The 140882-nt window shown below is 40.3% G+C and overlaps 11 protein-coding genes and 2 long non-coding RNA genes across 17 annotated transcripts in view; 9 read left to right on the top strand and 4 right to left on the bottom strand.

Annotated features, from left to right (window-relative positions):
* The window catches only part of tspan18b (tetraspanin 18b), a 32301-nt gene extending 11177 nt beyond the window's left edge, over positions 1-21124 (top strand). For all 3 annotated transcript variants that reach the window (XM_066685335.1, XM_066685337.1, XM_066685336.1), the window contains 8 exons: positions 4311-4386; positions 13836-13931; positions 15655-15849; positions 17867-17941; positions 18029-18127; positions 18949-19125; positions 20138-20221; positions 20503-21124. In XM_066685335.1, the coding sequence (XP_066541432.1) occupies positions 4384-4386; positions 13836-13931; positions 15655-15849; positions 17867-17941; positions 18029-18127; positions 18949-19125; positions 20138-20221; positions 20503-20550 (777 nt within the window). In that variant the 5' untranslated portion in view covers positions 4311-4383 and the 3' untranslated portion in view covers positions 20551-21124. The remainder of the gene's footprint in view (positions 1-4310; positions 4387-13835; positions 13932-15654; positions 15850-17866; positions 17942-18028; positions 18128-18948; positions 19126-20137; positions 20222-20502) is intronic.
* A 142-nt stretch (positions 21125-21266) lies between these two features.
* Positions 21267-25420, bottom strand: lmo2 (LIM domain only 2 (rhombotin-like 1)). Its single transcript, XM_066685338.1, has 3 exons — positions 25032-25420; positions 22661-22876; positions 21267-22291 (listed from the first exon to the last, which is right to left on the bottom strand). Exons 1-3 carry the CDS (start codon positions 25070-25072, stop codon positions 22069-22071), a joined length of 480 nt encoding a protein of 159 aa, XP_066541435.1. The 5' UTR covers positions 25073-25420; the 3' UTR covers positions 21267-22068.
* Positions 25421-25453: 33 nt separating this feature from the next.
* On the top strand, positions 25454-29237 carry LOC136709816 (uncharacterized). 2 transcript variants are annotated; one of them, XR_010804535.1, is made up of 3 exons: positions 25454-25622; positions 27029-27208; positions 28591-29237. It is a non-coding gene; the product is annotated as an uncharacterized lncRNA (long non-coding RNA). The 2 variants fall into 2 exon arrangements; XR_010804536.1 differs by having other exon boundaries at positions 27021-27208.
* A 3886-nt stretch (positions 29238-33123) lies between these two features.
* Positions 33124-47194, top strand: caprin1b (cell cycle associated protein 1b). Its single transcript, XM_066685247.1, has 18 exons — positions 33124-33281; positions 33973-34152; positions 36775-36837; positions 36950-37036; positions 37768-38003; positions 38122-38204; positions 39459-39611; positions 41213-41265; positions 41737-41823; positions 41935-42093; positions 42458-42566; positions 43667-43728; positions 44058-44168; positions 44291-44434; positions 45018-45171; positions 45969-46166; positions 46290-46393; positions 46493-47194. The coding sequence occupies exons 2-18, from the start codon at positions 33973-33975 to the stop codon at positions 46577-46579; spliced, it is 2070 nt and encodes a 689-aa protein (XP_066541344.1). The 5' UTR covers positions 33124-33281; the 3' UTR covers positions 46580-47194.
* Positions 47195-48099: 905 nt separating this feature from the next.
* Positions 48100-60276, top strand: nat10 (N-acetyltransferase 10). The gene is made up of 28 exons (XM_066684968.1): positions 48100-48486; positions 49870-49961; positions 50294-50465; positions 50551-50673; positions 50771-50832; positions 51660-51774; positions 51866-51973; positions 52335-52468; positions 52581-52674; positions 53598-53696; positions 53799-53935; positions 54088-54212; positions 54825-54975; positions 55304-55400; positions 55487-55603; positions 56032-56133; positions 56247-56321; positions 56444-56560; positions 56746-56879; positions 56966-57014; positions 57125-57215; positions 57477-57587; positions 57670-57842; positions 58312-58431; positions 58569-58667; positions 58835-58908; positions 59511-59591; positions 60035-60276. Exons 1-28 carry the CDS (start codon positions 48373-48375, stop codon positions 60138-60140), a joined length of 3072 nt encoding a protein of 1023 aa, XP_066541065.1. The 5' UTR covers positions 48100-48372; the 3' UTR covers positions 60141-60276.
* Positions 60277-61259: 983 nt separating this feature from the next.
* Positions 61260-66471, top strand: LOC136709578 (uncharacterized). The gene is made up of 9 exons (XM_066684916.1): positions 61260-61729; positions 61836-61957; positions 62044-62110; positions 62482-62635; positions 63636-63781; positions 64426-64536; positions 64647-64874; positions 65658-65701; positions 65812-66471. Exons 1-9 carry the CDS (start codon positions 61550-61552, stop codon positions 65915-65917), a joined length of 1158 nt encoding a protein of 385 aa, XP_066541013.1. The 5' UTR covers positions 61260-61549; the 3' UTR covers positions 65918-66471.
* Positions 66472-68299: 1828 nt separating this feature from the next.
* LOC136709577 (uncharacterized) lies at positions 68300-74831 on the top strand. Its single transcript, XM_066684915.1, has 7 exons — positions 68300-68888; positions 68993-69114; positions 69201-69267; positions 69635-69788; positions 70819-70964; positions 73815-73925; positions 74036-74831. Exons 1-7 carry the CDS (start codon positions 68733-68735, stop codon positions 74279-74281), a joined length of 1002 nt encoding a protein of 333 aa, XP_066541012.1. The 5' UTR covers positions 68300-68732; the 3' UTR covers positions 74282-74831.
* On the bottom strand, positions 69292-74258 carry LOC136709166 (uncharacterized). Its single transcript, XR_010804453.1, has 4 exons — positions 74153-74258; positions 73980-74060; positions 70857-70958; positions 69292-69763 (listed from the first exon to the last, which is right to left on the bottom strand). It is a non-coding gene; the product is annotated as an uncharacterized lncRNA (long non-coding RNA).
* Positions 74832-79445: 4614 nt separating the features above from the next.
* LOC136709336 (uncharacterized) lies at positions 79446-81609 on the top strand. Its single transcript, XM_066684480.1, has 3 exons — positions 79446-80210; positions 81143-81253; positions 81364-81609. Exons 1-3 carry the CDS (start codon positions 80076-80078, stop codon positions 81607-81609), a joined length of 492 nt encoding a protein of 163 aa, XP_066540577.1. The 5' UTR covers positions 79446-80075.
* A 4742-nt stretch (positions 81610-86351) lies between these two features.
* LOC136709422 (uncharacterized) lies at positions 86352-92114 on the top strand. The gene is made up of 7 exons (XM_066684643.1): positions 86352-86654; positions 86755-86876; positions 86969-87035; positions 87317-87470; positions 88683-88828; positions 90009-90119; positions 90226-92114. Exons 1-7 carry the CDS (start codon positions 86499-86501, stop codon positions 90418-90420), a joined length of 951 nt encoding a protein of 316 aa, XP_066540740.1. The 5' UTR covers positions 86352-86498; the 3' UTR covers positions 90421-92114.
* Positions 92115-93402: 1288 nt separating this feature from the next.
* On the top strand, positions 93403-97102 carry LOC136709424 (uncharacterized). Its single transcript, XM_066684644.1, has 7 exons — positions 93403-93571; positions 93998-94119; positions 94212-94278; positions 94507-94660; positions 96165-96304; positions 96698-96808; positions 96921-97102. Exons 1-7 carry the CDS (start codon positions 93422-93424, stop codon positions 97098-97100), a joined length of 924 nt encoding a protein of 307 aa, XP_066540741.1. The 5' UTR covers positions 93403-93421; the 3' UTR covers positions 97101-97102.
* A 133-nt stretch (positions 97103-97235) lies between these two features.
* On the bottom strand, positions 97236-108350 carry nucb2b (nucleobindin 2b). Its single transcript, XM_066684642.1, has 13 exons — positions 108249-108350; positions 107545-107679; positions 105905-106012; positions 105682-105814; positions 104951-105054; positions 102771-102956; positions 102414-102504; positions 102275-102333; positions 102072-102164; positions 101888-101977; positions 101259-101429; positions 99069-99129; positions 97236-98924 (listed from the first exon to the last, which is right to left on the bottom strand). Exons 2-13 carry the CDS (start codon positions 107677-107679, stop codon positions 98818-98820), a joined length of 1338 nt encoding a protein of 445 aa, XP_066540739.1. The 5' UTR covers positions 108249-108350; the 3' UTR covers positions 97236-98817.
* A 1871-nt stretch (positions 108351-110221) lies between these two features.
* On the bottom strand, positions 110222-121381 carry LOC136709713 (LHFPL tetraspan subfamily member 3 protein-like). 2 transcript variants are annotated; one of them, XM_066685157.1, is made up of 4 exons: positions 120234-121381; positions 114219-114455; positions 112778-112800; positions 110222-112683 (listed from the first exon to the last, which is right to left on the bottom strand). In XM_066685157.1, exons 1-3 carry the CDS (start codon positions 120658-120660, stop codon positions 112784-112786), a joined length of 681 nt encoding a protein of 226 aa, XP_066541254.1. In that variant the 5' UTR covers positions 120661-121381; the 3' UTR covers positions 110222-112683; positions 112778-112783. The 2 variants fall into 2 exon arrangements, with proteins under 2 accessions (XP_066541254.1, XP_066541255.1); XM_066685158.1 differs by having other exon boundaries at positions 110222-111416.
* Between the last annotated feature and the right edge of the window lie 19501 nt (positions 121382-140882).

Raw genomic sequence — 140882 nt, 5'->3', positions numbered from 1 at the left:
AGTACTTCCTGTTTCAAGGGATAATATGAGGCTTTATTTATTTTTTTTTTTATTAAAGTACTGCCATGAATACAATGCAATCCAGTTATGTCAGTAAAGATTCTCAAATGATCATGTGCTTTCTGGGAAAATTAAGAAGTCCAGTAGGAAAATTATTGTCACTCCCAGTCTATGAAAGCCATTGTGCCATTTTCCCTGTCTGTGAAAGCCATACTTAATGTGTTTTAGGCCTAGTCCACAGGTGCGTGGGTAACTGAAACGGCTCATTTAAGGACAACAGTGATGTTCTTCACTTTAGAAAATTAAATGGAAGTTCTCTCAACATTCTTTTGCAACAGTTGTTTTTCAAATTTTTCCCAAATAGAGGTCTGACCAGGTCTTGTCAAAAGTTGCTGGTGTTAGCAACGGGTTGTAGCGTGACCTCTCTAGCACATTCTATCGCCTTCATTACAATGTAGAAGTAACTGTAGCATGTAACAGTCTATTTTAAATCTAACACTGCTTTGGTTTCATCTGGTATTTCACACAGTCACCTCCAAGTCTCTAACAGGAACAGCAGGCTTTGGAAATGACAAAAATGGTGGCGGCAAATTTAAGTGTTGTTTACTTATTGTGTATTCTCTTGTTGTTGTTGTTTAGACAGATCAGTAGAGTTTGTTCCTTCCTTGTTGCAGTGTTCAACTCTCACTAGATTATTTCGTCGGCCACCGATCCAAGGACAATTTGAACCTCTTCAAAAGACCACAGCACAATTTTACAAGCTGCCGTTGTGAGTCAGATAAAAACAAATGTGATCTCTGCTGTAGCTGGAGATTTTACAGATGGCGAGTTTGTGCTAGACATCTGCATTGATGTTACAGGACAAACAACTTTTTCCTGTCTACATCTCAACTCTGAGTATCTACACACTGGAATCAGTTTTCTATAAGATCTCAGTGATCATCAGTGCAGTCAGTGTGAGGATGAAAGCTGTGTGTTTGAAAGCTGTGTGTTTGAAAACACAGTTGTACGTGTAGATGAGGCCTAGGAGTTGTTGTTTTTTTTGTTTAGTCATTAGACATTTGCCACTTTGAACATCACAGACTGCTGAAGAGTGTTTACCGTCGTTTTTTTTAATGGAGGCCTAAAATTGAATGCAGATGTTTGCTTGGATTGCGCTGAACAGAGTGGTTAGACTGCAGGGCAAATTTGTGCAGACTAAGAAAAATAATAGGAAAGACTGTCATTTTCGTTTTACATGAGCCAGTCGTGCTCAAACGTCATGCGGTCCAAAGAAGGGAAAAGTTACATGGAGCACTGCTTAACTCTGAACACTGAATGTTTGGTAAGCAGATAAGTCCTGTTAAAGGCAGAAATTCCATCATGTTTTGTCTTTAACTGGTGGTAAAAATATACATTAATTAAAAAAAATGGAATGAACAATGCAAAAAAATAAAATGGCAGCACAAAAAAAATCATTGTGAGTTCATACCATATTTAACGCGAATTACAGTAAAGTAGCAAAAAGCTGCAGGTCAGTGGGGACCACCTGGCTGCTTATCTTCACATTCCTTACACAGTTTCCTAACTGCAATCCACACAAACAAATGACACCATAAAAACAGAACACTACAAGGACTGCAAGTGTCAGTGTGCATTGTGTTTGAGAGATGACTCTTTGCCAATCTGACTAACAGCACATCTACAATACTCCCCCATTTCATGGGGCTCATTATCATTTAAAGGAACAGGCGCTGAAAGGGGTGTTCTGAACAGGTCTATTTAGACGGGGTAAGAATTCTGCTCAGGGGGCTTGCTCATTAAGACCCAGAACTGTGTTCCTTTATGGAAAAAGTTTAGAATATGTGCCTTTTAAGATCTGATTTTCCATTGTATCTGTTGTTAAAGACGATACAGGTCCATATTTGTGGTTCTTAAGGACGAACTATCATAACGTGGGTGTCTAGATGAAGAAGCTCCAGAAAGAGCAGAGAGCCTCAAATAAAGAGTTTATTATCACACAGTGGAGCAGGAAACAGCTATTTCCAGCATGTTATACTGTCCTCACTGACGTGCAGGAAGGTATTATGACTACATTTTCATGTTCACAAGCTCAGCAGAACGACTCAGAACACTGTATCCTTTACATGTGTATCAGAACCCACTGTAAACAATGGATAAACTATGACTCAGTCTTTATTCTATTCGTTTATCACTAGCTCTGGTGATGAATTCAGCCACAGCAATGCTGGAACCAAACCCCCACAGAGCCCCCTGATGATCCTTGGTTCCCATCTAAACTGGTGGAAAAGGGAGCCAGTTTGAACGTTAGCACCAAGGTTCCCAGAATTTGGAAGAGAAACGTCAGACTTAGAAATTAATAAATAAATAATGCCAGCTTTTAATTCAACTAGCTCAGGGCTTAAACAGATCTCCAGGAGTGTAGTTTCCCTGTCCACTTACAGCATGGATGCCACAGAAAAGAGAAGACTGCTCATCTGCCTCATGATTTCTTGAAGAAAAACTCGCACTCAATGATAATATCCATCAATTCTGTTTGGAAGAAAACAAGGAATTTGATGCTGCATGTTTTACATTGGGAATAAAAAAGTAAAAAGGTCTTTCTGCTCTATTTGTGCAGCTCTTTCTAAGGAAAGTGCTCTTCTTAATTGAGTCTCGTGGGCCTTTAGCCTTTTACTTGTAACTGTGTTTTCCTCTCTCTCACTGCTTTGAGCCCCCCATTAGTCCGGGCTGACATTTCTCTCCCTCTCTTAACCACTACGCTTCAAAGCCCTGTTTTGATGCTGCTACTGTTCTTCTTTCCGGACACAGAAAGCGCTTCTGGGGAACTGCAGGGGTAAGACGAATGGGAACTGTAAGAAATGGTTTGACAGAACATTAAGCAAGACACTGGATTTTTAATGATCAGATATCAGGAATTTCTTTACCTCTTGGTTTTAAAAGCTCTTTGCTCTTGTCAGATTGGATCTGACACTTCCTTCTTGAGCGACAGACATCCTGTGGGCTTTTCCGTCATTGTTCGTGTATCCTGGCTGAAAGGTCAAAGGTGGAGATGCACAGGGATAAGGTCTGGTAAAGCAAGTTGCTGGGAAATGGGCAAGGCCAAATCGTGGAAAGGATGTTATTGCCATTTTCCTTCTGACCAAATTTCACTGTGAATGTAGTAAAACTTCAAGGCTTTTACGCAGGGTCAAGAGAGACGCTTTAGACCCACTGCAGAGAAACGGGATTGTGCTACTTACAGTTAAAAAAACCTTACACTGCAATATAATCAATGTACAGCGATCTGTATGGAGTTTCATTCATTTGTTAATGTGTTCAAAAGCAGTTTAAAGGTTTGTTTCCACAGATCTGCAGTTGAACCAGTTTTTTTTTTTTTTCAAAATTTGTCATAATTCGGAATCAAATAAAATGTTCTCACGACTTGCATGCGGTTTCTATGTTTCTATATGTACCCTCCATTAGTTCTCACAATACCAACTTTACAAGCAAGATTGAGGTCTATTCAGTGCTTTACGTTCCTCTAGTGTGTTGCCGTGGTAACCAGAGATTAAAGTTGATCCTTATCACCGTTGAGTATGCAAGAAGATACCATCCTCAGAACCCTCTTACGAGTAAGAGGTTGATAAATCTAGACTTCACTCGTCACATTTGTGTTCATTTGCAGCAATTTTTTCTCAGATGGAGATGAGTTTAGACCACATCATTTTCCAGTGCACCTAGTTTAGTATACCATCTTTCTGAGGTTCTAATTGCCCCAAGTTTTCTGCCACCTAGCACAACCGGGAGACACTTATGGTAAAGCAGCCCCCGCAGCAGAAAAGCTAAAAGTGTTTAGCCTTGTTAGCAACAGACAGTTGGAAACCAGCTCTGACAGCAAGAGCCTGCTACAGGTAATTAGTCAGAAATGCTACTGGCGATGAATTATACATGAGTCCAGATGCTAATTCAGGTTAACATGAGAGAAAACACAGTCATGGAAATGTGGTTCAGGATCCAGCAATAAAGGGTAATTAACCAATCAAGGAAGAAAGCAGAACCTAACATCAAGCGGCACACATTAATATTTCAGCAGCTTCCAGCAGAGGCCCGGTACGGTTCCATTAAAGCTGGCACCTCGCTCGTTCCATCCATGTGAATTTTGCCCTCCAGCCGGGAAATAAAATACAAACACGCGTGTACATTTCTGGAACTGTTTCTGAGCACCATGCTTCAAAGATCCTGTTATCAATAGATATGTGTTCATTTCACTGCTCTGTATAAAGATGTACTGTACTCAGATCTTTCTGTTTGTCTGTCTGTGTTTACAGCTAATGAGAACAAGGGAGTATCGAGAGTGAAGGAGGATCTTGTTCGTACTTCTTGACCTGCGACTGAGGAAGAATGGTATGTATTTTTGTAGCTATTTATAATTGAATTATCATATTTTCTTTTCTGTGCCAGAGTCTTCGCAGTCTACTTTCTCTTGACTTGTCTTTGATTATTGGAATTTCATACATACCTATTTACGTGGGGCCCACCAACCCACACATTGTGAAACAAGACCACCCAGTCAGTTTTCTGTGTGTTTCCTAAGTCAGAAAACACGGGGTAGATAGGCATTCTGATTTGTGCTGCTTCTTCCATAGAGTCCAGAGACTTTAGGATCATCCCACTCCATTTTGTTGTATTCATTGATCGTGATGCATTCGTCTTGGGCTTTGTTCATGTAAATATCACCTTGCTTCAAGAGCAAAATAGGCCTAAACATGAGAAAGGTCAGCTCGGGGTGTCATTGACCAGACAAGTGCCTACCCAATGCTGTGTCTTAGAGTCAGCTTTGAAATATGAATGGCTAGCAATTCTGGACTCGCGAGTACTTATCGGACAATTGACCCAGCGTGTCCTCAGTGTCGTGCTGAACTGGCTGACCTTTCTCATACGAATTGGGCTTGTCCAAAGCTAAGCACGGTTTGGTTGAGGGTTTTTTCTTTAGAATCCCAGTCAACACTTTTTCTGGTAAATCTCGAGTGATGGATACTACTGTCTACACTTTTCTTTTATCTAAGAGAAGGATTTCACTGGGTGGGAAGTCCTCGTCCCCTCCCTCACATTCTCCCTAGCTTATAGATATTATGTCGTTTATAGGTCTGGGGACAGTTAAGTTTAGTTTGAGGGGTACGGCTGATGGCTTCTGACATCGCTGGCATTCTATTATTAATCATTTTAAACAGTTAAAGGACAGTGGGTTTTTTTATGTATTATTTATATTTCTTATTACAAATTATTTATTTAAATATTATTTAAAAAACTAAAACATATAAAAATGGTGTAGAGAAACAAATTGGACAACATTGCTTATATTTTGTTATATATTTTTTGTTTTGCAGTATAGTAACCCTTCAGAGTTTGTGTTGTCTGGGTTGCAATAAAAATCAGGGGGAAATGTGGGTCAGTTAAAAAAAATAAATTAAGTTTGAAAAACCGTGCCTAGACTACAGGCTTTAACATGGTTCTGTTCAGGTGACGTAGTACCTTGTCTAAATCTCATACAGGAGGTCCTCTGGTTACGTCAGTCCCGAGTTACAATGTTTCATGGTTACAACACATCTCCCATTTACTGTATAAAGCCTTGTTTCGACTTAAGTGGTTTTGCGTCGTAAACGTCGTAACGCGAACGTGTTTGATGTGCGCGGTGGAAGAATACACGGTTACGCGGCTCGGGACCGAGGAGGATAGGTGTTAGGATAAGTGCTTACAGTATGTTATTTACGTACAGTATTTACTATTTAATACGTATTTTAATAAGTCGAGGACCCCCTGTATTATATTTTTGTAATTAACTCAAAAACAAAGGGAGATATATGAATGGCTTCATATTTGTTCTACTTCACAGGTTTCCAAAGAAAAATCTAGTGTTTCTTTCTGCTCTAATATGTCTGATTCTGGAGCTAAACAGCGAGCAAATGCACATTTGACATGGGAGTATTGTTAATTCTGATTAGTTCTGTAACATACCTGACAAAATTGCCAAACTTAACTCAGCCCGCTAAAAAAAAATCCCAAATAGACAATTGAAAGTCTCACAAAGGAAAAATCCTGCTGCATTCTGTCTGCGGCACTTCAGAGACCACCACACAGAGATCATGGTCAGAAAACAAGGAGGAAAATGAGTGGACAGTGGCTTTAAAACATTTAGAAACTCAGTTTAAATGTAACATTCTCATTGAGCTGCTGTCTTCCTTTTTTCTTATCATAAGAAATGGTTGTTGGCAAGAAATATTACTGGTTCTTTGCGACCCTAAATCGGCTATATTTAAAGACGTACAAATACACAAACAGTATCTTGAAACCTTCATACTGGGCAGTATTAGCAGGAGGATATTTTATGGGATACATATGCAAGCGTGTGTTTCTCAGCTTTAGCTTGTAGCATGAAGTCAGGGTGAAGTAAAGCTGGGACACAGATGTTTGCACTAGGACAGCAAACTTAATTTCAGGGTTACGATGGTTACTTTGCACGGGCAGTGTATCCACAAATGCCGCAAAGTGTTTGAGGTCACGGTGTCAAACATGTGCTCCTCATTTGACATCACTGTTCACAAATGAGTCCATTGTGTGTAGGAGGGTATTTGTAGTGGTTTAAAGTCAGCAGTTGCACAGTGAGAGTGTGGGATTATTATTATATTTATTGATGGGATTGGGTAAAAATAGCTGAAATTGAATGCATCACTCTGTGAGATGCAGTGTAGTATACGTTAATGTCCAGAATGCAAAGTGTCCACTAAAATGGGACTGTGATTTATTTATTTATTTATTTATTTATTCCTCCTAAGGGTAAATTAAATTAAACTTAATTTGATATAGAGGAAAGGTCCATAGCAGTAGGAATCTTTTGTGGAGCGCTGAGGACACTAATGAATGAGTTACAGCCAAATTAACTTACGCCAGGACATGAACAAGGACCCTGGAAGTGAAGAAGCAGAAGGTGGTCCAGCAGACAAAGGATAAATGCCTGATCTGTACTGAGTCAGTTAGCTGCCTGGGTGTGGTATTGATCCATCCCTCTCTCTCTCTCTCCATACCGCTGGTCATTTCTTCATTCAGATACTGTACTACTTTGAATGTTATTTGATCATTTGAGTACCCATCTATGAATGAAGTATATTTGGATCTCCTTTGCTCCTTCATGAGTGATGAAGACACATTCATTCACTGTCTGTAAACGCTTATCCAGTTCAGGGTCACGGTGGGTCCGTAGCCTACTCGGAGTCAAAGGGCACAAGGTGAGAGCACACCATGGAGGGAGCGCCGGTCTTTCACAGGGCGACACATGCTCACACCTATGGACATTTTTTTTTTGAGTCGTCAATCCACCTACCAACATTGTGTTTTTGAAGCGTGGGAGGAAACCAGAGCACCCGGAGGAAACCCACACAGACACAGGGAGAACACTTCTCACAGATAGTCTCCCAGAGCAGGACTTGAAACCACAACCTCCAGGTCCCTGGAGCTGTGTGCCTGCAACACCTACCTGCTGCACCACCGTGCTGCCTTAATGAGCCACAGTGTTCTGAATCCTGGGGACACTGGGTTTGTGGGTTCTATAGGGTCACAGGGTCCTGGGTTTGTGGGATCTATACCCACCTCGGGTCACTATCTGTGAGGAGTGTAGTATATTCTCCGTGGGGTGGGGTGCTTCTTACTGTTATGTTTTAGAAAGTGGGCGTCAAACAGTTGCTGTAATTTTAAATATATGAAGAGTTTATGCAAGACCCATCATTTCAAAATTAAATATATAGAAATCGTGAACTTATCCTTTCTGTGGAAGCCCACCCTCTAATTGGTGGTTCATTAAGGCAAAGGCTTTACCTCTAGGGGACTCACTTGTCCTCTCTTTCCTTTGTGAGGGTTGCATGCTTGAATAGCCTTTAGGCCAAGTCTTTAATCCAGCTTGTTATCCAGTTCTACACAAGACAAACCAGATTTCAGCTTTAAAATGAAATATGTCCCATGGGCCAGGTACCTTATGAATCAATTTCCTGACACGTGTGAGGATAACTAGTGTTTTAGTCCCTGGACCCATGACATCAGTGCAGTCTTGCTCTGTTTGTAGAGTGAGGATGAAGGACAGAGAGCAGACGTGGTGACCTTGTTGTTGAACTAATGAACTTGTCCCTGGTTGCATGGGAGGGCCACTTACGGAAGAGTGGGGGGATTTATCACGTTGAACATGTCATACTCAAGGTGAACATTTGTGCTTTGCGCAGAAGAAAGTCCTCGTTTATAAAGAATGCCTGTAATGGCTCAATAAGAGGAGTGTTGAGCTTGGAGTTGGCAAAATAAGTGGAGAAAAATGATTTGAGAGAGGAGGTGATGGCTGCCACTTTATAAACCGAGAGCTTCAAAGCTATGATTGTCCTCCAGAACACATCTTCTCTCTCTCTCTCTGTTAATGTGCACTGGCCCAGCAAATCAGATACAGCCATCATTAGCTTGGTACTAGCATACTGCTAATAGAACCTCATAGGGTAACACATGGATATGATGCTTAATTGTGCTTTAGGAGTTTTCTCCTTGTGCTTGAACCAAAAGAACTAAATATCAATAACCTTGCATTTTCACTGATTTGTGGTGGTCTGTGGTGTTTGATATTTATTGGTCACTTACATGCTTCATCGTTATGCAGTACAGGACTATGGGCAAATAATGGCCTACAAATCAACCCTTATCCCTGAGTCTTAAGTCACTTTTTTTCTTTTTTTGTCAAAGTGCCTGCGATTTTCTAATTTGGAATCGAGCATATCGCGACTGACAGGTGATATTTCCCATGCAGCTACTATTCAGCTTTGAACTCCAGAAAAATGAACTGCACTGCACGGCACATACGCGTCAATTTCTGCACTTGGTTTTTATGATGTCAGCATCAGAACTGCTGGAGTGTGCTTTGTCTTATAAATCTGCTGCACCGGGTCTCACTGGCAAACGCTCACAGTATCTACAGTGTGCACCACAGCTCATAGCGTCTAATCGATCAGAGCCACAGAGCTGTGGGAAAAGCAAGGCTGCTTACTCTGCATTTGCTCCTTGCTCCTCTGCCAGATTGATTTATACTTCCCTGCACTGCTTTACCCCCTCGTCGTCTATATACGGTCTTACAGAGGCCCCTAATGGAAAACATAGACTCCTATTGTTTTCGTACAAATCGCAAATATGGATATGACTTGATGGGTTGATGTATGACTGAGATATTCCACCGACCTGGAATCAGGAGAATAATTAAAAGCCTAAAGGCCCTGAGGGCTGTAAAAACACTCAGCGGTTTCACAAAGACACGATCGATAAGAGGAGTCCCTCAGCTTGTTTGAGAGGATGTATTTAACTTCTAGGTTCAGAGTTGGCGATTGTCAGCGATGTGGATTTTAAGGTGGGAACCATTATTTTAACTCCGAGAGGTGCTTCTGAGATCTGCAGACCCCTTCTCCTCCACTGAATATTACTTAGACATGGCACAACATTTAATATCTGAACATTCTGGCTTCATTCAGAATACCCCAAGTAAATTAAAATGAAATAATTTTAATGAGTAGCCATTTGCTTCCAGATGAAGTGGAGGAAAAAACTAATGGAATGGCTCAATGTTGAGGAATGGTGGAATCACCATGTAATTTACATTTCTAAAACAAATACAGGCACGAATCTAAATTACAAATGAGTTGGCAGTTAAAGCAAGTGCTCACAGACAATAAAGAGTCGCTGGAGTTGCCCGAATGAAAGAAAAAAGGCCACAATGAGAGTTAACACGAGAGAGTATTGAAACAATGCAAAGGAAACCAACTTGGAGTTTGGCAAAAGATGGTGGCTATTCCCATTCAGTGAGGTCTAAAGATTGGTGTTACTTTACACAACATAGGAAGGTTATGAAAGGAAAATATACGTGAGGCAATGTGTTGTGAAAATAGAAAATCTGACTATTTGAAACAGGCTGAATTTATAAAAAAAAAGAAAGAAAGAAAAAACACTCTTAAACAAGGAGCTTAAATCACACTGTTAAGGAGAAGTAATCGTGGGGTGTGGATGAAGGTGATGTTATGTGAATCCCAGATCTGATCGGCCAAAGGTGATGATGCTGGAGCTTTTGTCTGATGCTCTTCTAATGAAACGTATAATCAGATCTGATCTGGGTTCGCGTGTCTGGTACAAGACCACGAGTGTCAGTTATCCGTTGAGTAATAAATAATCACCCATTCCAGTGATAAAAAAAAAGGTTTAATGTCGAAGTTATCATCCAAGATATGGCATCTCAGTCCTACTTAAAAATTTATGGTGGAATTAAAAAAAAAAAAATATATATATATATATATATATAGAGGTCAGTCTTCATCCTTCAAAGCTGATCTCTCGCCTGCTTTTTGAGACAATTGGATTGTGAATATGTTTTTCTATTAGCGATGACCTTCCATTGAAGAATTCAAGCCTGTTCAGCAAAACAATACAATACAAAGGTTTTAAAGGTTTTTGTTGCCCTTTATATCGTATAAAACATAAAAAATATATAAAACATGAATAACCCGTTCATTTTTCTGTAACTGCTTTATCCAGTTCAGTGTTGCATTCCGTACGGACCCTACCCAGAATTATTGGAGTCCACACAATAACACACCCTGGACAGGAAAGCAGTCCATCACAGGGTATCATACACACACTCATACACTCACACCTGGGTACTCTTTTGAATGATCTGTCCATTACCAGCAACTGTGGACAGGGGAAACCAGAGCACCTGGACGAATCCCACACAGACACAGGGAGAACCCACCAAACTCCTCACAGACAGTCACTCGGAGGAAACCCACACAGACACAGGGAGAACACACCACACTCCTCACAGACAGTCACCTGGAGGAAACCCACGTAGACACAGGGAGAACACACCAAACTCCTCATAGACAATCACCCGGAGGAAACCCGCACAGACACGGGGAGAACCCACCCAACTCCTTACAGACAGTCACCCAGAGGAAACCCACACAGACACGGGGAGAACCCACCATACTCCTCACAGACAGTCACCCGGTGGAAACCCACGCAGACACAGGGAGAACACACCACACTCCACACAGACACAGGGAGAACACACCACACTCCACACAGACACAGGGAGAACACACCAAACTCCTCATAGACAATCACCCAGAGGAAACCCACACAGACACAGAGAGAACCCACCAAACTCCTCACAGGCAGTCACCTGGAGGAAACCCACGCAGAAACAGGGAGAACCCACCAAACTCCTCACAGGCAGTCACCTGGAGGAAACCCACGCAGAACACACCACACTCCTCACAGACAGTGTCCCGAGCCTGGAGCTGTGTGACACTGAGATGCCTGAACCATAAATGAAAATACAAAAATTAGATAGATTTATGTGTCAAAGCCAGAACCTTCAACTATTAAACAAGATATTTATGGGGTTTCTCTGATATGGTTTGCTCTGTCCTGAAGTACCAGGGCCTTGTGCCCAGTGAATCTGGGTGGGCTCCGGACCCACCGTGACCTTGAACATGAATAGCAGTTATAGACAATGAATGAATAAAATACCTGGGTGAACCTCCTTTAAGTGTGGTGTGTCCATTTATTTATTTCTTTATTTGCCCATGTGTTTTAGAAAAGCTTTTCTCAGCTGGACTGTACTGACCATTTTGTTCGTCCCCAGAACATAATGGAGTCATATTCATGAGAGGCCTCAGAAAGGCCTGCAGCAGAGGAGCATTATGGGGCTCCATGGGAAGAGTGCTGTGTAGAAAAGAAAAGCATATCACAGGAGTAAGCCATTTTAAAACAGTCCTGGAACATGGACTTGTCACACTGCTCCGTTGTTTTTTTAGAACATCAGAAAATAAAATTGCCCTTTCCCTAGAGTGTCCTCTCTCTTTTTTTTTTATTTTTTTTTTTGTATTTATTTATTTTTTTCCTTAGTTTGTCCAAGCCATCACTGTGACTTAATAAGGGTTTTACCTTGTCTTGTTAGTTTGTTCTCTGTGCTGTGGCCAGTATCTTTACTGACCAAATGGAAAACACAACCCCATGAGTGGAAACAAGACTTAGATGTTTCTGCACCATGTACATTTTAGTAGCAGAGAGGGGTAGCCCTCTTGGACTGCCTGTTTTAATGATTGTTATGTGTAATGGTGCTTTTCTACTGCATGGTCTGTATTCTACTAGACCCTACTCTCTGTTCAGTCCCTGTTTGTTTTATTTACTGCAACTGCTCCCTCCAAAATATATTTGGTGGCATCTTAAATCACTGTCGCTAATGGGAACCGCGGGCTTTGGAAACCACATCAATGACAGCAGTAACATTAGCCGCTGTTTACTCATCATTTGTTGCCGTGTTGTTGTTGTTGTTTTAGATTGAACACCGCTTCATCATCAGACAGATCAGTAGAGTTTGTTCCTTCCTTTTTTTTTTCAGTCATCAATCCAAGAAGCATTTGAACCTCTTCAAAAGACAACCGCTTCATTTTATGAGCTGCTGTTTTTATCTATCTATCTATCTATACATACACACACATATATAGCGCCTTTCTAGACACCCAAGGATGCTTTTCAATCCACACTGCTCAGAACACTCAATCCACACGCACACTGGCGAGAAGCGACAGCCAAACGTGCACAGCGTACTCTTGACCAGGAACGACCGTCCACCTGGTCAGACATTCACTCACACACCAGGACAGTAATTACAGAAGCTAATTCACCTACCCTCCATGTTTTTGGACTGTGGGAGGAAACCAGAGACCCCGGAGGACACCCACACATACACAGGGAGAACATGGAAACTCCACCCAGATGGGACTTGAAACCAATATCCCAGCGCTGAGAGGCAAACGTGCTAACCACTAAGCCACCGTGCCGCCCAAATATTTTACAGAATATTTTAATTTTAGATTTTACAGATGGCGAGTTTGTGCTGGACGTCTGCATTGCGTTCCGCAGAGTGACGACTCTCTCTGGACAGTCGGAGTTCTGCAAGGGTTACACATCACGGTTTAGACCCTTCTTGGCTCATTTGGAACCATGAGAGAGCAGGGACTAAAAAGAACCCAGATCCAGGGCCAGGACCAAATTAATGTTTGGAAATGTGAACGAGCCAAGAACAGTGGGTTAGAGGACACTCTCAGGGGAAAAAAGCTATGGTAGAGGTACATTATTGGTCTCTAAAGGTACAAACACAGGTGTTAATGTTATGTTAAAGTTGTGTTCCATAAAGGTACATTACATTCTCCACAAAAAGAGGGGGATAAACTTTAATTATAGAACTGTAAAAAAACACATCTAAGTTCTGGAGATTAAATGGAGCATGTGAAATCAATCCAATTTTAAAATCTACAATTGTAATAGAGTAAGGTACAATTAAAGGTACAAATATGTACACCCTTGGGGGGTACGTATGGTGAGGCAGCTGTGTGATTTCAGGACAGCGTCCCCTCAAGGTAATGAAAAAGCCCCCCGTTTCATTTAAGTAAAGTGGTGTCCCGAAAGGCCTCCATCTCACTGAGTGTTTTACGGTGCTCTGCAACAAAAGCAGGCTTCTGCTGTATTAATTACTCTGAAAAGATGCATTTTAAAGTCGTATGCTTTCAGGGTGAGGACTGTTTCCTCCCTGGAGACGATGAGCGGTATTCTGCTGATGATGAAGAATAATGAGATGAATTTTGTGTTTTGTTGGATTAGTTTAATGGAGTTTTTTTTGGAAAAAGCTTGTTCATGCAACTTCAGATCCCACTTTTCTCTGTTTGTGAGAGTGTGTACTTCAGGCTGAGTTCATTTACAAATCGTGTTTTGTTCCCCAGGGGCTTGGAGAGGCTTCAGCGAGAGGGACCAGCATGGAGGGGGACTGCCTCAGCTGCATCAAGTATCTCATGTTCGTCTTTAACTTCCTCATCTTTGTGAGTATTTACCCATTTGCTTTCTAACGTTCACTTTCTTCCCAGTATTACTTGCTTTTGTTTTACAACAGTGTATTTTCACAGGGAGGTAGGTGGGGACTCACCTTTGTCACGTTCTTCTGATACATGCAGATATGACGAACTCAACTGTGGCGATGTCATTTCTTTATTTCTCTGAGCCTGGTTTCTCCTGTGTGGTCATTGTTTGGCTTCTTTGGTTAGATATCCTCGATATCGCTCTCCTGGACCTTCACCTGGAGGATCGTCGTTCACAGCAGACATTATGAGATCAGGCAAACAGGATTTCACAAGCTTGCAAACATAGAGACATTGTTTTTCATATAATTACAAGCTGATCCCACCCCCCGCCCCCCGCACAACACAGCTTTCTCTGAATTACCAGCTCAACGCTTCGCTATTGTTTGTCAGACAGGCACATGCTGATGTATTCAAGCTGTTTATCAAACCTCTATTTACGGCTAAAATAGGTGCCGGCAAAAGAGGCCTCAGCTTGACAGGCTGACAGATCGCTAATGCAGTCCATGAAAAGAATTCCAAATCTGGCTAATGGGAGGGGAGAGGTGGGTGGGGGTATTGGATAAGGTGTGTGTGTGTGTGGGGGGGGGGGGGGGGGGGGGGCTCTTATCTGAAAAGACACACACATACGCACACACACATCAATCCCTCCAGCTGTTTTATCATCAGCCTGGCGTCTGCCCAAGCCTTCATCTTTTTTTTTTTTTTTTCCTTTTCTGTTTTTATTTATCTGTATTTATTTTTTTATTTTTATTTATTTATTATATATTTTTTGGGGGGTGGGGGGCACAGTTGGTGGTGTTTGGGTGAGGGGTGAGGGGTTTCTCTCTGACAGTCAGAGAATTGGAGCAAGCAGAAAATACAGAAGCAGTGCAGCTTTTCTACCCCCACATTCTCATCATTTACTAAGGTGCAAAGACACATCGAATTATCCCTGTTCTGTTGCACTGTTCATCTTTTGGTTAGTTCTTACAGATATGCGTGTGTGTGTGCGTGGATAAAACAGGACATTCTGATCCTCCTCCGCTTCTGACGTCAAGTGTAGACACTTTAAAATTGTCCCGCCCCCTCGTCTGAGTCTGTCCAATCACAGCGATGGACACACATTTATGTGAGAGCGGAAAGATGAGGTTAAATGCAAAACAGAGCACAGAGAAATGAGAGCACTGTGAAAACAGCTAAAAACTAGAGCTTCTGCTCCTCGCTCCTCACTGCCGTGTGCTCGGTTCAGTGCGAACAGTGAGCAGCTCGGTATTATTTAAAGGAACAGGGGGCGAATGCTGCTGTGGGGCTTGTTATCTATATTTCACGATGACGTTGCTGCAGGAATACAAGAACATTTAAAAAGCAAGTTACATTTTTTCCCGCGTCAGTGTGTGCCCAAGTAAAATCTCTTCTACCGTAGATATTTTTTCTAATTATTTTCTTTGTGCACCGTCTGCTGGTTTTGCAGTTTGCTTCCTGTAAGCTGGAAGGAAATCTTTTATCAGGGGTTTGCAGAACCAGCATTATTATTAGTTGGATAACATGCATGCGTTTCCATATCTGCCAAATATTGCACAGTCCATAGCACAAAACCGTAATGCAGAATCAATCAGAAAAGTATGAAGCGTCATCAGAATTACTGTATTATGCCAGGAGCTGTGACAGCAGGTTATTAACTATTCCTCTGCTCCTCTCTTCTTAGCTGGGAGGCTCGTTTCTCCTCGGAGTCGGGGTGTGGGTGCTGGTGGACCCCACGGACTTCAGGGAGATAGTGGCCACCAACCCTCTCCTCTTCACTGGAGTCTACATCGTACTCGCTATGGGGGGCATGTTGTTCTTGTTGGGCTTCTTGGGTTGCTGTGGAGCCATAAAGGAGAACAAGTGTCTGCTTCTCTTTGTGAGTGGCCGTCAGTGTGTGTGGTGTTTGTGGGAGGGAGGGAGGGAGGGAAGGAGGGAGACAGAGGAGCTGCTGGGTTCTTCGGCTTGGGATAGATGTTAAGATGTTTAGTTATTTTCTTCCAAACACATGTTGGATATTTTAAGAAATAGAGGACAATTTTTGGCGCACCACAGATTTTCAAAGAATACATGCACAGACTATTAATTCATTCATTATCTGTAACCCTTATCCAGTTCAGGGTCGCGGTGGGTCCAGAGCCTACCTGGAATCATTGGGCGCAAGGCAGGAATACACCCTGGAATACGCCAGTCCTTCACAGGGCACCACAGACACACACACACACATTCACTCACACCTACAGACACTTTTGAGTCGCCAATCCACCTACCAACGTGTGTTTTTGGACTGTGGGAGAAAACCCATGCAGACACAGGGAGAACACACCACACTCCTCACAGACAGTCACCCGGAGCGGGAACCGAACCCACAACCTCCAGGTCCCTGTAGCTTTGTGATTGTGACACTACCTGCTGCACCACTGTGCCGCCCTACAGACTGTTCAATAAAACATAATTGTGTGGCACGGTGGTGCAGCAGGTACTGTCCCCGTCATTCATCTCCATAGTTCCTGGGGTTGTGGATTCAAGTCCTGCTCTGGGTGACTGTCTGTGAGTGTGTTCTACCTGTGTCTGCGTGGGTTTCCTCTAGACGCTCCTGTTTCCTCACACAGTCCAAAAACACACGTTGGTAGGTGGATTGGCAACTCAAAGGTGTCCCTAGGTGTGTGTGTGTTGCCCAGTGAAGGACTGGCGTCCCCTCCAGGATGTGTTCCTGCCTTGTGCCCAATGATTCCGGGTAGGCTCCGGACCCACCGCTGGAGCCTGAGTGAATGAATGTCACACGTGTAGTCTTACAAGTAGCATTGAAATGATCTTGATGGCTGCTTCTGTGAAAACAAACCAACATATGATAGCATCTATCTACCACAATGAAATAAGGGATTCAAAATAAGCATTTAATAAAATATTGTAAAGTGTAATATACAGAGGCAATGATACAACTATGAAATAATTTTCCAAATAAAGGTACAAACTACAGATCTACTAAAACAGATTTAATAGATATTTCTAGGAAAAACAGACATCAAATAATATAGAAGGGCTTTAAATAAGTAATAGGAATAAGTTATGTGCAGTCAGTAAAGTTTTTAAACAAAACAAAATTTAAATCATGTTACAAACAATATTTAAAATATATTTTTCAAAAAGCAAATTACATTAGTGTGACTTTAAATATTTTCTTTTCTTCCTCCATCTTACTTCTCAAATAAAATAATAAAATGTTTTACAGCTCATTTCTATGTATGGATTGATATATAACCATAAATAATAATAATTACTTCATTAAGCTGTGTGTGTGTGTGTGTGTGTGTGTGTGTGTGTGTGTGTATTGCAGCATCTTTACACATAGCTAAAGGGTTACTAGGGTTACAGCTGCAAAGAATGTTAATTACATTATACATGATACAATTAGAAACCACCTACCTTTTGCCTACACACTTGGTTTATTTTATCATTTCCGCTGAGCACACAGGAGCACTCTGTAGTTCTAGTGTTACAGACAGAGACAAAGGCTGCTGGAGTTTTTAAACCCTGTGTCCACTCACAGTCCACTCTGTTAGACACTCCTACCTCATTGGCCAGTTGGTAGACTATTCTCAGTCCAGTAGTGACACTGAGGGGTTTAAAAACTCCAGCAGCACTGCTTTGTCTGATCCACCACCACATTGCTGATCACTGCAGCTCGGAGAATGATCCACCACCCCAAATAATACCTGCTCTTTAGGGGTCCTGACAGTTAAAGAACAGGGTGAAATGGAGATAAAGTATGCAGAGCAACAGACGGACTGCAGTCTGTAATTGTAGATCTACAGAGTGCTCCTGTGTGGTCCGTAGAGCTGACATGTAGTATGTTGATATATATATATGTACTATTTCTGTTTTTCTCTCTGCAGTTCTTCATGTTCATCCTCATCATCTTCCTAGCAGAGCTGGCTGCTGGTATCCTGGCCTTTATTTTTCGGGAGCATGTGAGTGTCCCTCAGGTTCTTCAGCATGTGGCGGTGTGTTAACACTCAGACTCAACCCTGTACTTTTTGTCCTCTTTCTGCACACAGCTGACCAAAGAGTACTTCACAAAGGAGCTAAGGAGGCACTACCAAGGCTACAACACCTCTGACGTCTTCACCAACACATGGAATGCCATTATGAACACAGTACGTTGTCCACTGACCCTGTATATTAATGCTTAAAATCTGTGTTGCACATGTTCAAGGAAAACCCACTCAAGAGTAGCCCTGTTGTACACTAACTTGCCTGTGTCAGTTTGGCCTCACCTTGAACCCCTGGTCAAATGTTTTATGCTGTTTTACGCTGACGTGGAGCCTTGGAAGGGCAAGGGATTGAATAAGCATCGTACTTACCCAGAAATAGCCTTCAACCCCACAATTAAAAAGCAGCTTAATGTACAATCCAGAAGCCGGAATAGTGTACTTTAAAGAACAGTCACATTATAAACTACTCTGGGTGATGTACCAATAAAAATATATATCAGAAATACAGGGGAAAAAATGTTATCTATTAAGATATTAGTGCAGAGTCGTATCTGAATATTCTCCACTCATTGTCCATTCTCTCGGCTCCACTGACCACATAGGAGCACTTTGTAGTTCTACAATTACGGACAGTAGTCCTCCTGAAGCTCAGTGGACTGCTATTCTCAGTCCAGAAGTGACATTGAGAGGTTTAAAAACTCCAGCAGCACTGCTGTGTCTGATCCACTCGCACCAGCACAGCACACACTAACAAACAGGGTGAAAGTGGGGCTTACAATGTATGCAGAGCAACAGACGGAGTACAGTCTGTAATTGTAGAACTACAGAGTGACCCGTATTTTTAGTGGAGCTGAGGGAATTGACAGTGAGTGTAGTGTGTGTGTGTGTGTGTATTTATATATTAAGTACTATTCCAGATGTGTGGGCTGTAGTGCATGGCTGAATTTGCATGTACTGTTTTTGTCTCTCACCTTTGGCTGTAGTTTGATTGCTGTGGTGTAAATAGTCCTGAGGACTTCGAGGACAGCCTCTTCCGCGTCCTCAACCCCACTGATGTAGTACCCGAGGCCTGCTGCCGTAGGAACAGTCACCTAGGAGATGTGAGCTTCAGCAACAAGGCCGAGTGCCTCAAAGGCAACATGCTGTACCGGAACAACAAGGTCAGACACTTACAGGGCCCCATTCATGCACTTCTAATGCACAAACTGTTCATTTCAGAGTTGGGATTGATGCATTCCACATTATAGCGCAGATGTGTTTACAGCTAAGCCAAAATGGTTAAGATTTTTGTGTGGTTATTGGAAATTAGAGTTGAGTACACTGTTATAAAAATGATAAATATTAGCTATTTTTCCATTGACTCTACACCGTTTACTGTTTGCTGAAAATCATTTGGCAGTGAGTAAATGTGGGCAATAATGTTTTAAACGCACGTTCAGATTTGTGTGTGGATCTGGAGCCCACCAACCCACACACCATGAAACAACCAGTCACTCAGTTTTCTTTGCTGTCCGTGTCAGAACACATGGGATAAATGAGTCTGATCCTGCACCGCTTCTGACGCCAAGTGCATCGACTTTACAATTGCCACGCCCCCTCATTTAAGTCTGTCCAATCACAGCACTGGAACTGTGTTTATGTGAGCGCAAAGACAATGTTAAATGCAGCTAAACAAAATCAATAGCTTCTGCTCATCGCTCCTCACTGCTGTGTGCTCAGGGTCGGGGTGAACAGCGAGCGGCTCATTATCATTTAAAGGGACAGGCGCTTAAAGCAGCCATTTTGAACAGGACTGTGTAGACAGCAGGAGAAAACTGCTGTGGGGCTTATGGGGTTTTGACCAAAGCAGGTCACAGGCATTTTACTAAGAACCAGAAGTGTGTTCCACTGTGTGGAGAAGGAGAACATGTCTCCTTTATATGATAACAACCTAATAATTAAATTCTACAGTGCACAGGACTAGCCTTTACAAAAAGAAAATGACTAAAAAAATAATAAATTAAGGGAATACTTGCAAATAGAATATATTCTAAGTTTGATTTCAAGAATCTTCTTGTGGTCGGTTGCTGCTGCTCATAAACTCATTTTCAATAATGTAGATTGTTAGAATACAGTGCTAATTTTGTTAATCCTCATTATTTTTTCTCTTCATGGTTCTGTTTCGATCGACAGGGGTGTTACACCTCAGTTGTGGACTACTTTGAGATGTACATTTACGTTGCTGGTGCCCTGGCGATTGTTGTGCTTACGATTGAGGTAACTAAATATTTTCTCTCATTATGTTTATGTTGCATTAACTGCATTTATCAGAAAATAGTGCCTTTGAAAACTGGGACACTAGCGACTTAACAAAAGCCATACTTGGGTACAAAGATTAATAGCTGCTACCCTCTAGTGGTGATGCACTGCCAGCAGCAGGTCTCCACTGGGTCAGACCCATGTGTAAAACCAACGTTGTTGTATTGCACGTCTCTATTTAAGTCATTTCCAAAATATCGGTTCATGTCCATAATCAGGGTTATCTCTTCTCTTCACAGCTGTTTGCTATGGTTTTCGCCATGTGTCTGTTCAAAGGAATTCAATAAGTGCACAACAGACTGTGAACCTGAAAATAATGCGATTCAACAAAGAATGGATCATTCGGAGACCTGTACTTCATAGCTGGACCTCTGAGGTGCTAGGTGCTAATCACAGCAGAAAAGATGGATAGCTCATTGGACTGATGTGGAGGTTCTCACATTTGGACCAGGTGCTGAAACGGACAAGACGAAGCCCGAATAAAGCGGATGATGACACTGCACTGATTTGGATTAAGAGTATTTATACCAAGTGATGTTGGCTTGTTTTTATAGATATGTGTTCATTGTAAAGAGGACCTTTCACTGCCCATCAAACCCCCCTCCCCACCCCATCCACACACCGTGATTCAGCTCGTCGTGCTGGGTGCTCAAACACATCACAGTAGTTCTGTACATTATTGTAAATATGAATTTTTAACTTGTCCTCTTGTGAAACTGCCTGTTTCTTCTGCCTCAGAGCCCTCTTTCCTTTTTATTGTGATGGTAATTGTTTACTGTAATAGTGCTTGTATGTGATTTCAGCTGAAATTTTTATGTATGTTCATGTATCAAATTTAAGAATGCAATTAAATGAATTTTTGGTGGATTTTGGATTCAAGCAATGGACATTTCCTGAAAGGTTTGAACAGAATGGAGGATGACACTGTACCAAGACTGGAGATAATTCTAACGCCTTGCTCTACACTTCTGGGTGATTCTTACTGAGTGTAGTCAGAGCTCTGCGTATGGTAATGACATCAGAAAATTTAATTTTGTTTGTCATTACATTTGAAATAGGACAAAAATGTTTAAATAACTTCTCATTAAGGGAATTTTTCCTTATGAAATTAAAATGAACCCTTCTGGAAACCCCTCCACAGCAGATTCAGGCAAAAAAAAAATTGTACTAGTACATTGTCATAAAACATGCGTCTCAGATTTAAAATACAACGTAAACACTGATTACAAAACCTAGTATGGGATTCTCTATATGTTTCAAACCCAGAAGTCTGTCCACAGACTGGGTGAGTGTGTGTGAAACTGTCCACAGCTCTGTGTGTGTGTGAGAAAGAGAGATTGACTGGGTGATTGGGTGGAGCCCTGCAACCAATGACTATGGTAAGCTCTGGACCCACCATGACCCCAAAGAGAATGAAGTGCTTACAGGAAATGAATGAGTGAATGAATTAGCATATTTGTGGCAAAATTGACTCCACCACCCACATACTTTTTATTGTGCAGACATCAAAGGTGTGCGACTCTCTACTAAAGTAGTACGGCTGCAAACAGCTATTATTGCCTTTATACCTCAAAAAACATGTCAACTTCATCTCCAGTATACAAAGTTACCATTAGAAAAGTAGGTAAGCAGTCTTGGTTAAATGCTGGTGGGCCGAAGTGAAAGATCAGCTTCAGAGAGCAGCCATGGTCTTCGACTACAACATCCATAAGGTGACAACGCTGCAGAGGTGCATTTTCTTGTAAGCTTGTAGTCCCTGGAGTTTATGGCACAGAATCAAGAGCCTTTTGAGTCTTTCAGATAAACTACACCAAACCGCCGTTGAGTTTGGTCCACTCAAAAATGTCCTGCTCGCAAACAATGTCCGAGTTGATCAGCAGGTAGCGGTCTCCAACGCAGAAGTGCTTCTGGCATGCTGCGCATTTGAAGCATTCGAGGTGGTAGACCTTGTCTCTCACTCGCATTGTCATTTCAAAAGCCCTGATCCTCTTTTCACAGGAAGCACAGAGCCCATCCTGCCCAAACAGTCTGCAAAACAAACACCACACCGGAATGAGGAAACGGCACATTGCCACGAGCTCGTGTGGAATTATTTGTTTATATAGAGTGCCATATGAAGTATATGAACCTAGGTAAACACCATTTAAATCTGTGCAGAAGGGAAACTACACGTGTTACATCTCTTTAAATATCAGACAGGTGTGTAGCAGGAGTTAGAATTATTGATAGTGCTACTGGCAACAGACTGAATTTAAATAAAGACTAGATACTAAATAAATTAAACATGTTTAAGACGTTATAGTGTAAATATAACTAATGATGTGAAACTATGGTAAAATGTATAGTTTATCATTTCAGCTGGACTATTTCTTTAGAGATAAATATGCTTCCAGTCACCTGAGGTAGTCTCTCCGACACAGCTTCCTGCCGAGTTTGTAGTAGAGCCTCCGGCCAACCTCCCCAAGCCTGCAGCCACAGAGGTCACAGCTCAGACAGTCCTCGTGCCAATACTGCTCTATAGCCTTGAGGAAGAACCGGTCCCCGATGCTCTGCTGACAACCACCACAGGTCAGCAGTGACGGCGGCATCTGGAGGACCTCGTCCACAGGTTCCCTGTGAATAAATTAAGTTTTATTTTAAACTATTTTCTTTCTTCTAAATAAAAGTAAGAGAGAGGGCATGGTCGCTGTATGAGTCAATCTGTCTGCTTCCTGCCCTGACTTGGCAAAATAAAAGCATTTTAGCTGCTTTCAATATGTGCACTCAGCGAAAATAAGATACCAGCCTTTACAATATCAATAGCCCACTCTTTTCCATAAGCTCTTACTCATAGCTACAGGATGTCGTTTTAGAAAACCTAGCAAGACATTCTGCAGAAACCACACTACGTGTGAATGATTCCCACTCCCATTTACTATTCTCTCTCTCCATCTGAATGCTGGCCTATAACTCCTACCACACACGTTTTTTGGTGCCACCAAAGCTAAACATTCCAGTCCGCACATTAATATTCATATGTTTGACACACTTCTAACACCTAGGGACATAATGCAAAAGTCCTTGCTGATCTTATGCAAACCACTACATGTTTTTCAACCAAAATTTACATTTATCAATACACGCTTCCATGTGTTTTATTGCATATGCGTGACACAGCCTAACGCATGCATAACAAACATTTTCATATTGTAATTTTTATACATAATTTATATAACTTCCTTTTTTTGGAATAACAGAATCAATTTGAATTAGAATTTCACAGTAAATGTTCAGTGTAAAAATAAATCTTGACATTTGATTATATTTGCACAAGAATGATAGAAATGTCAGAATTACAATTAGCCATGTTGCACATACTGATGAATCAACAAAAACACAAAAAGTTATAACATTTCTAAATATGCTATAAAACCTAATACCCACAAACACACAACAATACACACTTTTACAACATTGCTACAGTGTTGTCAAATTAATACTGTTTGGAAATTTACCTACTGACAAAACTGAAACATTCAAAACTGCATTCCCTTGTGTAATTTGCCATGTAAAGATTACTTTTGCTCAGCTGTGAGTAAGTTGTCCAAATCTCCAGGATTGTTGTTATAACTTTGGGCAGGTTACATTTCACAGTTGAGGGCACTAAAATTATTTATTGGCACAATATGTTTAAACATTCCCCAAAATAACAGCAAGATATCAGAGAGGGGAAAATGACAAAATCTAACCTGAAAATAACACACACTCATTGAATGAATGTTTATTTAAACTAAGATTGTGGAGAGAGTAGAGCAGCATTGCGTTAACTACATTTGGCTACATGATTATTAGCAACGTAGCCTGATATATCCTGAGGAGTAGGCTAGTTTGAGTGGTTTAAGAGTGAAACTTTTCAAAATCCTTCTAAAGCATAGTAACATGTGGCTCTTTTAAAAACCTGTTTCAAATAAGTAATTCTAGATGAATATAGGCTGATAATGTTTCAGTATGTGCAACCAAAAAGAGTGGCGTCATGCTAATACTAGCTATTTTGCCATGTAACGTTCCCACAACGTCCAACATTACCTAAAAGTGTTTTAATATAATGTTCAAAGAATGTTTAGCATTTCAATTAATGACTCTCTAAGGTAGAATGTTAACTGAGACATAGCTACTGTTTTAGCAGCAATATTTGGGATGTTTTGGGGATTTGTCACAGTTTGTTATATGATTAAAATAATGTTCACTTAGAAGATAAAATTATAAGATTTTGGACGCGATAGAGGCCTGAGAGAGACGTTTCTGGAACAAAAATTTCCAGCAAGGTTTGGGTTACTCTGAATTAGCGATATGTCTATGTAAATGTTATTCTGTTTCAACACAAGAGGGCGCCAATACGAGGAATCAAGCGCTATAGGTTAAAACACTCAGTCCGACGGTTAAATATGACAATGCTGACATAAAACTAATTCCTTAAACATAAACTACATCCATAAACGTGTTCACAAGATGTGTGCTGAACTGGGGAATACCCTTTACAGCTGATTTTGTCAATGTTTTTGACTGGCATTCAGAGTGTCCTGTCCCATTTCCTATTTTCCTCTTAGGAAAAAGTAACCTTAGACAGCTCGATAGTGACGTTAGTCCAAATTTTGAACGGCTGTCTAATGCCTGATGTTTTCTCTTTGTCAAGATGTGGGGCTTGTAGAAAACCCTGCTGCACATATATGGTCTGTATTAATACGGATAGTTTGGGAGAAGCAGCTCAAACACAGCTAACGGCACTTACTCATTAGCTTCCAGCGTCTTCCTCTCGATTGTAGAAGCCATTTTTTACAATATCAGGGACTATTTGAAGCAGAGATCAAACACCGCGGTTCATTGGTTGTTGCTGTTGTCTCCGTGGCGTTGGTGCCTATAATTCCAACCAGAGTCCAGTGGAAAACAGTGTGGATAATCCTCGCACCTGTCCTCTCGGTGTTATTCAGTGGGCATGCTGGAGCCTGCCGTCCTTCATCCCCATCAATGAGTTTCTAGACTGAAAAACTAAGGGACCTTCCAGCCTTGGCATTTCCCACAGTCCCGACACTCGGTAAGAACTCCTGTGATGAATACCTCGGTGATGAAGATCTCTCTGAATCCCCCTGGACGGCTGCAGCCTTGTGGATGCAGGCGGAGTGTCAGTGAAGCCCTGTGACAATCCTCCCTCCTTTTTATTGGACTGCAGCAGGTATTTCAGAAAGAGCCCAGCCCCCTGTCTCTCTGCTTTCGTTTCCGTCTTCCTGCTCACGACCGCTCGACAATGAGAGGAAACAGGGCTCAGCAGCACGACTTCACACTGAACCAGGCGTGACCTGTGCCTTTTACAACTGTCCTAAAGGTTTGACTCCTCTGGAGACTCTCCCTCCTGAAAAACAGCAGGCTGCTAATCTGTCACTGGGGTGAAATTATCAAGGATACATTTGCTTTCTGAGAGCATCACTAACTGTTCCACATTGTGTTATTTCGTGTATCTTATTAAAGATGCACTCTTTCATTGTTTCATTTCTATGTTCTAACAATAATATTTAATTAACTGTCACATTTGTAAATGTAATTTGTCCAATAGCATTGTACGAAGTTAAATACAACAAAACACAATTAGCTGTGAAATAAGCCCAGTATACAATTAGCCGTTGATTCAACGTTGAAATAACGTAATGACTGCCGTCTAATCAACGTTCTCTTAAGGTTCAAAATGAAAGTTCAAAAGACGTCCAAACACGGACATTGAAAAGACGACTATTAGACGTATTTTGGACGTCCATTGACGTTATTAATTGGTCCCGAAATAAATTACTTGTGTAAAACGCATTTTGGATGTCCACTGACGTTATCGATTGGTCACCACTTGATAACTAACTTAAGATGGATTTTGGACGTCCATCGACGTTTAAAATATGTCCTTGACGGACAGACTATTTTTACACCTATTTTGAACGTCCAGGGACGTTCCTTGTTTACTGGGAGAGCACTAATTAAAGATGGAGAAAATGGAAAAGAATGAGAACAGAGCAAAAATGGCTAAAAGACAGAGCATCTGCTCCTCACTGCTGTCTGCTCGGGTCGGGGTTATCAGTGAGAGACTTATCATTTAAAGGCGCAGGTACTGAAAGCAGCTGTTCTGAACAGTGAGTGACAGGGTACATTTGTGAAATTATCCCCAGGTGTGAGTGTGTATGAACAGGATGTGTGTATGAAACTGTAAAAGTGTGAGCGACTGGGTGAGTGTGTGAAACTGTCCACAGGTGTGAGTGTGTGTGACTGGGTGAGTGTGTGAAACTGTCCACAGGTGTGAGTTTTGAGTGAATGGGTGAGTGTGAAATTGCCCACAGATGTGAGTGGCTTGATGAGTTTGTGAAACCGTCCATAGGTGTGAGTGTGTGAGTGACTGGGCAGATTCTGGAGCCACCATCACCAACCTGAAGTGGTTTCAGAATATGTATGTGTGAATGAATCAACAGAAGTCGTGAGCATGAATGAAAGATACATTCTACCTACGAACCTTGCCACAAGAACACATTGTACTCTTTCCTCTGAGAAAAGCAATGTGTCAGATATGTTTTCTTAGATATAAACTGTAAGAGAATTATCTTTATTAATACACTTTTATGAATCTGGCCTAAGGTTTTGTGTTATGTTTTGGTACCCACTTTACCAAAGTATGATAACACTCCAGGGCGTGCAACTATAGCAACAAAAATAAAAACAGACATCTAATGATCTCTTTTCCTCTGAGGGCTCTAGAACTGCCTCTCACACCCATTTTTGCCTGATGCCATTGACGAGGACTCCTCTTATCTGCCGCCAGAGCCTTGAGGCTCTCTGAAGGAGGGAGGCAGCACTCGGCTGTTGGACTGGGCCAGAAGATAAACCCAGCAGCTCAGCGCTTCTTAACCGCTCCCTTCTCCTGAGGGGATATTAAAGGTATCTGGCAGTTACACTCAGAGAATCACTCTGGGATCCAGTCCACATGCTTTGAACCTTTCCTCTGTCAAATGCAGCATTTTGGCAAAATTGTCCCTGAAATTGTCCAGCTGCTCGAGGTCAATTCACACCTTTAATCTCGGTTCAGTTGAATGTGATTAAGTTGCACAGATATTATGTTAATTCAGGCTGAGCCCATTTATTTAAAGTACCTGCAGTTATAGTACGTTTAGAAAGGATTTAACCATATTTTCATACTTTATCTTCTCTATGTTTGGCAGGTTTTTGAAAATGTAAATGCTTAGTGTTTAGACTCTATTGCTGTTCAAGTTACTGGTCACTTTTCTCAGCAAACCACAGCTACATTAATGGAAAATAGAGTAAAAAATTCAAACAGGGACTTGATATTTAGCACTGATAATACCTCGCTGATCTCTCTCTCTCTCTCTCTCTCTCTATATATATATATATATATATATATATACACACATACAGGTGGTCCTCGGGTTACGATGTTTCGTGGTTACGACACATCTCTCATTTACTGTATAAAACCTTGTTTCGACTTAAGTGGTTTTAAACGTCATTTAAACGTAACGCGAACATCGTGTTTGGTGCGCGCGGCGGAAGAATACACGGTTACGCGGCTCCGGATAGGTGTTAGGATAGGATAAGTGCCTACAGTATGTTATTTACGTACAGTGTGTACGTATGTTCCGACTTACACCGAAAATCGGTTTACGACGCGACGCAGGAAAGGATCAACGTTGTAAGTCGAGGACCCCCGTATGTATATATATATAATATTTGTTTGCCAACATTTCTGTTTCCTTCTCCTACAATATTGACTTTACCTATTAAAAATTTAACACTGAACATTTTACATTTATCTGAATATAAATAAATCATATAAATTACTGGCCCTATTTCACCTGCTAGAATTTGGTTTATGTATTTTCTTATGTGGATATGTTTCCATAAATATTTAAGCAAGTGCTTATTCATGCACATTTCAAATAATGATAACACGATTTCTGAAAGTTAATTTGTTTTGTCTTTTTTCTTTTCTTTTTTTGACTCTTCATTTTTTTATGCAATTGAAGTAAGAAATATCCTCAAATTCTAGGCTGAATAAATGTATATTCTTTATCATAATATCATAATGAAAAAATTACACATACTAACAAGATTTAAGATGTAAAGAGTTAAATCACTTTTTTTTTGCAGCATCCAATGTTACATCAATATCTTAATTTAAATTTCAAGTCAAATGCCCCAGAAACATCCTACATCTCTTAGCCTCAAAACAGTCCTATTTTTATTTTAGTAAGCAATGTTGGAAACAATGCATTACAATATACAATGCTTTCTACTTTCTCCAGCTTTCTCCTGACTAAATTGCCTTGTTCCAGTAGTTCATGCCACAAAAACATAACGCTTCTGAGAATATATGAGGCGTCCACTGCTTCCTGTGGCTTGGACACAGCGAACACAGAGGATGTACAGGAAATGAGCACAGATGAACCTTGGCAGGGGGTACGCAGAGCCATGCTGACTTCCTATTTTCTGTGCTTGGCCACCCTGCTGGGTCCTGATTGGGTGGATGACTCCAGATGGCCCTGCTTGATAGGAGTACAGCATTTCACAAAGTGCCACAGAAAGCCCTGCCTGTCAACTTCTGAATATGACAGGAAAACCATTCCAGCGTCTTACAGTTCTCTCTGTACAAACTCAGAACGTGTCAGATACGTGACAGCAGAAAAGTCCTTCCATAACAAAAGAGTTGGCTCATCCATGGCTTTTTTCGGGACTGAGGTGAAGAACATACTGAAATCTGAGAACAGGAACAAGTGCTTCCTCTCTTGTCTAGTCTTTTCTTGTGTATTTATTGTCTTGTATGTTATTATACAGAGTTTATAATTTAAATGTTGTCCTCATAGTTACTGTGTAATATATGGCTGTTTTGTGTTGTAACATGAGCCTGAAGAATGACTGTTAATTCCAGTGTATACAAGCCTGTATTATTCTGAGGAACAACAATAAAGAACACTTCACTTCAAAGGAAAAAACATCTTACACAACCAGTGTCTTTAATCTGTCCGAGTGTGTACTTCAGTGTTTGTTTGTTTTTTAATGTGTGCATGTGTTCTCCCTGTGTCTGTGTGGGTTTCCTCTGGGTGCTTTGGTTTCCTCCCATGGTCTAAAAACACACGTTGTGGTGGATTAGAGGCTCAAAAGTGTCCATAGGTGTGTGTGTGTGTGTGTGAGACCCTGAACTGGATAAGCGTTACAGACAAGGAATGAATGATGTATGCATGTAATTCCCCTTATTTGGAAGTCCCAAATTGTAATATTCTGAGTATTAGCTGATGTTAAACATAGTGGCATGCCTCGGTGAGCTGGAGTTGCACTAATTTCTGCAGAAATTTAGTGCCCACTACCGGAGCTGGAGGTTGAACGAGGTCAGGGTTCAACCACCAAAGGGTCCTGAAAAAGGGTTAGGTATTATCAGTGGTTAGCCTTATTTTGAAGCATCCTTAACCCAGTTTTTACATTATTATTACAAAACATTTTCAGTTAACGGTTTATTTTTGTCTAAATGCAATTTAATAAAATTGTTCCTTTATAATTTTAATGTTTAAAAGTTAGTGTAATTGAAAGATAATGAAAGTGGCCCACCATGGCCTGATTAAACCCACTCAGACCCATTTCCTGTGAGGAGAGAGCTTGGACATGTTGTTGACTTTATGATAATGCCGACATACTCTGAAACAGCAATAGCCGGGCTACTGCTTCCTGTCCAATCCTAGATACAGTGGTTGTTGGCGTTCCTCTTCAGTGACCTGTCTAAATTAAAAGGTTAGGATGCATTTGGACCTTTGTTACAAGACATAAATAACATGGAGAGCAAGTTCCAGTTGGGTAGCTGTATGTGTGATCATCATGAGAAAAGCTGGAGGGACTTTTTATTTGGGTTAACTGCACTGAATGACTGAAACACAGCAGGCGGCAGATGTGAGTCACTTTCTGAAATGGAGTTTCGCTACAGGGTCCTCCTCTAATCTGTATTATCCCTGCAGGAAAACACTGCTTCGAACGTACTTTGCTATCTAAGTGAAAAACAGCCATGTAAACTGCTTCCTGTATTTGCTAAAGAAAAGCTCCTGCAAACACAGACCACTATTAGTGCCACTGCTTCTTTACTCAGGACGTCTAAATCTGATATACCTTTAGTGCTGGCATCAAATCCAGACTTGGAGGAGGCATATCCTGAAAAACCCACACACTGTGAAACAAGACCGCACAGTCAGTTTTCTGTGTGCTGCCAAAATCAGAAAATGTGGGATAAAACGAGCCGTTCTGATGCTGCTCTGCTTCTGACGTCCCAGACATGCAGGTCAGACATTTCATTAAGAACCAGATCTGTGTTCACTTGCAGAGAAGGTGGTGAAGGTGTCCCCTGTAAACTGATGATATTGTGAGCTGCAAAACTAAATATCTGTATATGATCCAAAGTATCAAAGTATGAATCTGAAATTACTAACAGCCCAGTGTGAGCTAGGGACAATTTTAACTTGCTTTTGATCACATCTGCATAGCAAAACTGTTTCTGTATTAGTTCTCTTCTTGAAATAAAATGTCAAGCTCCACAGGGCAGGGTAACTCCAGCAACTTTTGGGGAAATACTGATATACTCTGTCCTAATATGAATGTGATTTTAATTTGCATCACAAATTGTTGGTAACATATATCAATTATCAAGTATTAGAGTGATGGCAGCTTTTTACCTCACACTGGCCAGTTAGAGTATAAGAACTATCCGTGGTCAAGTGGTAAACATAACGGTTCTGTACTGGGTTAACTGTCAAACAGCAAACCACATATCTCCCAGTTTTATTAGAAACTCGCTATATTTGTTAGTGAATGTGGGAAGGAATCACAACTAGACTGCTTTCCTGATTTGACATCCTGCTAGAAAAGATATTGGGGCTGAGAATTTTTGCCTAAATCTTTTCTGCCGAACTGAGCACATATACTGTAATAGCAAACGGATTTTATGTAATAAACTTATTTACTTCTCTATTTATATATTTAGAACACAATAAAATTGAAATATACTAAATTTATAACATGTATCAGGGTTTACATTGATGAAACGCTAATATTTAAATTTTCATGGTCTGTCTAATCTAGGGGTATGCTGCCCCCTATATACCAAGAAACCCCACAGCAGAACAAGCCTACAAACTTTTTTTTTTTTTTAAAGAAAACAAAGTAAGTCGTTGGTCAATGAGCTGATTTAAGTTAAAATAAATGTATTTAGGTAAACTATTTTAAATGATTTAATTCATTCGCGTGATTAATGTGTGCATGAATAGACCTCAATGCTAACTGGCTAACCATTTTCACCAGAGCTGACTGAAATTATAAAATGAACTTAAAACTGCTAATGATGGAAATACTAATGCTATAATACAACAATATACAATACAGGTTTGGGACAAATAACCTACATAAAACCAATACATTCAGATATAAATCATAAGCACAACCAGTAATTTCACCAGTGTTAAGTCAACACTATTAGTGTTAAATTAACACTGTTGGTGTAATAATTTAACACTCTTAGTGTTAACACCAATAGTGTCGATTTAACACTGGTGAATTTACTGTGCACAACAGGAAAAAAAAAAATGGAAATACATGAAACAGGTGGCACCTACTGCCCGTATGGTTGTCGGCTGTTTTGATCAACAGCCTGCTGACTGAGTGGCAACTGTACTTATTGACTTGAGGCTGCCACTGACTGACTGGCAGCTGTATTTAATTACAGGAGGCTGCCACCGACTGACTGGGGGCTGTATTTATTGATGGGAAGCTGCCACTGACTGACTGGTGGCTGTATTTACCACTGGCAGCTGTCACTGACTGACTGGTGGCTGCCATTTACCAACTGGCAGCTGCAAATGAGTGACTGGTGGCTTCCACTTACTGACTGAAAGCTGCCAATGACTGGTGCTTCCTGCTGCTAGTAGAGATTAAAGCCTTAAAGGATAACTGAGTAAAAAATACTCATAATAAAATATCAGAAATTCAGATTGTCAGACTGGGGTACATCATGTACTTCAAATGAGTTTGTGCAAGTCGACTCGTTACAATCCTTTCTGCAGCAAATACTCTGGAATTAACTAGATATTAGTTTATAGGTTGATTATTACATATGTATTACACAAAACCTACTGTAGCTGGATAAACAATCAGAAGGGAAATAAAACATTTCAAAGTGCAACACTTTGACACAGGCCACATTTTGTTGAGTAGTATACAACAATTAACTCAGAAAATAAATTAGACAAGTGGAATGAAATGTGAAGAAATGCATTATGTGTAAAGGATGATTTTGTTCCTTCCTTATGAAAGCTAGAAAACCTATATATTGCTTCTGCTTATGACTACATCCAAGGGAACTGAAAGCGTTCCAAGTGCATTGTGGGAAATGTAGTCTAGCGTGAATTCACGTAGTCAGACAAACAATCGAAGTTCAAACGAGAATCTTTGTGGTGTAAGTAATGAAGTATCCAGTGATAACAGAGGAGCAGAAGAACAGGTTAATGGAGCAGAGGGACGAGTATATAGGGGTTTATTGACTCCTCTGCTCAGAAACGTGGATGGATATACATGCTGTCTTCAGAGGGACCGTGGGACCGTGTAGTGCCTGATAAACTAGCGTGTATTTTCTGAAATTTGTGCGTTATTAACCCCTGGTCTCCGTGTTTGCTCGACTCTTCGGTGTGTGTTTTTGTGTTATAGAGGGCTGTATCTGCGCTGGGTTGGTGGGACAAGGCTGTAGTGTGTGTGTGTGCTGAGCAGGCGGAGCGAGGGCAGCTGCGTGTCCTCGGTATAAACCTCCTGCTCCCCGGCCGCTCGGTCTCAGTTGTCGGAGAGGCCGGCGGGGCGGATCCCACTTCAGACCATAAGAAGAAATAAAGCAACACTCTAAACGCTTTGGCGATTAAACGCTCTCCATCCAGCGGATTCATCCTCCTGCCCTGTGGACACACTTATCTCCAAGGTGAGCAGATGTGGGAAGCGTATTCAGTACAGGTAGGGTCAGGGAAGAGAGGAAGTGGCCAGTTTATCTGCGCCTTTACGTTTTATGAATGTTTAGTTTCAGTTTATATTAAAGACAAACCCAAGAGGACGACGGTATGAGTGCCCTGCCCTGCGCATCCACACAGCGAAAGGTCCACAATGTCTGATGTTTCTGAACGTCCCCTACAGTCAAATAACAGGTGTTTAATGGAGTGGGGTCCCAGTATTTTCTTAGTATTTCCCATTTTGTGCCTGCACTCTGTGCTCCGTTCATCTGAAGAAAAGGAGGCCCCTTTCCACCCAGCCAGCACAGCTTATTGGGTACACATTGATTCAGTATGGGCCGGCTGGGTTTGAGATACATGGAAATGTGGATCCATTGACTCTTAAGTGGGACCCACATGTGTGCAGCCCAGTAAAACCTATTTGGTGATCCTCAGTGGATAGTCTTAATTTAGAGGGATATTGTGTTTACATGTGTTGCTTCCCACGTTTGAACTACGTATCCTGGCCCCATCACTGACACTGGAGGGTGTCCATATGTGACGCCAACATAATAACCCCTAAACAAAACTTGCTGGGATGCCCATTTGGACCTCACATGGGTGTGTGCTGGCTGTGTAATCACCCCAAACTTTCTTTCTCTTTCTCTTTTTCTTTCCACTGATCAGATGCCCTCGGCAACTAACGGCACCAGGACTGTCAAGTCTGCCAGCCCAGAAGTGGGATTCGCTCCTCCATTACTAAATCCAACCACAGGCAGCAGCCCAGGGTCTGGGCTCCAGTCTGAGGCAATGAAGCAAGTCCTGGGGGTGATTGAGAAGAAGGTCCGCAATATGGAAAAAAAAAAGGTACAGGGTTCTTGCAAGTATTCCTATGGAAGTGGCAGGAATGGGGCTGTTTAAATATTGCTTAGTCATGGAACTCCAGGAAAACCTTAATTACATAGATAATAACATCAGTACACTTATATATTAATGTGGTTTCATAGTTATAGTACTATATTATTATAATAGTCGACAAATAATAATGGTATAGCAATAATATAACAATATATCACAATAGTTTCATATACATATTATTCTATGGTATAGTCATAAAATAGTTATAGGTGTTTATTAATGTTAATAGTATAATTATTATGTAATAATGTAGTATTACAGTAGTTTTTACATTAATGTTATAGTTGTAATTGTAACTATTATAATGGTTCCTGATGTAAACTATGGTTTACTGTATAGTTAATGTAGTATTTTTAACAATCATAGATGTAAACTGTTTTTGTTATGGTTATAATATGAAAATATATTATTATAATATTCACAAAGGTTAACAAATATTAACGGTACAATAATAACATGATAATATGAGTTGTTTACTTGTGTTCCTGCAGGAGGAATACTATAGTGTAGTGTTAGTTCACACGGTATGTACTAAAATAATTAGGGATTAATATGAAGTACTGAATTTCACGGATTTACTACCGTCCTAAAACTTGAAACAAAAAAATGATTAGGTCTTAAAGAAATGAACAGAGCCTTGATAGATTTGGCTGTGTTACGAGCTTGTTATTAAGATTATTGTGAACCGCTTTGGTTCGTCTATCCAGGTTTAACTTAATTAACGCCGTGTTCGTGTGTTTGGTTCCGTTAGACGATCATTTTATAAAATAATTTTAGTGAAAATGTTCGACCCGTTTCCACCGCCGAGGCCTGGCTGTGCGCCGCGGATGGCTGTTGCTCGTTAGCTGCTGGTAGCTAACTGCTGTCCTTACCGAGTGGTTCAGGTCTGTTTTAACCCGCTGTGTTTGAACAGCTCGGTCCTAAGTTATCCCCCAGACCGAGAACCACCGCGGGTACAGTATATATGCAGAGTTAGACCGTTTATTTTGGTGGTTCTTTTGTTTTGTTGAAAGATTAGCCGTTAGCCAGCATTAGTAGCCGTAAGGAAGTTAAGGTGGCGAGATGGCTGTCCGGCTATTGTCCTGATTTCACGAAGCCATAGGGTTAGATAATGGTTGAAAGTAAATTTCCATAATATCAGAGCTTGGTAAGAAAGCAGTGTATATGTAATTTACTTTAAAACTCGTTATTAACACTGTCCTATTTGTATATGATGTTGTAACTTCATAACCGAAGCCCTGTAGGCGTATTAAACGTATCTCGTTGAAGTTCTTACAAGGCAAGTTTATTCATGTAGTACTTTTTATACACACGGGTTATTCAAATTGCTCAACGAAATCAAACTGAAGGAAACATCAGGAGAAAAATTAAGGGAAAATAAAACATATTTTATAAACCTTCAAGAATAAATTAATTAAAAAGAATGATTTTTTAAAAAACAAAATCATAACAGACAAATGAGCTCTTACATATTTACAACAAGGACCACCCATCAGCCATTTCTATTTTTTAGTAACGTTGCTTGATTATCTAGTTTTGACAAAAATATTTCTTCAGCATGAGCCTTTAAATGCAAAACAAAGCCAAGTAAACTATAAACAATGTTGTTTAATGCCTTAGAGGCTTTGACAAATCATTTTACATATATGTTTATTGGTTGCAGGGGCTCAATTAATAATTAAAGCATAAAGGGAAATGTTTTTATTCTGAATTTATAAACTGCTGATGTTGGGACATATCTAACATCTTCTTCAAGTTTGTTCCAGCTGTGCATTCCTGCTTAAGTTTGAGCTGACCTGAGTTGGATCTGAGAAACCTACTTGTTCTCTAAACTCATCTAAGATGTGTTCTAGGCCAGATCTGTTCAGTCATTTATAAACAAATATCAGCACTTTAAAGTTTGTTCTATAACAGACTTGATGCCAGTGTAAAGATAGATGCAGAATTGGACTAATGCTGTGGGCACTTTTGGTCCTGGTTTAAAGTCTGTTCTGTAACAGAATGTAAGTCCTGTTTAAAAGGCTAGTCCTAGCATTCTGAATAAGCTGGAGCTCTTTAGTTGTCTTTTCAGAAAGCCCATTTAAGAGACCATAACAGTCATCCACACTGCTGTAAATAAAAGCTTGGATGTGTCTCATGCTGAACAAATGCACTTGCATTAAATGCTCTATGTAACGTAACACTTTCATTAATATGGATTGATCTATGAACATGCAAATATATCTGTGTGTTGATGGGATTTGTTCCTTAGGTTTGTGATGTAAGAAACCCTGGCTGCACTTATGTTAGCACTCCAGAGGTTATGTTAACTTCTAGCATATAAATATCACCACGTGGCCATGTTAACAAGCTTAAACACTTGATTTCCAATGAACAGGGTCTTTAAATGCAGTTAGACAGGCTCTACTGAACTATCATTGAAAAGCTGTTTCCATGTGACTTGATAACGTTGGAGGTCAGTGTAACAGGCCTTTATTTAAACATGTCTGGATGCCATTTCAGCTGTTTAATTCCATTCTGTATATCAGTCCTTTTGCCAAAATAAATGCAATGCTGTCTGTATTCTTTTAGAGTAAACTAGATGATTACCAGGCGAGGAACAACAAAGGAGAACGTCTAAACCAGGACCAGCTGGTGAGTGAAGAACAAATTTTAAATATTGTTTTTTGCCTGAAACATTCTTTTAGTGACTATGTGCGTCTTTCTCCGAAAGTTATTTTTCATTGTTGTTTCTTTTTCGATACAGGAAGCTCTGTCAAAGTACCAGGAGGTGATCAACAACCTGGAATTTGCCAGGGAGCTGCATAAAAGTTTTCTGGCTCTGAATCAAGATGTAAGAACACGTCCTTCAATCTTAGTGTGGGGGGTTTCACTGAAAATCCACTCTGTGTTTGGGTTTAGTTCAGTTCTCACAAATGTTTTGGAGTCATTATCACAGCTCAGCCTTTATAGAACAGCTTTAGAACCCTCCTTTAACCTAAATTTGTTCAATATACTTATACACTGTTCTGAAGTCGTTGTACAGACAGTGTTTGAAAGCCACAGTCTACTTGTTTTTAAGAGTATAATATAATAAGCTAATGTTAAATACGTGCCATAGAATAAACATTTATGTAGTCTTATGTTCAGTATGTATTTGTATAGAAAATAATTTAAAAGTAGTTAAAACTAGAGGGGCACCATCTATATATTCAGAGGGGTGCTGCAGGGCATGTTGGGAAACATGTTCTGCGGTCATTTTAATGGCATCCATATCCAATGGTGATGCATGAGTTTCAGCAGTGTGGAGACTTATAAAATATTTCATTACCACATATTGCTAACTCTTTCTGTGCCAGATCTGACTTAAGTCAAACTTAGCCACGCCCACTAAAATCTAAAAGAAGTAAACTGCAGAAAAATCATTTTAAATATCTCTCAAAGGACACAATCCCACACCATTCTCTCTACAGGACTTCAGAGACATTCACCACCACACACATTGACCATGAACAGGTGACAGAGAGGAAAATGAGTGGACAGTGGTTTTAACTGTTGTCTGACCAAGTTCACTATGTACTACAGATCCAGAAGGCGGTAAAGAAGGCTGCGAGGCGGGAGCAGCTCCAACGAGACGAGGTAGAACAGTTCAGGCTCAAGAAAGTACTGGAAGTGCAGTTTCTCTTGGATAGGCTTGGGGATGAGACTGTGCGGCAGGAACTCCTGGACTCTGATGGACCAGCGCTGCTCACAGAAGGTGACCTTACTGCCCTGGATGACTTCTACAAACTGGTGGGGCCAGAACGTGACCAAAACATCAGGTAAGTGTAGTTAAATCTTTATTACCATAGAACTGAAGCTCTTTTTGTTTCTATTCCAGTTTTTCATACCCTTAGGCAGACATCTAATTTATAAAGTATATACTTGTTTCATACACAGATTGACTGACCAGTATCAAGAAGCTTCACAGCATTTATGGGACCTCCTGGAGGGAAAGGACAAAGCCGTTGCAGGAACAACATGTGTGTGGATAACGATTTCCTATTTTCTTGACATATATTAATTTAGTGGGTCAGAAAATATTCTTAACTTACAGTTGCCGAAAAGGAGTAACTTATACGTAAAGATTGGTCACACAACAAATGTTTTGGAATGGATTAGGTTGCATAACTTTGAAGGTTATTGGGGACACATTTTTCCCGTTTTCCACAGGGAGCAAAGATCTAGGTCTCAATGAAACATCTGTGACCTGCTTTGGTCAAAACCCCACAAGCCCTACAGAAGCGTTTCCCCCCCTGTCTAAACAGCCCTGTTCAGAACAGCTGCCTTCAGCAACTGTTCCTTTAAATCAGGGGTAATTCATTCAAATTCATTTAGGTCCAGTTAGAGAAAATGTTCTCAAGCCAATGTTCAGAACATAATGTATAACCTGCATTATGATCAGTGCCATATCCTCCATATTGAAGTAGCCTTGTATTATAAACAACAAATACTCGAAATAAAAAGCAAATCCCAAGAAAAATTCACAAATAAAACAATGATTTTGAAAATGAAAATCCATATGTAAAAAAGGTCTCTAATAACTTGTAGTTACAGTTGACTTACTGCTTTGCATAACCAGCAAGCCGATTGGCTCTTTATGCTAAAAGACGGGACTTTATCTGTTAACAGAATCCATGTTCAGCGATATGTGTGCACAGCAGTGAGGAGCAAGGACCAGAAACTCTGATTTTTAGTTGTTTTCACTTGGTTCTCTTTCTTCTTCGTTCACGTTTTCTCAGTGCTCTTATCTCTCGTTGCTCGTTGTGTAGGTTTTGCTGCATTTAACCTAGTCTTTGCGCTCTCACATACACACAGGTCCTGTGCTGTAATTGGACAGCTTCAGATAAGGGGGAGTGATCATTTTAAAGCCTCTGTACTTGATGTCAGTAGCAGAGCAGAAACACAATGGCACGTTTTATAGGTGGTCTTATTTCAGCGTGTCTGTGGGCTTCAGATACCCATATTAATGTAAACATACACTGGAAAATGGATATTTTTCATATGTCCCCTTTAAGGGTAAGAGTTTGTGGTTGAATTGCCTATTCTCTAATAAGGGCTGACAAATGTAAGTGGACAAGATAAATGAGGTTAAGCATCGTTCTAGTTAGTGATAGTTCCACACTTCTGTGTGTGTTTTCAGGCCAGTCATGGATCCTGAGAATGAGGAGTGTTAATGCTGACTTCTGAGCTGCTTGTTGAATATGTGTTGAACGGTGTCTGATTTCTCTCATCAGATAAAGCCCTGAAAGAGACGCTAGAGCGGGTTCTGCAGAGTGGCTATTTCGATCGAATGCCGTCTCATCAGAACGGCATGTGTGCTGAGGATGAGGAGAAGCCTGCAGCTGTGGTGGACTCCTCTGAGTCAGAGGAGCAACATGCAGACACAGGTCAGCCTTTGTATTCATAATGTTTGTAGTAAGTGATCAGTGTGACAAGGAAACACTAAACGACAAAAGGCTTATCAGAATAAAAACAGATTTACTAATAATGTGCTGGCTGAGAATGGTGTCTTATGAGGCTCAAACCACTGCATAAAAAAGGACAGTAGTCACAACAAGCGGGCAGATGAATCCACAGCCCTGTTGCACACAGTGAATCCTTAAGTCCCAAAACTATATCTAACATAGTTCTTAAGCTTCATTCAGAGACCTTTATCTCCTGTACTTGGAAGCTCTGGCAGCATGTGTATGTGTTCTGTGTTAGAGAGGCAGGATCATTTTGAGGACACTGAGGAACCAGGTGTGAGTGGACTCTGCTTTGAGTGTAGGTCTTGCCATTATTCAAGAACAGTGTTTTTAATGCAAAAACAAACAGTGATATGTTTTGTACTCAGTGTGCTTCTCTTCATGAGTAGTTGATTCTACAAAATGTAGTAGGTCTGCTATTGCCTAGGGTGACCAGACGTCCTCTTTTACCTGGACATTAGACTTAAAAAAAAATGTCCGGGCGGAATTTCACAAACGTCTGGGATGTTGTTTTTCTTGAGTTTACATAGAATTTCGAGAAGCGTTTCGTTTACAAACTAGTCCCGCCCTCCTCTACTCCGTTTGGTTCGCTTGAGTGAGAAGGGGGCATGGTGAAGTAGCCTAAAATCTTCTGATTGGACGGTCTGACTGTAGAGCTATCGTTATTGGTCGATAACCTTCTCTGTAAACATTTAATTGGTCAGTCTGCACGTCAGTAGTCCTTGTTTACGTCAGGCTCATGTACCCACCCTCATCTCGAGCAGCTATGCCGGAACGTAAATGTAAGTTCTCGGATGAATTAAAAAAGAAATTCCCATGTTTTGTGTAGTAAATAAAGGTGTTTTGTGTAGTAAATAAAAGCACACATAGGTTCAGCTAAGCATACAACGGCAGTGAGGGACGAGAGCTCACCCCCCCACACACACACCCACACGAAGACGTGACCTCTTTTTCACCATCTCAGATCTGGTCACCCTACTAGTGCCATAACTACACTACGGTAGTAGCATCCCGATTAAAGTGGGCTCATTCATTACAGGCAAGGCATAATTTCTTTCAGAAGCAGCAGTGAAATATTCATCCTTCTCTGGTGGTGTGCAGGAAGGTTTTAGTGTGACATACCAAAGGTATTAAAGGTGTTGTTAATTTGGCATAATTAATAACCTAACACTATCCACCTATTGAAAAAACTCTAAACATTAACTAAAAGCATTCTTTCTGTGATTTATATGAAAGACCCTTTATAGACTTTCATTAATTTGTAGGTTCCCTGCACATCGTATATTTGGTTTCTGTTTATTATTTTGATAATTCAGCATTGTTTTTTTTATATATGTGTAGTGTAAGGACTGTATATTTGTTTGTTTTTATTTATAAATTCTGTATTTTTTTACTGTAAGTGAGAATTGTGAATCTTGAAAGACGGGTTGGATTTTTTGTGACTTTCTCTCACTCGCTCTCTGTGTGTGTGGGGGTTTGATGTATGAGACATGTTCTGATTGACTGACTGTACTCTCTCACAGAAGGTGAAATGCCTGAAGTATATCCAGAGCCCATTCTAGTGGAAACTACAGAGGTAAGAACTGAAGTTTCTGCAGTCCCAGTTTGTGGACATTTTAAATAGAACTGTACTCAAGTTAATAACATGTGTTAAATTATATACAGTAGTAAGTTTGTTTGGATTGCTCATAAATAATAACAAACATATTCTATATACAGTAGACCGTAATGACTGTAGTGGCAGTTGCGGTTTATTTGTGTCACTTAAACATTGTCTTGGAAAATTTCTCTAACACTAATACTTTGAGGTGTGCCATACTGAGATGTGAGAGCATGCTGCTCTTCTCTGTGATCATCACTGAAGACCAGACTGCACACCAGATCATGATTAAAGACACTAAATCTTAGCAGTTTGATCACACAACTGCATGCTTGGACTGCAAGCGTAGCCAGGGGATAGATATAGACCCTGACCCAAACTAAGATTGTTTGCACCTGTTGAAGAGTGTGTAACTTATATTACTTTTTCTCTCCAATCTCTATTCAGTTTGTAAATAGACAGTTCATTCCAGAAACCACGTATAACAGCAGCAGTGAGAAGGAACAAGTCGAGGAGTGGAGTGCTGAAACCAAAGTGAGGGACTTTCTGTTTTGTTAACTAAAGCTCAAAGTCTATGAATAGTTAGATATTTTTTTCCCATTTTAACTTTGAGGCAACCAGTTCATTTTACCTCATTTTCATCAGGTCACGAATCCCCTGCAGCAGCCTATTCAGGCATCTCCTGTCCCAGAGGCTCACCTGCTGACGTCGGTAACACCCACGCCCACCTCGGATCCTTTGGTCAGGAAACAGGTGGTTCAGGACCTCATGGCACAGATGCAGGGGCCGTATAACTTCATGCAGGTAAAGACAGTCCACATTGTTTGCATTTAGCATGTAGTTTGTTGACGTGTACATGATTCTGAGATAAGCGGAGTTATTAGAGAAAAATGTGTTGTGATATATAAGTGAAGCGTGATGTTAGTGAGCATTTACAATTTACAACGACTGGACAGATGCATGTTGTGGAAGGAGAAGTGAAATACAATATTTTCCCACTCAATGGCACAGTGTAGCCAGAAATTTATGTTTAAAAAGATATGACGGGTTATGATTTAATCATGTTTAATGACTAGAAAAATTAACTAATCCCTCAAAGATAGTAAAGGATCTGATTTTTATTTAAAATTAACTTTAATTTTTATACCCACTATGTTTTCTTTTACAGGATTCCATGCTAGAATTTGATGCGCAGCCATTGGACCCAGCTATAGTATCAGCGCAGCCTATGAAGCCAGGCATGAGTATGGAGATGCCACAGATGGTTTGCCAATCAAGTTAGTACAACCACATCATATAATATTTACTTTAGCCACCTTTGTTAAAATTCTTTTTTTTTCCACAATTCCTGATGTTTAATCTTATTCCACATACCTCTGTTAAGTTGGTTAGGATGTCTATTATATACTAAGAATGGGAAATATCAGAATAATATCAGAGGCAATGATTTCATTCATTCATTCATTGTCTGTAAGCACTTATCCAGTTCAGGGTCATGGTGGGTCCAGAGCCTGCTTGGAATCATTGGGCGCAAGGCAGGAATACACCCTGGAGGGGGCGCCAGTGTTTCACAGGGCGACACACACTCACAAAGTCACTCACACCTATGGAATCTATTTTGAGTAAAAGCCAGTACACCTACCAATGTGTGTTTTTGGACTGTGGGAAGAAACCGGAGCACCCGGATAAAACCCACGCAGACACAGGGAGAACACACCAATCTCCTCACAGACAGTCACCCGGAGCAAACCCACGCAGACACAGGGAGAACACACCACACTCCTCACAGACAGTCATCTGGAATGGGACACGAACCCACAACCTCCAGGTCCCTGGAGCTGTGTGACAACGACACTACCTGTTGTGCCACAGTGCCGCCCAGGCAATGACTTATTTCAGTTTTTATTTCTTCAACCACATTCCCAGTGGCTGTAAAATTTTTATGGGATTGAGACCAAGGCTTTGTGATGGACACTCCATTACCTGTCCATTTGTCTTTAAATAATTATAATGTAGCTTTGAAAGTGTGCTTGCAGTCATTGTCCAATTTGACAACATATCTGTACACAAGCTTTAACTTTCTTGAGATTTTGCTTAAGTATGTCTACATTGTTTCCGTCTTCCTGATGATTTAAATTAGATGAAGTTCCTCCTGTAGCAAAGCACCCCCACAACCTTATGCTTCCACCCCCATGCTACTTAAAGACACAGTGTAGTTGGTGTATGTACACGTCTTACCCACAGACATAGAATCTATGAAGGAGATAACTATGAGTTTTAATGGCTTCAAATGAAGTGTGTGTACACATATGACTGGTAGATGTTAATGGTTTTATATAAAGATTTCTTTAGCCTTGTCTTTGCTTTTTACCCATAGCTCATCCAGAGTCCTGCCTTGCACAACCTGCTGCTGTTCCTGTACCACCTGAACCTACACAAGTAAGTGTACTGCTCATGTATTACCATGTAATACTAGAATGTGTTCCCATGACATCAACTAATATAGGATTTACATGCTGTGTGTAATTTGAACCACTTTCATTTCCATTTTTCATGAAATTTTACGTCTGTAAATGCACACAGATGGTGTTTTGTGACATTCGGTTCCTCTGTAAAATCGAATTAATAACACAGATCCATCCAGTTTAATTTGTCTGTCTATAGAAATTAAACGAGCCAGTGTATGTGCTGCAGGTCTTTTTATAAAATAGCAGCTGATGTTTTGTGGTTGGTTAGTTTTTATTCAGACTAGACTGTGTTTGCTTCAGGTTCCCATCGTTACCTCCTCAACAGAGGCCTACTCCTCACCGCCCCCTATGTACCAACCATCCAACATAGCGGACCCTCGACCACAGACAGATTCTGTTGATCCTATTCAGGCAAGTAGTCGACCTTATCGTAAAGTGGACTGCATATCAAGGCATATCAAGAAAGATATCAAGGCCTAGGTCTTTTGAGAATAAAAAAAAAACATCTGCTTTATTGTTCTTTATTGTTTTAGGTCTCCATCTCTCTGACAGAACAGACTCCTCCTGCCTCGGCTCTCTCTGCCACCTCTCAGGCGCAGGTGTTCCAGCCCAACACCAAACCCCTCCACAACAGTGGCATCAATGTCAATGCAGCACCATTCCAGTCCATGCAGACGGTAATGTCTTACTTGAAGTCCTTCGTCTGTTGTCTGTTGCAGAACCATGGAGATTGATTTTAATTCTGTTTGCATTCAAAATTGAGGGACTAGAGTTAAGTGTTTGAAGAAAATGGATGAATGAATGAATGAACTAAATCTCAGGAAGAAGGCGTGTTTTTATTTTCCTGTCATACCAAACAATTCAGAGAAGAAACCACAAGGAGTATCCATTAGATGAGTTCACTAAGAGTGCATTAATGTAATGAAGATCACTTGCTTTCCTTTGTGCTACATTTCTCTCCTCTGGTCTTAAATCAACCCTAACTCTAACCCTTAAATCACTTTTATATTTATTTAAATTATTACTCTCAGTGGTTTTTCACTCACTCACTCAGTTAGAAATGGTATCACAAGTAAGTGATATTTGTCACATGCTCACATATATAGACAGATCCACAGGGGGGTGCTCTTTTGCTTTGTATTAATGACAATGTGTGCTTTTAGGTGTTTTAATAGTCTTTTTATTGTCTTTGTAGTAATATAATTATACTAATATATAATATATATAATAATAGTATTATTTAATTGTTTTTCTTCACAGGTTTTCAATCTTAATGCACCTGTCCCACCAGCTGTTGAGACAGACTCTCAAAAGCAGATCAGCCAGTACCAGAGCAGCTACAGCCCAGGTTTCAGCGGCCAAACACAGCTCCCTGTGGAACAGACAGAAATGCAGCCAGAACAGCTTCAGTCTGGTGAGGACTCTAACACCAACACACATGGGCTGATAATACTGAAAATATATATCACAGTACTTTGAGAGATTTTTATGGCATACAGTTTTTATTAGAATATTTAGGCAGAAACATTGTAGCACAACACCCAGTTAAACATGCACAAAATATCAGAAATGATCACAATACAGAATTAAAAATATTTTTATTGCTCACCTGTGCAGACTCTCTTTATCTTTTCGACGTTTGCTAATGCACATGCCTTTCCTTAGAGTAGAATAAGCATGGCTGTATATAGGTTTGATAGTGGGCATGTTATGATATGAATCACTTGTTCAGTACATTAATGTAGGGATCTGGAGTCCACCAGCTCACACAAAGTGAAACAAAACCACCCACTCAGTTTTCTGTGTGCTGAAAGCATGGAATAAAACGAGCCGTTCTGATACTGCTCCGCTTCTGACGTCAAGTGCATAAACTTCAGAGCACAAAGATGAGGTTAAATAAAGCAAAACAGGAGAAGTACACTGAGTAAAAACTGAGAAAATTGGAACGGAGAGGAAAGAGAGCTGAACAAAAATGGCTAAGAACCAGCGCCACTGCTGTGCGCTCAGGCCGGGAGTAAACAGCGAGTAGCTCATTATTATTTAAAGGAACAAGCACCATTCTGAACTGAGCTGTGGGGGAAGAACGCTGTTGTGTAGCTTGTGGAGAAGAGGAGAATATGGCAGTTTTAGATGTTATAGTGCAAATTGCAACATTACAACATTGATTTAAACGTTCATAATCATGATGTATCTTATTATTCTGTTCAACAGTGGTTGCCACTTTCCAGGACCCGTCAGTTCCAAATTCGACAGGCCACCAGCCCTTGTCTCAGCAGCCTGCAGGTCAAGGAAACACATTTAACAGGCAGACGCAATCCTTCTACAACAGCCGGGGCATGCCTCGAGGTGGGCCTCGGAACCCCAGGGGTATGATCAATGGCTACAGAGGACCATCCAATGGATTCAGAGGTATCTTGAGAAGTGTTTAGGACCTTGAAGCTATGAGTTGATTTTGAAGTTGTCTGTGTTTGTAATAAGGTTGAAAATCGAGAAAAAGGTTATAATAAATAAAATAAATATCTCCTGTTTAAGGAAACTATGATGGTTACCGCCCACCCTTTACTGGAGCTCCAAACTCTGGATATGGACAGGCCCAGTTTGGTACTCCTCGAGACTATTCCAACAACTACCAGAGGGTAAGGAGGTTTTAAACGGCCTTAGAGAATAACTGTTTACATTGTCCTCACATCTCGACAGAGTGAGATTCATGATAAATTGTCTTTGACTTTCCACAGGAGGGATACCACCAGAATTACAAACGTTCCACTGGACAAGGCCCTCGAGGCGCCCCGCGAGGGAACGCCCAAGCCATGCGGTCCTGAAAGACTGACCTGACCTGACATATTGGGCTACATCAAATGCTTGATCAGATCTGGAAAATCCATGTGTTCCATCACAAACTATTGTATTCTTCTCAGTGGTATTTTTCCTTCTGGCACTTGATGAAAGTAAACCTGCATTGGCACATTTCAAAAATGAGGAGAGAACTGTTTGGGCACACGGATTAAGCAAATAATGATGACACTGTCAGCTCTACTTCAGTGACCTTCTGTGTGGTGCAGGACTGTACTTGTATATCTGGCTCCATATCCATGTATGAAGTTTAGTCCTGCATCAGCTTACTAAGTTTAAAGTACTAATCCAGGTCTATGCTTAATCTAGTAAACGCCCCTGTGTTTTAAAGAGACGGAACTGAAGATTCATGTCAAGGTTTGAAGCTAGCCTGTAAACTTGAAAGATTTCATTAATTTATTTTTTGTATAAAAGTAAATGCAAAATTCCTGCATCTGTTGATGTCCTCCATGAAAACATTTTCTTCCTCAATTTAATTGGTTCTAAAAAAAATAATTTTTCTTTAAAAATAAAATTTTAAAAATGGCCCCAGCTCTTCAATTTGTATATTGATGTTGCTTTGAGAGTTTCAATAAAGATGTGTTGCATAAATGTGTTTGCTCCTGTTTTTTTTTTTTTTTTTGTGTATGTGAACCATATTTAACATTTTTACTCTTAAATTTCACTCTGAAAGCATGATTTATGTAGTTGGGCTTACGTTACATACACACTTAAAAAATGAAGGTTCTACAAGGGTTCTTTATTAAAGGAAATGGTTCTATATAGAATCCTGAACCCTTGAAGAACCTCTGCATCATTAAAGGATTCTTCAGATTGATGTGCTATAGATGGTTCTATAAAGCACCTTTTATAAAAGGATTCTGTATGGCACCAAAAATGGTGCCTCTATTATAAGTTTGAAATAACAGTTGAACTGCTTGGGTGCCATTCTAAAAGGTGCTATAGAACCATCTATAGCACATTCTCTATCAATCTGAAGAACCTTTTCATGATGCAAAGAACTATTTAAACATGCAAATGTTTCTTCAAGTGTTCAGAGTTCTATACAGAACCATTTGCTTTAATAAAGAACTCTTGTAGAACAGTCATTTTAAGTGTGTATGTAAATGAAGGTTAGCTTGTTAAGCCCATAAATTATGGCTAATACACGAATACCCCTGAGCTATTCTTGATTTGGTTATAAGTTATCTATATGAGAATTTGTAAGTGAGGGCTGTTTCAGAGAGCATGGTTTATGGGTTAGCTATCGCTAGGTAAGCACAAATTTGCAGACTCAATAGGAATTGCACAGCTCTTATGCTAACGCATAGAATTAAATTTGTGTGCGATGGTTTTTAAGAAAACATGATTAGATGAGTAACTAGATAAACCGAAAAATAATCATTATTATTGTTGTTTACATTTGTTATTAATATGAAGTGTAAGTGAGAACGGTCAGTGAAATGACAGTAAACAGAGGAGGCAGTGACGAGGGCAGCTATGTGTTTGGGTCCTTCGCTGTGCACTGTGTCGCAGGCTCGCGCTCGCTGTTTGCACGTGGGTTGTGCAGTGAGTGAATGTGTGAGTGACTTAGTGAGTGTATACGTGTGTGAAAGGATTGCTGTGGGATACTTGTTTCTCCAGGAGAGCCCGGTTCTGTCGTTCCTCTCTTTGGGTCAGTGTTGTGTTGTAACACTGCCGCAGGTCTCGACGCAGGAACGGAGTTCTGTCTCTAATACAGAGACCCTGTGCTCTCACTCGTTCCTGACCGGGTCTGAGAGCCATGGCGACGGTTCGGAAGAAGGTGGATAACAGGATTCGCGTCCAGATCGAAAATGGAGTCGCGCTGCAACACCGCACCATGTTTGTGATTGTGGGCGACCACGGCCGAGACCAGGTGAGTTACCGAGACCCCCAACACCAACTCCAGCTCATTTATGTTTAGTCCCCGTCAGCCTCAACTGCAGTTCTGAATATGAAACACAATCTCGTCCCAAACCCCTTCTTTCGGAACCGAAGCAGTTTCCCAGCTCCAGTCCCAGTCACTTAACCCCTACGCCAGCTCCAGCCCCAGTCACTTAACCCCTACGCCAGCCCCAGTCACTAACCCCTACGCCAGTCCCAGTCACTAACCCCTACGCCAGCCCCAGTCACTAACCCCTACGCCAGTCCCAGTCACTAACCCCTACGCCAGCCCCAGTCACTAACCCCTACGCCAGCCCCAGTCACTAACCCCTACGCCAGCCCCAGTCACTAACCCCTACGCCAGCCCCAGTCACTAACCCCTACGCCAGCCCCAGTCACTAACCCCTACGCCAGCCCCAGTCACTAACCCCTACGCCAGCCCCAGTCACTAACCCCTACGCCAGCCCCAGTCACTAACCCCTACGCCAGCCCCAGTCACTAACCCCTACGCCAGCCCCAGTCACTAACCCCTACGCCAGCCCCAGTCACTAACCCCTACGCCAGCCCCAGTCACTAACCCCTACGCCAGCCCCAGTCACTAACCCCTACGCCAGCCCCAGTCACTAACCCCTACGCCAGCCCCAGTCACTAACCCCTACGCCAGCCCCAGTCACTAACCCCTACGCCAGCCCCAGTCACTAACCCCTACGCCAGCCCCAGTCACTAACCCCTACGCCAGCCCCAGTCACTAACCCCTACGCCAGCCCCAGTCACTAACCCCTACGCCAGCCCCAGTCCCAGTCACTAACCCTTATGCCAGCTCCAGCCCCAGTCACTAACCCCTACGCCAGCCGCAGCCCTTAACAGTTATAGTGCAGTTACAGAGCACCAGTTCTCTGGATTTGTTCTGGTTATAGTCATGTCAACAACATAGTGTCCCTCTACTTCTGTTTGGTCTAACGCTGTTATAGAAGCTAAATGCCACCATTTAAAACTTAATTGGGTTGTTTCTAGACAGGGATTGAGCCCAGTGCTGGACTCTATCTTCCTTTTAATTCAAAATGCTTTGTAGTCCAGGACTATGCTTAATCCCAGTCTACGAAACCACCCCAATAAGATATTGCCCTTGATCATTCTGGCTATGATTATAATTGCAGCTCCTGTGATCTTAAAAGAGCCTTCTTTAAAATGGCAAATTCGATTTAAAAGTAATCTTTTAGCTCATTCTGGAATTGGGGAATCTCTGCTCTGGAGCTTTCCTCACTACCTAAACCCACAGCTTTGCTCATGTCTCTCAAGCTTGAGCTTTGTGTTTTTGAGTCTCTTAGCATCATAAAACCTCCAGTGTTCCTGCTAATGTGTGTCTGTACTCCAGGTTGTCATTCTGCACCACATGCTCTCCAAAGCCACCGTGCGAGCACGACCCTCAGTGCTGTGGTGTTATAAGAAGGAGCTTGGTTTCAGCAGGTATGGCACAATCATTGCATTACAGTACAATATATGATCATTTCCTCAAAAATATGTGTTATCCAGTGTGTGCATTTGTGTGTGTTTACATGAGAATGAATGTCTCTAGTACAGGTTTATGCCAAAAGTGCATTGCACTTTAAAAGAGAGTAATTGGATTATTATACTCTTATATTGTCTTTATGTCAATGGCATATCGCAGTTATCTCTGAGACAATGTATTGATCACAAAAATAGCTATTGTGACAGGCGTAGGTATAGGTAGATTTCAGAGTCTGCCTACAATTTTCATTTTCCGGTAGAGAATGCATAGTCTTCTTTTCTTTTGGCAGTAATCGTAAGAAGAGGATGCGGCAGCTGCAGAAAAAGATAAAAACTGGCACTCTGAACCTGAAACAAGACGACCCCTTTGAACTTTTCGTCGCTGCCACCAACATCCGCTACTGTTACTACAACGAGACTCACAAGATCCTGGGCAACACGTATGGCATGTGTGTTCTGCAGGTTGGTCACACTCTATGACGTTTCTCTGTGAGGTCTGGTTACTTCCACTGGATGTTACTATCTTTTTTTCCACTTTGTCTTAAAGGACTTTGAGGCCCTAACTCCAAACCTTCTGGCTCGGACAGTTGAGACGGTAGAAGGTGGAGGGATTGTGGTGATTTTGCTGAGGACCATGAACTCCCTGAAGCAGCTTTACACAATGACAATGGTCTGTTTTTTTTAAATGTGTTTTGTTGGGAATGTTTTATTGCTTGAGATCTTTAACATCTCAGTGTCTGATTGTCATTATCCATGGTCTCTTTCAGGATGTTCATTTACGCTACCGAACCGAGGCTCACCAGGATGTTGTCGGAAGATTCAATGAAAGGTTAGCTCAGTAATGTGGAGATTTGGCGCTCATACGAAACCACACACAGAAATAAAATGACCCAGTCAGTTTATTATAATTTACCTGAAGTCAGTTCGAAGACATTGGAGAAAACAATTTGTTCTGGTTTCATGCTTCTTATGTAGGTAACAAGCCATTTAGAATTGCCCCACCCCGTCGTCTGGGTCTGTCCAATCACAGCTTTGGACCCACGTTTGTGAGAGTGCAAAGATGAGATTTAACACAGCAAAACAGACATGAAGAGCACTGAGTAAAAATGGAGAAAAGGAGAACAGAGAAAGAAAGTAAAAACTGCTGTGCACTCGGGTCGGGGTCAACAGAAGCTCGTTACGATTTAAAAAAAAAAAAGATGCTGAAAGTGGCCGCTGCTGTTTTGTTTATTCCTTTTGGTGTTTTGAACAATGCAGGTCATAGACGTTTTATTAAAGGAACACTAGGTAGTATACAGCTTCAAAATCATAGTGATGCTCCACTGAGCTGTAATAGGGGGAACAGAGCCTTTGTTGCTGCTACTCTGGTCAGCACTGTAGAAACTGCACTATGTAACTTTTGGAGGTGGGCAAGAAACCACTCCCTCCACTTCCCCATTGATTTCAGTGCAGTGCTGTAAAGATTAATTACACTAGGGGGAGCCCTAGGAGCCAAAAACACCAAATCTTACATAGTGTTGCTTTAAGATCCTAATATTGTGGCTATTGTGTGTCTCCCTTAAAGTCAGAGGTTTTGGAGCAGTGAGGGATGAGATGCATCACATAATGCTGAGTTTCATTTAACGTCAACCCACTGTTTCCTTTCTACCTTCACAGGTTTATCTTGTCTCTCTCCTCCTGTAAGAACTGTGTTGTCATTGATGATCAACTCAATGTCCTGCCTATTTCCAAACACATCGCCAACATCAAAGCAGTGCCTCCTAAAACACAGGTGTGTATTTAAAAAAAAATTTTTTGTCCACACTCTTCTTTGTCCATGTTCTTGGACAAATATTCTTCATGATTTACGTCTCTGCCCACAGGAGGATGGTCTGTCCCCACGGGAACAGGAGCTAAAAGACCTGAAAGAATCCCTGCAGGACACGCAACCCGTTGGGGTTCTAGTGGATTGCTCCAGAACCATGGACCAGGTTTGTCTGATAGAACCAGTCTAGAGCTTTTTGACTGGATTTGTATCACACATAGCCTCTGTTCAGGGTCTGTAATGCGAAGAGTTTCATTGGGTGAAGGGTCATGTTTCTTGCCTTGGGTTCGTGGAACGTATCTCACCTAATCTAAGCTTGAGCTTTAGGTAGAACGTTGACAAAATTACCCAACTTAAAAGTACACGAAGTACAACTTTATTCAGATACTGTGTGAGTGAATGACAGTGTGAGTGTGTGATGCTTTTTCCAGGGTGTATTTCTGTCTTGGCTCTTGACCCACCGAGACCTTAATTAAGCGCTTACAGAAAATAAATAAACAAATGACTGTATGTATTTATGATTGCAGGCTAAAGCTGTGCTGAAGTTTATTGAAGCAATCTCAGAGAAGACTCTGCGGAGCACTGTGGCCCTCACTGCTGCCAGAGGCCGGGGCAAGTCCGCAGCCCTGGGTCTGGCTATAGCCGGAGCTGTTGCCTTTGGGTCAGTGTTATAGTGTTCAATATCAGGGATACATCCTCTTCATTGTTCCCTCTCAATATCAGATTTTCTGTTAACGTTTCCGTTAAATGAATGGTTCCGTGTTGTTTTACAGCTATTCTAACATCTTTGTGACATCCCCCAGTCCAGACAACCTTCACACACTCTTTGAGTTCATCTTTAAAGGCTTTGATGCCCTTCAGTACCAGGTAATGATGTTTGTTTTATAACAAACATGGTTTTGCCATAGTTTACGACGACGTGGTGTTCTTTAAGATAGAGTACAAGGTTTATTTCACATTTCTAATCTTTAGCTTTCTGCTTATTTGGGTGTGTGTTTTATATATTTATTATTATTATATTAAGCCAGATCTGATTTGCTCTGCCCTATAATGCTCTTCAAATTTTATTAATGCTTTATTCATTTTTTGTGGCTTTGGTTACCTTTTTTTGTACAGGTTACACTTACATAAGGCAACTATTTATGGTGTAGTTAGTGAATCAGTTATTACAGTTTGAATGTTCTGAAGTAGTAGGAGCCGTGCTGTTTAGTAATGGTTATGTATAAGTTATAATTATTTATTATAGGAGCCCTTTACTCAGTGAATAAGCCTGGTAACAAAAACCCAGGTACTGTTTTAATAATGGTCACATGGGAATGGATAAATTGATCGACAATCATTTGAAATTGAACAGTTTTTGTTTGTAAAGTGCAGTCGGTGCTTGGCCCATGTTTGTTTCAGCGAGATGCTTAGAGATAGATTACAGTAGAAATGATTAAGGCTATTAATGTGAACAAAGCCTTTCAACCTCCCTCCATAGAGCACAGGATGGTTATTTGCCAACCAATGGCTGCCTAACCTTTACTGTCAAAACAGGGATTGGAACTCCAGTCTGTAGCATACCAACATTTCCCTTTTTCTGATTACTATGAAATAATAAAGCACCCTTGGGTTCCTGAGTAGGAGAACACGTCATATTTATACTTTTTAAGGTGGTAAGCATGAGATACCTGTATCTCCTAATGCAGTCTACAGGGAGAACACTAAGGATCTCATACTCATAGTTAATTTAGATCATATTTATAGGTTATTTGTTCAGAAATTAAACTTCAGATAAACTTGTCTGGCAGGAACATCTGGACTATGAAATAATCCAGTCTTTAAACCCAGAGTTCAACAAAGCGGTGGTCAGAGTCAACATCTTCAAGGAACATCGGCAGACTATTCAGGTAGAAGGGTTCATATACTGTCCTCTGCTCTGAAAGGTTATTATTATGGTACTGTCACTTGTGCCATTTTGAATGAATACTGAAGTAAACTCTGATCTACAGTACATCCATCCTGCTGATGCTGTCAAGCTGGGTCAGGCAGAACTAGTGGTCATTGACGAAGCTGCTGCTATCCCTTTGCCCCTGGTGAAGAAGCTGCTTGGGCCTTACCTTGTGTTTATGGCATCTACAATCAATGGGTCAGTATGCCACGTTTTATAATGACTGTCTCATTATCATGTTATATTGAAGAACAGCGAAACCTGCTAAACCTAGATTGTGTGTGAATACGTTCTATTCTACTCCAGTAGTTTCCATGGTTGTAATGCAAGTGTTTTTCATTTGCGTGCAGGTATGAAGGCACAGGTCGTTCCCTTTCTCTTAAGCTGATTCAGCAGCTCAGGCAGCAAAGTGCGGAGAGCCAGCAGAGTGTCTCTGCTGAAAACAGAACAACCAGCACAGCCAAGCTGGCTGCAGGTACCTTAATTACACAAGCTAAACTGCTACAACAAACTGTTTCCCTGTTTTAATACGTTCACACAGCAGGTAAAATGGCCACAATCACAAATTCTGTTCAGCATTTCACACTGTGCTTTTAATTTGATCCATATCTGACATCCGTCTGAACAAGACCACGCTCCTAAACTGTGCTCCACAGTCAGAACAGAGGGAAAGATCTGTCCAAAACACTTCTGAGCTGAAGGAATGAAAGTAGACTGGTGTGTCCACTGTGTGAAAAAGAGAGGGTAAAAGAAAGAATTATAGAAAAATCTGCCATTTGGTGAATCGAATCCTGGCTTATATTCTCTTGGTTGTAGTAGAATTTCCCCTTTTAAAATAAATTCCTCCCTTTTAAAAGGGGTATTAATAGCTATCAGCCTTATGTTTGTTGTTTCCACCACGTAAACACAAGTCACTGTAACACTGTTATCACTGTTTTGTACATAAACGTGAATCGCTGATCTTTAAATCCTTTTCCAGTGACCATTTTAAGTTGTTTTAATTTTAGTGTCCACAACATTGAGAAATAAACCCTCATAAACTTTCAGACTTGTGATGGATGTCTAATTTGTAAACCCTCCTTTGCAGCGCGTTCTCTTCATGAGGTGTCTCTCCATGAGTCTATCCGCTACGCTCCAGCAGACCCTGTAGAAAAGTGGCTGAATGAACTCTTGTGTCTGGACTGCTTGAGTGTGCCGCGCATCATCTCTGGTTGTCCCCTGCCTGAAACCTGCGATTTGTATCCTCCAACATAGTGCTTAATACTTCATGCTTCTACCCCGAACCTGAGGGTTCAGTTCCCTGCCTGGGTAAGGGTACCATGCTGTATCAATAACCCTTCACCCAGAGCTCTAATACTACATTTACATCCCTCTGTATAATGATTAGGGTGGTAATGATCAGGGCCCTCACAGGACAATAATGGTGGATCATTCTCAGAGCTGCAGTGACACTGACGTGTTGGTCGTGTGTTAGAGGGTGTTGTGTTTGTTTGAGTGGATCAGACACAGCTGTGCTGCTGGAGTTTTAAACTCTGTCCAGTCTGTTTCCTTAGCCTCTTGTTACAGGTACTATGTGAACAGAGACACTTTATTCTGTTACCACAAAGCATCTGAGGCCTTCCTCCAGCGCCTTATGGCCCTTTATGTAGCATCTCACTATAAGGTAACTATACCCTTCTGTTTTTAACAATCCTAGGCAAAGTCTTATGAATTTTTTTTTCTTCACGGACTGTAAAATTCTGTGTGCAGAACTCCCCCAATGACCTGCAGATGTTGTCAGACGCTCCAGCACATCATCTCTTCTGTCTGTTGCCTCCTGTTCCACCAACACACAACTCTTTACCAGAAGTCTTGGCAGTTGTGCAGGTGAGAAAAAACTGGGAAAATGAGGTCGGAGGTGAAAGAGAACTGAGCGAAAACGACTAAAAAAAATAGAGATTCTGCTCCTTGCTCCTCACTGCTGTGCTCTGGGGTCAGGATGAACAGCGAGAGCTGAAATAGAAAATCCATTTGGTTATACCATTAATTTGTGTTTAAATGGAATGCTTGATTCAACTTATTCCATTTGTACATAACATAAAATTTCTATTGGCTGTAATTCCCTTTTAAATTCTTGCTGCTGCTTCTTTTATTCATGTATTTTTATGTTAATTCTTCTCTAAGGAAAGGAATACAGAATTAGAATGTATTTATTCTTTGTAACTGTGGTGTACTGCTCACACATGACAAGATTCAAGCTTACAAAAGATGGTAATTTAACATTCACACTCATCTAATGTCTCCTTCCCTTAAAGGTGTGTTTGGAGGGAGAGATTTCCCGACAAACGATACTCAGCAGCCTGTCCAGAGGGAAGAAAGCATCAGGAGACCTCATCCCCTGGACTGTGTCAGAGCAGGTATCAGAATGTAGCGGAAATCTGTCTTAAAACTTCTCACTTAAATTCCTATTAAAAGTGAATAATAACTAAACACATTAATATTGAGGTTTCAATGCTGTTTGTTCCTGTAGTTTCAGGATTCAGATTTTGCCGGTCTCTCCGGAGGAAGGGTGGTCCGAATTGCTGTGAACCCAGACTACCAGGGGGTAAAGTTGTGGCTTTTTTTTTGGCTTCAGTCATTGTGGATTTTTGTTTCCCGTACCATGAAGTGATGCCGAATAAGGTGTTATGTGGTGGCACGATTAGTAATTAGTGGTTGCTTTCTCAGATGGGGTATGGAACTCGTGCTCTGCAGCTGCTGCAGCGCTACTATGAAGGACAGTTTCCTCTCCTGGATGAAAGTGCACAGCCAGCTGCAAGTGCCATCAACTCTGTCAGCAGTGAGGTAACGTGTATCTGTATAGAGGCACTGTATCTCTGAGCAGTAGCTGCCAGTTGTTATTTTAAAAGGGGACATGGGGGTGGCTTCAGTGTAGTTTCTGAACAAATAGATGACTCTTAATTTTTGGGGGAGAGTATGCAAACAAGACCTCTTGAAACATAGCATTCCTGTCTTCATTGTGTGTGTAGGCTGTTAACCTTTTGGAAGAGGTAGTGTCTCCTCGGAAAGACTTGCCCCCACTCCTGTTAAAGCTCAGTGAAAGGACTGCAGAGAAGCTGGACTATCTCGGAGTGTCGTATGGTCTGACACCACAACTGCTCAAGTAAAACCACGTACAAACGCGCACACACACTAGAAACACACTTGTATCTGCAGCCTTTGCTCAATTCCTCTCCTCCTCGTTTGCAGGTTCTGGAAGAAGGCGGGCTTTGTTCCAGTTTATTTACGACAGACTCAGGTAATGGGGAAGATCTTGTCGGTTTCAGGTCATAAGTGTGATTAGAATATGTTTGAATATTAAAAGCTGATGTATAAATGTAACATCACCTTGTTTCTGAAAAATGTTAGAATGACCTTACGGGGGAGCACTCCTGTATAATGCTGAAGGAGTTAAACACAGAGGAGTCGGCGGGACAGTGGCTACCTGCTTTCTGGAAAGGTACGACTCTTATGTATTATACAGGCATGGTAAGGGCCACATTTGTGACTAGTGTCGGGGTGGGTCCTTGGCTGAAAGTTTGAGTCGCCAAGTAGAAACCTGATATTTACCTGACTACAGTAAACGGGAGTGTTCCCATTATCTGATTATCCATGTGCATGTAAAGACTTTAACCTGATTAAGTGAATGTAAATGCACACTTAGTGTTTAGTCTTCTGCATCTGGAAATCTGGCTGAGAGAGTTCTTGTTCTGTTTTGCAGATTTTCGGCGGAGGTTTCTTTCCCTGCTCTCTTACCAGTTCAGTAGCTTTAGCCCTACGTTAGCGCTGAACATCCTGCAGAACAAGAACGCCAAGGACGACAGCCCAGCAAGTACGTAACCCTGTCTTTCGCTTTTGTGTTAATTAAATTATTAAAGTAAATCTTAATTAAACACTTTTATTTCTTACCTCAGCTCTCAGCAGCGTGGATTTAGCTGCTCAGTTCACCCCATACGACCTGAAGCGTTTGGAAATGTACTCCAGGAACATGGTCGACTATCACCTCATCATGGACATGGTCCCTGCTGTGGCCCGAATGTTCTTTCTCAAGCGTTTGGGCGATTTGTCTCTTTCTGCTGCTCAGTCTGTGAGTGTCTGCCTCTCTAAACGTTTCCTCACTTCCTTGTAGCTGACACTGTTTGGGCTTCTTTGCACGTTTCTGTTTGAGTTGTGTTCTGGCATCCAGGAGTGAGGGGGCGCTCTTTACCCACATTCATTATGATTCATTTAAGTGAGTCAGTTCCGTAACTTGAGATTCAAGTGAAACAAAGGTCTGGCTTTTTCACCTCTGAAAACTCTAATATAACATTTCTGATGAATTTTTAAAGATGGACTCTTACCCATAGCCTGTATGAGTAAGCATATATCAAAACATGCTCATTCATAAAGAAATATCTCAAGTTATAACATCACTGAATAGCCTAGGGTCCCCTGAAATATTGACCTGTCACAGTCTTATGTAAATATATTACAATTGTAAATATACCTGTATCTGGCCAAAAATGGACTCAATAGTCTTGGGGATACAAGGGTTAACACGGTCACCCCTCTCACAGGCTCTACTTCTGGGACTAGGACTACAGCACAAGTCTATAGATGACCTGGAGAAGGAGATTGAGTTGCCCAGCTCTCAGCTCATGGGTCTGTTCAACCGTCTAATCCGCAAAGTGGTGCAGGTAAGACAACAGCCTACAGAACCATACAAATGAGATCATGTGTTTGTATTGATAGCCCTAAAAAAGAGTCATTAATTTGGTGTTTGGCAGAAGATGGACAGTACACAATTAGAGATTCATGTTTTTTTTCCCCGCAGTTCTTCAATGCCCTCCAGGAGAAGGCAGTTGAGGCAGAGATGGTTGCTGTCAAAGACATTAACATGGAGCCAACTGTGCGGCCACTGCATGAGGATCTGGTATGGGGCTCTTTTGAGAATTCTAACCTGATATTTTTGGTGATGTTTTATCTCCTGTATTACTGCTCCTGATTCACATTGTAGTTTACTGTCTAGAATTGATGTAGCTCTTAACCTGATGGTATTAATGGTGTTTCTGTGTTAACACCTTGATTCTTTGCCCTCAGGATGAGGCAGCAAAAGAGTTTCAAGAAAAGCACAAAAAAGAAATGGAGAAGATAAAGGACATGGATCTTTCTCAGTGAGTGTCCAAAACATAGTATATATTTACCTCACCAGACACTGGATGTGCTATACACACTGGACAGGAAACGCTTTTGCTGACGCTTTAAAGGGAGGGGTTCCTTCTGAAACATCAAACAACTTAAAATAATAATGAGCCACTTGCTGTTCACCCCAACACAAGCACACAGCAGTGAGGAGCGAGAAGCTCTGTTTTTTGTTTATATATTATTTATTTTTAAACTTTTTTCACTTGGTTATTACTTCTTCTTCTTTCTTTTTCTGTTTTTACTCAGTGCTTTAATTTCTCATCGCTCATGTTTGTTTTGCTGTATTTAACCTCATATTTGCGCTCACACACACACACATATATATATATATATATGCGGATCCAGTGCTGTGATTGGGCAGACTCAGATGAAGGGGTGTGGCAATTTTAAAGTCTCTGTACTTGATGTCAGAAGTGGAGCAAAATCAGAACTGCTCGTTTAGCCCATGTTTTACTAACGTAGGCAGCACACAGTGTGGTCTTGTTTCAGTGTGAGAGATGGCTGGCTGATTTTATAGAACAACACAACTGTGAAAGTAGTTTTCCTTTGCGGTGTGGACTGTTCTTCACAGGTACATGATCCGAGGAGATGATGAAGAATGGAACCAGGTGCTGAAGAAAGCAGGTCAAACAGCAATCGTGAGCATAAAGAGGTAAGACTGACACCTTTTTGACACAATACAGGAGGTCTTTGGGTTACGTCAGTCCCGAGTTAGATGTTTCGTGGTTATGACACATCTCCCATGTACTGTATAAAGCCTTGTTTCGACTTAAGTGGTTCTGTGTCATAAACGTCATAACGCGAACTTCGTGTTTGGTGTGCGCGGCGGAAGAATACACGGTTACGCGGCTCGGGACCAAGGTGTTTTTTGATAATTACTGTGTTAGGATAGGATAAGTGCTTACAGTATGTTATTTATGTACAGTATCTACGTATGTTCCGACTTGCACCGAAAATTGGTTTACGACGCGACGTAGGAACGGATCAATGTCATAAGTCGAGGACCCCCTGTACATGTTTTCAGAAGAAGACCATGTGTATAAAGGAGTATTTTGTTCATTTTGAAAGTTAAACTGTCTTCTGTTTCCATTTTAGTGACAACAAAAGAAAACTAGAGGGCGTGGGTAAAAAGGAGGAGTGGCACGGCAAAAAGCTGAAGAAAAATAAGGATAAAAAGGGCAAATTTGGAAAGAAAACATGAGTTCTGGATACTGCTGTCCAGCTTCATTTGCTATATACATGTATAATATAACAAATGTGCTTTAAAAACCTGTTTTTTTTTATTATAATTAAGCTGTTATTGTAACTAAACACTCTGAGTGAATAAAGCATTTTTAAGGACCATCAAGTGGTGTCTGTTTTGAGCAAGTTCAGTTGTCATACATAACCCTGTCATCGCCTTGTATTATGTTTGGATGAATGTCACAGGATTAATTATTACTGCAGTGGAATATTAAGTGGTAAGTGCTTAACGTGTTCATTATTAACTCAGTAAGGGATCTGATGTTAATTTGGGCCCAGTTTGTTACCTGGTCTAGTTAGAGTTCAGTCTAGAGAGCTTATGTTCTTCAGTGCTCTGTATCAGTTGCAGAATGATAAACTCTGCCATACTTTTCAGTTTAACAGCCACTATAAACTTTGCCTGTGTGCAACATGTACTGACCAGTTACAGAGCACTAATATAATGATAATCCAGAAGTTACATAGTGCAGTTTCTGCTGTGTTAAGCCCAGAGTAGCAATGGCTCCATTTTACAACGCAGTGGAACAACACAATTTTTTTTTTATGTAATTCCAAAGTAAAACATACTTGGTGTTCTCTTAAATCACAAAGGGGTTAAAGCCAGTAAAAAAACATTGTTTAAATTATACTGAAGGGTTTGGAGACCATTGGATCCAGTTTAATCTGTTTCAGACCAAATAATGCTCTTTGATAGTGAATGATTTCTTGTCTGAGGCAGTGTAGTTACTGATCTCTCACCAAATGGACAATTTTAGCCAGAAACTCTGGACTTCTGTTTTTCAGAGCAAACAGCATCTTAATACTGAACTGTGGACTCTGCTCTGTGCTGAGAGCAGCAGTAGTACATTTAGGTAAAATACAGGAAATCTGCTTCCCTTTTTCTGCATCATTTTCTTGGTTTGTTTTTCTACACGTATCTGTATGTTTATATTTCCATTTTACTAATAGTTCTGAAGATTTATTCCAACTATATTACTCATTTTTCTGATTGCTTATTAATTTAAATCCTTATTTCATCCACAAACTGCCATATACCCTTATATCCACTTCGCTAGGTGGCAGTGTCGCGAAAACTTACGGTCCTCGAAGAAGAAATCTGATTTTTTGCCTTCAAACTTGGTAGCGACAGCTGTAAACATGGATCAGAACCGTTGTTATTTCTTCCTTTCCCGTTTTATACGAGGCCTCATTGCATAATTATATGAGTGTTACAAATGAGTGTAAATACTAGCGATAAATATAATACGTCACTATTGTTTTCGGCGGTAATTTATTTTGTCAGAAGCTGGGCCTCCATTGACAGGAATTAGACGGTGGACACTTCAGCCACTTTTCTCCTGTAAATAAAAGCGCTGTAACTTCTGACTAATGTCCGCACAGACCGTTAAGAAGAGGAACGAGTTACCGGTCGTTGATTTTGATGCGTTCCGTCTCGGTGTCGAAGATGTAGCCGACGAAGACCTGCGGCAGCTCGCAGAAGAACTGAAAACTGCCTTCACAGAAGTGGGCTTCGTTTATCTGAAGAACACGGGGATAGAAGAGAGGGAGGTGTGTGTGTGTGTGTGTTCGGTTGGTCGATTTATCTGACCCTTCTGAAAGCCCCTGCACCAGTTTCACGGCTGTAAAACCATATGAACCCCTCTGTGATTTTCAGGTGGAGCGTGTGATGACCAGCTCAAAGACGTTCTTCCATCAAACCGAAGAAAATAAAAAAAAATTCAGCCGCGGAAGCTACAGCAGCATGAACCACGGCTGGGTCTCACAGGAGAGAGAAAGGTATCTCCTCAACAAAACTGCACTGAATTAAATTCCACGAGCGCTCTCTGAATGTGGCCTGACCTACTCCTCTCTCATTTCCACAGTTTGAATCCTCGCCGTCCAGGGGACTTGAAGGAGGCCTTTAACATCACTTCCCTGCTCCCAGATATTGTAATGACTACAGTAACACAGCACTGTCACTGCTTTAATCCACTGTCCACTCACTTTCCTGCGCTCCTCTGACTATGGTCTGTGTGGGTGGTGAATATCTCTGCAGCAGTGCAGAGAAAAAGATGCAGTCTTGTGTCTTTTGAGGGATTATTAACATTAAAAACCCAATTTCCAGAAGAGTGGGGACACTGCAAAATGTAAATAAAAGTAGAACACAATGTGCAATTCATAAAAAGAAAAAGCTGTATTTAATTAAAAAGTGGCTTTAAGAAAGTTTAGTCATTGACTAGAATGCTTTGTCATATGGAGAGAGATTAGTCTCAAACTACTAGACAAATGTGTCACTTTTCACTCTTTATCATCTTGTCTAGGAGTGGCCCTCAGATGCTGCTGGTGAGTTTCGAGATGTCCATGTGTCCTTCTTTTTGAGATGTAAAGAGCTCTCACTGAGGGTGCTCAGAGTAATGGCTCTTAGCCTCGACATCGAGAAGGATGTCTTTCTTAAAGAACACAAACACATTGGCAGTAAGTTCAATGAAGTGCACAATAACAAACACTATCATGAATGTGATTTAGTATAATTACATTCTAAGATGTGACGTATCTCATGGAACCGGCTTGTAACTGTCTGTCACTCACCTTTAGGAACTGCTTCACAGGGTGTAATTCACTGTGTCCTTGTTTTTAAGTGTAATTCGTGATGCTTCATTATGTAAATATTCACAAGCTCTTTGCAGCTGTTTTCTTTCAGTTCTGAATTTCTATAAAACTTTTTTGCCCTGCAGCTCTAAGGTAGCTTTACAAAGATTCAGATCTACAAACCTAATCATCTAGCTAAAGGCACCAGTGTCTCAAGAGTACAGCAAATAAAGTCCCAGAATGAAGACTAAAGTTGATACAGCCAAAACTGAAAAGGGATAACACTGGACTCTAGGGTCAATGGTGATTGATGGCCTCTGAAATATTGAAATCTGTCATGTGAAAGTTAAATGAGTACATAAGCTATATAGAGATGATAGAGAATGAGGCTTGGGGTTCAAGAGGCTTGATAGTATTCAATAGAGAATCACATGCAAATATATGTAAAACAATGAAGCAACGTCTGTTCATGAAGCTAGAAGAACAGCAGAAGAGGATAAAGTCACACTGGGGTCATGTCGGCCAGCACTTCTGACTTCACACACACGTCTTGGTGATATCGGCCATTCATGTATTACGTGTATAAATAAGTTTAAAAGCCTGTTTTGTAATTTTTGAATTTTAATTCAAGGCGGATGAACTAGGATTTCTAGATGGATCTCTAACAGTGAACAGTGATTGGACAGAGTGCAGAAACAAGGAGGTGGTCATAATATTCTACTACAATTGTGTATCAGTTCTCCATTTTCATCACACGAATATCACAAATATTTTCAGTTTTTCTGTTGTAGTTGTTGCACACTTAGTTCTTTCCAATGTGAAATTCAGATGGCTATCAGTATAATGTGTCTGATCAGATCGAATAATCCTTGTTTGTGTTGATGAGGTCCGGAGAACGGAAGTACCCTGCGTACTCTGTACTACCCTCCAGTGGAGAGTATGAATGTGAAAGAAGATCAGCTTCGTTGTGGGGAGCACTCGGACTATGGCAGCATCACTCTCCTCTTCCAGAGCAAAGAGGGAGGCCTGCAGGTGAGAAAGCAGAGGGCCAGGACCAGCAATTAATAATAAACACACCATTTACTACAGCCTCCGTACAGGACAGAGAAACTGCATTGTGACTAGCTTATCACGTCAGGGTTACATGCTTTTTCTAACACAGTTAATGGTTAGAAAAGTGGGTTTGGGACTGCAGAGTTGCTAGTTGGATCTCCTCAAAGAGCAGGAAAATTAGGGGGATGGTACTTGATATAGACACTCAAGCCACTCCTAAAGTTACTTTATGTATAGTTGTTTGTTTGTTGGGCGGTACGGTGGCAGGTAGTGTCGCAGTCGCACAGCTCCAGGGACTTGGAGGTTGTGGGGTCGATTCCCGCTCCGGGTGACTGTCTGTGAGGAGTGTGGTGTGTTCTCCCTGTGTCCGTGTGGGTTTCCTCTGAGTGCTCTGGTTTCCTCCCACGGTCCAAAAACACACGTTGGTAGGTGGATTGGCGACTCAAAAGTGTCTGTAGGTGTGAGTGTGTGTGTCTGTGTTGCCCTGTGAAGGACTGGCGCCCCCTCCAGGGTGTATTCCTGCCTTGCACACAATGATTGCAGGTAGGCTCTGGACCCACCGTGACCCTGAATTGTATAAGCAGTTACAGACAATGGGTGGATGTTTTTTTTGTTCCCTTTAGATCCGCAACCGTAACAAGGAGTTTATTGATGCCCCAAACATTCAAGGAACTGTTTTGGTTAACATTGCAGACCTGATGCAGAGATGGACCAGCGACGTGTTTGTATCTGCTGTAAATATCCCGATCCATTCAAAACCTAATTAAGCAAGCCCACAAAATACTTACATTTTGTACAAAAGCGTTCACTACAGTAAAACTGACTTCTTTTCCATGTTTCTCAGGTCCATAGAGTTTTGCTGCCCCCTCCTGGTGACAAAAGAACACGGCAGAGTTTGGCCTTCTTTGTGCAGCCAGAAGACGATTCTATCATCACTTGTTGCGATGGATCGGAAACCTACCCCCCAGTGAAGACTTTGGACTACTTTGTGTCGAGATTCAATGACACTTATGGCAATAAACGTAGTCAGTCCCCGTCACCTGAAAAATCTCAGCAGAGCAAACCCTCCACGGTGAGACAGACCAAATAACCACATTTGTGACTAGTGTCAGGGTGGTTCACTTTTTGTCACCAAGTCATTTAGTCCTTTAACTGTAACCAAAACGAAACTATGGAACAGACTGGGCATACGGAACACACTTTGGGTGTCACTGTCTCCCATTACCCCGAGATAGGACCGGCTCGTTGCAGAGAAACAAGCTCAGGGCTCTCACTAATTGACATTATTATTATTTGATTGACGTGTTCACCCTTTTTATATAGAAATGGCCAGTATTGCCACTTGAATCGAGTTTATAATTATTTCTTATTAAAAAGGATTTTCATTCTAAAATAAACATAATTGTTTACAGAGATGTTGTTGATTATTAATTTATGAACAAAATGTTTATTTTCTGCTGATGTTTGCATTTGACGTAAGACCACTGCGGATGATTTATTATTAGATTACGTCATTAACGATTGTCGAGGAAATGTAGGCCTGAGCATATGAAGGCCGGTCTGTGAAAATATTGTCTTAGATGAAACCGGTCCATGGCACAAAAAAGGTTGGGGACCGCTGCTATAGATGACCTGGAGAAGGAGATTGAGTTGCCCAGCTCTCAGCTCATGGGTCTGTTCAACCGCCTAATCCGCAAAGTGGTGCAGGAAAGACAACAGCCTACAGAACCATAAGAATGAGATCATGCGTTTGTATTGATAGCCCTAAAAAAGGGTCATTAATCTGGTGTTTGGCAGAAGATGGCCGGTACACATAATTAGATATGTTTTTCATGGCTATGTTTTTCATTTCCAGGTGCTGAAGAAAGCAGGTCAGACAGAAATCATGAACAAAAAGAGGTAAGACTGACACCTTTTTGACACAATACATGGTTTCAGAAGAAGACCATGTGTATAAAGGAGTTTTTTGTTTATTTTGAAAGTTAAACTGTCTTCTGTTTCCATTTTAGTGACAACAAAAGAAAACTAGAGGGCGTGGGTAAAAAGAAGGAGTGGCACAGCAAAAAGCTGAAGAAAAATAAGGGTAAAAAGGGCAAATCTGGAAAGAAAACATGAGTTCTGGATACTGCTGTCCAGCTTCATTTGCTCTATACATGTATAATACAACAAATGTGCTTTAAAAACCTGTTTTTTATTTTAATTAAGCTGTTATTGAACTTGTTTTGAGCAAGTTCAGTTGTCATACATAATCCTGCCGTCGCCTTGTATTATGTTTGGATGAATGTCACAGGATTAATTATTACTGCAGTGGAATATTAAGTGGTAAGTACTTAACGTGTTCATTATTAACTCAGTAAGGGATCTGAAGTTAATTTGGGCCCAGTTTGTTACCTGGTCTAGTTATAGAGTTCAGTCTAGAAAGCTTATGTTGTTCAGTGCTCTGTATCAGTTGCAGAATGATAAACTCTGCCATACTTTTCAGTTTAACAGCCACTATAAACTTTGCCACTTCATCAAACTTGCCTCATGCACCAGCAGCTCCTCTCGCAACAGACAAACGACAAAATGGGTGCATGTTTTGATCAGGAGGTGTCTCTGTGTGCATTATTGTTCAGTGCCATGTGACCTATGTAATAACTAAATACATTAAATATATATATTTTTTCATGAACAAGTGCATAATTTTCTTGGTTTGTTTTTCTACACGTATCTGTATGTTTATATTTCCATTTTACTAATAGTTCTGAAGATTTATTCCAACTATATTACTCATTTTTCTGATTGCTTATTAATTTAAATCCTTATTTCATCCACAAACTGCCATATACCCTTATATCCACTTCGCTAGGTGGCAGTGTCGCGAAAACTTACGGTCCTCGAAAAAATCTGATGTTTTGCCTTCAAACTTGGTAGCGACAGCTGTAAACATGGATAAGAACCGTTGTTATTTCTTCCTTTCCCGTTTTATACGAGGCCTCATTGCATAATTATATGAGTGTTACAAATGAGTGTAAATACTAGCGATAACTATAATACGTCACTATTGTTTTCGGCGGTAATTTATTTTGTCAGAAGCTGGGCCTCCACTGACAGGAGATACACAGGGGACACAAAAGCGCGGTAACTTCGTTCTGACTAACGTCCGCACAGACTAGTGATGGGAATTTCGGCTCTTTTTGGGGAGCCGACTCTTGGCTCGGCTCTTTTGGCTCCTAATTGGCTTTTTGTTTTACCACTTATTTCCACCGGTACAGAACAATATTACCTACATTTTACATGACTATATGGACAAAATATCATTGTTCAATATTAAAAATAGCGGCACGGTGGCGCAGCAGGTAGTGTCGCAGTCACACAGCTCCAGGGGCCAGGAGGCTGTGGGTTCGATTCCCGCTCCGGGTGACTGTCTGTGAGGAGTGTGGTGTGTTCTCCCCGTGTCCGCGTGGGTTTCCTCCGGGTGCTCCGGTTTCCTCCCACGGTCCAAAAACACACGTTGGTAGGTGGATTGGCGACTCAAAAAGTGTCAGTAGGTGTGCGTCTGTGAAGGACTGGCGCCCCCTCCAGGGTGTATTCCTGCCATTCGCCCAATGAGTCCAGGTAGGCTCTGGACCCACCACGACCCTGAACTGAATAAGGGTTACAGACAATGAATGAATGAATGAAAACAAAAGGAGATTAGAATTTATCTGTGATATGCATGTTCATTGTAACTACATTTGTAAGCTTTTCTTTAAGTCAAAACTCTTGTTACTTACACAGAGGCAATATTATCAGCAAGTTTTTTTTCTGTGTGTAATTACGTATCACTAAATCTGTTACTTATTTGACTAGACAGACGGCTGGCTAAATCAACCACATAAAACACACGTGCCGCAGTTGAATATTCGTGTATTTATCTACGACCATACTAATATAAACCGAAATAATGTATTTATAACGTGTTCGTGAATCTAGCAAAAACACTGACAACAACGAGCTTTGTAATTATATTTACAAACTAAATGTTTTTTACTCACCGACATAACGTGCGCTGTTACTTTTTCCATTTAAAAAATCCTGTTTGAGAGTTTTTTGGGCGCGAGCGTGAGCTGTGTTCGAATTCACGAGGGTAGGGAACGATTTCGGACACTACCTTAAAATAGTGTACTATATAGTGACACAGTAAAGTCAAAGGGCACGGGCGTGGCTTCTGACGTGGTGAGAGGGCGGGGTTGGATGTGGGGCGGGTTTGGATGTCCAACTCCGCCTTCCTACAGGCTGCAGCGAGAGGCTTCTCGCCTTGCGCCCAATGATTCCAGGTAGGCTCTGGATCCACCGGGTACCCACTGGGTAATAAAATAAACAAATACTCTGCAAAGTGCAAAACAGCAGCATTCAACGGTAGTGATTAAAACAACCACAACGGTCAACAAATATTTAACTGATTCAACTATTTTTCGGAAGGCAGATTGGCATTCAGGAAAACCAAGTGTCTCAGCTCGGAGGGGTTGATCCGGTTTCTTCTCTCTGTTATTACCTGCCCAGTTTTTGAAAAGATACTTTCAGAGGGTACTGATGTCGCTACAATACACAGTCGCCCTGCCATCACCTTGACTAGCCGTAGGTAAACTGAGGCCTTTCAATGACACCAGCTCAGTGGGTCTTCTGTTCTTGGACTAAGAGTCTCCTCAAGATAAGACCGTACTTCCAGCATTGCATCTACTAAGGGAACTCTTCTTGCAGTGTCCTCTGTGGCTCTTGAATCAAATAGTTTCCAAACAGCAGATTATTGACCTTTGCTTGTTGTTCTCTGATTGGTTGAATAACAAGCCTTGGAAAAAAATGGCCCGGTCTTAGACGGGAACCGGCTCTCATCGTTCACTTAAAAGAGCCGGCTCTTTGAACCGGTTCGTTCGCGACCGACACATCACTAGCACAGACCGTTAAGAAGATGGACGCGTTACCGGTCGTTGACTTTGATGTGTTCCGTCTCGGTGTCGAAGATGTAGCCGACGAAGACCTGCAGCAGCTCGCAGAAGAACTGAAAACTGCCTTCACAGAAGTGGGCTTCGTTTATCTGAAGAACACGGGGATAGAAGAGAGGGAGGTGTGTGTGTGTGTGTTCGGTTGGTCGATTTATCTGACCCTTCTGAAAGCACCTGCACCAGTTTCACGGCTGTAAAACCATATGAACCCCTCTGTGATTTTCAGGTGGAGCGTGTGATGACCAGCTCAAAGAAGTTCTTCCAATGTCGAGAAGAAAATAAAAAAAACTTCAGCCGCGGAAGCTACAGCAGCATGAACCACGGCTGGGTCTCACAGGAGAGAGAAAGGTATCTCCTCAACAAAACTGCACTGAATTAAATTCCACGAGCGCTCTCTGAATGTGGCCTGACCTACTCCTCTCTCATTTCCACAGTTTGAATCCTCGCCGTCCAGGGGACTTGAAGGAGGCCTTTAACATCACTTCCCTGCTCCCAGATATTGTAATGACTACAGTAACACAGCACTGTCACTGCTTTAATCCACTGTCCACTCACTTTCCTGCGCTCCTCTGACTATGGTCTGTGTGGGTGGTGAATATCTCTGCAGCAGCGCAGAGAAAAAGATGCAGTCTTGTGTCTTTTGAGGGATTATTAACATTAAAAACCCAATTTCCAGAAGAGTGGGGACACAGCAAAATGTAAATAAAAGTAGAACACAATGTGCAATTCATAAAAAAAGCTGTATTTAATTAAAAAGTGGCTTTAAGAAAGTTTATTCATTGACTAGAATGCTTTGTCATATGGAGAGAGATTAGTCTCAAACTACTAGACAAATGTGTCACTTTTCACTCTTTATCATCTTGTCTAGGAGTGGCCCTCAGATGCTGCTGGTGAGTTTCGAGATGTCCATGTGTCCTTCTTTTTGAGATGTAAAGAGCTCTCACTGAGGGTGCTCAGAGTAATGGCTCTCAGCCTCGGCATCGAGAAGGATGTCTTTCTTAAAGAACACAAACACATTGGCAGTAAGTTCAATGAAGTGCATGATTACAAACACTATCATGAATGTGATTTAGTATAATTACATTCTAAGATGTGACGTATCTCATGGAACAGGCTTGTAACTGTCTCTCACTCACCTTTAGGAACTGTTTCACAGGGTGTAATTCACTGTGTCCTTGTTTTTAAGTGTAATTCGTGATGCTTCATTATGTAAATATTCACAAGCTCTTTGCTGCTGTTTTCTTTCAGTTCTGAATTTCTATAAATTTTTTTGCCCTGCAGCTCTAAGGTAGCTTTACAAAGATTCAGATCTACAAACCTAATCATCTAGCTAAAGGCACCAGTGTCTCAAGAGTACAGGAAATAAAGTCCCAGAATGAAGACTAAAGTTGATACGGCCAAAACTGAAAAGGGGTAACACTGGACTCTAGGGTCAGTTGTGATTGAAGCTATATACAGATGATGGAGAATGAGGCTTGGGGTTCAAGAGGCTTGATAGTATTCATTAGAGAATCACATGCATATATCTGTGAAACAGTGAAGCAAAGTCTGTTCATGAAGCTAGAAGAACAGCAGAAGGGGTTAAAGTCACACTGGGGTCATGTCGGCCTGCTCTGAACAGTGCAGTGATAGTAGATAATGACTAAGAACGGGACACAAGTTTACATTCAGATTGTTTAGTAAATTTTGTAGCACTTCTGACTTCACACACACGTCTTGGTGATATCGGCCATTCATGTATTACGTGTATAAATAAGTTTAAAAGCCTGTTTTGTAATTTTTGAATTGTAAATCAAGGCGGATGAACTAGGATTTCTAGATAGATCTCTAACAGTGAACAGTGATTGGACAGAGTGCAGAAACAAGAAGGTGGTCATAATATTCTACTACAATTGTGTATCAGTTCTCTATTTTCATCACAAGAATATCACAAATAGTTTCAGTTTTTCTGTTGTAGTTGTTACACACTTAGTTCTTTCCAATGTGAAATTCAGATGGCTATCAGTATAATGTGTCTGATCAGATCGAATAATCCTTGTTTGTGTTGATGAGGTCCGGAGAACGGAAGTACCCTGCGTACTCTGTACTACCCTCCAGTGAAGAGTATGAATGTGAAAGAAGGTCAGCTCCGCTGTGGGGAGGACTCAGACTATGGCAGCATCACTCTCCTCTTCCAGAGCAAAGAGGGAGGCCTGCAGGTGAGAAAGCAGAGGGCCAGGACCAGCAATTAATAATAAACACACCATTTACTACAGCCTCCGTACAGGACAGAGAAACTGCATTGTGACTAGCTTATCACATCAGGGTTACATGCTTTTTCTAACACAGTTAATGGTTAGAAAAGTGGGTTTGGGACTGCAGAGTTGCTAGTTGGATCTCCTCAAAGAGCAGGAAAATTAGGGGGATGGTACCAACCGGATTCCAAAAAGGTTGGGACACTAAACAAATTGTGAATAAAAACTGAATGCAATGATGTGGAGGTGCCAACATCTAATATTTTATTCAGAATACAACACAAATCACAGATCAAAAGTTTAAACTGAGAGAATGTATCATTTTAAGGGGAAAATGTGTTGCTTCAAAATTTCATGGCGTCAACAAATCCCAGAAAATTTACCGCTGTGTGGCATCCCCCCGTCTTCTTACAACACTCAACAGACGTCTGGGGACAGAGACCAGTTTCTCAAGTTTAGAAATAGGAATGCTCTCCCATTCATGTCTAATACAGGCCTCTAACTGTTCAATCGTCTTGGGCCTTCTTTGTCGCACCTTCCTCTTTATGATGCCCCAAATGTTCTCTATAGGTGACAGATCTGGACTGCAGGCTGCCATTTCAGTACCCGGATCCTTCTCCTACGTAGCCATGATGTTGTGATTGCTGCAGAATGTGGTCTGGCATTATCTTGTTGAAAAATGCAGGGTCTTCCCTGAAAGAGATGACGTCTAGATGGGAGCATATGTTGTTCTAGAACCTGAACATAGTTCTCTGTATTAATGGTGCCTTTCCAGACATGCAAGCTGCCCATGCCACAAGCACTCATGCAACCCTATCACCATCAGTGATGCAGGATTCTGAACGGAGCGTTTATAACAGCTAGGGTTATCCTTGTCCTCTCGGGTCCGGATGACATGGCGTCCCAGTGTTCCATAAAGAACTTCAAATCGTGACTCATCTGACCACAGAACAGTCTTCCATTTTGCCACACTCCATTTTAAAAGACCCCTGGCCCAGTGCAAACATCTAAGGTTGTGGAGCTTGCTTAGAAATGGCTTCCTTTTTGCACTGTAGAGTTTCAGCTGGCAACGGCGGACGGCACCGTGGATTGTGTTCACTGACAATGCTTTCCAGAAGTATTCCTGAGCCCATTCTGTTATTTCCCTGACAGTGGCATTCCTGTTTGAGGTGCAGTGACGTTTAAGGGCCCAGAGATCACAAGCATCCAGTAGAGTTTTACTGCCTTGACCCTTACGCACAGCAATTGTTCCAGATTCTCTGAATCTTTTGATGAAGTTATGCACGGTTGATGATGATAACTTAAAAGTCTTTGCTATTTTACTGGGTAACACCATTCTGGTATCGCTGCACTATCTTTCTGCACAACAATGGTGAAATTGGTGATCATCTTACCATCTTGGCTTCAGAGAGACACCGACACTCTGAGAAGCTCTTTTTATACCCAATCATGTTGTCAATTGTCCTAATTAGTGTTAATTGGTCTTCCAGCTGTTTGTTATATGCTCAATTTCCTTTTTCCAGCCACTTATTGCTACTTGTCCTAACTTTTTTGGGATTTGTTGACACTGTGAAATTTTGAATCAACATATTTTTCCTTTAAAAGGTTACATTTACTCAGATTAAACTTTTGATCTATCATCTATGTTCTATTACGAGAAGGATCCGGGTACTGAAATGGCAGCCTGCAGTCCAGATCTGTCACCTATAGAGAACATTTGGCGCATCATAAAGACGAAGGTGCGACAAAGAAGGCCCAAGACGATTGAACAGTTAGAGGCCTGTATTAGACATAAATGGGAGAGCATTCCTATTTCTAAACTTGAGAAACTGGTCTCTGTCCCCAGACGTCTGTTGAGTGTTGTAAGAAGACGGGGGGATGCCACACAGCGGTAAATTTTCTGGGATTTGTTGACGCCATGAAATTTTGAAACAACACATTTTTCCCTTAAAATGATACATTCTCTCAGTTTAAACTTTTGATCTGTGATTTGTGTTCTATTACGAATAAAATATTAGATTTTTATATGGGTTTTTATATTAGGTTTTTATTCACAATTTGTTTAGTGTCCCAACTTTATTGGAATCCAGTTTGTACTTGATATAAAGACACTCAAGCCACTAATAAAGTTACTTTATGTATAATTGTTTGTTTGGTGTTTATATGCACACACTTAGGTTGTATGGTAGATTTAAAAAGAAACTAATCCGCTGTGGCGTCCCAGACCGGGGGCAGCCGAAAGTAGAAGCAGTAGTGTGTTCTTCAAATTAATAACAGTATATTAAGTGTCATATTGCCAAGTATGTCATTATCGCCAAAATACCCTGAAATATTGTGATATTATTCTAGGGCCATATCACCTACCCCTAGTGGAGGCAAATTTTAAATTCACGTTGGGCAATGACAAAAAAAGCATGTTTTATCATCTTGTGGGTACTTTCCTGCTAATGCATTAGGTTGTTTTGTTTGGCGGCACGGTGGTGCAGCAGGTAGGTGTCACAGTCACACAGCTCCAGGGACCTGGAGGTTGTGGGTTCGATTCCCGCTCCGGGTGACTGTCTGTGAGGAGTATGGTGTGTTGTCCGTGTGGGTTTCCTCCGGTTTCTTCCCACAGTCCAAAAACACAAGTTGGTAGGTGGATTGGCGACTCAAAAGTGTCCGTGAGTGTATGTGTCTGTGAAGGACTGGTGCCCCCTCCAGGGTGTATTCCTGCCTTGCGCACAATGATTGCAGGTAGGCTCTGGACCCACTGTGACCCTGAATTGGATAAGCAGTTACAGACAATGGGTGGATGTTTTTTTTTGTTCCCTTTAGATCCGCAACCGCAAAAAGGAGTTTATTGATGCCCCAAGCATTCCAGGAACTGTTTTGGTTAACATTGCAGACCTGATGCAGAGATGGACCAGCGACGTGTTTGTATCTGCTGTAAATATCCCGATCCATTCAAAACTTAATTAAACAAGCCCACAAAATACTTACATTATGTACAAAAGCGTTCACTACAGTAAAACTGACTTCTTTTCCATGTTTCTCAGGTCCATAGAGTTTTGCTGCCCCCTCCTGGTGACAAAAGAACACGGCAGAGTTTGGCCTTCTTTGTGCAGCCAGAAGACGATTCTATCATCACTTGTTGCGATGGATCGGAAACATACCCCCCAGTGAAGACTTTGGACTTCTTTGTGTCGAGATTCAATGACACTTATGGCAATAAACGTAGTCAGTCCCCGTCACCTGAAAAATCTCAGCAGAGCAAAACCTCCACCGTGAGACAGACCAAATAACCACAGTAGTATACGGCACCACTTTATGTCAAAAGGAAATGTATGTAAATGTATTTAATTTTTAATGTCATTTAAAATAATAAACTAAAAATTAAACGTGAGCAATGGTCCCACTTTAGGGTTTGTCCTTACATTTCCCTTGTATGTTAACATTGAAATTTAAAAGTATAAATGTTAATCTCTCTTGCTGAGGGTCCCTTGTTTTCAAGGAGTTTGTGACGGCTGTGTGGAGGTTGAAGATATGGGCCTCACATAAGATGGGTCAAGGGTGGGGGCTCGCAAGAGGGGGTCCCCCTCTCTCGAGGTCATGATCATGATAGAAAATGGTGATTTCAGTAATTTAATGTAATATCATAATGGTAGTAGAAAAAAAGTGGATAGTATTGTCATTTTAGCTCATTTTAATGTGACACGTGTGACACCATGTCTTTTGCATTTTAATGTGTGCACTGTTTTATGTTTGCACTAGTTGCACTTTAATGTTGTGTATTGTTTTATGTAGCACCTTGGTCCTGGAGGAACGCTATTTCGTTTCACTGTGTACTGCTGAAATGACAATAAACTTCTTGAACTTGAAGACGTATGTGTGGGGTGGCTGATCAGTTCTCTTACTGGGATCTAGTGTGTGGTCGGTATCTGATAGGGTTCCTGACATTCCAAAAAATCTTCCCAACAGATAATGTACGTGCTTTCCCATACGTTATGCCAACTATCCTTACAGTCAAGAGAGAGAAAAAAACTGACCCAACCTTTAAAAGGCCTTGTGTTTCGTTGGGGTTCACAGCGCGGAGGGAGGGTACAGACGCTTAAGGAGCTGGAGATATAGTCGTGAAAATGGAAAGCCACAAACCTGAACGCAAAGCAGAGGGGTCAGATGACGACAGCCTGCAGATGTTCCTCGTCGGACGTCGGTTCGTCTCAGGATGATGGAATTAATGACGAGGAGACTGCCGGAGGTGTTGTTATTGAACGATCACGTTTTAATAACATCGAGTTTAATTTTCACAGACTTAAGAGATTCTGGGAGGAATTTAACACAAGTCTTACACGATCAAGTAAACAGCCTTTTTTTCAGAGAGCCAAGGATGTGTCTACAAGTTCTGATGATATAATTCAATTATCACTGAACGGAGAAAGTTTATTCACACCTGTTGTAATGCAAACCACAGCCGGTGAACTGACTGCTGAACATTTTTTTTAACAATGTGGAATCTGTGATACAGTCGAATGAAAAAGTTTTGGGGGATAACACTTTGGTTTTAAATGTACAATTGGTACGAAATTTATACGGTGGTGCGAATTTAAACGGTTTATTTGAGTCTGAGATTTCGATGAATGTCGCGTGATCAATGTCACGAAAAACCGTTAGACCTCCCGAATGGAGTGAGGTTATCAGCGGACCATTTGGTATCTTTTAAAGACGTATATTTGTTTGAACAATATTTAAATATTAAAATTGTGATTTTATACATAAAATTCATACCTTTTACTGTTACATAATCATTATTACGGTATTTTTAATTTAAAAGTCATTCTGGTGGCCTTTAGTCAACACTTAAATATGTGCTCTGCTTTAAGATAAAAGAATGTAATTGAATGATTTTTGTAGTTTTTATATTCATGTGGTGTTTAATTGAGTTTTGGTACCATAAATAATATAAGTGTTGTTTCAACACAATTTCCTGACTAACCCGAACTCAATATATTCCATTAACTACTAAAAACCAAAAATCATTTTCTGGCGACTCAGTTATTTGTATTGGACAACGCCATTTTCTCATTCATTTGCTTTCTCCCGCCCACTCGGACAAGATGGATTTTACTGGAGAAGGCTGCTTCAGTTTGCTCCAGGCACGTCTTATTGTGGATAAGGCACAAAAAAAGCTACCAGGGTGAAGGTTATAACCATTTTCATGACCCAAAGTGGTTTATTGTATTGGTATGTTTAGGTTTGTCTGTTTTTCTGTTGTGTTGATGGACTGTGTTTGGTGGATATAAGCAGAATTAGCCAGTTAGCTTTCTTTAACTCTGTAAGAGAGTGTTACAACCGCCAAGAACACTTACGACCCTCATGTTTATATATATATAATGTTGTAAAGGCTTGAAAATAAAACAAAATAAAACTACTGTGCCGGTTTTTCCTTGTCTTTAATACAGACTGCACACCTGTGACCTAACCACATTTTAGAGTTCTACATGCCAATGCCAATAAGGATATTCTATTTCACTATATTTCAAGCAACCGCGACTATAGGGAGTTGTGAATGGAGTGCTAAGTTGTGTAATGTGTTTCTCTTTCTTCTTATTGAAACCAGTCCTGCACAACTGGACATCTGAACATGTGTTATATATTTTACTGCAGCATTTTCTTCACTTGGACATTTGGAATATTGTCATTAGAATCATTATCTCATTATTAGTCTTTACTTTTATTTCCCAGCCTGGCTAATTACCCTTAGACATCTCTAACCACTCACAGGGAGTAATTATTAGTCATTATGAAATAAGTGGTACCTCTAATATTTGTGAATACTTATTTGTCTGAACCTCAAAACACAGACGTGTAAATACATATGAAAATTGTATAAGCTTCTAATAAATTGTATGCAGACAACTAGCATCACCTATAGAAATCTGTGTGTTCTTAAAATGAGAAGATGTTCATGACCAGGCAGCGATGCTTATTTTTTCAAGGCACTGTACACTTAATAGCACTGGATTTTATTATTGTTTTGCAGTCAGCTGGGCACTACATACACTACATAACAATCCATCATGTCATAGTTGGCATAACATTACCACTCGTTGTGGCTGAGAATAACCACGAATAACAAAACTGACGATTTTTGGGACAAGATATTAACTGAATGGAGAACAATATTTGAATGAATCCTGAACGATATCCTCCGTTCACCCTACCATTCATAATAATAGTCTGCCAAACATTGACAACAATGACAAAAGTTAAATAATCTTTTTAACAGATGCCCTCAACGGAAAAACAAAAAAGCACCTGAACAGTATAATAATGAATAAAAGACGTTATATGCGTATTTAATGTGCTACTCAGTGTCTCTAAATATGTCTGCGTTCAAGTGCCACACAGTGCTTTGAAGGCGAGGCTGGATGTGGGAGGAGTAGGATGTGGGAGGAGTAGGATGTGGGAGGAGTAGGATGTGGGCGGAGTAGGATGTGGGAGGAGTAGGATGTGGGCGGAGTAGGATGTGGGAGGAGTAGGATGTGGGCGGAGTAGGATGTGGGAGGAGTAGGATGTGGGTGGAGTAGGATGTGGGAGGAGTAGGATGTGGGCGGAGTAGGATGTCCATGTCCGCCTTCCTACAGGCTGCAGCGAGACATACTTGCCAAACTTGGTAGCGACAGCTGTAAACATGGATCAGAACCGTTGTTATTTCTTCCTTTCCCGTTTTATACGAGGCCTCATTGCATAATTATATGAGTGTTACAAATGAGTGTAAATACTAGCGATAACTATAATACGTCACTATTGTTTTCGGCGGTAATTTATCTGTCAGAAGCTGGGCCTCCACTGACAGGAAATACACGGGACAAAAAAGGCGCAGTAACTTCGTCCTGACTAACGTCCGCACAGACCGTTAAGAAGATGAACGAGTTACCGGTCGTTGATTTTGATGTGTTCCGTCTCGGTGTCGAAGATGTAGCCGACAAAGACCTGCAGCAGCTCGGAGAAGAACTGAAAACTGCCTTCACAGAAGAGGGCTTTGTTTATCTGAAGAACACGGGGATAGAAGAGCAGGAGGTGTGTGTGTGTGTGTGTGTGTGTGTGTTCGGTTGGTCGATTTATCTGACCCTTCTGAAAGCACCTGCACCAGTTTCACGGCTGTAAAACCATATGAACCCCTCTGTGATTTTCAGGTGGAGCGTGTGATGACCAGCTCAATGAAGTTCTTCCAATGTCGAGAAGAAAATAAAAAAATCTTCAGCCGCGGAAGCTACAGCAGCATGAACCACGGCTGGGTCTCACAGGAGAGAGAAAGGTATCTCCTCAACAAAACTGCACTGAATTAAATTCCACGAGCACTCTCTGAATGTGGCCTGACCTACTCCTCTCTCTTTTCCACAGTTTGAATCCTCGCCGTCCAGGGGACTTGAAGGAGGCCTTTAACATCACTTCCCTGCTCCCAGATATTGTAATGACTACAGTAACACAGCACTGTCACTGCTTTAATCCACTGTCCACTCACTTTCCTGCGCTCCTCTGACTATGGTCTGTGTGGGTGGTGAATATCTCTGCAGCAGCGCAGAGAAAAAGATGCAGTCTTGTGTCTTTTGAGAGATTATTAACATTAAAAACCCAATTTTCAGAAGAGTGGGGACACTGCAAAATGTAAATAAAAGTAGAACACAATGTGCAATTCATAAAAAAAGCTATATTTAATTAAAAAGTGGCTTTAAGAAAGTTTATTCATTGACTAGAATGCTTTGTCATATGGAGAGAGATTAGTCTCAAACTACTAGACAAATGTGTCACTTTTCACTCTTTATAATCTTGTCTAGGAGTGGCCCTCAGAAGGTGTTGGTGAGTTTCGAGATGTCCATGTGTCCTTCTTTTTGAGATGTAAAGAGCTCTCACTGAGGGTGCTCAGAGTTATGGCTCTTAGCCTCGGCATCGAGAAGGATGTCTTTCTTAAAGAACACAAACACAATGGAAGTAAGTTCAATGAAGTGCATGATTACAAACACTATCATGAATGTGATTTAGTATAATTACATTCTAAGATGTGACGTATCTCATGGAACAGGCTTGTAACTGTCTCTCACTCACCTTTAGGAACTGCTTCACAGGGTGTAATTCACTGTGTCCTTGTTTTTAAGTGCAACTCATGATGAAGATGCTTCACAATACAGTTCTCTCTTATGGGTTGGCCAGTTTAGATACAGCACAGTATCTGATTTCTCAAAGCCCCTGTGTCACTAATGGCTGCTTCATTATGTAAATATTCACAAGCTCTTTGCTGCTGTTTTCTTTCAGTTCTGAATTTCTATAAAACTTTTTTGCCCTGAAGCTCTAAGGTAGCTTTACAAAGATTCAGATCTACAAACCTAATCATCTAGCTAAAGGCACCAGTGTCTCAAGAGTACAGGAAATAAAGTCCCAGAATGAAGACTAAAGTTGATACGGCCAAAACTGAAAAGGGGTAACACTGGACTCTAGGGTCAATTGTGATTGATGGTCTCTGAAATATTGAAATCTGTCATGTGAAATTTAAATGAGTACATAAGCTATATACAGATGATGGAGAATGAGGCTTGGGGTTCAAGAGGCTTGATAGTATTCATTAGAGAATCACATGCAAATATATGTAAAACAATGAAGCAAAGTCTGTTCATGAAGCTAGAAGAACAGCAGAAGGGGTTAAAGTCACACTGGGGTCATGTCGGCCAGCACTTCTGACTTCACACACACGTCTTGGTGATATCGGCCATTCATATATTAAGTGTATAAATAAGTTTAAAAGCCTGTTTTGTAATTTTTGAATTGTAATTCAAATCTTATGAACTAGGCTTTCTAGATGGATCTCTAACAGTGAACAGTGATTGGACAGAGTGCAGAAACAAGGAGGTGGTCATAATATTCTACTACAATTGTGTATCAGTTCTCCATTTTCATCACACGAATATCACAAATATTTTCAGTTTTTCTGTTGTAGTTGTTACACACTTAGTTCTTTCCAATGTGAAATCCAGATGGCTATCAGTATAATGTGTCTGATCAGATCGAATAAACCTTGTTTGTGTTGATGAGGTCCGGAGAATGGAACTACCCTGCGTACTGTACTACCCTCCAGTGGAGAGTATGAATGTGAAAGAAGATCAGCTTCGTTGTGGGGAGCACTCGGACTATGGCAGCATCACTCTCCTCTTCCAGAGCAAAGAGGGAGGCCTGCAGGTGAGAATTAATAATAAACACACCATTTGCTACAGCTTCCGTACAGGACAGAGAAACTGCATTGTGACTAGCTTATCACGTCAGGGTTACATGCTTTTTCTAACAGTTAATGGTTAGAAAAGTGGGTTTGGGACTGCAGAGTTGCTAGTTGGATCTCCTCAAAGAGCAGGAAAATTAGGGGGATGGTACTTGATATAAAGACACTCAAGCCACTAATAAAGTTACTTTATGTATAGTTGTTTGTTTGGTGTTTATATGCACACACTTAGTTTGTATGGTAGATTTAAAAAAAATAAATCCGCTGTGGCGACCCAGACCGAAACGTCTGAAAGTAGAAGCAGTAGTGTGTAAGTGTAAGTGTAAGTATATTAAGTGTCATATTGCCAAGTATGTCATTATCACCAAAATACCCTGAAATATTGTGATATTATTCTAGGGCCATATCGCCTACCCCTAGTGGAGGCAAATTTTAAATTCACGTTGGACAATGACAATAAAAGCATGTTTTATCATCTTGTGGGTACTTTCCTGCTAATGCATTAACTGTCCCTGAATATGACCCCCACAGTGCAGTAATTTCACAAAATTAACATTTTAGTTTGTTTTGTTTTATTGGGCGGCACGGTGGAGCAGCAGGGTTCGATTCCCGCTCCGGGTGACTGTCTGTGAGGAGTGTGGTGTGTTCTCCCTGTGTCCGTGTGGGTTTCCTCCCACGGTCCAAAAACACACGTTGGTAGGTGGATTGGCGACTCAAAAGTGTCTGTAGGTGTGAGTGTGTGTGTCTGTGTTGCCCTGTGAAGGACTGGCGCCCCCTCCAGGGTGTATTCCTGCCTTGCACACAATGATTGCAGGTAGGCTCTGGACCCACCGTGACCCTGAATTGTATAAGCAGTTACAGATAATGGGTGGATGTTTTTTTTTGTTCCCTTTAGATCCGCAACCGTAAAAAGGAGTTTATTGATGCCCCAAGCATTCCAGGAACTGTTTTGGTTAACATTGCAGACCTGATGCAGAGATGGACCAGCGACGTGTTTGTATCTGCTGTAAATATCCCGATCCATTCAAAACTTAATTAAACAAGCCCACAAAATACTTACATTATGTACAAAAGCGTTCACTACAGTAAAACTGACTTCTTTTTCATGTTTCTCAGGTCCATAGAGTTTTGCTGCCCCCTCCTGGTGACAAAAGAACACGGCAGAGTTTGGCCTTCTTTGTGCAGCCAGAAGACGATTCTATCATCACTTGTTGCGATGGATCGGAAACATACCCCCCAGTGAAGACTTTGGACTACTTTGTGTCGAGATTCAATGACACTTATGGCAATAAACGTAGTCAGTCCCCGTCACCTGAAAAATCTCAGCAGAGCAAAACCTCCACAGTGAGACAGACCAAATAACCGCTCAATATTTAATTAAATACTAGAGTTCATATATTTTATCTGATAAGAACTGTTTGACTTCAGAGTACAAATGAATCATAATGAACTGTTTGCTTGTGAATTGATCTCAATTGTGGCGCAACCTCTTGGCACATGACTTAGAATTCTGTCATCAGAGCCAAATATTAGCAGAGAGCAATTTTTTTTACCACACATCCCACGCATACTGCAAGACCCTCCAGCTGTGGAAAGACTGATAGTGTGCATTGGATCTAGCAACGATTACAGACGATAGTTTAAAACTTTGAAGGAAGATTATAACTACCTCGATTTTCTGAAATGTTCATCTCATCACCAATACAAACCGTAAGGAAGGGATGTGGACATTTCAGCAGGCTGCTGGCTCTAAACAGCTGGCTTGTACATCCTCTGCACACCAGAAAGTGAACTAAATTAACAGCTGTGAATAATGAAGATTATTGTTTTGACTTTGATCTTGAGAGTACAGATACAGATATCATTAGGGGAGAATTTTACATTTAAATATGTGTCTGTACAATTGTAGAGCAAGTGTCCAGCTCTATTGTTCATCATCTACCGTCCACCTAGAATGCACACTGATCTTCTGAAAGACTTTGTTGTCACTCTTCAAAGTAAAAAAAAAGAAAGTTTTTTTTGGTTGATTTTTAGTTTACTACATAATTTGAACACAGCTGATGTCCATAATTATTTTTAAACATTTCATGATGAATCAACCCATAGAAATACTCCAAAAGTGTTTGGAATACATTTTTTACATTGATTTCTATTGAAAGTTAAGGGTTTTTTTTTTTGAGGGGACGTTTTGCTGTTCTATTTTGTAGATGCATGCATTTATATGGGCGGCACGGCGTCACAGCAGGTAGTGTCACACAGCTCCAGGGACCTAGAGGTTGTGGGTTTGAGTCCCGCTCCGGGTGACTGTGTGTGAGGAGTTGGTGTGTTCTCCCTGTGTCTGCGTGGGTTTCCTCCGGGTGACTGTCCGTGAGGAGTGTGGTGTGTTCTCCCTGTGTCTGCGTGGGTTTCCTCCGGGTGACTGTCTGTGAGGAGTGTGGTGTGTTCTTCCTGTGTCTGCGTGGGTTTCCTCCAGGTGACTGTCTTAGTGAGTCTTTCAGATTTTTGAGACACTTTGATACAGTATGGTTTTTCCACGGTATGGAAGTTGTGTTCGTATTGTGTTCGACAGAATGCAACTACTGCAGCATTTAAGGTGAAAGAAAATCCAAATGAATCGATTACTCATCCTTGGTGACCCGGATGTGTATCTGAATTTTCTGTAACTCGTATTTTGGTATGTGAATTTGGTCTATCGAATTTGAGCAACTTAATAAATTGTTTGAATTTTTTTGAGCTTGAATTTTTTTTATCTGAATTTATTAATGTTGAATAATAACAGTGAAAACTTCATTCATTCATTCATTATCCATCCATCCATTCATTATCTGTAACCCTTATCCAATTCAGGGCCGTGGTGGGTCCAGAGCCTACCTGGAATCATTGGGCGCAAGGCGGGGAATACACCCTGGAGGGGGCACAGTGAAAACGTGTTCTTGAAAATTCACGAGTTCAATTCAAGAGCAATTATATTCAGATGCATAATTTCATTGCAAAAAAAATTCAGTGCTTCAAATTCAAAGGTGGTAATATTTCTGATGAGACAGATTTGCTTCCACACCAGAGCAGACACTGAACTGCATAAGGGTAACACAATAAATGAATGAACTCATGAGTTAATTAGATGATGTTTAAACTCAGTAAATCTGTTGGCTCTAAAAGCTATTGTGTGGGAATAACTGACAATATGTAGTAACTGCATTGAAAAATATAACTTGGCATATACATTTAAACAAACAATCCTAAAAACGTAATTCTGGAAAGAAATAGCCGAGCCAAATTTACTACAGTGACAGTTAGACCCCAGCTGCAGGGCTAGACTCAAAAAAGCCCCTGTAAGTTACATAGGGCAGTTTCTGCAGTGCAAGAAGTCCCGAGTAGCAATGAATGAGACACTATTCTCCCTGTTACAGCTCAGTGGGATATCACTCATTTTTAAAGATGTAATTTTAAGGTAAAGAAAATACTTCTTTTATACGTTCTTTTAAATTTCAAAGGTGTTAAAGTCAAGTGAAAACAGAGTGTTAAAGTCGTATTGAAGGGTTTACAGGCCATTTGATCCAGATTATTCTTTGTTTCTTTTTTTTTTATGAAGGATTTCTTGTTTAATTCTATTTATTGATCTCTCCCACAGCGGGCAGTTTTAACCAGAAGCACTGGACTTGTCTTTCATAGAGGGTCTCAATACTGGACTGTGGACTCTGCTATGTGCTGAAGTCAGCAGATGTATATTTAGATAGATAAAGGGAAGTAGATTTTGTAATCTGTTTTATATCTCCTGACCGCCAGGGCGGTACAACAAGTGGATGACACATGTCCACTGAGTCACGAGGAGTGCTCAACTACAGTCCGTGCTGTGGACAGAATGGCTTTCGCCAAGCCAGTATAAGCAGCTACATTAAAACTGTAGAACCTGGAGAAAGTACAGGGAGAAACACCTTAAAGGGCAGCCCAGGACGCTGTGACACTCCTAACAGAGTGAGCTATGGCCAGTGCAGGCATGGTACGGTTGACATCCTTGTAAGCCATCCTCCAAAAAGCCAGTGTGAGAGCCGCTGCTATGAAAGCAGCAAGCCCAACTTAGCCTCGGAGAAACACACAAACAGCTGATCAGTCTTGCGCATCTCTGCTGTAGCAGTAACGTAGTGTCTCAGCGCTTGAACGGCACAGACTATGTCTTCTGGGATCAGACTGCTCAGTGTATGCAACCGAATCAATAGACTGATTTATAAATTCCAGAGACAACACCTTGGGCAGGAAGGCTGGGTTAGTCAGCAATGTCATTGAGGAGTCGTCCAAATCACATTGGACACTAAAGGGCTGAGAGAAAGTTCACAGACATCCCTCTCTAGCCACAGCAAGCAGGAGTGCAGTATTTAAGGACAACCATCTCAGAGTGGCTTCTTCTGCTGGTTCAAAGGAGGACCACAAAGAAACTCTAACACCAACGGAAGATCCTACGCTGGTGATCTCAATGTTTGGGGCAGATTTCTGATTTGCACACCAGTCCTCAAATACCTTCCATCAACCAGCAAATTGTGGATCTAACCTCCAGAGTCCACTGATTTAACTTGGAAACGGCCCTAAGGGCCACACCCACAGCTAGATAAATTCTGTCCGAGAGTGCCAAACTTGTCCCTTTAACTGTGAGAGAAGGTCTCTTTGATAGGGAAGCTCCCATGGAGGGAATTGTAACTGGAATATCAGAAGGGCCACCAACAAGAGTCTGCATCTCTTCTTCCGGACTCGGTCCAGGAGGGCTGGAATAAGGGGAAAGGGTAGGAAGGCATATAGCAGTCCTTTGGGCCAATCATGAGCTAACGTTGTTTCTTTTAATGCAAACTAGTAACTAGTCCACCTTCGCTTTCCCAAACATCCCCCAAATCATTCTGACCACAACCGGATGAAGCTGCCAGTGGCCCGTGTTCAGTGTCTGGCGCGAGAGGGCATCTGCCATCACGTTGGACACACCAGGCAGGTGAGTAGCTCTCAGAGAAAGAAATCTGGTGTAAGCACACTCCCAACAGCACCTGGCAGCCACTGAAGAGATTCACTTGGTACTCACTGGACAAATTGTCTGACCGCACCAGAACATGCAGATGGTCTTCCGATAGCCCATGGGTGACAAAATTTCATAGCTACAACTGTAAATTACCAGGATGCACAATCGCTCTGCCAGAAGAGAGAAGAGAATGAGGGCGTTCTGAGTGAGAGTCGAGCTTGTCATACATGACTGATTGGTATTCAGATTCTGTATTCAGTCTGCAGTTATCCACTTGTTGTAATGCCCTGGCGGTCAGGAAACATGAAACCTAACTCATTTATAATCTCCTCAAACAGATTTTATATTCACAGAGATTTTTATTCTGGAAAACAAACTAATACAAATATTTCCAACAACTATGAAATATAATAATGAGTATGCCTGATATACAATGATTATGCTGAAAAGTAACATTATTATAACAATTACAATTATTTACCAATCTAACTTAAAAATAATAACAAATTAACTCTCTGTAAGCGCTTATCCAGTTCAGGGTCACTGTGGGTCCGGAGCCTACCCAGAATCATTGGACGCAAGGCAAGAACACACCCTGGAGGGGGGCTCCAATCCTTCACAGGGTGACACACACACACACACACTCTCAAACATATGGACACTTTTAAGTTGCTAATCCACCTACCAATGTGTGTTTTTAAACTGTGGGAGAAAACCGGAGCACCTGGAAAAATCCCACATAGACACAGGGAAAACACACCAAACTCCTCACAGTCACCCAGAGCAGGACTCAAGATTCCTGGAGCTGTGTGACTGCAACACTACCTGCTACCACCATCATTTCAAAATGGTGCCTTAAAGCACTGACTCCTGAGACAGCACACAGACAGGTCCAATTCAGTTTGAGGACTGCAATACTACTGCAATACTGTTTGCACAAAACTGTCATTGTTGAAAAATCTGGAGGATTTGTTCTACTTTCTGTTCAGTTTCTGGACATTTCCTTCCTTTTCTCAGTATTTGGTATCAAAAGTTTAGCTTCCTATTTTATATGACACGTCGTTGCACAAATAACGCACACGCCAGTAGTTTTGGCTGTGTCTTATCTTGTCCGAAGTTGGGGCATGTTACTGACGAGCGGCCTTGAACCCACCACCCACGGGAGACAAACAGAGGAGAATTAAGCGGACCTTCGCCTGTAAAAAGCGCGGTAACTTCATCCTGACTAACGTCCGCACAGACCGTTAAGAAAATGGACGCGTTACCGGTCATTGATTTTAACGTGTTCCGTCTCGGTGTCGAAGACGTAGCCGACGAAGACCTGCAGCAGCTCGCAGAAGAACTGAAAACTGCCTTCACAGAAGTGGGCTTTGTTTATCTGAAGAACACGGGGATAGAAGAGAGGGAGGTGTGTGTGTGTTCGGTTGGTCGATTTATCTGACCCTTCTGAAAGCACCTGCACCAGTTTCACGGCTGTAAATCCATGTGAACCCCTCTGTGATTTTCAGGTGGAGCGTGTGATGACCAGCTCAAAGAAGTTCTTCCTTCTTCCCGAAGAAAAGAAAAAACCCTTCAGCCGCGGAAACTACCCCAGCATGAACCACGGCTGGGTCTCACAGGAGAGAGAAAGGTATCCCCTCTATAACACTGCATTGAATATGGGTCCACGTGCTGAAAGAGTTATTGAAGATGGTGTAAACACTATCACTTCCTTTTCCACAGTTTGAATCCTCGCCGTCCAGGGGACTTGAAGGAGGCTTTTAACATCACTTCCCTGCTCCCAGATATTGTAATGACTACAGTAACACAGCACTGTCACTGCTTTAATCCATTGTCCACTCACTTTCCTGCGCTCCTCTGACTATGATCTCTGTGTGGTGGTGAATATCTCTGCAGCAGTGCAGAGAAAAAGATGCAGCCTTTTGAATTTTGGGAGATTATTAACAGTATATGACTATTATAATGTTAATTATAAATTATATTGTTAATATTATAATATTATTTAAGTGACTTTAAGAAAGTGCATTTGTTGACTAGAATGCTTTGACACTTTATCATCATCTTGTCTAGGAGTGGCCCTCAGAAGGTGTTGGTGAGTTTCGAGATGTCCATGTGTCCTTCTTTTTGAGATGTAAAGAGCTTTCATGGAGGGTGCTCAGAGTAATGGCTCTCAGCCTCGGCATAGAGGTGGACATCTTTCTCAAAGAACACAGACACATTGGAAGTAAGTTCAGTGATTAAACTGAGCTACAAATAACTTCTAACTCCAAAAAATAGCAAACACTATCATGAATGTGATTTAGTATAATTACATTCTAAGATGTGACGTATCTCATGGAACAGGCTTGTAACTGTCTCTCACTCACCTTTAGGAACTGCTTCACAGGGTGTAATTCACTGTTTCATTGTTTTTAAGTGCAACTCATGATGAAGATGCTTCACAATACAGTTCTCTCTTATGGGTTGGCCAGTTTAGATACAGCACAGTATCTGATTTTTCAAAGCCCCTGTGTCACTAATGGCTGCTTCATTATGTAAATATTCACAAGCTCTTTGCAGCTATTTTCTTTCAGTTCTGAATTTCTATAAAACTTTTTTGCCCTGAAGCTCTAAGGTAGCTTTACAAAGATTCAGATCTACAAACCTAATCATCTAGCTAAAGGCACCAGTGTCTCAAGAGTACAGGAAATAAAGTCCCAGAATGAAGACTAAAGTTGATACGGCCAAAACTGAAAAGGGGAACCAGTCTTCATTTGGGTAACACTGGACTCTAGGGTCAGTGGTGATTGATGGTCTCTGAAATAATGAAATCTGTCATGTGAAGTTTAAATATGAATACATAAGCTATATAGAGATGATAGAGAATGAGGCTTGGGGTTCAAGAGGTAGTCATTAGAGTCTATAAATGGGGTCATGCTGGGGTCATGTCTGGCAGCTCTGAACAGTGCAGTGATTGGAGATAATGCTGACTCAGGATGGGACTTGAGTTTGTCAAGATACAGAATATTGAAATTTTGATTTCAGAATTGAACATTTTTAACCTACAAAGATCTAGTGCAGCAAGTAAATTTATATTTGTAAATCTCAGCAGAAAAGTAACAAATGAGAACAAAGGACCTTTAGAAAACAGAAACATGAAGCACAAACTTTTATATCAGGTCTCTATTTTCATCACACCAAAACTGAAATATCACAAGTGAAATTTGGGCAATTCTCTGCTGTGTCTAGAGTTAAGCAGGAATTATATCTGTGTTTTATGGTTCATATGAAGTTTACCTCGTATGACTTTAACCAATAAACATAAAAGACTCTTTAATTTTTTTCTGTACTGTTTTGTAGTTGTTACACTCGTAGTTCTTTCTAAAGTGAAATTCAGATGGCTATCAGTATAAAATCTGTTTTATCAGATTGAGTAAACTTTGTTTGTGTTGATAAGGTCCGGAGAATGAATCTACCCTGCGTAGTCTGTACTACGCTCCAGTGAAGAGCACGAGTGTGAAAGAAGGTCAGCTCCGCTGTGGGGAGCACTCGGACTATGGCAGTATCACTCTCCTCTTCCAGAGTCACGAGGGTGGCCTGCAGGTGAGAAAGCAGAGGATCAGAACCAGCAATTAGTAATATATTAAATACACCATTTGCTAAAGTTTCCGTACAGGCCAAAAAATAAACTGCATTTTGATTAGCTAATCAGGTTAGCGTCACATCTCCCACGGCTAATGTTATGACTGGAAGTTCCCTCTTTGTATCTCCTCAACCGGCAGAAAAATTGAGGCGGGTGAAATGAAGGATTGTCATGATTTTATGCGAAAATAAATACATTTATTTAAATTTACATTGCATATATTTGTAAAGTCAGAGTCTCAAATTTAAATATATATTTATAAAGTGTTGAATCTGCATTTGTGGATCAAGTCACTCGCCAGTTTCCATGATGTAATTTTGTTCATTTCCTCTTACGGGTTTTTGGATTTTGAGATTTTCCTTTCGCATTTCACAAATTCAGCCTCGTCCACAAATGTGGTCAGCAGGCAAACTAGCTACTACTCGGACATTATTCAGACTGTGTGCCAGGGGTAATACTCCTTATAAGTGTTACAGACATTGGTATTCACACATACAGCTTTTCCAGGTAAAATCTAGAACATTCCTCGTTTACTGCGCATGTGTGAAAACGGCTATAGACGCAGCACAAAGAACTGGGAGTTAGGGAGTTATGTACACACATGCTACAATAAATATTAAAGATATTTTACTGTAAAATGTAGTGGAGTTAAACAAATATTAACCGAAAAATGGAAATGCTTAAGTAACATTAGGGTGACCAGTCGTCCTCTTTTACCCGGACATGGCCTCTTTTTTAGACTTAAAAAATGTCCGGGCGGAATTTCACAAACGTGAAATTTTTCTAGAGCTTACATAGAACTTCGAGAAGTTTCGTTCACAATCTAGTCCCGCCCTCACCTACTCCGATTGGTTCACCTGAGTGAGAAGGGGGCGTGGTGAAGTAGCCTAAAATCTTCTGATTGGACGGTGTGACTGTAGAGCTACCGTTATTGGTCGATAACCTCCTCTGTAAACATTTTTATTGGTCAGTCTGCATGTCAATAGTCGTCCAACCTCCCATTTTAATTTCACGTTGTGCAATGTCAATAAAAGCATGTTTTATTATCTTGTGGGTACTTTCCTGCTAATGTATTAACTAGCCCCCCATACGTGACCTAACATTTATATATATTTTTTTGTTTGTTTTTGTTCCTTTTAGATCCGCAACCGTAAAGGGAAGTTTATTGATGCCCCAAGCATTCCAGGAACTATTGTGGTTAACATTTCAGACCTGATGCAGAGGTGGACCAGCGACGTGTTTGTATCTGCTGTAAATATCGATAAAGCAAGCCAACACATTACTTAAACACAAATTTAAAGAAAATATATATTTTTTCTTACAGTAAATATGACTCGTTTTCCATGTACTCTATCAGACCCATAGGGTGTTGCTGCCCCCTCCTGGTGACAAAAGAGAACGGCAGAGTTTGGCCTTCTTTATGCAGCCAGATGACGATTCTATCATCACTTGTTGCGATGGGTCGGAAAAATACCCCCCATTGAAGACTTTGGACTACTATGTGTCGAGATTCAATGACACTTATGGCAATACAAAATCTGGTAGTTTCTGATTCTACAGATGTAAAATCATTAAGGCAGTTGTGTAGCAACAGGTAGATTTGAATTAATATAAATCTTTATTTTACATAAAATAGTATGAAGTGAGTTTTGTATTAAAAGTTCTACAAAAGTAAAAATAAATCTGCAAGCAAAATTCTTAGAATCAAGAGCAGAAATTATATGTAGTGAATGCAAAACAGAAAAATATTTTTTCAAATAAATGTTTATTGCTCTTAGGGTTTATTTGATACTGTATTTGTTTTCATTTTTCCAGCCATATCTTTTGTTGTTGTTTTTTTTTTTTGGATCTTTCCAAAAAATGCAACTACATATCTCTGCAGGCCGAAGGCCTGCAAGTGGGAGGGGCGTACGCAGCAAGTGGGCGGAAACCAGCAAGTGGGCAATCTATGTTTTGTGGGAAGGCGAATATAGGAAAAGCAGCCTTTGTGATTTGAAAAAAGGGCATAGTTTATCTCCAACAGAACTAGGTACCATCTACTAGTTATAGTTTAAAATATTAGGTTTCAGTGAACCCATATTTACTGTCCTGTCTCTTGTTAGGAAGTGAGTAGTAGCCTCTATGTGAGCAAACATTATCATTCTCAGTACACGTGGTCTCAGTTAAATGGTTATTCTCTTTATTTATTGCAAGAATTTCAGATATTAATCCAACCACAAACAAGTCTGTAAATCACATAATGCTGAAAATGTACTCCATATAATGTACTCAATGTTTACAAGGTACAATATTAATACTGAAAACAAAACAGTTATTACATGGTCACCGACATACAGCTGTTCTACAAAATACACAATAATCTAACACAATGTCCCAAAGAACTCACTGACATTCTCTTAAACTTCCAAACAATGCTCAAACAGAGCAATCTGAGCTGCATTAGTTATAGAACTTTGTTAGAAGAAAGAAAATAACTAGGATACCTATTTTGTGCACGGCATTTTACACAAAGTAGGACATCACAGGTAACCAGACAGCCTAGGTTTCTAAAATTATCAAACTATACACACTGTCTGAACTCTGGTGTACAAGGTGCCCTGCAGTCTAGTATCTGTGCCTTAAGAATTGAGGTGAGGGCTCTACAGTCCAGTTTACATGCCTTAAAAATTCTGGGGTGAGGGGAATGGCGTAACCTCAAACATCGCATTGACCCTGAGACCCTGCTCATCAACACAAGCTTTTAGAAACAGCTCCATATCAGCCCTGTTTCCAAAAACAAATAAAAAGTGTTCTTTAGCCTCTGGGTCATCTCCAGAGCATTTATGCCAACTACATATCTCGAAGCCAGTGATGTGCTTGAGTCGTGCTTAAAATGTTCTTCCGCGCTCACTTGGAGCTGCCTCCGGCCTGCAGAGATACCCTTCTCAAAAAATGTGGTTTAGTTTTGTTTTTGCTTCTGATTGTGGTACAGTGTCTTAGAAGGCATTTACATTGAAACTCCACTAGTCACTGATTTTGGACTGACAGGTTCTGAAACTACTTCTGGGACAGAGCCACATCCAGCATTTTCAAATATAGCGGAACGTTTTTCAATACACTGCAAAGCTAAAATTAATTTTAGCATTAAAATGTTGATACACCTTATAATTAATTGCTAAATAATAATTTGTATATATTGCAGATGCTCATATTTCTTAATTACATCAGTGATTTCACTCCATCCTGTTCACGAGAATGGTTATGTCCAAGGGTTCAATTAAATTAATCATTTGAACTATTTTAAAAATGTTTAATGTATTTGTGAAAATATATAAATAAAGCAATATCTATTTTTTTATTTCTTGATTTTTAAATTTCTTAAATTGATTGATTCATTGACATATTAAAAAACTAAAGGTTGTAGTATGTTGGTCAGACATGTCTCTGTAGACTACAACCAGTTTTAGATCCATATATCATATGGATACCTCACAGTAGTGGTTTGTAATTTTAAAAATGTTCTAAAAACTTAATGATGACATATTTTAAGAAACCAAAGGTCATAGTATGTTGGCCACACGTGTCTCTGTAGACTACAACTGATTTTAGATCCGTATGTTACACGGATGTCTCACAGTAGCTATTTGTTACTTTAAAAAAAAAAATCAAAATTTGACAAAAATATATTTAAAGAAACTAAAGGTTGTAGTGTGTTGGTCTGGCGTGTCTCTGTAGACTACAATCGATTTTAGATCCCTACATCATAAGGTTACCTCACAGTAGCGATTTGTAACTTTAAAAAATTAATCAAAATTTAACAAAGACATATTTAAAAAACGGAAAACTGTAGTATGTTGGTCAGATGTGTCTCTGTGGACTACAACTGATCTTAGATCTGTATGCCATATGAATGAGACTATCAGTTATTTTTATTAAGATTTTTTTTTAAAATTGAACAGAGGCCCTTTTTTACGAAATACAATTTGCAGTATTTTGGTAAGGTATATTTCTGAACCACAATTTGTTTTTAATTATTTGTAAGTAATATGGATGCTTCACAGTAACAGTTTATTTGCTATAAATGCACTACATGTATATGTTTACAATGTGTACATTGCTTAAAACTAAATATTCATATGTATAAATAAATAATTGATTATGTTGTTAAGGTTGGATATAGGTGTGTACCTCCCGTTTGTTGTACGTTATGTTTTGAGTCTTTATAAGTATCACTAGCTCGCTGCTCATCTATGTGCATGGTTTACGTTTTTAAATGGATTCCGCAGTTTGCCGACGGTCCCTTTTCGTCTTGCGCGCCCGCTGCAGCCATTCCATCTATTTTCAGTAAATGTACTCCGCGAAATGGAAAGATGTGGTATTTTGGCAAAATATAATAACTGTAGTTTGTTCTCTGGTCCTCGACGATTAAGAAAGTGAAGTTTCAGAGATTTTAGGACGTTGCTTGTGAGCAGGGGGAGGGGCGCAACCCGAATATCCGCTGAATATCCGATATAACCCTAACTTTACCGACCTCGGGGACTGACACTGACTCTGACTCCCGTCGCTACGAGAAGATGGTGCCGGTCGTCGACTTCAATGTGTACCGTCTCGGGGTCGACAACGTATCCGACAAAGACCTGCACCAACTCGGGGAAGAACTGAGAACAGCTTTCACAGAAGTTGGCTTCGTTTATCTGAAAAACACGGGGATAGACGAGCAAGAGGTGCGCGCGCGTGCGAGCATTGATTGTGTTTGTTTATATGAAATGTTAGGAAATTAAGGTCTAAATAAGACACTTATGCTACTTCTCAGGACAATGTTCAGTTTGTCCTTATTTTTGGAAACGTTTTATTATTATTATTATTATTATTATTATTATTATTATTTATTATTTATTTATTTTTTTGAAATGTCAAAACGCATAATTAAAATGAGACTAATGTGTCCCTTATGTTTATCAAGGTTAAAGTTACATGTAAGTGTAGTGTTAATTAGCTACAGTAATCATTATATATATATATATAATCCTATAACACAATAATATATGTAAAATCCTGTTTGTATGTGTGTGTTGCTTTTTCTGACCCTTCTGCACCAGTTTCAAGGCTGTAAAACCATGTGTTTTTATGAACCCTTCTGTGCTTTTCAGGTGGATCATGTGATGACGACCTCTAAGACATTTTTTCTTCTTTCCGAAGAGAAGAAAATGCTTTTCAGCCGTGGAAACTTCCCAAACTCAAATCATGGCTGGGTCTCAGTAGAGAGAGAAAAGTATCCCTCCTACAACACATCACTGAATATAGGTCCATGAACGGACAGTGTTATTTAAGGTCGTCTAAACTCTATCTCTTTCATTTGTACAGTTTGAATCCTCGTCGTCCAGGGGACTTGAAAGAGGCCTTTAACATCAGTTCCCTGCTCCCAGATATTGTATGGATATTGTATTGATATATCCACTGTCCATTCACTTTCCTACTCCCCTTTGACCCTGATCTGTGTGTGGATGGTGAATGTCTCTCTGAATGTCTTACATCATATTACATTATGATATAAAATATATTGAATAAAACATTTAGATGAATGTTTAATCTATGTTTATTTTAACATACATGGAAGAATTTACTGACTAGAATGTTGTCACTTTATCATCTTGTCTAGGAGTGGCCCTCAGATGGTGTTGATGAGTTTCGAAATGTCCATGTGTCCTTCTTTTTGAGATGTAAAGAGCTTTCACTGAGGGTGCTCAGAGTAATGGCTCTCAGCCTTGGCATTGAGGTGGACATCTTTCTCAAAGCACACAGACACATTGGAAGTAAGTGGAGTGAAGTGCAGGATGTTGTAAGAGCTACAAGCAATTTTTTCCTCCGTCTTAGCTTTAGTACAGAATCTCTTACCTTTTTAGGCCCCCTGTCACTCTAACATCTGTCACGTAAAATATGAACATTCACACGCTCTGTGCAGTCATACTTTTTCATTTCTTCTCTTTATTTTCCAACAGCTGTAAGGTAGCTTTACAAAGATATGGTTCTACAAAATCAATCTAAAGGCATCAGTGTCTCAACAGTTCAGAAAATAAAGACCCAGAAGTGGTATGAGGACTAGTTTAGATAGCAATAACTCAAAAACGGTACCAGTCTTCCTCTAGGCTGCATTTGACTGTGAGGTTAGTGATGATATATTTATGAAATATTGGAATGTGTCAGGTAAAGTTTAATACGATATCATATATTAGACACAGAAGGTTGAGAATGAGGCTTGGTGATCAGGAGGCTTATGTGTTACTCATTAGAGCATCACATGTAAGTAGCTTGGAAGCAGTGATACTAACTCAGCCCAGAAACCTAGAAAATCAGTAACAGGGGTTAAAGTCATGCTGGGTCAGTCGGGCAGCTCTGATAATGTGTAGTGATAGTAGATAATGTGGGACACAAGTTTACTTTCAGATTGTTAGGTATGTTTTATAGCACACACTGCAGATAAACTGGAAGTTCTAGATTGTATATCTCTGTAGGTTACAGAGTTTAGATTCTGAGATCAAGGGTAAATATATATTATTGTTTGATAAATACACATTAAGTTTAATTACATTTTTTATTTATTTTTTATTTTTTAAAAAGCTTTAAAATGGTTGTTGTTGTGGCGGCACGGTGGCGCAGCAGGTAGTGTCACAGTCACACAGTTCCAGGGGCCTGGAGGTTGTGGGTTTGATTCCCGCTCCGGGTGTGTTCTCTCTGTGTCTGCGTGGGTTTCCTCCGGGTGCTCCGGTTTCCACTCACAGTCCGAAAAAACATGTTGGTAGGTGGATTGGCGACTCAAACGCCCGTAGGTGTGAGTGAATGTGTGTGTGTGTCTGTGTTGCCCTGTAAAGGACTGGCACCCCCTCCAGGGTGTATTGCCTGCCTTGTGCCCAATGTTTCCAGGTAGGCACCCTGAACTGGATAAGGGTTAAAGATAATGGATGAATGAATGAATGGTTGTTGTTGATTGAATCATGAATGGCCACAGCAACTTAGAAGACTGAAACTTCTTAGTTAGGGCTTAGGTCAGTGAAATACTGGTGATAGTATGGGTCTTTAGTTTGTGGTGTAGTGGGTTATAAGAGAACGGGGAAGGGAATGTGCTTGACCCTGTGTTTTAGGTGCAGGACTAACCCTAGTTAAGTAGTCTCTCTGCTGTGTCTATTAAGCATGAACGATAACCATATGTTTTATGGTTGCTATGAAGGAAATTGAGATGACTATAACAGGTGTAGTGTGTACCTGATGCTGATTAAATTGTTACTGTACTGAGCAGTAAAGCTTGTTTCTGTTGATAAGGTGAGGAGAACACCAGTACCATGCGTACTCTGTACTACCCTCCCGTGCAGAGTGTGAAGGAAGGTCAGATACGCTGTGGGGAGCACTCAGACTACGGCAGCATCACTCTCCTCTTCCAGAGCCACGAGGGTGGTTTGCAGGTGAGAAAGCAGAGGATCAGAACCAGCAACTCGAAATAAATTAAATACAGCATCCTCTACAGGTTCTGTCTAGGATAGCGAAATTGTGTTGTGCTTATGCTCACACTAGAGAAGTGGGCTTGGGACTGGATCACCAGGAGGGGTGAAGGAGTGAAGGAACCGCTCTTTCTCTTCCTTAAATGTCTACAGCTGAGCTGGTCTTCAATAAGGCACTTAACTCCAAACTGCACTGGCCCTTGTGTGCACACACTCACTGCTCCTAGTGCACTTTATCTTGTGCCTACAATCTTGCTAATCTTGCTATGGCAAGAGAATTATGTACAACGCCCCCATGACACCCCACAATGCAGCCATTTCACAGAACTAACATTTCAGGGTTTTTTTTCCCTTCAGATCCTCAACCGTAAAATGGAGTTTATTGATGCCCCAAGCATTCCAGGAACTGTTGTGGTTAACATTGCAGACCTGATGCAGAGGTGGACCAGTGATGTGTTTGTATCTGCTGTAAATATCCCGATCCATTCAAAACCTAATTAAGCAAATCCCATGAAGCAAGCCAACACACCTATGTAAACTAAATTTTAAAACATGACCTGTTTTCCATGTACTCTCTCAGGTCCATAGGGTTTTGTCGCCCCCTGCTGGGGACACTAGAACACGGCAGAGCTTGGCCTTCTTTGTGCAGCCAGACAACGACGTTATCATCACTTGTTGCGACGGATCGAACAAATATCCCCCAGTGAATGCTTTGGACTATCTTTTGGCAAGATTCCAGGAGAGTTATAGCAGAAACTAGAGTCAGTGATCCCTGTAACCTGCAGAACCCTCCACAGTGATCTAGACTGATCAGTATTTTTAACCTGCTGGTTTGTGATACTACAAAAGTATAATCACTGAGTAAGGCAGATTGATTATCAACAGATAGATCTGAATTAATTTAATTCTTCATCTGGAAGCAAACATGAAAGTACAATCAATACAAAAAGCCTCATTTATACAGTGGGTAAACTTCAGCTGATGAGCACTGATTGATTCCACAGTACAACTCAATCAAACTGGCCTATTACTTAGGTCATGGTTGTGCACTAATCTATATTAAGGCTGGTTATGGAAATGTGTGTTGGGTGTATTGGGGGGGGGGGCGTATTTAGACAGCTTAGCTTATAAATAGCCTTAAAAATTAACACATTCCAGTTGAATATATAATACCAATATTTTCTCAGGTTAATAACTTAGTTTACTTAGGGTGACCAGACGTCTTCTTTTACCCGGACATGTCCTCTTTTTTAGATTTAAAAAAATGTCCGGGCGGACATTTTGTTTTTCTAGTGCTTACATAGAATTTCGAAAAGCGTTTCATTCACAAACTAGTCCCGCCCTCCCCTACTCCGATTGGTTCCATTGAGTGAGAAGGGGGCGTGGTGAAGTAGCCTAAAATCTTCTGATTGGACGGTCTGACTGTAGCGCTACCGTTATTGGTCGATAACCTTCTCTGTAAACATTTAATTTAATCAGTCTGCACGTCAGTAGTCCTTGTTTACGTCAGGCAAAGCTCATGTACCTACCCTCATCTCGAGCAGCTATGCCGAAACATAAATGTAAGTTCTCGGATTAATTAAAAAAGAAATTCCCATGATTTGTGTAGCAAATAAAGGTGTAAAGGACCTAAAAGCACACATGTCACAAAAGTCACAAAAAGTCGTGCCTGAGCACAAGGGTTGTTACAAAACACAAATGGGTGATTCAGTTTACAAACACAGCAGACAAATGGAATCTAGATCAATAGAAGCCCTCTGTAAAAGAGTTAAAGAGGAATGTCATCAGTTCTTTTTAAATAAACAGAAACAATATCACTTGGGGTGTTAAAATGCAAAATGCTGTAATTACAGGTAAAACTTGCCTCTGTGACTTTTTTTACTACTGTATGAACCAAATTTGTAACCACTTTTAGATACAATTGTGTGAGGTAGCTTATAGAAGCATTAAACAATTCTGGTTTCTAAATACATCCACTGTTTAAGGTTTTCATGAACTAAACATTTCATATTATTCCACCCTGAATGACTTTGTTTATATGTTAAGGTTATAGTACGATGGAAATCCAGTGTAAATTAAATCAGGCTGTAAGTAGCATACTTAATACATTCATGAATTCATAATCAGTATATCGACACATTGATTGACAATCTCACTCCTGCTGCTTCTCTTAGATTTGAACACTAGTTTATGACCTCTGCCCTCATTTCGATTATAAATATGAGCACAAAAGAACATAATTTGCTGAATGAAATAGGACAGAAAATTTAAAAAATAATTGTTAATGACCTTGGATTCCATGCTACAATATCATAATTTTTCTTGGATTGACGTAATCCACTTTTTTTTCTGCCCAGTAACATCAATGTTCCATTTCAAACAGAGAATTACCTTGGTTTTGATTGTAATAAGAAACAATGACACAGTTACACAGACATATCGTACTGAACATTAACACTGATAAAGACATTTTCTAGCTAAGAGTGTTTAGGGACATCTTGATTATAAACTTGATGCAGGGGTTGAGTGTTTCCTGGTAGTAATTCCACAGCTTCATTGATAGGTGCTACAGGAACTGAATTTCCTGTGTTGCAATGGAAAAAAATGGGGACAGTTATTAAACATGTTTTACCCAATTATAATCTTTCTGACATTCAGCAGTGAATAACAGAGGCTTGAGGGAATGAACCCTGTAGCCAGCAAAGTGTTTTCAATAATCTCTACTGACCTTTGTCCACTGCTGGAAGCTCTGTTTTCTGCGCTTTTAAACGTCCCATATATTCCACTGCCTGAAGGATTGAAAGTGGTTAAAGCAGGTAACTTCTACTGACAAAATGAAAAATGCCTATATCTTTTTAGCAAATAAAAATGGATGCAGATTTTGGCAAAGCTGCATGATGTAGAAACAGCTCCTGTTGATTTCAAAATGTGATGAATGAAATGGAGGGTGATACAATGGCACTGTGAACGACTGACTGTGAGAAGTTTGGCGTATTCTCCCCATGCCAATGTGTGTTTCCCCTGGGTGCTCCGGTTTCCACCTACAATCCAAAACCACACATTGGTAGTGGTAGTGCTCAAAAGTGTCCATATGGGTGAGTGTGTGTTGCCCTGTGAAGAACTGGCGCCCCCTTAAGGGTGTTCCCGCCTTGCACCCAGTGATTCGGGATAGGCTCCGGACCTACAGTGAACCTTAACTGGATAAGCGGTTACAGACAATGATTAAATTAATTAACGAATGAACTAAATGGGACAGAAACATGTCCAGTTGTAAAAAAGAGCTTATCTGAATATTGATTTATAAGTGTAAGGAGACAGATACAAGTTAAACAGACTTATGGTACTGCCTGTTAACAATGATTTAACTAAGTTGGTAATGGCACCCAAAGCCAATATTTTTCATTTTGTTTACAATGGGCACATATTTTATAACAGTTTACAGTATTTTTTCATGAAAAGTGAGGATGTAAAAAAAATATATATAAAAAATTTGTTTCAATAAAGATACAGATATTGTACTGTGATTTTTTTTGTAAATTCACTAACTCCAATTTACATGTTTCAATAAAAATACAAGTTTCACCAAAAATCTGCCATTTCTTTTTCATATTGTGCATCATGGGGTCACACTTTAAAACTGCTTGAAATGTTTTTCCTGAATTTTGAGGTCACAGAAAATGTAAAAATTCATAGTGAATTTTGTGCTGTATTTTAATGAAATATGATGCAAAATCATTTTTAATAGTATTTCCCCATGATTTGGAGGCAAATTAAACTATATTCCAACTCAACATGAGTCATTTTTCATACAGGGCTTTTGAAATGTTTTTCATAAATTGTGCTGACATAAAAATTCTCAAAAATTGCAAATGTAAAGCTATATGTATTTTTGTAATTTTGAGTAAAGTTTGTGTTTTATAGTTCATAGTACTTATATGTATTGAAGCACGCATATGTACAAAATTTTCATGAGGAACACTTAAAAAAAATTTGATTAACATCTCCCCATGGTACACTGCCTTTGTCTAAACAGACCTGATTTAATATGGGTTGTGTGTTGGTGGGCTGCAGATTCCCAAAATAGTGTACCTGTACTTCACAAGGTATTTTTTTTAAATCTACTATAAAGTTACTATTGGACAGGTAAGTGGAGCTCCAGGGTGTATTCCCGCCTTGCACCCAATGATTCCAGGTAGGCTCTGGACCCACCGCGACCCTGAATTGGATAAGCGGTTACAGATAATGAATGAATGAATATTATGCCTGCACAGTGGAGCACCAGGTAGTGTCACAGTCACACAGCACCATGGACCTGGAGGTTGCGGGTTCAAGTCCCGCTCCGGGTGACTGTCTTTGGTGTGTTCTCCCTGTGTGCGCGTGGGTTTCCTCTGGGTGACTGTCCGTGAGTGTGGTGTGTTCTCCCAGTGTCCACGTGGGTTTCCTCTGGGTGACTGTCTGTGAGTGTGGTGTGTTCTCCCTGTGTCTGCGTGGGTTTCCTCCGGGTGACTGTCTTTGAGGAGTGTGGCGTGTTCTCCCTGTGTCTGTGTGGGTTTCCTCCGGGTGACTGTCTGTGAGGAGTGTGGTGTGTTCTCCCTGTGTCCGCGTGGGTTTCCTCCGGGTGACTGTCTGTGAGGAGTGTGGTGTGTTCTCCCTGTGTCTGCGTGGGTTTCCTCCGGGTGCTCTGGTTTCCTCCCACGCTCCAAAAACACATGTTGGTAGGTGGATTGGTGACTCAAAAGTGTCTGTAGGTGTGAGTGAATGTTTGAGTGTGTGAAGAACTGGCGCCCCCTCCAGGGTGTATTCCCGCCTTGCATCCAGTGATTCCAGGTAGGCTCTGGACCCACCACGACCCTGAACTGAATAAGCGGTTACAGATAATGAATGAATGAATTAATGGATGAATAAATGTTGTTTCTACCTGCTGTAGTTCAAGTTTCTGGGAGTTAAGCTGCTGTTGCTGCCTTTCTAGTTCCTCTCTCTGTTTCTGCAAGTCATCTGTCTTCTGCTTCAGGTCTTTGTCCTCTTGGGCCAAGCGTTCTTCAAACTCCCGCATCTCCTCTTCAGTATACACAGGGTTCTGCTCCAGAGTCTGGCACCAAATTAACTTCCATGAAGTGGGTCTCATATATTTAATACATGAAGATCATATTCATAAGGTGTTGATTATTATTAATTGTTTTGATTATTATTAATAAACTGCTGTAGGTGCAGTTTGTCATTTGTTTCTCTTTGGGTACATTAAATAAAGTCTTAATCTTAGAGAAAATAGTTTACTTTTTCATATCTTTCAAGACACACGAGGCAGACGAATCACTTCTTTTTTTTAACTGTCACTAACACAACACCACTGAGAGGTTTAAGGTACGGGAGGAGAATTCAAACTGTCCAGATGTGTCAAATTCAGCTAATAGGTGCTAGTTCTATGGGCAGTGATGAGGGAGAGAAAACCATTCCGCCCAGCTGCACCACCCAAGAGCCCTACAGTTGTAAACTCTGTCTAATTTGCTTAAAATCAAGCACACAAAAATAGTAGGAAATTACAAATACCTCCCACGTATCTGGTTCTACAAACTCTTTCCTTTTTGTGGCAATCATGAATTCTTCTAATGAAACCAATCTGTCCTTATTGGTGTCCACCTGGGTATGGAAGGCAGTGGACGTATGACAACAACACAAACTTTCACAAAGAAATTAATTAGTCATGCCTCCACATTTAGCTCCAAGGATTCACCTCATTCATCACATGCTCCCTCATCCGTAGTCTCTCTTCTTCCATCTCCACCATGTCGTCTTCTTCTCGCTTGGGGTCATAGAGTTTCTCTAGCTGAACAAAGAAATGTTTAAAAGGGTAAAAGACAAATTACATCCTGTACCTAATCCTACCACACTTCTCTAAAACCCCAACCTTTTGTCTTAAAGGTTGTAAATCTTAACCTCTTTGGTAAATAGTGCCTCAAGCTCCTGTTCGTCAAAGTAGCCATCTCCATTGGTGTCTGTGAAAACAGACGGGATTGTGTTTATTTAGTTGTAATGAGGGGTGATGTACCCCATGCAGACATTTCCCTGAGCTTACCGTGTAAGTTGAAGAAAGTCTTTGGTTCAAAGTCATCAGGATCCAAACCATCAGCCTCCTCCCAGACCTCTTTCAGCTGGTCCTGACTCCCCTTCACATGCACATTTGAGTCTGTTTCATTATGTGTCAGCTTGTAATTTTAGAAATAAACTATTTTTTCTTTACGTTTTGTAATTTATATTTCACAAGCTGCTCTATGTACAAACATTTCCAAAATCTTATGGTTTATATTCTTAAAAGAATTAATATTGTAGACATTGAGATATTTAAAAACCTGGTATTACATTATTATTGTTATCTTAGAATTCTCCAGAAAGTATTCATGTGGATTTTTAGTCTAAATAAAGTTAAACTTGCAGGGTGGTTGATCTTGGGGTGATCTGCATGTTTCTTCTTCATCTCTTCATAATGTGCTTCTTCTTTTTGGCGTGCTTCTTCATCCAGTGTCTTCAACCGCTCTCGCCTCTCGTGCTCTTTCATCATCTCATACCTCTTAAACTCTTCATGTTGCTCCTTGTCAAAATTCTCAAGGTCATGAGAAGCCTTCAGACACACAGACAGGTTAAACAGGGTCATATGCAGGGACACAGAGTATGTCTGGCATAGGTTAATAGACTGTCAGTGTAACTGGAGCAAAAATGATTTTGGTTAAAGAATAAAATAGACAACAGAAAACAATTATAAAATAAAGTCTCGAGAAAGTAAGCCAAATAAGCAATGTATATCAGTGTCACAAATAGGCTGAGTGCGGCCCAGTTATGCTGTCCGTTCGGGACCTGGACCTATAAGAGCTGTTTAATTTTGAAAAGAGTTTTTGTTTTAAGTAGTGTGACTTTTCTAGTCATTACAGTTCAGTTTAGTGGTCCATAAAACGCAGACTAATCGCATGTTACATGTGATGCTACTCAGCCAACAAGATCTGTGCATTATGGTGAGCGCTGCAACTCAAATGATTGACACACACACACGGGAGCGCTGTCCTAGGGCCAATTAAAATGACCCAAGGGAAGTGATAAAAGCTCTTTTAGGACACTTTCAGGATGACAGTGTTGTGCAAGGTAAAACATTAAAACATTAAAAATAAGGGAATGATTAAATTCTCATAACGCTGAACATGGGTACTGTTTATGGATAAAGTCCCACTCTTCAGCATAAAGAACCAATCAGCTTGCTGTTAGTGGATAAAGTCCCACCCTCCAGCAATAAAAGCCAATCAGATTGCTGGTTATGGAAAAACAATAAAGTGAGCTGCAACTACATGACCAGTCATTAGGGACTTTTTAAAATATACATTTCTTTTTTTCAAAATCATTGTATTAGTTTTGTTTTTTCTTGAAATGAGAAAAAGGATATTTAGATTATTTGCTATTTATAATTATTTATAAATCTTGTTGAACTATTTGAAATGTAATTGAAAGTGTAATTTGATTTGACATTCAGTTATTAGCTACATAAAGTGACACTATAACTACAAGGTTATTTTAAAGTACAGGATATGGCACTGATCATAATGTGATACAGTTATACAGTGACAGGACCTTAATTAGGGTGACCAGATCTTAGATGGTGAAAAAAGGGGGGGGGGGGGTGATGAGCTCTCGTCCCTCGCTGCCGTTGTATGCTTAGCTGAACCTATGTGTGCTTTTAGGTCCTTTACACCTTTATTTGCTGCACAAAAGTTGGGAATTTCTTTTTTAATTCATCCGAGAACTTACATTTACGTTTCGGCATAGCTGCTCGAGATGAGAGTGGGTACATGAGCTTTGCCTGAGGTAAACAAGGACTACTGACGTGCAGACTGACCAATTAAATGTTTACAGAGAAGGTTATGGACCAATAACGGTAGCTCTACAGTCAGACCGTCCAATCAGAAGATTTTAGGCTACTTCACCACTCCCCCTTCTCACTCAAGCGAACCAATCGGAGTAGGGGAGGGCGGGACTAGTTTGTGAACGAAACGCTTCTCTGTTCTTCTATGTAAGCTCTAGAAAAACAACATCCCGGACTTTTGTGAAATTCTGCCCGGACATTTCTTTAAGTCTAAAAAAGAGGACATGTCCGGGTAAAAGAGGACGTCTGGTCACCCTACCTTAATGAATTTCAATTAATTACCCCTGATGTAACTGATTTTCTATCTTATGAAACTTACATTTTAATGTCTGAGAAATCTGTATTCATCAAATCTTAACTTCACTCAGTATAAACATGGGAAAAAAGGACCTCCTTTACCTTGTTAGTTCATATTACTATGAAATGATTTCCCATGAAAATGTAAAGCTTTTTATTCTCCCTTCAATAGTTGATGAGGACTACAACACCACTGAGAAGGGAAATCAATATTAAACTAACAATATCAGTTTTCACCTTTCCTTCCTGAAACCCCCAATTAAGTATGAACCAAAGGTGCTCAACTAGGTTTCATTTCCAGTTTATACTCGCTTTCTCTCAGATCACTTTTTTTTACATGGTAAGTTTTATAGTTTTAAATAAGGTCCGACCATAACATTAAAAATCAATATTATATTAGTTAAACTTACAGACTTGATGAGGCGGTCCAAATCTTCCACCTCAAATGTGTGTGGGTTCATGTGATTCAGATGTTCAAACTGCTTCAGTAGGGCTTGATGGTCTACTGTCATACCTGAATGAAATATGAAATTAGCATTTTTAAAGGGGACATATCCTCCCTCTTCTCCACAGTGAAACACAGCAATCTGTGACCTGCTTTGGTCAAAATCCCACAAGCCCCACAGCAGCATTCTCCCAGTCTAAACATCTCTGTTTGGAACGGCTGCTTTCAGAGCCTGTTCCTTTAAATGATAATGAGCCACTTGCTGTTCACCCCGACCCTGAGGAGTGAGAAGCAGAAGCACTGCTTTTTTTTTTTTTTTGTAGCCATTTTCGCTCTGTTCTCTTTCTTCTCCATTGCAGTTTTCTCTGTTTTTAATTAGTGGTATTATTTCTCTGCACTTGTTGTGCCCGTTGTTCTCTGTTTATCTTCCTCTTTTCACTCTCACATAAACTCAGGTAACACGTTTTACATTTACGTTTTACATGTTTTTAAAATCCAGAACTGCATTCCCTTGGGGAAATAGGTGTATAATATGTCTCCTTTAAAACATTAAATTTTATTTTATTTTATAAGCCACCATTTGGATTGAGCCAGTATTAACTGAACCAAACAGAAACTATAAAAACAAACCATTTCTAGTGGATCCTCGATAAATAAAATAAAACACCATCACTTTCTTGGTTTTCACTCTCATACCTTTTCCTCTTGCAATGTCTTGTTTGGCTTTAATGAGGGTGCGCAGCCGGTTCACTTCCTGCCTTTTCAGCTCATCCAGTTTGGTTCTCACATGGTGGCTGACGAAATCCAACTCTTTGGCCAGTTTTCCTTGCTGTTTTGTAAAAACCATGAATAATAAGTTAACCCTGTAACATTCTCTCTTACTCAGAAAAGCAAAATCAGAAAACATGTCCTATCATACCTTGATGTCCTGTATGTCTGAGTTATGGAGCTTCTCTTTGAAATGTGCATCCTTCTCCAAAAAATCAATGACCTCTCTGAGGTAGCGGTCATAATGCAAACCGGTGTCCTACAGGAGGACATGACAGACAGACAAGTATTGGCTCAGACAGCAGAAATGTAATAATCCATTCCAGCATGTATTTGACTGCTGATTCCTGAATATATTAAAGGTAAAATAAGTTTTAAAGCATTATCAAACATACTCTGCTTATTTTTGTCATTTTATGATACTTGTGTAGTAATAAAAATGACCATTTTTATTTTATTTAACTAAAATTACCTAAGAATTAAGCAGTTTGGAAATGGCGAGAGAAGAATTTATAGATCTCTGCATTCATTACGAGTTCCATCAGGAAAAAGAGTTGCAAAAGCATGTGCATGGATTTATTCTGTTCTTGGGGATAATATTGTATGAGTTTGGGTTTAGACTTTTAAAAGATGGTGATTTCGATGTTAGCGATCGTGAATGTAGCTTATTAATACGTCATTTGTACACCAGTCGTAGATGTTCTGTTTTAAGATTATAGGATTCTAAATTTAGTTTTTTTCAATTCATTTAACATTTGGGTGGCACGGTGGCACAGCAGGTAGTGTCACAGTCACACAGCTCCAGGGGCCTGGAGGTTGTGGGTTCGATTCCCACTCCGGGTGACTGTCTGTGAGGAGTATGGTGTGTTCTCCCTGTGTCCGTGTGGGTTTCCTCCGGGTGCTCCGGTCTCCTCCCACAATCCAAAAACACGTTAGTAGGTGGATTGGCGACTCAAAAGTGTCCATAGGTGTGAGTGAATGTGTGTGTTGCCCTGTGAAGGACTGGCGCCCCCTCCAGGGTGTATTCCTGCCTTGCGTCCAATGATTCCAGGTAGGCTCTGGACCCACCGCGACCATAAACTGGATAAGCGCTTACAGATAATGAATGAATGAATAATTTAGCATTTTATTTTATTTATATTATTATTATTTTAAAATGTAGTTAAACACCACGTGACTGTTAGCTAATAGAATATAACTTTACTGTCAATCCAAGGCTGAAAATTAGTTTTGGTTCCACTAAGAACAATTTAAAATTTACACATGTTGTTCAAAACCATACAGGAAAACATGCTGAGTCTAAATTTGAATGCATTAGACAGTAAAGACCCCTTATAGAACCTTTTGTTTGCCAGGGCCACCATGTAGCGCCACACACAGGAGAGAGGACGCTTTGGGTCATTAGCTTTTCTAAGTAAGGCTCTGATCTAGAAATCCTCTAATGACTTCTGTTGGCAGCATTCTATCTTCCCTGCTCTCTGGATAATCCTACTCAGTTTTGTTTTCCTATGTCAGACGTTTGTACCAAACAGAGATATTAAACACAAGGACACTTTTTATTCAGACTAAATATATATTAGAAGGCTTGGGATTAATGTTATGATGGCAAAGAAACATTTCACACCCAAACACTTATGTATTTATGACTTATATCAGTGTTTTTGATTATGATTTATCTAATATATTAATTGCTGATTATCTGTGGGTTGTTTTTGTCTTACACACATTTATTATGTTTGAACGCAGCTCGCATAAAACTCTCAAAAGCTCCCAGTTTCTGACATCACTTACCACACTTCTGGGAGGCTCCAGATTTTCGGATGGAGGACTGACCCTGGTCTTGTCCACAGCGACGGGAACAGCTTCCAAATGTCCCCAGAGGCACAAGGCCGATAAGCATACTGCCACACTCAGGTTTCTCCACATCTAAGCACACATACTCACAAGTCATTCTTAATTTCTCAAAATAGTCTCATACACACTAACAATGCCAGTGCTATGTTTTGTAACCAATATTATAAAAAAAAACCTGATTGGACAAATCATGGGCAAGATCTCAAAATCTGGACGGGATCCAAAACAAACCAAAAAGGTATGGAGTAAGAAATCTATGGTGAGTGTGTGTATTGTAACAAGGCATGAAATAAGCTTTCAGAGGAGGTCTATATGTGAACAAGTTCCCCACCCTTCAGCTCAGCCAACCAGCGTCACTGAGCAGTTCTCCACATCCACCTGTTGGATGCAAGGGATCAGAGCAGAGTCTAGTTTTCTCTGTTCTTACCACAACACCAGTCTTTGCACATTCGTGTCGACAAAACACAGTAGCAAACAATACAGCTTCCATATGGACACATATTTCACTAATTTCTGACAAGAACAAAACTACATTCTGGCTCGAGTTACAGAGTATTAGACAGGTTGTTTACATTTTAAAACGCTGGATTAAAACAGAACCTCCTATATATAATAAGTCATGTTTGAGCAGTGGTCCCTACCTTCACAGCTGTGTCCAGAGCGTTATCCAGTGGCTGTCAGAGACACACAGAGCCACACGGTGAAACTCCCCCAAAGCAAATTCAGCAGCAGCTCCGCCTTTAAATCCGAACTAAAGTCCGTCCACACGGCGGAGACCCCCTCCTTCCCCGGGCTTCAGCCCCTCGCGCTCTTGTTTGTGATGTGCGCGTTCATCTGCCATTGGTCCCTGGCCTTGTCTGTCTCCCCTCAACGCTGCGTCAGACACACGTGACCTTCACGACCGTCACCGTGGAGCGTGTACAGATTAAAGGGGCCATACGACAGACGCACAATTTTGAACTTTGACTTATAATACGCCCCGCCAATTTTTTTTGGGGGGTGTCCCTATAAAACTAGGGAATGACATTTATGACAAACAAATAAGAAATAAATAAATTAAATAATTAATTAAATATTTTTAAACATCAACGTAAATATGAATTTGAAAGAGGACCAAAAACAAAAGTGAATTTTAAATGTATGAAATATTTTCTAAGTTAATTTTTCTGTATCTTTTATTAATTTTAAATATTTTAAAATACTATTTTACATCCCAATCAAGGCACAAATCCTATCTGTGGCAATCACAGCACAGTAACAATCTCATCCGATCATTTCATTCAGATTAAATATGGCTGAATGTCCTACCTACCTACCGCACAACTTGCAGACATGCGCACAATTACACCTTTAAACAGCTCTTCACACAGAAATCTGGAGAGCATGTTGCACCAGAATGGCAGAGAAAGTTACACTGATAAGCCTCCACTGCTCTCTCTCTCTTTGGGACTCCTCTAGCTGTGGCCCGGCAGGACACCTTCCTATGTTTTAGAGAGTGGATTTGGAAGCAGTGCTAAAGGCAGGTATTTTGTGGTTTGATAATTTTCTCAACTAGTTCACACCAGTTTACAGTTTTCTATAAAATGACCAGTTTTAAAACACTCTTTAAAATCACACTACTATTGTGCTGTCTTCCCATGTTTATGTTAAAACCCACCAACTAAAGCATTCTGCTAATAGCTGATAGAAGTGCACACAGGTTTACAAATCTTGACAGATGGATCGGCCCATCTGTTATTTCATCACCCACCCTCTCCAGGTTGCAAGGCAGGAAAGGAATTTTCCAACATGTCAGTGATCCTAAACACATAGAGAAAATTACATACAGTGCACATTTTCAACTGGTTGAGGTTGGATTCACTCATTTTCTGCCCTCAGTCAGTGGCTTTACTGGTTCATATGGATACAGCCATTTCTGACACCTTAAGTGTGTTTGGGTAGTCCTCCCAAACTCCTGAATTTCAAAGTTTACCATGAGAACTTTGCATTTGAACAGCTGGTAAAATGAAAAATACTAGCATTAAACTACAAACATTTAAAATAATTAAAATCAGTGTCACTCCGTTGTAAATTTTTTATAAATTACAATATGAGACCAAAAGAAAATTATGGAAGTTTTGGTTCTTAATGAAACACATATGACATGCTTTGGTCAAAACCCTACAGCAGTGTTCTTCCGTCTAAACAGCCCTGTTCAAAATGGCCGCATTCAGCTCCTGTTCCTTTAAATGATAATGAGCACTTTACCCTGACCCGAGCACACAGCAGTGAGGAGCGAGGAGCAGGAGCTGTGGTTTTTAGTCGTTTTTGCTCGGTTCTCTTTCTTCTCCATTCTCGTTTTCCTTGTTTACATGCATTGATCTTATTTCTCTGAGCACGTTGTGTTTATTTAGCTGGGTTTAACCTTGTCTTTGCGCTCTCAAATAAATGCTGGGCCAGCGCTGTGATTGGACAGATTCAGATGAGGGTGTTCTAAAGTCTCTGCACTTGGCTTAGGCAGCACACAGAATATTGATGTGGGTGGTGTTGTTTCACAGTGTGTGAGTTGGTGGGGCTCCAGGTCCACATATTAAAACACATGCACCGAACAAGGGACTTTTCAAATATGTCCTCTTTAATTTTTGTGTTTGAATTTGTTGGAGATAAAGAAACACAATTTTTATACAGCAATAAATGTTTGTTAAATCCACTGTATGCTTGTGGACTGTTGCACATGCACAGGACAGAAGATGCTGGATGAATTGAGAGTACAGAATAAAAACCTTTATTGAACTGCATGATATTTTCTCAGCTATAAGTAGAATAATGAGAGATAACATATCAGCGATTTATGTACAGTGATATACATTGAACAACAGATGCTGGAAAGGTTAGTGCACTTCCACCACTGACAGATAAAATGACTTTCAAACCCTGTTCCTAATCTTATTTACAGAAACTTAAAGACTCATTTGGTCAGTAAGACTAGGCTGGTGCATTGATTCACAAAGCTGACCCTCAAAACACGTGACTTTTGGTTCACAAGTCAGTTTTCTCATAATACCATAGGCCTCACCTTCTCTTGACATTCTTATGTAGTCATCGTACATATCAAACACTGGTGAAAATAATCCTTAACCTTGCTGTTAGCTTATCTACAGTACATTAGCATGTTGAGACTTGTTCCTTCCCACACATATCATTAATAGTCTTCCTACTTTCACAGTGAAATAGGATTTGTAATGATATCTACCATTGTTTACTCTATGAAACTAGATGTACTCTTTTACAAGGTATCTGCAAAATGACAAAATGTTATTGTACATTAGTCTTAGAAAGTAAATAGACACAAATCACATATTATACTTGTGGGTACTTGCTAACATTGGCAACTTTAATACTGTAATACACTAAAATGCTCAGTGGAAAAATAGGCAAGTGACTGAAATAATACATTGTAAAATCAGGATTGTCAGAGGCATGGATCCAAGTGAGTACTACTAAAGTCTGTCTATACCATAATACAAAACTTGAACTAGAACAGCACAGCACTGGGAGAAAAGAAAAACCTGTGCATTGTTGTCATTTTTTATATTTCATAATGTCACAGTGTTTGAATGGGGATCTATGTTGGGTGGTCATCAAGTGAATGTACGGTGAGCCATTCTAATAAAAATGAAGGTCAGTATGTACACGTGGCTGTGTGCACTCTGGGCTTCAACCTATGTGTTCTCTAACGTGAAGATGAGGAGACTACTTTTAAAAAGCTGAAAACTTGTTTTTGTTGCATGTTTATCTCTCCTTGTATGTTTTTTTTTTCTTCTGGTCTCCTGTATGGAAAAATAAAACATTTGTCTTAGTCATCTCTAACAATCTTGTTTTAATCATTCACTTGTTCTAAAAGAATGGACGAACACTTAGAAATCAAAGCATGTCATTCTCCAAACGGAAATGAAAATGCAATATGTAAGGTGTCGATGTATTTCTACATTGAATCTAAACTTCCCAATAAAATGTGCAAGTTGAAGCTAAAAAATTAATATTGAAATTCAGTAGCTGTATGTGCATCTGTTACATTTGGTAAACTGCTATTATGTTTTCATCTATACAGAGGTTAGATTTTAAATTGTGTTGCATACATACTGCACAAGAGCAGACAGACGTGAGTGAAAATGGGGAGGGGATGTGTGTGTGTACGTGTGACTGTGTGTAGGGACATAACAGAGATACGTTTAGACAAAGTGTATTACGCCAAAAGATTTTGGAAACACAACTCCACTGCCTTCATGCATCTGTCAATCAGCCCATCACTGCAGGGCTCCAACACGCAGAGTGAAAAACCCCTCAGAGACCAGACGTGGACGAGTTTGAAGTTATTTTCACATTGGTGAGATGAAACAGAGCAGTATATCCACTTCCTATGCTCACTATGTGTTCATACAAGACTCAAGGAGAAATGTAAAGGAACGTGTGAAGCAGTTTTATCTTTGCCAGGCTGGAGGTCATTATTTATGGGAGAGGCTGATACACTGGGTTTTATTAGAACTGAGTCCAGCGCCTACACACTGGCTCATAATAATGTAAGTATCTTCTAGTGCAGGCGGCAGCAAATGGCAGACAAATCTGGACCCGGATCAACTTAAAAAAAAAATAATGAGAATAATATACATGACATACATGAGTGTGTTTTTTAAATGATCGCAGGAACAGACAACACACACAGCAAATCCAGTTAATGCACTAATAGCTTCACTGAATTAACCCAAATTATTTGTTGACCCTGTGTGGCTGGGTCACTATAGAGCATTTTATTGGACTGTGCACCAAAAAAAAAACTACAGTTAATAATTCAATCTTCATTCAAAACATAAACAGGAAGTCTAAACTCACATATAGGATTACACTTCCATTTTATATACTACATTTTCATTTTCATTTTGGGACTGTGCCTATTTCCAGAGTGCTGAGATGTGAAGGTACATTGTTTCTTTGGGGGGGCGATGGATGCTTTCTTATGAATGAGAGCAGGCTCCATGATTTGCAGGCCTTCAATTTCCTTCAACAAAGATGAGAGGCTTGAACATTATCCATGGTACACTGCAGAGGGTTGGAGACACGCAGACTGTTTAAATGCAGAATTTGAGGCACAAATAGCATGCAGTTTAAAGAATAAATATTATGTTTTACTCACTTTTTGTTAGGCATTTCCACCCTCTATAAGAGAGAGAGAGAGAGAGAGAGAGAGAGAGATAGAGAACAGCTTGAACAGCTGTAAACACACCATTCAGCATTTGCATTTTTATTTTTAAAACACCAGCTTTCTATAAAATTAAAATTACTACGTCAAAATGTTCTCCCGCTGTTAACTTGGGCAAATGATAGAATGCTTTAAGACGTCACTGTTGCTTACTCACTTTGAAAGGGTCTATTAAATGCTGAGAAAACATCTCCTTTCCTCTGTTCACCCACATACAGCTGCTAATGTGTGGGATCGGGCTTATTCCGTATGACAGCAAACTGAGTAAACAGCCATTAGCGGTTTAATGCTTTAGCAGACAGCCACAGGCTGCAATTAACACATGCACATAGTGTGTTTTTATTCAGATTCTCTTTTATTCCTCGCTCTGCTTTTCTTGTTTTCATCATTCTTATTATCTTCTTGCATTATAATGGATGCGAAAAAAAGCTTTCACTTCCTTTTCCGTTTCATTTGAAACAACCAGCCAGGCACGATGTAATGTAGCTGTTTTAGGGCTAAATGTTTTCTAGGAAAGAATATAATAGGAAGGAAATAGAATAAGTTACAGTTATGTTCTCTAACTAAAGGTACGAAATATGTACCCACGAGGGTACTACCACTTTGACAATATTTCTGATGGTAATAAATAAATTGGAGCTGGAGCATGTTTCCCACTGTGTAACGTCACTTTAGCTTTACACTTAATAATCTCCTGGGGACTGAACCCCCAGTTGATCCAGGTTTGCAAGTAGAATAGTATTTTCTAAAACCAATTTTACCAACTGCACAATTGTATAAAGTTGTTGCTGTCATATTTTTGCATAAAACCAGCTCCCATGTTGATACTGAACTGCGCTGGTTGTTAAACTAGTCTGGAGGATTTGAACATCACATACAATCAGCTGAGAATTTAGCCTTAGCCTTGCCCTTTACAAACAGAGTCATTTTTGATATGATGCTCTGTCGAGGGGGAAAATGCAGGGTGCAATCATTCATCAAGGAATATTGTTCTTTAACTGTTGAGTTTTTTCACTTTCTGGCAAAAGGTTGAGAGGACAAGGTTTTGTGTGATGCTTATTTCATCACCCGCTGAACCTGTATTTTGAAGATTTTACAGTTCCTCGTCTTAAATCACCCGGTCCAACTTTGTTTGTGAAGTATTGTCATGATTTCTGGATGAGCTTAGACTAAACTAATTAAAACACAGCTGTTGCAAGATAAAGCATTTTTTAGAGTTTCCATGTCACAAGAGGCCAACAGTTACATTTACCAACATTTGTAAATTTGTTAAAATTACTGCCCCAGTGTTCACTAAAGTGTTTATATTTAAACATACAGCCATATATAGCCAATATTTATCATTTGGTTTTACATATGAATAAGGGATCCTTACCCTTGCTTTCAGCCAGAAGTTTCTCAGCCATCAACCCATCCTGCCTGTTGCCCAACACAAACGCCAAAAAGGAGAGGATGAGTGCATCCAGAATGCCCATTATGGCCAGGATGTAGGCCCAGCGAACTGAGCAGGCGCCTATGGTATATTTGCCAGTTTGCTCTCCACACAGGCGTCTCACCTCATCTGAGTCCCAGCCGTCAGGGTAGATCATGCAGCCCAGCACCAGACAAACACCTGCATCATAAACAGAGAGAACATAGAGATAAACCAGACAGAAACCATGTAAAAAGACCAAATAATGAGGAAAACCAAAATACATTAGTTGACTTCTTTTTAGTGCTGTCATCTCAGCAAGGGCAGCTCCTAAAACAGCACAGGTAGAATATAACATTCCCTAGAATATCACAATAGAGGAGGAAAAAAGATTGACTTGTTCTTTACTTTGCATTTTCAAACTCTTTTCCATATAACTGAAGTTCATTTATAACATTGCACATTTACATTTCAATTTTGAAATGATATGCTTCTGTAGTAATCCACAGCCAAAGATAAAACTCAAAAGAGCAGCATTTTTATTAAGCTAGCCAACATGGCTTCTCATTTATTAAAAGCTGATCTTCTATCTCTATTGACTTTTAACATTTCATTTGGACTTACTTTGATAACAACAACCTCCAGAACATTAGAATAGTTGATTTCAAAGCTAGATTCTGGAACAAATTACTGATTATATTCATAACATTAGACCTTAACTATAAGAAACTGCTCTTTTTCTTTTGTAAACTGTAATGTGATGTTGTGCTTGTGAATATGCGAAAATGGTAATCTATTCGGTTTCTAAGCCCTGAGTCATAATTTTATCACTGAACGTGGAGAACCTCATAGCCATGCAGTGTACACAAGCATCTCTTCACAGCGTAATAACTATGTCAGCTTCTCCAGGAATTTCAAATGGAAGCAGTGAAGCTTATTTACTAAATAATGTATGAGGTTTGGAAAGGAAAAATGAATTTTACATTATGGCACTAGCCACAAGTTGCTAAAGAAGTAGCTGGGTATAGATCAACAAACAAATGTTGTATCCTCCTCTGAACTAAGGGTGATATTCACTCATTCATCTTCTGCAAGCACGTCATCCTGTTCAGAGTTGCAGTTGAGCCTTGAGTATGTTGAATGCAAGGCAGAAACACACCTTGGGGAAAGCACCAATCCATGACAGCGCATAACACATTCACCAAGTCTCTTACACACTCACACATATCGACAATGCAACACACTCACCATGTCACTCATACATTCACAACTGTGGACTGTTTTACACAATCACACACTCACACCAGTTAAAATCCCAATTAACATCAGTGTATGCAGTGGTCTAGGTATTGTCTCTTTCACCAGGACATTGCATTCCATGAGATGCCTCAGCTGTTTGAGCTGTTTGAGACCTGGAGTCCTTGAGAGGACAATTAGCTTTCTCCTGGAGTGGTAGGGCAACCCTCTACCCGTCACTGTCCCTGGTGCTGGCTAACCCGAATGTACCCCTGCTGGCATGACAGATCTGTACAGATTGTGAAACTGACGAACAGCAGCTCAAAAAAAAAAGCAGTGGGGCAGTCTCATATGTCTGGGAAGAAGTACATGTTCACTTCCGAACTCCTGAGGCTGGGCCACTGGGTTGACTGGGGTGATTCACTGATGGTGGAACTAGAGACGACCAATACCTGGGGAGAAAGTTCAGGAAAAATTGGGGAAAAAAATAAAACAAAGATAATGAAAATATTTGTCCTCACACTGTCATGTGAAGCTGTAAAAGCAGGCACATGCCATTTTTCGACTTCACTGGGAGTGCAAACTGTGTATCTTTGTTGCAAGGTGGACATATGTCAGTTTATAGGCTATATTTATTTGGCTGCTCTCAGCATATATTATGCCCAGTGTCTCATAATTGAAGCATGTTGTGCTAACAGTGTTTATTCATTCATTCATTGTCTGTAACCACTTGATTACAGATCTAAATCAGGGTCATGGTGGGGTCCGGGGTCTACCCGGAATCACTGGATGCAAGACAGGAACACACCCTGGAGGGGAATCCAGTCCTTCACAGGGTGACACACTCACACATTCATTCACACACTCACACGTATGAACACTTTTGAGTCGCTAATCCACCTACCAAAGTGTGGACCGTGGGAGGAAACCGGAGCGCTCTGAGGAAACCCACGCGAACACTGGGAAAACTCCTTTTAGTGAGAAACGAGGAAAATTGAAAGATTTGAGTGTTTTTCACTTTGTTCAGAATAATTTTTACTGTTTATATCAAAAACACACATCAAAAAGGTTGATTTAATATTCACTGGTTGGGCTCCTCTTTTGACAGGAAAGTATGAATCTTGTGTGGTCTCTGTACCATTCAGTATATGTGTACAATAATCTAAACATGTCCTAAAACAAGAAGCTCAGACGGTGGTGGTATGAAACATATGGGTTTAAATCCTTTATAGATGTTGAAGGGAACTCAGGGGAGGTCAGTTAAATCACCGTGGTCATAGGGTCTGTCTGGGGGCTCCGGTGCTGTGCCTTGAGAACAGTAGACATGAAATGTTTCCATTTTCCCCCCGTTTTAGTGATATTAGGGTTATTATGAATTATGGGCCTTTTCCATTTAAGTTTATAATGGGGTTAGGGTTAGAGTTAGGGTTAATGTTAGCTATGAAGAAAAATAAACATTACTGATCTTGTCATGCACTGCTCTACAGCGATCCTTGGTGGAGCCAGGCTCCTAATATAGCGATGTGAATAACTGTAAATTTGGTTAAATACGCAAAAAAACAAAAATGCACAGAAAATAACAAATAACTGGGCAATTATTGGAACTATTTTGTCTACTGGCACCACCACAGTTTGTTCACAGCTGTAATGTATTTGAGCGATTCAAAACCATTGTAAAGATAGATAAATACAATCATTCATTCATTAATTCATTCATTATCTGTAAGCGCTTATCCAGTTCAGGGTCGCGGTGGGTCCAGAGCCTACCTGGAATCATTGGGCGCAAGGCAGGAATACACCCTGGAGGGGGCGCCAGTCCTTCACAGGGCAACACAGACACACACACATTCACACAATCACACCTATGGACACTTTTGAGTCGCCAATCCACCTACCAACTTGTGTTTTTGGACGGTGGGAGGAAACCGGAGCGCTCTGAGGAAACCCACACGGACACAGGGAGAACACTAAATACAATCAGTAACCACACAAAAGTTTTAATACTTATAACACTAATACAAGACCCATCAGTGGTTATTCTGGAGCACAACATTCTGTCCATCTGTCCATCTGCAAACCACGTGTTACATAACTGAGCTTAATCAAAACTGAGCAGAATACAGCAGGAAAGAAAATACATATCACTCACACAGTCACACCTTGGACAGTTTCACAATCTCGCCCGGTCACTCGCACCTGAGGAAGAGTTCACACTGTCACCTAGTCACTCAAACGATCACCCAGGCACAGTCACTCACACCTGTGGTTTTTACCACAAACTGTCAGAGGAGACTGGAAATGTTTGTCAGCCTTAAAGGTGCACCCTCATTGAGCGAAGGTGCATGATATAACACATAGATGAGATCTAGGAACAGAACCAGGTTAAAAAGAATTTCTCAGAGCCTTAACTGAAGTGAAGTAGCAGGACAATGCTCACTGGTGAAGCAGGCAGTTTGGGAGCAGTCGGAGCTGCTTATGTAACAGGACCAAAAGCATCTGTCAAGTGCAGTGTAAGGTCAAAGGCAGAGTGGTCAAAAGATTTGAGTTAAACTGGCCTCTGTGTCAGAAAATTGTAACAAATTTTCGTCTTTAATCAAACAACAGCTAAAATGAATTTTTATAAGAGCTACACGTCTGGATGAAGACTACATAATACATACAGAATTATATTCTGGGAGAAATATATTTTATGAGGTTTAATGAGACAGGGTTAACACTTATATATCTTCAGTTCAAGAATTAGCATTCAGTGCAATAAGTGCAAGAACCAGAATATTAGAAGCCACATATATTTGGGTGTTTTTAACTGAATGCCTAAGATAATGTGTTGGCTATAGGTCTCAAGGCAGTGAACACAGTGAAGGCAAAGAACTAGTGCCAGAGTCAGTTGAGGATAAGATCACAGGCTGAAGTCCTCAGGCCACAGATGAAACATGCGAGTCTACTGTGCCATTCATAATTTACTAGATAAGGGCTATGTAAATATAGCAGAGAATATATATTGCTATCGCAATAACTGCAATATTGTAATACCATACCTTTGAACACCCAACCACAAGGAATGGCAAGCAACCGTCACAACCACAATGTAGACCTTTTTGTTTGCCTGGTCTTTCTTGTTTTACACTTTAGTGAATGTGTAGTGAATGTTATGTAAATTTAGGGCTGGACTATTATTCAATCTCAATATACATTGCAATGTAATGTGTTTCAATAACAATGTTATTTTTAAATACATTTTCAATATTTCAGTATTTATTATTTACAGTATCTGTCACTGACTGACGGTCATTACAGGGCACAGCCGTCAGTTCAGCACTCAATTTTATAGTTAGCTTAAAAATATTAATATTGACAAAGCCAAGAGGTCTTTGTTTGATGGTGATGTCATGTTGCTTTCAGTTTTGTACAGTTTTTCTGTGGCTTTTTCATTGTCCATATTGAATTATATCGTATTGAACAAAATAAAGAATTATATTTTGGCAATGTCTTTCAGCTGTAAGTAAATTTGTTTAAAAAATCATTAAAACAATGTTGAGTGCAACTTTTAACAGCTGTTGGCATCTGATCTGTTGCTGGCGAACGGCTGATACAATGTTAGCAAACGTCGCAAAACCAAATGCAACTTCGTCAGTTTGAGTGCATTTCGCAAAATGAAAATGAAGACCCGGCCAATTCAGATGAGTCAATGTGCAAAATCTGTCCCAGAAAGGTTGCATTGACACAGGAAAATCATCAAATTTGAGATCTCAACTAGCTACCTGTCCTCCAGCTATCGAAGCCCCACCTCCTCCACCAGCACCAAGTCATGGAGCAGCCTCAAAACGAAAAACTGGATGCACCGCTTGGATTTCCATTAATATTAACTATTGCATTCAAGCAATTTCTTGTTTTCATCTGCTTTTTGTTTTTAACGCAGGCATGACATAGTCATGAAATAGTCACTTCAAAATCATTGTGAGACTCCACAGAGCTGTAATAGGAAGAACAGAGATTTTGCTGTTACTATTCTGGGCTCAGCATAGCAGATATTGCACTATGTAACTTATGGAGGAGGGTAGAAGTAGCAGGCTTGGAACCGGAAGGTAGCTGGTTCAGTCCCAATGAAACAGGGGGCGGGAGGTTGGAACAGTGTTGGCTCCTGAAATGCACTTTAGCAAGAAACCTAACCTGGGGTGGCTGCCTGACCTTCCAGGTGTGTGTGTGTTCTGTGTGTCTGTCTGTGTATGTGTGTGTGTGTGTGTGTGTATGTGTGTTCACTGTCATGAAAGGTTAAATGCAGAGAAAAAAAATATATTTGTACAAATACAATAAAAAAACTTAATTATGTACATTATACGTTTTTGAGACATTTCTAAAAGACTCAAAGAACTTAATAATCAAGAGGGTCTTTAGAAATCTGTGCATTAATATCATGTATGGCATGTTAAAAAGAGCTTTTTTAAATTTATTTTCTTTTATTTTTAAAATTATTTTTATTGTTTGAAAATTGTGTGGAAATTGCGAACAAGCTTTGCTTTATTTTATATTCATTTCTAGGCCAGAGCCAGCTCCAAGTGGGAGGTGCAGCCTAACACTAAACCTAATCCTAGCCCTAATGCTAACCTCCCATTTGCTGGTATCTGGCCTGCAGCAATATGTGCTTGGTGTCAGGCAGAGGGTCTGAGTAGATTGGACCGATGGCCATGCAAACAACTACCACGTCTTAATGTCTTAGGTGGCCTGTCGTGTATGAGCACTTACCAGAGCCCAGCTGCATCCAGCCGCAGATTTTGTAAACGGTGAGGGTGCTACAGAAGAAGAAAAGCGCAAAGCATCCGATGCAGGAGAGCACGAGGACCATGGACGTTCCCACAAAGAAGGATGCAGCCTTGAAAGCACCTGAAGGAATGGAGCCAAATTCAGTGAAGCTCCCTTTACAGCTCAGATCCCGGGATACACCATTCCCGATGCAGTAGTGGAAAAGGCCAAAGTAGCCAGCCTGCGGAGTATCGATACCATCGCCGATCCAGTAAGGCTGAATGAAGCACACCACGTTGACTATGGCAAACAGGATAGTGAAGATGGCCCACAGGACCCCAATAGCACGAGAGTTCCTGATGTAATTGGTCTGGTAGATCTTAGCGGCTTCAGAGGCAGGGAGCATTGCTGATGGAGCTCCAGGGACCATGCTCTGACAAAATAATCAACTTGTGGGATCAGCTACCTCGAGCCCTGGGATGTTGGGTTGTTTTGGCCTGTTACTACCTTAGGGTGAAATTGTCATTCAGTATTAAATCAGCCTTGCGTTAGCAGAGCTTGTGCACCTGCAGTTCAGCATCTCTCCACTGAATCTTAATGGTCACCTTGCCTCCCATCCGCACTCGACATGGAGCTCCAGTGGCGTGGCGTCCTTAAAAAATGATATTTACCCCTGGAGGTGGAACACGGGCGCTTTTCCAATTTAATTTGACATGAAAAGCTTTTCGTAAATCTCCCCCTGTCATTCAGGCGTCCCCCCGCGCCGGGCTTCAGCTGTCTTTCCTTGAATTAAACCCAGCGTCGACCACAGTCAGCGTCGACGATTTTCCGATTTGTGGCAGAACCGAAATGATGTCAGACGCGGAATGTCGACACGAGGACGGGTCCGATCGTCTACCTCAGGACCAAATGCAGCCATCTGTCTGCCATCACCATCACCATCATCATCATCATCATCATCTCCCCCGTGCTGCCGCTGCCTCCGGTGTGAAGCAGAGCTGAAATGGCACCGATGACGGAACTAAGTGTCTGACGTGAAGCGGTCTCCGCCTAAAATGTCATCCTCCGTTTGTCCCGAGGTTGTCTGTCTGCGCGCTTCAAGAAACCGCAGGTGAGTTTCGCGCGAACAGGCGTTGTCCGCAGCCCAGTTGTGACATCCGACTCGTGAGCGAATCAGTTGAACCGGTTCTCCTCAATGAATCAATCGAACCGACTCAACTGTCCAAATCATAAATTGTTGTATCTTTGCATTGTTGTATCATTCTCCATACTTTTAAACCGTATATAAATAGCATTAAATACATTAATAAACACAAAGGGGCTTTTGAATTTTCATTAATTTTTCTGTGCAGGTTTTGTTTATATTCTTTGTGCACGCTTTCCTTATGAGGCACATTCACTAGGTGGCACTAGAAGAGATCTATGTCAAATTTGGCATAAAATCAAAGTTTTCTCTTTTATTTCAATTGCGAACAAATGTTAACTTTGTATATTATAATAAAACAAAACAAATTATGAGCTAAAGAGTTAATTCAGTTTAACCTTGTTGCTCCAGACAGAGGTTATTTTGTTTGGCCATTCTGAATCCAGAAATCAAGCTTTGCCTTCTCTAAAAATGTATTATTATATACTAGATGTTGGTAAAGCCCTGTGAAGGACTGGCGCCCCCTCCAGGGTGTATTCCCGCCTTGCGCCCAAGACTCCAGGTAGGCTCCGGACCCACCGCCACCCTGAACTGGATAAGGGTTACAGATAATGTATGAAAGAATGAATTTTGGTAAAGTCAGAAAAAAAAAACCTCATACACACACACACACACAGTGAATAATCACTCGAATAGAAACTCCTACCTTGTATCTACATTCATTGTCCATTTTATCAACTCCACTGACCACACAGGAGCACTTTGTAGTTCTACAATTGCAGACTGTAGTCCACTTGTTTCTCTGCATACTTCCTCCTCTCAATTTCACCTTATTTTTCAATGCTCAGGACCACCACAGAGCAGGTATGATATGGGTGGTGGATCATTCTCAGGGCTGCAGTGACACTGACATTGGTGTTGTGTTAGGGTGTGTTGCAATGGTACAAGTGGATCAGACACAGCAGTGGCTGCTGGAGTTTTTAAACATTTCAGTGTCACTGCTGGACTAAGAATAGTCCATCAACCAAAATCATCCAGTTAACAGTTTCCTGTGTCCACTGATGAAGAACTAGAGGACGATCAACACAAACAGCAACAGATGAGCTACTCTCTCTGACTTTACATCTACCAGCTGGACCAATGAGGTAGGTGTGTCTAACAGAGTGCACAGTAAATGGACACAGTGTTTAAAACTCTGCACAAAACTAAAAGTAAAAGACAAGGTCGTGATTTGCTGGTGTTTCTGATTTTTGATAGATTTCTCCAGTTTTCATGCACTTGGTACAGACGTTAAATTTCATCACAGAGAAAAGAGGTAAAAAAAAATACTTTGAAGGTTAGTTGGTCTTCACTGTAGTTATTAAAGGGTGACTTTCTAACCCAGCATTTGTTTCTCAGTGGCATTGAGAGGACAACACAGCACACTGGGTGCCCTTTATCTTATTCTTTCACACAATTTTATTCTTAAATCGTGGTGGTCATTCTTTGCTGTGGTATCAAACACCACTGATCCAGAAGATACATTATAAATGTTAAGGTGTCAGAAATACAGGATGTACACCGGGGAATGCTTTAACTGCAGCTCCCCAGTAGGTGGCACACGTGCCTCATTTTGTTTCTCCACTCTGCAGGTGTCAACGCCACACAGCTCAAGGGTCTCAGTTCAAACACACATCGGCTGTTTGATTGTCTCTGTGAAACTGTCCACAGGTGTGAGTGTGTGAATGACTTGGTGAGTGTGTGAGTGGCTGGATGAGTGTCTGAAACTGTCACAAACTGTGTGTGTGTGTGTGTGTGTGTGTGTGTTTTAACTATCCGAAAATATTAAATGATTTTCAAATTTGATGAAAGTCCATTCGATGAAATTAAGAGAAATTTGAGTGATATTAGTGTTGGACTGTGATGTGTTTACATCCAGGAAACAGTCACATTTGTACAACAGATAAAAGTACTACGTCTTTGAGAATGTTCTGCATCACTGGTTCCTTTATTCATTCAAAAGAAAAAAAGTCCTGAACAAGTTTAGAATAAAGCCTTAAAATGCAACATCTCTTCAGGAAGTAAACATCAGGGACATGTCTGAAACCACTCATCGATAGCATTCTTATATTCATACTTCTCTGTTTTACTAATTATTCATTCATTCATTCATTCATTATCTGTAACCGCTTATCCAGTTCAGGGTCGTGGTGGGTCCAGAGCCTACATGGAATCATTAGGCGCAAGGCCGGAATACACCCTGGAGGGAGCGCCAGTCCTTCACAGGGCAACACACACACACATACATATACTCACACACTCACACCTACAGACACTTTTTTTGAGTCGCCAATCCACCTACCAACGTGTGTTTTTGGACAGTGGGAGGAAACCGGAGCACTCGGAGGAAACCCACGCAGACACAGGGAGAACACACCACACTCCTCACAGACAGTCACCCGGAGCGGGAATCGATCTCACAACCTCCAGGTCCCTGGAGCAGTGTGACTGAGACACTACCTGCTGCTGAAAGAAAGCTTTGGAAAGACATTGCTTTGAAAACGATTCAGTGTTTCAGAATTCCAAAAACACTATAAACACTGGTGACACCAGCTGGTGCGAGAAAAGCAACTGCGACTGGAAGATGCAAAGAAGAAACATCCTCCTAAAAACAAACCAAAATAATTTTAAATGATTGTCATATTTTTTCAGTCAGAAATCCTGATAAAATATACGTTTTCATCTTGCTTCCAGAACATTCTAAAGAGAGTTCAGTCTAGATTCAGCACGATGCAGACTACTGAATATATGTATGTATATGCTTATCGATGTATATATGTGTATGCATGGCTGCAATAGTCCACCTCTAAGTGCAATAACTACTCGCCACATTATATTCCTTTATTAATATTTAATTACTATTTAATGCTTAAATCTAAAAATCCATAACTATATCAGGGACTGTATATATCTAAACCACATTCATCCATTGTTTAGTTCAACTGTGCATACATCTGGCCACTCATTCATAGTTCCATTTATTATATTTTGTATTATATTTTTCTACTGTGTGAATTTATTTATTTATTTATTTATTTTACTGTGTGTACTTTCATTGCTGTTACCTGCTACTGAGACTCTAATTTCCTTTGGGATTAATAAAGTATCAGTTTTATCTTATCTTTTTAATGATTTTGTGCTATTTTGTCTCTTTTGGGCCTTAGTACAACTTTTGATACATTTGACCACAACATTCTCTATGATGTATATGGATTTGGTGGGTATTCAATGCACTGCCCTATCTCAGGAACAGAAATTTTTCTTCATCAAATGCTGCTCTTACCAGTGGTGTTCCCCATGGCTCAATTTCAGGTCCTCTTTTATTTTTGATTTAACAATTTTATTCTTGATTTAACCAGTGATACACATTTTCATCCTCCAATTGAGACATAGAATGATTGCTCTGCAAAGGCACTTTCATTTGAAACTTGTGCAAAACACAGCAGCTTGGTTTCTGACTGGGAATAGGAAAGAAGGCTATATCTTTATGATCCTATCATTTCTCATGATAAAGTTCAAGTTAGATTTTTTTTATCTTTCGTTTGTTTTTAGAGAATTACATAGGACATAATCCACCCCTCTTTTAACGACCCTGTGCATGCACAGCACATCTGTACACATCTGTAGACTGAACAATACTTTGCAAAACTTCCTGAAGCCATTTCTGTGTGGATTTTGACGTGTGTTTGGTGTCATTATCTTGATGAAAGATACCCCCACGGCTAAGTGTCAGCCTTCTAGCAGAGTCAGCCAAGAGCAGAAATCTCCTGGTATTTAGTGGAATATATTATGGCATTGATTTTCACAACAGCCTCTGAACCACTAGCAGCAAATAGCCCCCAAAGCATCAATAATCCACCACCATGTTTAAGAATGTGTATCAGGTGCTTCTTTTTGTATGCAGTCCCCCCATTTTGTTTTGCCAAACATGATGATGGTGTGGAAATGTGGATGTGGTTTCTAATGGTGTAAACCAGATACAACTACATTGCAGTTCAGAAACTGGGATCATTTTTCCATATTTGCTTCTCTTCATCCTTTTAACATTGGAGCAATATTCCCTTTTCTATATTTTTTTATGCTCTAATTTCAAATATTTCAATTACTACTTGCAATATTCTGCTGGTTTAGAGTGAAGGTGTTGATATAAATAAACCTATACCTCTGTCCAATGGTGAGGATTCCTTTTGGGTTTTATAGAATTCTGGTGGGCTCTAAAGTGTTAACGAAAGTCGAATACTAAATAAGGAAATACATTTATTCATAACGAGCAATTACTCAAGTTATTTGGGCAAGCCCTGGTAACCTGAGGAAAACTAGAGTAAATAAATAAATAAATATTCTTTAGTGATGGCAATAATATTCACATTTTTGTAAGATTTTTTAAGATAACAAATATTAATTTTTATTACATTATTAATTACATTAATTAATTCTGTTAAAATATTTAATTTCTCTCTTTTTTTTAAAGAATATCTGAATCATTTTATGAATGTGTGGACAGTATACTTTACATTTGAGCATCTGTTCACTATTTAATTTGCCCAAATTGATAATCAATGTGACAGATGCAAACTGATATTCTTCATACTACCATATTTGGCTCAGATGTAGCACAAAGGATAAGAAAACAGTACATGCATTAATTCATTCATTGTCTGTAAATGTTTATCTTATTCAGGGTCGCGGTGGGTCTGGAGCCTTCTCAGAATCATTGGTTGCAAGGTGAAAACGGTACAGGCCTCATGAATTTTAAGACAATGGCACAACACTAATAAGTTGACTCTGCAGTGGTAGAGGAGGTGGTTATCTGCCTGAGATGGACTGTTGTCTGACAAGTTCACTTTCAAAGTAATGTTGAAATATTGATGTTGTGTTCTCTGGGTTAAAGAGTAAAAAACTATTAAGAAATTATAAAGGTTTGACAAAGGTTCAAAAGCCAGTGCTTTTCATGTTATGGGGTGTGTTAGTGTCATGTAGCACAACTGAGAAAGCACTATAAATGGTGAGGGGTGCAAATTGTATTTTGGATGAACATATGCTGCCATCTAAGTGATATCTTTGTTTTTCAGCTTATAAGTTCTCCATCTGTTATTGCTTAAAATTAGCTTTTACTTTAGGAAACTTACAAAACCCCACAAAAGTGCACACACCATGAGTCATAAAAGGACAGAGAGAGAGAGAGAGAGAGAGAGAGAGAGAGAGAGATTTGTTGGATGAGAGATGTTTGGGGGCTAAGCTTCTTTATGGAGATGAAAAATAGCCACACAACCAATTAACATCCAGACATAGTGCTTGGCTGCGAGAGCAGCGCTGTGCTGAGAGATCTGTGCATTTGTGTGTGGGGCAGAGTGTGTGTATGTGAAAGGGAAGCCAGAGCCAGAGTAAGAATGCCTGGGTTTAGGAAGATAAGGGAAGGTCACAGGGAGATTGTTTATTCTGTCAGTGTGTGTGAGTGTGTGAGTGTGTATCTTTGTTAGAGAGAGCTGGAGAGTTTGTTGCTTGGTGCTGTGGGACAGCATAAATGTCCTCCAAATGGCAGCCCTTCACTGTACAATTCTTGATAAGCTTCACACACTCTGCTTTGTCAAAGTAGAGCTTGTGGAAACATTATTTTCCTCTTAAAAGTCAAGTTTAAAATCTCACTTATATTTTGCTGAGAAACACAGCTGCATTGTGAGGTACTGGTTAATGTTAATTTTTCATTTTTTTTCTAGTTTTGCTCAACTTTTAGAAAGAATTACTGAATTATTAATATTATTTTTTTTAATCTAATATCTAATAAATAATTTTTAATAACAATAATTATAAAATCCAGGGCCACACGCCATCAGAACAAAGCATATTAGAATGAGAAACACTAGACAGTTAACACCAAGACATAAATTTAAATATTAACTAGATGGGTAAAGTTGAATAAAAATGAATGAATGAACTTTGAAGTGTTGTTAGTCATTCATTATGGTTAGTAAGTCTTTGCTAAGATGCAGTCAATGACTCCTTATATTTTGGTAAACTCATTTTTGGCAAACTTCATATTTACTCAGTCATTTGCAGATTTGCCAAAACAATAAACGTCCAGTAAAATTTGCTACAAAAATATTAGTCCCCTTTAGAGACAGTTTTGACCTAAAAGCGTACACTGATGAAGAAGCTCTTATTCCACACTGTGGAATCAAAATAAATAGAATGAGTGTATAGAGATGAAGGAGGATTAACCTGCGCTATGTAAGCATTTGATCTAGTTTTTATACTGTCTTTTTTTATATACATTTTTTCAAATCATCTTTAGCATTCCTGTTCATTCAAAGACTGTTCCACAGATTTTGTGAATCCACACAAGCCTTGGCCTGCAAGCTAACCCATATTTATTGTTTATTATTTAAATTTTAGAGAGAACACAGCATAAATAATACTAGATATTACTCAATGAGTGTTGTTTTGGGGATGTTCTCTCTCTCAATGTTCCTAATCCTGTGATCATTCAGTGAATGTGTGTGTAGGTGTGTCTAAAATGTGGCAGTAAGTGGACTGCTGGTGGACTCACACCTGCACAGCCTAAAATAACACACCACTGCAGCGCTGAGAATGATCCACCACCCAAATCCCGTAAGCACAGGGTGAAATGGGGATAATAAAGTATGCAGAGCAACTGGTGGACGGCAGTCTGTAATCGTAGAAATGCAGAGTGCTCCTGTGTGGCCAGTGGAGCTGATAAAATGAAGAAGATGATATTTTTATCCTGAAGATGTCTCAGGTGTAAACTCAAACTTCATAATGACTCAGAATTTAAGATGATATTAATCTAATATTAAATATTTAAAACGATCCTCAGTGATTACATCCCCCTGATGTCCTCTGGAGAATATATGGCATTGTGTCTGGATTGTATTCATGAATGAAATCTTATACCTGGAGATTTATATTCACTCATTCATAGAAATGGAATAAGGAGGAATACGTGTCCCTTGTTTGTCTCTAGATGGCAGTCTGATATCTGTGATACAAGAAGGAGCAGTGTTTTTACATGGTGCTGGGTTTGTGGTGTATAGATGATCATTCACATCACCACTAAAGCATTACATATTGTTACATATTACAATTTAGATTGTGTGACTTTAATGTGGTGATTTTGGTCATTTTTTCTAGGAACATGCATGTGATTATTGTAGAAATTACTGAAATTACATACGGAGAATGAACACATTCAGTTGCTTGTGTTGGTACTTGGTAATGACAGATATACGTATGGCTCTATATATCAAATATATATCATTTTATTCCATTTTTAACTTCATTGTGTTGAAAATGCTGCTGCCATCCTGCATAAGAGAGAAGTGTCTAAATTCTTTATATATTCCATTACGTCTGCTCCTATTTTATTCAGTTACGTTGTGTGTCACCACTGCTGCCGAGTTTCATATTACATTTCAGATTCCATCATCAACAATAAGCTGTTTCAAAGCATGTGGCGCTAGTGGCAAATGTGTTATTATTAAGCCTTGTATTCATAAGCCTTGACCATATTTAAAAGAATATATCAACACTGTACAATCTTTAATGTTGATCTGATGTAGTAACTGGCCATAACCATAAACCTTTAGATTTATACATAATTAAAGTCCACTTTAATGAAGTACGATTTAATGATTTTCAGATGTCCCATTTTTTAACCAATCCATCATAAATTGGAAATGCTGTATTTGTATCACAGATATTCATTTGCAGTGTGGGGGTCTGTACAGTGGTAAGACCCTGAGTCATGCTTTTGCTTTAATGTGAATAAATAAAGGAGTTAACTAACATGACGCTAGATAAATTAAATAAAACATATATTATTTCAACATCTGATTCACAAATTATATTAAAATTTAAAGAGTTTCTGTGAAAAACAATATATTTTAATTGTATTCATTTTTGATGCACACATATTGCTTAATTATTTTAAACATTTATTTAAAACCTTTGCACATACAGAAGCTCCCAGCAGGCGCTGTAAGGAAAGTGCCAGGTGGATTCTCTTTGGAGGCAGATAGAGGGCATTCTTTCCCAATACATGCTGCTGAGTGTATTCTTTTCTCAAGCACACATTTTCATTTTCATTATTTTTTAAGTTATTTCATTTTATGTTGTCCTTTTGTGCACAGTCATTCTTGTCAACGCAAATTAACACATCAAGGCTCCCTCAGACACAACGTAGCCCTGCCTCTCCTCATCCTGAATGCGATGGTATAATTTGGATTTTTGCTGAAGCAGTTAGTAAAACTGCAACATTGTCACCATATTGGTTTCCACTTAATAAAGATTCAGAGCCATGGTGGTAAAAGGTCAAGTAAAGAAGCTCAACCTATCCCCAGCCACTTTCTTCATCTCTTCCTGGGGGATCCCACAGAGTTCTAAGTCCAGACGGGAGATATAAACCCTCCAGGTGGATCCTGGGTCTGCTCGAGGCCTCCTCCTAAAAGCACTTAGCAACTGATTTTCCCCAGTTTTGTCAGATGACACATCTATTACAGAGCTCTGACCCAAGGTGCTGTGGTACCAAGTACCTTCATGAGCATCATTGTGTGGGTTTGGGTCAAACCAACGCTGGCCCAGAAGTCCAGTAACATCCCACCACACAAACACAACACGCAAAGTGAAGTGCAGCATATTTAAGTACACATTTACTGGTGTCTTACAAAGTGTATGAGTGTGTGAGAGGCTGTGATGCCCTGTGATGAACTGGTGTGTGACGATTTGGTGTACGCTCCGCACCCACCACAATCCAGATCAGTAAGAAGTGGTTACAGACAGTGAATTCATGAATTAATTATTGTCTTACAAGCTTTGAATATCATTTTTATTATTTTATTGCAGCTCATGTAGAACTAGTCTAGCACCCACATAACAATGGACATTTGATATGAGTGTTGGCGGATATTAAAAATATAATAGTTGTAATAACTTAAAGTGACTCTTATAGGTTTCTGTATTAAATATTGCCAAGTAATGGCACGGCAGGCACAATGCTCAAGAATGTATGACTTTATCTGTGTCTAAACAAAATGGTTAATGCAATTACTGTAATTGTCATTATGTTCAGGCTATTATTTTGTCCATTTTTAACACCTCTATTACTGTAATTATTCCTGCAAGCCAAGCCTCTGGTTATTACCAGGTTTGATCAATGTTAATTTATGTGTCAGCCTCCCCAGAATGACCACAAGAGCAGTGAGAGAACATCATTGCTCTTCTCCTGAAGTGACAGTTTTGCTTAAGGGAAGGCTGATAAAATTACATCAATATATTAGATATAAATATATTAAAGACAAGCTCATACAATTATTTATACTGAATAAAAGAGTAAGGGAGGAACAGTGTGTTTGGTCCTTCTTTAATAAGAGTGCAGTTCTTTCGGTTTTGAAACTCTGGCCTCCCTCCTTTTACTTACGAAAATAAATACAGATGTAGTCAACATTACTCACATACTACTACATGTCCTTTACCTTGGCGTGGATGTAAAGCCATACCTCCACTAGAGGGCGCAGCAACAAAGCTGGAGTGGGTGAATGTAAAAAAATGTTAATGTTCACTTATTTGTCATTGTACTTTGCACATTTATCCCTTCTGTCACAGTGAATACGCACGCACACACACTGGTGCACTAGGGGAAGAAAACACACAGTTTTAATGGGGAGCACTTGGGGGTTAGGTGCTGCTCAATGGTACCTCAGCTCTGGATTGAAGGAGGAGACAGCACTGTTCCTTCACTCTCACCACCCCCAATTTTCCTGTAGATTGTGGGAAACAAATCAGTCCTAAACCCACTTCTGTTAGACCGCGTCCATGGCTGCCCCTGATCTGAGGCTGTTAAATATATTGCAAAGTGTGGATGGAGAATTCTTTCTAATGTATCCCATTTTTATTGGTGATGATACTCTAAATAAATGTCCTGTATCAGCTACAATAACTTTAGCTTTTATTTATTTTTAGTAAATTTAATTTTTTAAATGTTAATTAAATTCCGTAGTCTCTAATTCAGTGGAAACTGCAGTGTGGTGTACTATACAAGCTGGAATGACCTGATAATGAAAAATGAATGCAGCAGACTCTGTAGTATATTAACATATATTCACAAACGTGTTAGTAGAGAATTAGTAACTCCAAATTCAGAACTACCCTGATAGCAAGGAGAGAGCGGACCACGGTTGGTCCACTGAGGGCAAAGTTGGAGGTCCACAGGTGTTTTCTGGGGGGACCACAGGTGATTAAACAGAATTTTAGTCAAAATTTCACAATTTAACACTTTTCCATTCACAGTCCAATTTACTAATTTTTCCTTCATTAGGTTTGTTTTGTTGTTCTTTATAAATAAGATCAGTAAATCATTTAAATCAAGCACAGTGTCAACATTTTTATCATAATCATTTTATATCAGGCTTATACTCATTATTATATCTCTCATAGTTGTTGGTAATTTTTGTATTAGTTTGTTTTCCAGAATAAAATTCTCTGTGAATGTAAAATCTGTTTGAGGAGATTATAAATGAGTTATATCCTCTACAGGACAGTAATCTGAGTGGTCCGATGGTGGACCAGCAGTGGTCTACTGTCAGTGGTGTGCCAAACTTTTTACTCTAGTGGACCGATATGTCTGGCAGAGGGTGGAAAAACTTCACTGAACTCTAAAGGAGTCAGGCACAGGACACAGGGTAGACTCTGAGGATCTCCCACCTTTGGTATTTTCCAGGTCTTTGATGAAATCTAGTCCAACACTTTATTTTCACCTTGTAGTGTGTGTTTAAACCCACAGCATGGCTTTATTTAAGATGAAAACTGTAATTAATAAGGTTATAATATAAAATATAAAACTAATTATAATGTGCCTATTAACAAATGTTGGAGCATAATTTATAAAGCTTTGGAATTCACATGTGACAGGTGCAAAAATGGTCTGCTATGTATCACCAGCAGTACTCCAAACACACATTCACATTCAAACATAGTGTGGTTCCTGCTATCACTGGGAATGGAAGGGGCTGCACTATGATGGATTTCTGAGCCCTAAAAGTTGCTGAAATGTTAGTAAACCAATGGATATCTGGAGAAATGTGATCAGTAGGATGTTAGTAATTACCCTTTGTACCATATTGGTTCACACCCTAGAACTGTACTTTCCTGTCTTTGTTCTTAATCATTGAAGATGTAAGCTGTGTGTATTAAAAGAACTCCCAGTCAGCTACTGTAGACTAATATCAATCTCATGTACTCTAACCATCCTTCTTAGTTCTGAGTGAATCAGAAAACTGTAGGCCTACTGATGATCTGTGACATCACAAAACCTTTCAGTGACACATTCACATAAATATCCATAAGACTGAACCATGCAAATATCCAGAAGACTGAACATGAGCAATGCCTGACTGAGGGCGAATAACTGTAAGAAGACAGCTGTGTAAAATCTACCTCCTGACAAAGGAACTACAGCATGTCAATGTTATCTTATGTACACAAAGCCTCTCTCTCTCTCTCTCTCTCTCTCTCTCTCTCTCTCTCTCTTTCTCTCTCTCTCTCTCTCTCTCTCTCTCTCTCTCTCTCTCTCTCTCTCTCTCTCTCTCTCAGCTCAGTCACGCTACACCAGCTCTCTTTTCTTAGTGAAACCTTTCTCTCATCCATTATTGAGGCTTGTTTTTTTTCCCTGAGTCTCAGAATAAAGAAGGGGAACAGATCCTTTGAATTTTTAATACGCCACATGAAATATGTATCTTCAGTCATTCTTGACTGTGTGAACTGGTAAACTTTTAGGAGGACACAACACTCAGAGTCACAAGATTGACTAGAGGGACACGCTGACTTGTGACCCTAAAGAGAAAGGAGAGAAGGGAGGGGGAAGGGAAAGAGGAGTGGTGGCAGGCGGACAGAGAAATTGATGTGGAATTTCCAGATGTACACAGATGTATGTACACTAATTATTTGGCCAGTTATAATTTCATTTTCGCTTGAGATCATGTGCGGCTATTCGTGTAAAGAGAGCAGGAGACCTGAGGTGAATTCTGACAGGGCAGAAGAGTTCATTATTTTCTAGCTGGAAGGAGTTTGTTATGCATCAGGTGCAGCGCAAAGAGCCAAGGTGCTCAGCTAGGGCTCTGCTTCACAGCCCGTCAGGGACTTACACACTCGTCTGTCAGGTCAAGGTTGCTCCCAGTGAAATGATTCAAGATCTTTGAACAAGCACACATGCGCATCCATTACCTGCCTTTTTTTTCTCCTTTGCTGTATCTTTTCTGCTTTCTTCGCTCTCCGACATATCTGGATATCTAATTCCTCTCCGTGAGATGATCATCATAATCATCATAAAACACTTGTCTCAGAGACATAGAGAGGAATTTCCACCTACCCCGGCCAGCCCAGCTTTGCATCAGACGCTCTGGGGAGAAAAGTGAGGTGGGAGGTAGAGTTGGGGGGTGGGGGTTGGCCGTATCCTATCTCCAAAGCCTGGAGCATATCATCTTTATTTATGGATCCATTTGTGTCTGAAGGTAGGGGGCTGCTGCCACTTGCACATAAATATTTCCTCCAAATTGATTTCATGACAAGTGGAGCTCTGCTTGGACTTTAATGAAATGCACTCTGGGATTTAAGAGAAGCATTCAGAGATATATGTATACACTCTCTACAAGTCCATTTTTAAACACTTCAGCTGTGGTTTTTATAGCTTACAGGGTTTAATATATTGCTTTTAATGAAGCTTTAATATATATATATATATATATATATATATATATATATATATATAACAGGTAGGCAATATATTGTAATAAATGGATGACAATAACGAACATAATATCGCCTAAATTTCCCTTACTGTGGCTTTAAAGACTGAACTTAAAGTGCCATGATGCTGCATTTTAAATGGGAATATTTCTGAAGAGAGGGAGTTCGATGTAGTGCTTTGTTTGATATAGTGAGGTTATATGTGCTGCATAATAACCTCAGACAAATTCCATATTTTGATTATTTAAATGAATTATTAAATGAATAAATAAATGAAACTAATAATCATTTTAGTTTGCGCTGGGTTCTAAGACCATCCAGAATCATCACCAGTTCATCACAGGACATCATACACTCAACCAGTCACACACTCACACCTGTGGACAGTGTCTCACACACACACCCAGCTTCTCTCTCTAAGACACACACATACACAGCCACTCCATCAGCCAACATGTGTGCTTGGACTGAGGGAGGAAACTAAAGGCCCCAGAAGAAACCCGCACAGACACAGGGAGAACACATCACGCTCCTCACAGACAGTAATCCAACGAGAGGTTTCCTTAACATTGGAGATTCGTGGTAGTGACACCATCCATCCATGCATGCATTTATCCATCCAATCATTCATTTATTTAATTACTGGTTTCACATCTAACAAAGTTTTTAAAATTATGGTTTGGTCCTAGTTCTAAAAGTTGTGGCTCACTGCAGTCACCTGCACAAACACACACACACACACACACACACACACACACACTACTGTGTACTGTGAGCTCCTGTGTAAACTCCCTGAATGTGCACTTTCATACTCTCAAACTTCAAAACACAGACATCTAAGACATCCAAGTCCCACAAGCCCCGTGTCTGTACAAACCCAAAGGCATTCAGTTTTCTTGGGTTACTGCCAGAGTCTGCAGTTTGGCCTGGGATTACTGCCATGTGCTGGTCAAGTGGTGAGCGTGCAGGAGTCCCTTCCCCACCACTAGGGTCCAGGTGGGTGGTTCTGAATATTTTATGTGTAGATATGGAAGTGGATTTTTACAAGTCCATACTGTGAAACAAACAGTATTATACTAGAAACAAAAATACAAATATAATTATCTCTAACCATTTTAGGAAAGAATGTGTCTTTGTTGGTTGATCTATTTGTGTATGTTTGTATGTATGTGTGTCCTGTTTTCTATTAGCACATCATGTATATGTTCTGCAACATTTTTTGTTCAGGTTATAGATTTATAACTCAACTATAAACACTATAGCTCTGTTATATAGTCAACTATATATAAAAACTATAGTTCTATATTTTCTCTGTTATTTTATATTTATAAAATATGATAATATGTTATATTTAATAAATATTTTACATGCTCTCACATGATTTTGTTTGTATCAGATTTTATGATAAGAGAAGCCATTTAGTATTTGGGGATTATGATTGTTTTCTAGCTGCTTTCTATTTTGTAGCAGTTTTCAAATTACAAAAAGTGTGTGTGTGTGAGAGAGAGAGAGACACATCTTCCTCCATAACATACAATGGCTTGATCTAAAAGCTTTCCATAATGACTGTTTTCTTATCTTAAATAGGAGAATCTGAGACAATCAAGCATAATTAACCAATATTTCATTTTCTATTAACTAGTTTAGAAATGTATTATTGGAACCTAAATGATAATGATAACATATTGATTCAGTCGAGAGTAAATTGATTGGTTTCCATCTTCTGAGCTTTGCTCCTGAGTAATGTTCTGCAGAAACTGTGCCTCAGGAAGAATCCTTTATAATTTGTAAATCTTCTACTGCTGAAAAACGGAAGAGGTGCATGGGTTTAAGCCTCTCACACTTTTTTGAACAATGTGAATTACTGGAAAGTTAAAAAAAAAATCCTAATCAGCACCTCTGTGTTCTCTGCAGTGAAACAGACCCTTACAAATCTAGCTTCAGAGATAAATGGAAAGGGGGGCATGGTGGTGCAGCAGGTAGTGTCGCAGTCAAGTCAAGTGTTCTCTCAGTGTCTGCGTGGGTTTCCTCCGGGTGCTCCGGTTTCCTCCCACAGTACAAAAACACACGTTGGTAGGTGGATTGGCGACTCAAAAGTGTCCGTAGGTGTGAGTGTGTGAGTGAATGTGTGAGTGTGTGTCGTCCTGTGAAGGACTGGCGCCCCATCCAGGGTGTGTTCTTGCCTTGCGTCCAGTGATTCTGGGTAGGCTCCGGACCCACCGTGACCCTAAACAGAATATGCGGTTACAGACAATGAATGAATGAATGATAAATGGACATAATCAGGAGAGGGTCATGGCTTATCCACTCCAAATCATTACTTGGAATAAGGTCTGGATCTTTTACCCAGAACAACATTGAGGACAATACAACATGCCGTAAATGACCCGTTCAGCTCTACTGTGCCTTAATGCTGTATTTGAAACTCTGAGCTCCTTCTGGAGCTTCTTTATCTCTACACACCCACATAAACTGCCATGGTCTAATTGAAGAATCTAATATTTTTGGGTTCAGCTAAGAACAATTGTTCTGGTTCTGGAACCTATTTATGTTGGTGGAAATGTTAAACTTAGGGTTTCCGTGTTGGTGGAAAAAGGGTATGATGAATATACACTGAGTAATTTGTTCCCCATGCTAAAAACCCAGTACATCATTAGTTTAGGAGAAACTGTTTGTTTCACCAAAACCTATAGTTTCTAATCTATTATTCAATGTTTGCCAGTGTCTGTTTTTACGTTAGCACTGTAATGATTTCTAAACACAGTTTTGTATTTTTGTATTGACAGGGCATACAGAGGACAGGGGTATATTGTTGTCATATTCCATTCACTGCTGGACTTGGCTCATGCATCAGGGCCTGGACCCAGATTTCTGTAAAGCTGATTTTTAACAATGTGTGCTTTTACAATACCTTACTCAAATAAACTTAAATTAGAAAGGAATCACCAAGAGCATGAGCTGCTGTTAAAGTAGTCTGTCAGATGCCAGAGGAGGAAGCTGAAGTGAATAGGGCTGAAGGGAGAGGAGACAACTGGGCAGGAGAGGAAAAATAGGATCCTATAAAGATAAACAATTATTGGTGACTTCAAGTAGACAAATGAAAGAGTTCCATAAATACTCACTGGAATCATGCAAAAAAAAAAAAAAAAACATTACTTTGTACAGCTACATGTGTACATCTGTAATTTTGCTGTCATTTTACAAAGATACTTGCTGTGACACTAGTGTGTGTGTTAAAATAATGAAACACAAGTTAAAATATTTTCTCAAAAATCAACATCTGTGGAAGCACAAACTTTACACTTTTTTTAGTAAATACTTCAACTATTAACAGAGGAATCAAGGCCTGTGCACCTCCTTTTATTTTAAAATAAAATAATAAGGTCAGCGATGTGGGTCTGTCAAAATGCAGGATAAATGATTTCACCAACAAAACAGACTGAGATTATAAACAAAAAACTGGAACTGGAAACTTAATATGAAACAACTAAAATGTAACTGAGCATATGTAAATTCAATAATATATTTGAGTATTATTATAATAAGGTGTAATGATTTAAATCTAATCATTAAAACACTAATTCACCAATACTCAATACTTTTATAGACAGTTTGGTGTTTCATATGAAAACGTGAAGACAGCATTTATCTAAATCAACCCCATCATAACAAACATCTTCAAAAAAAAATCTGCACAGCAGTGAACACATACAGTACAATATATGAAATGCTGATATATCAAAAATCATTGACATAAAACATTGTTTAAAACACTGTTTGTTTTTATTTCCTACCCACCTCCAGAAGTTACATGGTGCAGTTTCTGCAGTGCTGAGCCCAGAATAGCTACTGTTCTTCCTAATAGAGCTCAGTGGAACATCACAATTGTGAAGCTGTAATTTAAAAGAAAATACTAAATAGAATTGCTTTAATCTCTCCAGGGTTTTATTTAAATTACTAATAGTAATAATATCATTATTGCGTGCTGAGATTTTAAACTGGTAAGACATACAGGTGTACTCCAAATTAATCCTGCCTTATTCAACTCATTGCCACATTTCCACACATCCTGAAACACAGGCTTGGTTCAAACTGAGCCTGGAATTAAATCTGAAAATTAACAAAACATTAACATTTTACAGATGGTAAAAAGTGAATGATAATATTGTAATATGATGAGAACAATTTATAGTTACCATTAAGAAAATGCCTGTTTCAATGTTGTTACCAAATAATTGTTCAGTCAGAATTACAGACTGAAAATACAGTGAAACTACACGGAACAAGAACTGTTTCATACCAACTCACCCTTTTCCATCTTATTTCTCAATTATATATTTTTGGTTTTACAAATAAGAATGATTCATAGTAAGAATTTATTTCTGCTTTAAAAATATGCTTTTTCTTTATCTGAATTCACACTGGAATCGAGCTTGTCCCCACTCACTTTTGTTTTATCTACAGTCCATCAGGGATCTGTTTTCCTCAGTCAAGGACTCTCACGCCTCGCTTGTTTCCTCTAATCTTGCATGGCACCCTTCTCTCGATGATGTAGTGGTCATAATCGTGGCCCCCTGCCAGGACAAGCTAAACTACCTCATATCTCCTTTGACCTTGGTCCAGCGGGAGGTGCCTGATGCATGTTTTATGGATGTTTTATGGAATTAGGATTTGTCCCATTCAGCAGAGCCAAGAAATGTAAAAAATTAAATGTCAAATTCTGAAATATCGACAGGTGAATATGAGAAGATAAGCTACTTATGTAGCTTTGTCTGTGGCAAATGGACCACAGTCTGAAAGACAATTTTCTGAGACACTGACCTTTGTGACCTTTCGCTACAAATGCTGAATCAGAATTAAAATGCCTGTTGTCTTAGTCAGTAGGTGTTTCATTTTTTCACATCCATGTGTTGGACTGCAATATGTTGAATGTATAGCCTAAAGCAACAAACTAAAATAAGACTAAAAGCCTGACAACAGGCAGTGCAGAGATTAACAGAGTAGAATGTTCTTATGTGGAGAAGGCAGAGTGAAAAGGGAAGGAGTGATGACTATTAGGCTTTATAAGCGTATCTGACATAGGTAACTGGTCTTCATCTTCATTGCAATGCTATTTGGCCCCCTCTGGAACAGAAATGAAGTCCTAATAAACAATTGATTTTTTTCTTCATTTTCCTTCCCAGAGGGGGGGATGGTGGAAGGTGGGGAGGGGCTGTAATTGCCACAGGTTTGACCCTACAGTCCAATGTGTGAAGCAGTGGAAGGTGGTCCTCATATGACGGACCCTATAGCTCATTGAATGAAGCAGTGGGTGATGGTGCTTTTCCAAACCTATCAATCATGATTTCGGCAACCTGGGCAGTCTGGTGGACCCGGGGGGGTTGTGGATGTGTCCACAACTTAAATAAGGGATTCTTTTCAAAGTTTTTAGTCTGCATGAGTGGACAGTCAGTCATTTCCCTGAATTTGTGAATCGGTGTGGAAAACAGGAAAAAGACACAGGCCCATTGAGCCCCACAGTACTGCCAGTGTCCTTCTGGAAATCCCAGTGACATTAACAGTGACCTGGCTGCCAACATCCATGTACACACAATTATCTGATACACAATGAGAAGTGTTCTGCTAATTAGAGATAGCACCATCATGTGGTTCTTGCCCCAAACCTCTCTCAGGAGTGGAAATCCTGGTGGGGATAGAAGGGACATGTGACCCCTTCATGGAAGCCACCCTCATTATCTTTATGATTTTTTTTTTCATTAAAAATGTTTCACGAGGTTGGCATGGTGGCGCAGCAGGTTGAATCACAGACACACAGCTCCAGGGACCTGGAGGGATCCAAGTTCTTGGATAGTCTTGGCATCTGTTATTGAATCATGGCTGTATGATTTACTCAGCTGTGGAGGACATGGTTAGGGTCTGGTGTGAACAGTTTGTCTGCTGTAGAAAACTGTAACCCCTGTCATTTTGGTATAATCCATATTAGAAACATATCACTTAGAAAGTAGGCGTCTGCCACATATTCTTCATTCAGTGACAGAAAATCCTGATTTTAATATCAGGCCATGTCAGATGCTGACATCTCTAATACCATGCAGCAAATTGGAAATTAAGTTCATACTTGAGGCAGTCTTTCTTAACTCACAGGGCTGACCCACTGCACGGAGGAAGGAAGTTTAGTGGAGCAAATGCAGTCAGACTCTGACCTACTTGCTTGGGCTACTTTTCTCTTGTGTGGCATATACAAGCTTTATAAAGAATCTATAAAACTTTGTTTATCCTGGTCTTTGTTTTTGAATTTTCAACCACTCAAAAGTGGATTCTGGTTCCACCCTGTTAGCTGGTAGCTGAAGTCCTGTTTTTACAAACAATGCCATCAATACCGGGAGTGTGAGGACAAAAACATGATGTCAACCATCATCTTTTTTGCACTGGAAGAGAATGACAACCACCCAGGTCCATCACATCAGCTAACATACGCTCCTGCTGACTGGCACCATGTTGTGTGATGAGGGAAGGACATGGCCAATAGCATCCACCTAGAGAGGACAAAGCAAGCTGTTCTCTCAAGGACTTGCAACCTCTGAGATCTGAGGTATTGCTCGTGATGAAAGGGCCAAAACTTAGGGTCTAGAGCCAGAGTGAACACACAGGGTGGTGTTCACCCAGGGAAACCCACAAAGACACAGAGAGAACACAGCACCACAGCACACTGC

The sequence above is a fragment of the Hoplias malabaricus genome, chromosome 11, assembly GCF_029633855.1.
Source record: "Hoplias malabaricus isolate fHopMal1 chromosome 11, fHopMal1.hap1, whole genome shotgun sequence".
NCBI lineage: Eukaryota > Metazoa > Chordata > Actinopteri > Characiformes > Erythrinidae > Hoplias > Hoplias malabaricus.
This window is presented reverse-complemented; position numbering and strand designations above follow the sequence as displayed.

What these genes read in the sequence shown, in the direction of transcription:
- nat10 (XM_066684968.1), top strand. Translation starts at nt 48,373, where the DNA reads ATGGCGACGGTTCGGAAGAAGGTGGATAACAGGATTCGCGTCCAGATC. An exon ending in GCTCCAGAACCATGGACCAG is followed by an intron (nt 51,974 to 52,334) that starts GTTTGTCTGATA and finishes TTATGATTGCAG; the next exon opens with GCTAAAGCTGTGCTGAAGTT. An exon ending in CTGCCTGAAACCTGCGATTT is followed by an intron (nt 54,976 to 55,303) that starts GTATCCTCCAAC and finishes CTCTTGTTACAG; the next exon opens with GTACTATGTGAACAGAGACA.
- LOC136709577 (XM_066684915.1), top strand. Translation starts at nt 68,733, where the DNA reads ATGGACGCGTTACCGGTCGTTGACTTTGATGTGTTCCGTCTCGGTGTC. An exon ending in GTCTCACAGGAGAGAGAAAG is followed by an intron (nt 69,115 to 69,200) that starts GTATCTCCTCAA and finishes TCATTTCCACAG; the next exon opens with TTTGAATCCTCGCCGTCCAG. An exon ending in AGAACACAAACACATTGGCA is followed by an intron (nt 69,789 to 70,818) that starts GTAAGTTCAATG and finishes TGTGTTGATGAG; the next exon opens with GTCCGGAGAACGGAAGTACC.
- LOC136709424 (XM_066684644.1), top strand. Translation starts at nt 93,422, where the DNA reads ATGGTGCCGGTCGTCGACTTCAATGTGTACCGTCTCGGGGTCGACAAC. An exon ending in GTTCCCTGCTCCCAGATATT is followed by an intron (nt 94,279 to 94,506) that starts GTATGGATATTG and finishes CATCTTGTCTAG; the next exon opens with GAGTGGCCCTCAGATGGTGT. An exon ending in GTGATGTGTTTGTATCTGCT is followed by an intron (nt 96,809 to 96,920) that starts GTAAATATCCCG and finishes GTACTCTCTCAG; the next exon opens with GTCCATAGGGTTTTGTCGCC.
- LOC136709713 (XM_066685157.1), bottom strand. Translation starts at nt 120,660, where the DNA reads ATGGTCCCTGGAGCTCCATCAGCAATGCTCCCTGCCTCTGAAGCCGCT. An exon ending in CTGGATGCAGCTGGGCTCTG is followed by an intron (nt 114,456 to 120,233) that starts GTAAGTGCTCAT and finishes TTTATGATGCAG; the next exon opens with GTGTTTGTCTGGTGCTGGGC.
- nucb2b (XM_066684642.1), bottom strand. Translation starts at nt 107,679, where the DNA reads ATGTGGAGAAACCTGAGTGTGGCAGTATGCTTATCGGCCTTGTGCCTC. An exon ending in TAGAACCAGATACGTGGGAG is followed by an intron (nt 101,430 to 101,887) that starts GTATTTGTAATT and finishes ATTTGGTGCCAG; the next exon opens with ACTCTGGAGCAGAACCCTGT. An exon ending in GCTTCCAGCAGTGGACAAAG is followed by an intron (nt 98,925 to 99,068) that starts GTCAGTAGAGAT and finishes ATTGCAACACAG; the next exon opens with GAAATTCAGTTCCTGTAGCA.
- caprin1b (XM_066685247.1), top strand. Translation starts at nt 33,973, where the DNA reads ATGCCCTCGGCAACTAACGGCACCAGGACTGTCAAGTCTGCCAGCCCA. An exon ending in GGAGCAACATGCAGACACAG is followed by an intron (nt 39,612 to 41,212) that starts GTCAGCCTTTGT and finishes ACTCTCTCACAG; the next exon opens with AAGGTGAAATGCCTGAAGTA. An exon ending in CATTCCAGTCCATGCAGACG is followed by an intron (nt 44,435 to 45,017) that starts GTAATGTCTTAC and finishes TTTTCTTCACAG; the next exon opens with GTTTTCAATCTTAATGCACC.
- lmo2 (XM_066685338.1), bottom strand. Translation starts at nt 25,072, where the DNA reads ATGGCTTCTACAATCGAGAGGAAGACGCTGGAAGCTAATGA. An exon ending in AAGACGCTGGAAGCTAATGA is followed by an intron (nt 22,877 to 25,031) that starts GTAAGTGCCGTT and finishes ATTTATTCACAG; the next exon opens with GGAACCTGTGGACGAGGTCC. An exon ending in TGTCGGAGAGACTACCTCAG is followed by an intron (nt 22,292 to 22,660) that starts GTGACTGGAAGC and finishes TTTGTTTTGCAG; the next exon opens with ACTGTTTGGGCAGGATGGGC.
- LOC136709422 (XM_066684643.1), top strand. Translation starts at nt 86,499, where the DNA reads ATGGACGCGTTACCGGTCATTGATTTTAACGTGTTCCGTCTCGGTGTC. An exon ending in CTTCCCTGCTCCCAGATATT is followed by an intron (nt 87,036 to 87,316) that starts GTAATGACTACA and finishes CATCTTGTCTAG; the next exon opens with GAGTGGCCCTCAGAAGGTGT. An exon ending in AGAACACAGACACATTGGAA is followed by an intron (nt 87,471 to 88,682) that starts GTAAGTTCAGTG and finishes TGTGTTGATAAG; the next exon opens with GTCCGGAGAATGAATCTACC.
- LOC136709578 (XM_066684916.1), top strand. Translation starts at nt 61,550, where the DNA reads ATGTCCGCACAGACCGTTAAGAAGAGGAACGAGTTACCGGTCGTTGAT. An exon ending in GTCTCACAGGAGAGAGAAAG is followed by an intron (nt 61,958 to 62,043) that starts GTATCTCCTCAA and finishes TCATTTCCACAG; the next exon opens with TTTGAATCCTCGCCGTCCAG. An exon ending in CTTCCCTGCTCCCAGATATT is followed by an intron (nt 62,111 to 62,481) that starts GTAATGACTACA and finishes CATCTTGTCTAG; the next exon opens with GAGTGGCCCTCAGATGCTGC.
- LOC136709336 (XM_066684480.1), top strand. Translation starts at nt 80,076, where the DNA reads ATGGAACTACCCTGCGTACTGTACTACCCTCCAGTGGAGAGTATGAAT. An exon ending in GCAAAGAGGGAGGCCTGCAG is followed by an intron (nt 80,211 to 81,142) that starts GTGAGAATTAAT and finishes TGTTCCCTTTAG; the next exon opens with ATCCGCAACCGTAAAAAGGA. An exon ending in GCGACGTGTTTGTATCTGCT is followed by an intron (nt 81,254 to 81,363) that starts GTAAATATCCCG and finishes CATGTTTCTCAG; the next exon opens with GTCCATAGAGTTTTGCTGCC.